The sequence below is a fragment of the Zalophus californianus genome, chromosome 6 (assembly GCF_009762305.2).
Source record: "Zalophus californianus isolate mZalCal1 chromosome 6, mZalCal1.pri.v2, whole genome shotgun sequence".
Classification (NCBI taxonomy): domain Eukaryota; kingdom Metazoa; phylum Chordata; class Mammalia; order Carnivora; family Otariidae; genus Zalophus; species Zalophus californianus.
This window is the reverse complement of record NC_045600.1, coordinates 72,898,709-73,033,160: the sequence shown is the minus strand read 5'-3', so window position 1 is coordinate 73,033,160 and position 134,452 is coordinate 72,898,709. Positions and strand designations below refer to the sequence as shown.

Here is a 134,452-nt window from a genome sequence, read left to right as displayed (position 1 = left end):
TTCTCAAGTGCATATATTAGGCCATAGATTAAGTCTCAGTGTATTTAAAAAGATAGACACTACACAAAATATGTTCTCTGACCATAATGAGATTGTTAGAAGTTAGTAAAAGGAAAACTGTAAACTGGAAAATTCACAAAATTGCTGAAATTAAACAACACACTTTTTTTTTCTTTAAGCAAGCTCTATGCCCAATGTGGGGCTTGAACTTATGACCCTGAGATCAAGAGTCACATGCTCTACCAACTGAGTCAGCCAGGTGCCCCCAAATAATACACTTAAAAAATATTTTATTTATTTACTTTAGAGAGAAAGAGAGAGAGAGCGAGCCTGTGTGCATGGGTGGGGGGAGGGGCAGAGGGAGAGGAAAAGAATCGCAAGCAGACGTCCTGCCGAGCATGGAGCCAGATGCTGGGAGATAATGATTTGAGCCAAAATCAAGGGTTGGATGCTTAACTGACTGAGACACCCAGGTGCCCCTAAACAATACACTTTTAAATAACTAATGGACCGAAGAAGATCACAAAGGAAATTAGAAAATTAAAGACGAATGAAAACTACATGACATACCCAAACTTATGGGACACTGTGAAAGTAGTGTTAAGAGGGAAACTTAGAGCTATCAATGCTTACATTAAAAACCAAGAAAGATCTTGGGGTGCCTCGCTGGTGCAGTTGATAGACCATGTGACTCTTGATCCCAGGGTTGTGAGTTGGAGCCCCACATTGGGTGTAGAGATTACTTATAAAAGAAACATACACACACACCCCCCAAACCAAACCAAACCAAACCCAAAACAAGAAAGATCTCAATCAACAATTTACCAGGGCACCTAGCTGGCTCAATTGGTAGAGCATGCAACTCTTGATCTTACGGTCGTGAGTTCAAGCCCCATGATGGGTGTAGAGAGTACTTAAAGAAAACTTTAAAAAAATTATTAAAAAAATTATAAAAACAGCTTACCTTTAAAACTAAAAGATCTAGAAAAAGAAGAACCAAATACAAAGTTAGCAGAAGGGAATAATAAAAAATAAGAACACAAATGAAAGAGAATAGAAAAACAATAGAGAATGTCAATGAAAAGAAAGAAAAGATCAAAGCAATTGACAAAGCTTTACATAGATGGACTAAGAAATAAAGAGGGAAGACTCAGATCACTAAAATCAGTGAAGAACGTGGGGCTATTACTACCACTTTTACAGAGATAAAAAGGATAAGAGAGTACTATGAGCAACTGTATACCAAAAAACTGGATAACCTAGATGAATGAACAAATACCTAGAAATACAAAACCTGCCAAGACTAAACTGTGAAGAAACAGATTCTGAAAAGACCTATAACTAGTACAAAAATTAAATAACCAATAAAAAATCTCCCAGCGAAGAAAAGCCCTGGTCCTGATGGCTTCACTGATAAATTGTACCAAACATTTAAAGAACTAATACCAATCCTTCTCAAACTTTCCCCAAAATTGAAGGGGTGGGAACACTAACTCCTTCTATGAGGCTGGCATTCCCCTGATATCAAAGTCAGAAAAAGGCTACCAGAAAATTATAAACCAATGACCTTTATGAACATTGATGCAAAAATCCTCAATAAAATATTAGCAGCAGAATTCAGCAGCATATTAAAAGGATTATATACCAAGACCAAATATAATTTATTCCTGGAATGTAAGAATGGTTCAACATATGAAAATCGATCAATGTATTATGTTACCTCAAGAAAATGAAGGGAAAAAAAACACATGATCATCTCAATAGATGCAGAAAAAGCATACAAAATTCAACACTTTTTCTTGATTAAAAACACTTAACAAACTGGGAATAGAAAAATAACCACCTCATCATAATAAAAGCCACATATGAAATACCCATAGCAAACATCATATTCAATGGTGAAAAGCTGAAAATATTTCCTCTAGGACCAGGAACAAGGCAAGAATGCCTGTTTTCATCACTTTTATTCAACAAAGTGCTGTAAGTTCTAACTAGGGCAATTAGTCAAGAAAAAGAAATAAATGGCATCTTACCTAACATCTAACACCATATACATAAATTAACTCATCAAAGACATAACTGTAAAGACCTAAACCAATACAAGTCTGAGGAGAAAACTTAGGACATCACAATATTGGATTTGGCAATGATTTCTTGGATATGACAACAAAGGCACAGGTAACAAAAGAAAACAGACAAGTTCGGCTTCATGGAAATGAAAAATGTTTGTACATTAAAAAACACTAATAACAGAATAAAAAGGCAATCCATAGAATGAGAGAAAATATTAGCAAATTATATATCTGATAAACAAACAATATCCAGAATTCCTAAATCTCAACAACATCAAAAATGAACAACCCTATTCAAAAATGGGCAATGGACTTGAATGGACATTTCTCTAAAGAAGACCTACCAATGGCCAACAAGCACATGAAAGGATGCTCAACATCACTTGTCATTCAGAGCAGGGAGCCGGAAGGAGGGCTTAATTCCAGGACCCTGAGATCAAGACCTGAACCAAAGGCAGACCCTTAACCAACTGAGCCACCCAGGCGCCCCAAGAACTTCTATGTTTTATTTTATTTTATTTATTATTTTTTAAAGATTTTATTTATTTATTTGACAAAGAGAGACACAAGAGAGGGAACACAAGCAGGGGGAGTGGGAGAGGGAGAAGCAGGCTTCCCGCCGAGCAGGGAGCCCGATGCGGGGCTCGATCCCAGGACCCTGGGATCATGACCTGAGCTGAAGGCAGACGCTTAACAACTGAGCCACCCAGGCACCCCAGAACTTCTATGTTTTAAAGTGGAAAGCATTTGCCATCAGTCATCTGGGTTTGCTCTGCAAGACAAGCCCTCAGAGGCTGGTTAGTTTCTAGGTGTCCTGAAATGCTCCTTCTTTTTTCTTTTTTAAAAAAGATTTTTTTATTTATGAGAGAGAGAGAGCACGCACGAGCTGGGGGGAGGGACAGAGGGAGAAGGAAAGGAGAGAAAGAATCTCAAGCTGACTCTCAGCTGAGCACGGAGCCTGACATAGGTCTCCATCCGACAACCATAAGATCATGACCTAAGCTGAAATCAAGAGTCAGACACTTAACCTACTGAACCATCCAGGTGCCCCCTGAAATTCTCCTTCTATGGGAGACACTTACAATTATTGGAAGCCAAGGCACAAGGTTGTGTCTGAATAATAATGTTAGTGCATATGATGGATCTGTACCATAAAGAAGTGGATTCTGGTGGCATGGAGCAGAGTGAAACAATTCTCCATAATTACCATTCCTATTGTTGGTCTCTGACTTCTCCTCAAAATATCTCCTGCCATGATCTACAAGAACCTTTGAGATCTGGCCCTCACATATTTTTTTGTAAAGATTTATTTATTTATTTGGGAGAGAGAGAGAGGAGGGAAGGAGAGAATCTCAAGTTGACTCCTGGCTGAATCCTGAGTCTGACACGGGGTTCTATCTCACAACCCTGAGATCATGATCTAAGCTGAAATCAAGTGGATGCTTAACTGACTGAGCCACCCAGGTGCCACTGGCCCTTACATATTTCTATAGTCTTCCTTCCTTTGGATCCCTTGGAGCAACAAGGACCTACTGGACCCACTCCTCCTGGAAAATACTGATTCATCTTAACATGGTTTCACTGCTCAGAACTGTTGGCTGTCACTTCCTTCAGGAAGAATTTTTCTCCCTTAGAAGACAACCTTCTGGGAGATAAGAGTTATATTATAAATGGGGATTGCAGTACAGTATGATAACTATTTGCCTGAATGCTCACTGGTTTCTTCTACTAGATTATGAACTCTTTCAGAGCAAAGACCGAGTCTGTTTTGTTCTTTTATTGTATCTGCAGCACCTGCCACAGTGTTTGGCAACAGTAAGATAATTAATAAACATTTGTTGGTTGATTGGCTCACTGAATAGCTTTTGCCAACTCTGGTTAGTCTTGCATTCCATTTCCCTGTGTGATCACATCTCTTGTACTTTATGTCTCATAGTCAGGACTGTGATGAGGGATTGGCCACATACCTCAACAATGTGAGTCTGTCCCCAGTAAAAACAAAGTCAAAGGCATCATCCATGTTTTCTGTTTGCTCTAGAATGTTATTTAACTTAATTGATTGACCTAACTAGTTTATTGGTTCTGGTGTTTTGGATTAAAATAGATTGATTATTGTAGGATTTGATCTTTAGTGTGTTATTATTTGAAGACCTTATTTGACCTCCAACAAATGAGATTCTCAAGAACCTTTTAAAGATATTAAACATCTGAGCCCTATGTTATTTAAAAACTCCCTTTGATGAATGGTTTGTTCAAAAAAGGGTTTTTCCTCCAAATAGTGTTTTAAGTATTTTTTATGCTTAAACTAAAACATCATGTAATTCTTAAGAAACAACAAAAAAATTAAACTAATAAGAGGTTAGTTATATAGAGGTGTGTGAACATTGATAGATCTAAACACTGAAATATCATTAAAAATACATGTTTATAAACACCAATCTCAAACATATGTGTGAGTGTGTGTATATATATATATATATATATATATATATATACATATACGTATACATATACATATGTATATATATTTAAGATTTTATTTTTAAGTAATCTCTGTACCCAATGTGGGGCTTGAACTTATAGCCCTGAGATCAAGAGTCACATGCTCTACCAACTGAGCCAGTCAGGCACCCCCAATCTCAAATATATTTTATCTTCATTATTATTTAAAAAGAATTAAGTGGCTATAATAATATCCAGTAATTATCAATAATACTGAATGTATCTTGCTCTGTAGGATCCATTGAAATTAATTATAGACTTTGTCCTCAAAGAGAAAAATAAGCTTTCTATTACCTGATTTTGAGAAGCAAGAATAATTTCTTTTGGGATGGATGAATGGTACTTTCTTTGGCTAGAACAGAAAGAGAAGAAATAATTTGAAAGCATATGTATGATGCCAATTATGAAAACTTATCTTCTATCAGCTAGAGGAAATATATACTATAAATACACTTCGACTTTAAGCAAATGATGTGTTTCTAAATTTTTTTCTGAAAATCAAATTTTCATAAATCAATTCATATTAGGATTATACTAAAAAGGCAGTTATCTGGAGAATATCCATAATGAATCTATGGGTAGTAAAAAAATCCCCCTTAGTTAATCTCTCTTCACCAGTCTGAGTTTTCTCCCAGCTGTGGTGCACACATCTGGATGTACTTTCCCAAAGGACCTGCTGGGGGAAGGCTGGGAGGCCCACCTCCTCCTATCTGGCCCTGGGCATTCTGGTCTGCACGGGGACAGGGTGGTTGCAGTGGGTGGGTCTGAGGGGGAGGCTCCTTTTCCAGGTAGAGGAAGCAGACGGTGGCGGTTTTGATTTGAGATGGTGTAAGGTGGAGTCTCTGTAGAGGCAGGGACTATCTGTAGAAGGGATAAGCCTCTCTAAGAGTTTTAGAAAAGAGAACTGTTTTTTCTCTTTTCTAGAGAAAAAGGAGCCAACCTAGAAAAAAACAAAAGAATAAAACTAATTGAATAATTTTCCTTCGTAATTTATCTGTGATTTTTTATAGGGCTGTTAATTTGTTGAAGTTGTGGCGTCTTAAGCTATTTAAATTGAGTAGTGAAGCAACCTTAGATTCATCATTTACAAGACCATCTTAGCCAACACATAGTACATCATTAGTTTTTGGTGTAGTGTTCAACAATTCATTAGTAGAAATAAGAAGCTAGTGATATTACTGATAAAAACCAATATTTAAAATAGCAAATAATTAGGTGCAGGGGCTTTGGCCTGGAAATTCAAGGGAGAGTTTCCTAGGGAAGGAATAGAAGAGGATGGCATGAAGAGAGCAAAGTCAGGGAGGGTGAGACCCTCTTTACAGGGTCAAATGGAAGCCATCCTCCTTACAGGGTCAGATAGGAAGTCAGAGGTTGCCGGCCCCCCTTCACTAGGGGGCAAACTCACTTTGAGCCCTTTACAGGCAGTGCCTCTTTCACTTGCAAAAAAACATCAGATTATTCCAGAGGTTTGATCTCTTTCTGGCATGTCTACACTGAACTGGGGTTTTGTATAGGGCACCTTAGGGTTGAGGGCTTCTCCATGCCAAGCAGATATGCATCGCTAAGGCTGAGGCATGAGGAATGACCCAGCATTGCACTATTCACCCTTGTTTGCCTTTAGGACCAGACTTAGACCATGAGGCAGCCTGGGCAGAGGCAGAGCATGGAGAATGAACAGAGTTTGGGTGCAGTGGGGAGACAGAACCCATATTTTAAATTATTTTATTTTATTTATTTGACAGAGAGATAGCGAGAGCAGGAACACAAGCAGGGTAGTAGGAGAAGGAGAAGCAGGTTTCCCACGGAGCAGGGAGCCCAGTGTGGGGCTCCATCCCAGGACCCTGGGATCATGACCTGAGCCAAAGGCAGACGCTTAACGACTGAGCCACTCAGGCACCCCCAGAACCCATATTTTATTCTAATTATCCCATCAGCGTCCAGGCACTGTAAATGAAAAAAAAAAAAAAAAAAGCTTGTTTAAGAAAAGGTATGAAATGAGGGCACCTGGTAGCTCAGTCAGTTGAGCATCCGACTCTTGATTTCTGCTCAGGTCATGTTCTGAGGGTCCTGGGAATGGAGACCTGCGTTAAGCTCCCTGCTCAGGGGGAGGTCTGCTTCAGGATTTTCTCTCTCTCTCTGCCCCTCCCCCCACTCTCTAAAATAAATAAATAAATCTTAAAAAAAAAAAAAGAAAGGAAGAGAAAAGAAAAAGTCTGAAATGGAAGACCTTCTAGCCTTCAAATAAATTGACTGAGTCTTCTTGCCACTTTAAAAGAAGGGTTAAAACCCCCTGTCCCTGACGATGTTGGCTCAGTAACACTGAATCTGTTACAGCATTTATATTGCCTTATTACCTCCCTCAAAATACAGAAAACAAAAGACAAGATAAATGTTTAAAACTCTTTTTCTCAATTCAGAGAAGAAAGTTCCTGAATCTGGAGAAAGGCTGATTTAATTCAAAATTCATATGCTTAATATATTAACTTTGTGACTGAGGAAGAAGGTAGGGAAAGACAGACTACATACAGTTTTTGACAAAGTTACTGAAACTTTTAATGTGTGGAAATTAAGTCTTTGCTCCTATTGTGAGTTGACCTCCTGTTAGGACTGCTTCCCTTATTGGACTCACATGGACATAGCAGCAAAACTTTGGAGGAAGCTTGCCTTTCTCAGGCTGGATGTCTGAGCGCGTGAGGAAAGTGTCCTTCGGGACATCCCCTGGGCTTGTGGTGATAGGTAACCAGGTCTCTGCTTTGGAGTGGAATTAAAATCTTCCAGGGGAATGAAACATTGACTATGCTAAGAGTCTATGAGATCCTCTGCCCTTGGAGGCTCTTTATAGATTGAGACTTCTTTACTTAACTGCCTTGAATTTTACATCAGTTACACTATTAGCTAGATCTTCTTCGATCGAGTTTTTTTTTTTTTTTTTTTAAACACTATCAAGAGATTTGTAGAGAACTACTTACCTCTTGGGAGTTCTACCCTGAGACATTTCCCCCATGAGAACTACATTCCCCTGATCCTCATTATTTTTTGTTTTGACAGCAAGCAGGAATCATTTTTACATTTAGAAAGTGAACTGTGAAGAACAACACGATCTGTTTGGGCGACCTCTAATTTCTGTGATTTCTTTCTTTGAAGTGCTGGGATCCTGGGATATAGCCCCGAATCAGGCTCCCTGCTCAGCGGGGTGTGTGCTTCTCCCGCTCCCTCTGTCTCTCTCCCCAGCTTGTACTCACTTTCTCTTTCTTTCTTTCAAATAAATAAATAAAATCTTTAAAAAAATTAAAAAAAAAAGAAGTCTTGTGTTCTTTGGCCACATGGTGTTGTTGGTGTGGAGAGGATTTTTTGCCATCTCTGCTCCAGTGCCACGGGCAGGTTCCCTCCACTTAGGCACCACCTCTTAGCATGCAGGTGTAGAAGTCTTTCTCCTCTCACCACTATGGCCGGGCTACCACAGCCTGGGCTGCCATTGTCACAGCTCCCCAGTGACCTGGTTCTTCTGGTCAACTCATGTAAGTATAACCCTCATCCAACACGACTGAGTTTGAAGGGTCTCCACTCTCAGCCCCACACTATTCCTAGAAACTTCCTTTCTCCCCATTCTGAATCCAGGCCCAGATGGTGGTGTTAGGGCTTTGCCTCTCTTTAATCCAAAGTTTATTCTCCTTTTCCATTCTAGCATGACTGACATCTCCTTTGGGAGAACAAACCTTCACCACATAAAACGTACAATTGTATATAATTTATAATGTATCTTATGAGTTTGATCCACAACCTTTCATGCCAAGATCCCTTAATGATTACCCAGCATTCATTATCTTTACTATACCTCTTAAATTAGGTGCATTAGGATTTCTGCTCCTCTTCCATTTCCATAAAATCTTGGTTTTCAAGATCAGTGACAATAAATACATAGATATTTATTTGGGGGAAAAAAGCTGGTTAGGCATACTTCATCCTCAAGAAGTTTATATTATGGTGGGAAGAATATATCAACTATAGGCTAGCGCGGGGCCACACAGAAGGTTGCATTTAAGTTTACTGGATGGTTCAAGTGGGGCCAGGAAAATTTCACCAGATGGGTAACACTTAATGCTGCTCCTTGAATAGAGGGACACTGCAGCAGAGGAAAAAATTTGAGCAAAAGAATGGAGACCTGAAGCAGACTGGCATGGAGCGGGGGGAAAGTCAAGCGATTCAGAATATCTGCAGCATAAACTGTAAATGGAGTTCAAGTGAGATATAGTTGGGATCTTATGTGATGAATAGTCTGGCCGTCCTTTGTAAGGGCTGGGGAGTCATTGAAGGCTTTAACTGGGAGTGTCATAGTCAGGTTGAAATTGTAGGATGACCACTCTGGCATCTATTTATTTATTTTTAAGGATTTTATTTATTTATTTGACAGAGACAGAGACAAAGCGAGAGAGGGAACACAAGCGGGGAGTGGGAGAGGGAGAAGCAGGCTTCCTGCCAAGCAAGGAGCCTGACGCGGGGCTCGATCCCAGGACCCTGAGACCATGACCTGAGCCAAAGGCAGACACTTAACGACTGAGCCACCCAGGCGCCCCTCTGGCATCTATTTGAAGAGTAGACTGGAAGAGGGATAGACCACGGGGGACAACACTGATATTCTGCCCAGACCCCTTCTTATCTCTTGCCACTGTTTCTGTGAGCCCCCTCCCTTAGGTGTGCTTCCAGTGCTCAGCACCTGTTTACTCTTCTTGGGGGTAGTGGTGGGAGGAACCTCTTTGCCTGTAAAGGCAGCAAGCCAAAAGTGCCTCAGTCTCATTGTGAGGCCCTGGTCAGTGCCAGCAGGGAGAGAAATGCTTTGCATATCTGTAGACAGAGAAAACACACAGGGATTTAAATACAAGCTCCAAATTGGGAGCTGCCAGGACAGATGCTCCAAATTGCAGGGGTGTATTTGTAATCAAGCTTCTCATCTGGACCACTCAATTCAGCATAGACCTAGATGGATAGTAGCAATGGTTAATCATATCTTGAGCAATGTTTGGAAAGAAACCCAGTTTCTGGTAGAGGGACAGAGACTCATAAGAAATTTTGCTGCCTAGCCAACTTTTACATGATGCCAATTGTAAAATGAGATAATTGAAAAGGGCTAGATGCTTTTAAAGCTTTCTTTTAGGGGTGCTTGTGTGGCTCAGTCAGTTAAACACCTGACTCTTGGTTTTGACTCAGGTCATGATCTCAGGGTCCTGGGATCTATTGGGCTCCCCGTTGAGCGAGGAGTCTGCTTCCCTTCTCCCTCTTCCCCTCCCCCTCCCCTGCTCGTGCCTTATCTCTCTCTTTCTCAAATAAATAAATAAATCTTAAAAAAAATAAAGCTTTCTTTTGATTCTAAGTTTCTATATTTTTGGTAGGGAAAAACAATATTAATCATTTGGGGGTATATGTGAGAATAAGTGTGTAAGTAAAATGGCAATGCTTTATGGTGCCACAAGATGACAGTATTATATCTACTATAGCTAGGTGCTACATTCCACTTACATGCAGTAAGTAGAAAATAATTCTTCCAGTGTTCACAAGAAATACAAATCAACTTTAACTTTTTCTTTTGCTTCCAGCTTATTTTCATCTTTATCCCAGTTGCATGAAGTTTATTTCAATTTTCTCATCTCTGACACTAACAATTTGTTTCCCATTTTCTACCAGTTTTTACCAAACATGGGAAAATGCACAAACATGTTGTTCAGATGAAGTCAAGTAAGGTGGGGAGGCAGGCAACAACCCCTACACTTCGGCTTTCCACCCATTGCTGCTGAAAAGTCTGCTGTTGTTCAAGAGACTGAATTCAGTGTACACAAGGAATTTTAATGCATACTTATGAAGTCAAGGAAAGCCTGGAATCAACATGGACTCAGCAGTAGCTTCAACAGTCTTGATTCCATAGGTCATCCATGAGGGAAGATGATCCTGACTCCGCATGACAAAATGAGCAACAAAGATACAAAATCCTAGTCACACAGGAGATTCCAAAAACAGAACTGTGTTCATAGCAGGGCTCAACGAATAGCTTTTTTTCCTCTAATATAGATCTCAAGTGTAGTGAAATTCTCCAACATCTATCAACATTGATTTAAATAAATTTTAAAAATAATAGCTTTATTGAGGTTGATTCAAACACATTTCACCCTGGGGCACCTGGCTGGCTCAGTCGGCGGAGCGTACAGCTCTTGATCTCTGGGATCAAGTTTGAACCCCATGTTGAGTGTAGGGATTACTTAAAAAATAAAATCTTACAAAAAATACACACCAAAAAAACCGAAATACAGGTCACCTTTTCAAAGTGTACAACTCAATAGTTCTTGGTGTACTTATGAAGTTGTGCACTGATCACCACTAATTCCCGAACATTTTCACCACTCTAACAAGAAATCCCATACTCATTAGCAGTCTCTCTTCATCTTCCTTGCTTACGCCTCCTGCCCCCCAACCCCTGGTAACCATAATCTACTTTCTGTCTCTATGGATTTGCCTATTATGAACACTTCATATAAATGGATCATATAACATGTGGCCTTTTGTGTCTGGCTTCTTTTACTTAGTATAATGTATTCAAGCTTCTCCATGTTGTAGTGTGGATCAACTTAACGAAGGAATTTCATTCCTTTTTATGGCTGAATGCTACTCCATTTTTTCTGGATATACTGTATTGTTTATCCATTTATCAGCTGATGGACATTTTGGTTTTTACACTATTTGGCTGTTTAAATAATGCTGCTGTGACTATTCATGTATACATTTTTGCGTGTACATATGGTTTTAGTTTTTTTGGAATATGTAGGAGTAAAATTCCTGGGTCATATGCTCTATGTTGAATATTTTGAGGAATTGCCAGACTTTTCTCAGCGGCTGCACCATTTCACATTCCTACCGGCAATGTACAAAGGTTCCAATTTCTCCCCATCTTCAACAACACTTCCTATTGTCCATCTATTTAAAAATTTTTAAACATTTAAAAATTTAAAAAAATATTTTATTTATTTATTTGAGAGAGAAAGAGAGAGAGAACATGAGAGGAGATAGGGGCAGAGGGAAAAGCAAACTCCCTGCTGAGCAGGGAGCCTGACCTGGGGCTCCATCCCACCACCCTGAGATCATGACCTGAGCCAAAATCAAGAGCCGGTTGTGCCACCCAGGAACCTTGCCTATCTTTTTTTATTGTAGCTGCCTTTGATAGTAAATGGTATTAATGAGAGGTCAATAGGTATGGAAAAATATTTATCAGATCACAGGAAATTTCTTTTTGGAACATCTTATAAATAGTTTAAGATATGGTTGAGGTTTTCTTTTTTTACTCTCTTTTTTCTTTAGTTCTCATTTTCTTCCTCCCTTCTTTCCCCCATCTCATCTTTCTCCTGTATCTCTTTTCTTTCCTTTCAGTTCTCTCTTTTACTTTTTACTGTTTTATTATTTTTTAAAGGTTTTTTTTGGTTTGTTTTTAGTAATCTCTACCCACAACGTGGGGATTGAGCTCATGACCCCAAGATCAAGAGTCACACACTCTTCTGACTGAGCCAGCCAGGTGTTCCTCAATTCTCTTTTAAATTAAATAATGAAACCTGTTCATTTTCACATTCAGCAATAGAGGTGTGCAGGAAAAACAATCCCCTCCACTCTGCCACTGCAGCCTAACATAACCGATGTTAGCAGTTCAATGTGTGCATCCCCACACTTCTAAAAGGATATATATGTACATATGTATTACAAACACATGTATATAATACATATATTGACAAAGATAAGACCATTAAAGGCCCATCACTCTGCAAGTTGTTTTTGAGTTGTTGTTTTTTTTTAAGAGAGAGAGCAAGCCAGCAGGGGTAGGGGCATAGGGAGAGGGAGAGAAATTTTTTTTTTAAGATGTATTTATTTATTTATTTTAGAGAAAGAGCACAAGTGGGAGGGGCAGAGGGAGAGGGAGAGAGAGGGAGAGAATCCCAAGCCGACTGTGCGCTGAGTGTGGAGTTCAATCTCACGCTGAGATCATGCCTGAGCGGAAGTCAACAGTTGCACCCGTAAGTGACTGAACCACCCAGGCACCCTGCTTTTGAATTTTTTTTTAAAGATTTTATTCATTTATTTGATAGAGAGAGCGGGCGCGCGTGAGCGCGCAAGCAGGAGGAGGGGGAGGGGCAGAGGGAGAAGCCGGCTTCTCGCTGAGCAGGGAGCCCAATGCGGGGGTGGATCCCAGGACCCTGGGATCATGACCTGAGCCGAAGGCAGACGCTTAACGACTGAGCCACCCAGGCGCCCCAAGTTGTCTCTGTTCTTTACACACAATTCTGTTCAGTGTTCACAGAATCTCTAGGACTAAAGTCTGTGGATTCCTCAGTAGAAAATGTCCCACCAAGACGCTGCTCTAAGGGAAGCCCCAGCTGCTCCCATTGGAGCTGAAAGTCACGGGTCAAGACGGGAGTCCCTCCCCTGGTGTTTCTTCTGGGTTTTGCAACCAGATTGGGCTCCCTCTCCAGGGAGGGCAAGGACCTTCTGCCGGCTCCAGTGGCTCAGGCACCTGGGATGCAGTGCCTGGCTGGGGGTGTCCTGCAGCAGATGTGGGGAGTGTTCCTTCTTTATGTTTCCCTGACAGTGGGAGGTAAGTGTCAAGTCGCTAGCAAACACGGCAGGCAGTTTTCACAATAGCTTTCTTCCAGCTAAATGATGGCAACCTCTGGTCTTTGTAACGAAAAGTGTCTCTTCTGGTACGTGTTTTCCGGACGGGGTGCTCATTGTCCCCGCGTTACCTCCACGACCCCTCCCACCGCTGCTGCCGCTCCTCTCACCCCTGCTGCTACTTCCCCGCCACTTCTGTGTCTCTGAGGAACTCCTCCAGCGGTGGCGGTGTTGTCCTTGAAAATAACCATGGGGCTCCGCGGAGGGCTGCCCTGGTCCGGGTCTGCGTCTTCTCGCGGGCTCTGCGCCGCAAGGCGTTGAGCCGCCCACCAGGTGACGGCTGCGGAAGCAGGTGGACTGCACGGGCCAGACGTCCGGGTCCAGCGCGCTGTGCTGGCGCCGGCCGCAGGCCCGCCGAGCCCCCGTGCTGCTGTCTTACCCTGTTCTGGATGGCTGGGACAGGAGAGGTGGTTTTTCTTCATGCCTTAGTCACTCTGACGAAGCCAGTTACCTCCTCCCGGTGGAGCTGCGGAGGACAGGCTCTGCCTCTGACCTTTGTGCTCTGACAAACAGGTGGCTATGGGGCGTCTTCGGCTGCAGCTAAACTCAGAGGCGGCCGCGGCCTGGGAAGGTGTTATTTCCGGAGGGTGTGTCTGCTGTGAGTTAAGACTGGGGACTTTGAGAGCAGACTGTCTGGATTTGAATTTGCTTCTTTCTAGCTGCGTGGTCTTGAGCAAGTCACTTTCTCTCTCTGATTTAGTTTCCTCATCTATAATAAAATGAGAATAATAACAGTACCTTGCCTCACAGGTTGTTGTGTGTTACAACTATGTATGTATATCTCTGCCTCTATCTATCTGCTTACCTACCTCTATAACAGGTAATCCAGAACAGTGCTGGCAATAATAAGCCGTATATGAAAGTGTTAGCTATTTCGTTTCTAATCTTGAACTTTCGCGCAGTGTTATGTGGCAGAGGTTCTGGGACTAGATCTCAATATTTCTCTGTCCTCTGGTTCGTGGAAGGTGAAATCCTGACAACAAACTGTATCTTGTGGATCTAAGGCTGCAAGATGGGGCTTGTATATGGGGTGGGTTCTTTGCGCAGGAGAGACCACTGTGGTGATACTCATTCTTTTTAGGGTGACCCTGAACTTTGGAAATCCAAATCCAAATGCTTCAAAATGAGATGTGAAAAGGGGCGCCTGGGTGGTTCAGTTGTTAAGCGCCTGCCTTCTGCTCAGGTCATGATCCTGGGGTCCTGGGATCGAGCCCCGCATCGCGCTCCCTGCTCAGCGGGAAGCCTGCTTCTCCCTCTCCCACTCCCCCTGCTTGTGTTCCCTCTCTCGCTGTGTCTCTCTCTGTCAAATAAATAAATAAAATCTTTTAAAAAATGAGGTGTATTCTGATTAATTTTGTAAGGATATCTTTATTATTTGCATTTCTGAGAAATTAATACAATCAACATATTTTAGGAGCTTATAAGGAAGGGTAGACATGAGGTGTAGGGCTTTGAACTTGGGAGCTGGGACATAATCACGCATAGGAGATAGGGGGGAAAGGTGAGCATAAATGACATGCTACAATTCAAGGTGAGGAAGGAGAGCCAGGAGGGGATTCTTATGACAAGGCATTGTCATCAGGCATTAAGAACTGTAAAAATCTGTGCGCGCGTGCGTGCGCGCGCGCGCACACACACACACACACACGAATTGTAAAATTGTGTAGTCAATTCTAACATTTTCCTTTCCTGCTTTGTAATTCCCTGTATATTGTCTTCAAATCCTCAGTGAAGTTTGTTAAGCATTATAGCCTACTGTCAGCTAGGTTTAGAAAATAGATGATTATTGCTGTGGCTTTGTCCTCACACAAGATAAAGCTGACCAGAGCTTTGAAACTCAAACTGTAGGTTACTTGGATATGAAAATTGAGGGCTGCCCCACGTTAATATGATAATCAGTCATATATTACACGGTTTGTTTGGAATCAAAGACTGAACAAAATTCTCTTTGGGTGAAGTATGGGTGAGTTTTCATTCTGATTTATAAAATGAAATTTGAGATGCAATTTGGAAGTACACAATCCTGTTGGAAAGCAATCTAACATTACAAATCAAGGTCATTAAAATGTTCATATTTCTTTTACCTGATAATTCCATTTTTGAGTTCTCACTTAAAGAAAGGCAGGTCTAGGACATCAGTTAGACATTCAACTCTTGGTTTTGGCTTGGGTTGTGATCTGGGGGTTGGAGACCCATGTCAGTCTCTGTACTCAGCATGGAGTCGGCTTGGGACTTTCTCTCCCTCTCCTTCTGCCCCTCTCTCCTGCTGTCATATGCTCTCTCTCTCTCAAATAAATAAATGCACCTTAAAGAAAAAAAAAAAGGAAGGCAGGCCAGAAAGGAGTGTTTATATAGCAGCATTATTCATGAGGGCAAAATATGGGCAACAATCTTAAGTAAGTTAGGATGGAGGGAATATGTTTTTAAAATTTTTTATTGTTATGTTAATCATCATACATTACATCATTAGTTTTTGATGTAGTGTTCTGTGATTCATTGTTTGTGCATAACACCCAGTGCTCCACGCAGAACGTGCCCTCTTTAATACCCACCACCAGGCTAACCCATCCCCCCACCCTCTCCCCTCTAGAACCCTCAGTTTGTTTCTCAGAGTCCATCATCTCTCATGGTTCGTCTCCCCCTCCGATTTACCCCCCTTCATTCTTCCCCTCCTGCTATCTTCTTCTTCTTCTTCTTCTTTTTTTTTTTTTTAAAGATTTATTTATTTATTTGAGAGAACGAGAATGAGAGAGAGAGAGCACATGAGAGGGTGGAGGGGCAGAGGGAGAAGCAGGCTCCTCGCTGAGCAGGGAGCCCGATGCGGGACTCGATCCCGGGACTCCAGGATCATGACCTGAGCTGAAGGCAGTCGCTTAACCGACTGAGCCACCCAGGCGCCCTCTTCTTTTTTTTCTTAACATATATTGCATTATTTGTTTCAGAGGTACAGATCCGTGATTCAACAGTCTTGCACAATTCACAGCGCTCACCGTAGCACATACCCTCCCCAATGTCTATCACCCAGCCACCCCATCCCTCCCACCCCCCACCACTCCAGCAACCCTCAGTTTGTTTCCTGAGATTAAGAATTCCTCATATCAGTGAGGTCATATGATACATGTCTTTCTCTGATTGACTTATTTCACTCAGCATAACACCCTCCAGTTCCATCCACGTCGTTGCAAATGGCAAGATCTCATTCCTTTTGATGGCTGCATAATATTCCATTGTGTATATATACCACATCTTCTTTATCCATTCATCTGTCGATGGATATCTTGGCTCTTTCCACAGTTTGGCTATTGTGGACATTGCTGCTATAAACATCGGGGTGCACGTACCCCTTCGGATCCCTACATTTGTATCTTTGGGGTAAATACCCAGTAGTGCAATTGCTGGATCGTATGGTAGCTCTATTTTCAACTGTTTGAGGAACCTCCATACTGTGTTCCAGAGTAGTTGCACCAGCTTGCATTCCCACCAACAGTGTGGGAGGGTTCCCCTTTCTCCACATCCCCGCCAACATCTGTCGTTCCCTGACTTGTTAATTTTAGCCATTCTGACGGGTGTGAGGTGGTATCTCATTGAGGTTTTGATTTGGATTTCCCTGATGCCGAGCGATGTTGAGCACTTTTTCATGTGTCTGTTGGCCATTTGAATGTCTTCTTTGGAAATGTCTGTTCATGTCTTCTGCCCATTTCTTGATTGGATTATTTGTTCTTTGGGTGTTGAGTTTGATGAGTTTTTTATAGATTTTGGATACTAGCCCTTTATCTGATATGTCATTTGCAAATATTTTCTCCCATTCTGTCGGTTGTCTTTTGGTTTTGTGGACTGTTTCTTTGGCTGTGCAAAAGCTTTTTATCTTGATGAAATCCCAATAGTTCATTTTTGCCCTTGCTTCCCTTGCCTTTGGTGATGTTTCTAGGAAGAAGTTGTTGCGGCTGAGGTCGAAGAGGTTGTTGCCTGTGTTTTCCTTTAGGATTTTGATGGACTCCTGTCTCATGTTTAGGTCTTTCAACCATTTGGAGCCTGTTTTTGTGTGTGTTGTAAGGAAATGGTCCAGTTTCATTCTTCTGCATGTGGCTGTCCAATTTTCCCAACACCATTTGTTGAAGAGACTGTCTTTTTTCCATTGGACATTCTTTTCTGCTTTGTCAAAGATTAGTTGACCATAGAGTTGAGGGTCCATTTCTGGGCTCTCTATTCTGTTCCATTGATCTATGTGTCTGTTTTTGTGCCAGTACCATACTGTCTTGATGATGACAGCTTTGTAATAGAGCTGGAAGTCCGGAATTGTGATGCCACCAGCTTTGCTTTTCTTTTTCAAGATTCCTCTGGCTATTCGGGGTCTCTTCTGGTTCCATACAAATTTTAGGATTATTTGTTCCATTTCTTTGAAAAAAGTGGATGGTATTTTGATGGGGATTGCATTGAATGTGTAGATTGCTCTAGGTAGCATTGACATCTTCACACTGTTTGTTCTTCCAATCCATGAGCATGGAACGTTTTTCCATTTCTTTGTGTCTTCTTCAACTTCTTTCATGAGTATTTTATAGTTTTCTGAGTACAGATCCTTTGCCTCTTTGGTTAGATTTATTCCTAGATATCTTATGGTTTGGGGTGCAATTGTAAATGGGATCGACTACTTAATTTCTCTCTCTTCTGTCTTGTTGTTGGTGTATAGGAATGCCACTGATTTCTGTGCATTGATTTTATATCCCGCCACTTTATTGAATTCCTGTATGAGTTCTAGCAGTTTTGGGGTGGAGTCTTTTGGGTTTTCCATATAAAGTATCATATCATCTGCAAAGAGTGAGAGTTTGACTTCCTCTTTGCCGATTTGGATGCCTTTGATTTCTTTTTGTTGTCTGATTGCTGTGGCTAGGACTTCTAGTACTATGTTGAATAGCAGTGGTGATAGTGGACATCCCTGCCACGTTCCTCACCTTAAGGGGAAAGCTCTCAGTTTTTCCCCATTGAGAATGATATTCGCTGTAGGTTTTTCATAGATGGCTTTTATGATATTGAGGTATGTACCCTCTATCCCTATACTCTGAAGAGTTTTGATCAAGAAAGGATGCTGTACTTTGTCAAAGGCTTTTTCTGCATCTATTGAGAGGATCATATGATTCTTGTTCTTTCTTTTGTTAATGTATTGTATCACATTGATTGATTTGCGGATGTTGAACCAACCTTGCAGCCCAGGGATAAACCCCACTTGGTCATGGTGAATAATCCTTTTAATGTACTGTTGGATCCTATTGGCTAGTATTTTGGTGAGAATTTTTGCATCCATGTTCATCAAGGATATCGGTCTGTAATTCTCCTTTTTGATGGGGTCTTTGTCTGGTTTTGGGATCAAGGTAATGGTGGCCTCATAAAATGAGTTTAAAGCTGTATTAGTTTGTATTGCTGTATGACAAATTCCCACAGCACCCATATATTTCTTTATAGTTCTGTAAATCAGACGTGTAGGCAGGTTCAGCTGGTTCTGTGCTTAGGTTATCACAAGGCCAAAGTCAAGGTATTGGCTGGTTGAGTTCTCATCTGGAGCTCAGGGTCTTCTTCCATTTATTTGTTATTGCAGCGTTCTGTTCTTTGCACCTGTGGGACTGAGATCCCTGTTTCTGTGCTGTTTGTTCACTGGGGGCATCTTCAGCTCCTTAAGGTCCCCTGTATTCCTTCTCACATGATGCCCTCCACCTTCAAACCAGTGAGAGCACTTCAAGTTCTTCTGAGGCTTGGAATCTTCTGGCTTTATCTTCTGCCTGCCACCAAAGTTCATGCGCTGTTCAGATCTCATGTGATTAGGTTAGACCTACCTAGATATCTCTCCTTTTTAAGATCAGCTAAGCCTCATAACACAGCACAATCATCAGAGTGACATTTCATCGTATTCAAGTTTCTGGGGATTAGAGCATGGAATCTTGGAGCCATTCCTTGAAATTCTACCTGCCACACAGCCAATAAAAGACTTTCATAAGACTATATAAAAACTCTGCGGTGCCTTGGTGGCTTGGTCGGTTAGGCTTCTGCCTTCGGCTCAGGTCGGGATGGAGCCCCGCATTGGGCTCCCTGCTCAGCGGGGAGTCTGCTTCTCCCTCTCCCTTTGCCACTCTCTTGCTCTCTCTCTCTCAAATAAATAAGTAAATAAGTAAATAAAATCTTTAAAAGATTGTATAAAAAACTCTGAGTTGCTAATGATATAGTAATCAATCAAGAAGAGTAAGGTACATAATTGAACATATAGAATAATTATAACTGTGTAAAAATCTTTAGGAAGAGAAAAACAAGATGGGAGGAATTACAATACTCCTTCTCGACTGTGTTTCCCTTACTCAATCTTAGTATATATAGATTTTCTTCTCTCTGTCCCTGTGATTGATATCTATCTATCTATCTATCTATCTATCTATCTATCTATCTATCACATATATATCCTGAAAGCAGACCCTGAGGCATGTGTTTGAGTACAAGTAGTTACTTGAGAGGTAATCCCAGGAAACACCAGTAAGAGAGTGGGAAAGTGAGACAGGAAGAGGAAGGAAACCATTCAAGTGTACATTATTGTACTAGATACTGCTAGAAGAATGAGGAAATGGTGTATTTACCACTATATTAGTTATCTATTGTTGCATAATAAATTATTCCAAACATGGCAGCTAAACCTTTATTTAGCTAACAAACATTTTATTGTCTCATAGTTTCTGTGTACGAGAATTTGAGAGCAGCTTAGCTGGGTGGTGTTGGCTCTGGGTCTTTCATGAAGTTTTAGATGAGATGTAATCATCTAAAGGTTTGGCCAGGCAGGAGGATGCACCTCCAGGATGGCTCAGTTACACAGCCGTTGTGAAGAGGCCTCAGTTTCTCATCACATGGGTCTCTCCATAGTGTCTTTAAGACATGGTAGCAGGCTTTCCCTAGAGAGAGTAATCTGGGGAAAGTAAGGGGTAGAGGGAGAGAGAGAGAGAGGGAGAGCTTTTTGAAAATTTAATTATTTAGGGGGTGCCTGGGTGGCTCAGTCTGTTGAGTGTCCACCTCTTGGTTTTGGCTCAGATGGTGATCTCATGGGTCGAGGGACCGAGCCCCCCATCAGGCTCCATGCTCAGCAGGAAGTCTGCTTGAAGATTCTCTCCCTCTGCCCCTCCCTGCACCGCCCTCCCCTTGCACTCTCTGTCTCTCTCTCTGTCTCTCTCTCAAGTAAATAAATAAAATCTTTAAAAAATTAATTACTTAAGACCTTTTTTAAACAAGTGCTTGCAGTTTGTTGATAATGATTCTGCTATTAATTCTGATTGTGTGTGGGTTTTTCACACATGACCAAGCCATTCTCAGACACCAGCTGGATGTCCTACAATTCAGTGCTATTCTGACACTACACTAACTGCTTGGAGACAGTCTTAGATTCCACGGGTTGAGGGCTCAGTCCAACAACACTGCACTCCACTTCAGATGCCAATTCTAAGTTCATGTTGCTACCTGTACTTCTGACTGGCTGTCAATCAGAGGTTCCCACGACCCCCTCCTGAGGTTTGATTAATTTGCAAAAGTGGCTCGCAGGACTCAGCAAATCAGTTTACTCACTAGACTGTGGGTTTATTCCAAAAGGATATAACTCAGAAACAGCCAGATGTAAGAGATTCATAGGGCAAAGTATGGGCATCCATGCTTTCTCAGAGTGTACCATTCTCCCCAAATCTTTATGGTTTCAACAAATGTCTCTGAACCTTGTCTTTTTGGACTTTTATGCAGGCTTCACTACATAGACATGGTTGATTAAATCTTTGGCCTTTGTCAAATGATTCAACCTCCAGGCTCTCTCCACTCCCTGGGGGGTCAGGGAGTGGGACTGAAAGTTCCAAATCTTTATTTTTATTTTTTTAAAAGATTGTATTTATTTATTTGACACACAGAGGGAGAGAACAAGCACAAGCAGGAGGAGGGGCAGGCAGGGGAAAAGCAAGCTCCCTGCTGAGCAAGGAGCTTGATGTGGGACTCCGTTCTAGGACCCTGGGATCATGACCTGAGCCGAAGGCAGACGCTTAACCGACTGAGCCACCCAGGTGCCCAGCAACCTTTTAATTACAAGGTTGATCCTGAGATGTTTTCAAAGTCACCTCATTACATAAAAAAAAGACACCTTTATCACTCTCATCACTTTGGAAATCCCTGGGGTTTTTGAAGTTCTGTGCCAGAAAAGGGGATGAAAACCAAATATGTATTTCTTATTATAAATCACAATATTATAGTTGACTTAAAAAATCAAGTTATGAACTTTTGTTACAGATTATAAATGAAATTCCTAAAATTGTCAACTTGGCCAGGTAAGAAACAATTTAAAAATCTATAAAGTGTAATGAGAAAAACCAGGCATAAAAAAACCAAACAAACGCATGTTTGTCATTACCCAAAAGATAGGTTTTCAAGTAAAAATATTAAAAACCCCAAGCTGCATAGATAATGCAGATAGTTCTAGTTATCTAGTCAATGGCAAAAAGCAAGCACTTAAGATCATCGGCTCCCATATTTCATTAATTTCTTATTACTGGAATTTCATAGTTATTTCTACTGGTTGGATGACTAAACGGGATGATGGCAGAGGTGGTAAGGTGACCTTTACTCAGCCCCACCTTGCTCAGCTTCAAGAGCAGATGAATGTTCAGCTGGTGGACCAACAGCTTTTGTCTCTTTGCCATGTTGTGGTTTAGGTTTTTACATCTGTGGAGGTAATTGATTGAGGTGGCTGCTGACCTTGGGTCTCATCTCTTCATTGCTGTCCTCACAGTGCTGTCTTTGGTGAAGAGAGCCCCTGAAGAGTTATGGTCTATAACTCCGATTCATATTCTGTCCCACTGGTCAACCGGTCCTGTACCCAGGTTGTCAGCATCCTCCATCAGTTCCTGCACCAGAGGGTTGTAATAGTCTGGTCAAGGCTGGTGGGGTCTATGCATGTAGTGAGACCCACGGTCTGAGGTAGGGTTGTTGCTTTTGCGCCTGGCCTTCAGGAGCAGTCTCCCATCCCTTGTTCTTTTTCTGACTCTCACTGTTCTCGTGATTCTAGTAATTGTGTGGAACCCCTACCACGTGTGTAGCATCTATCAAGGCTATATTCTGCTGTTTGTTTACTGTCCTGCAAAGATGGAACTTGGCCAGGGCCTGGGAGATTTGCTGCCTCCATATTCTTTGCTCTTCAATATCATCAAACCGCAATCTCTTCATCTTCACTGAAAAGGTGGATACATGTTGTATCATGTATCGGTACCTCATTCTTTTTTATTACTGAACAATATTCCACTTTATGGACATACCACTTTTGTTTAACCATTTGTCAACGGATAGACATTTTGGATGTTTCCACTTTTTGGATTGTATGAATTATGTACAAATTTTTGTGTGGACGTATGCTTTCTTTTTTCTTTGAGAGAGAGAGAGTATGAGTGGAGGGAGGGCAGAGGGAGAGGGAAAGAGAGAATCTTTTTTTAATTTATTTTTATTTTTAAAATTTTATTTTATTTAAATTCAATTAATTAACCTACAGTGTAGCATTAGTTTCAGAGGTAGAGTTTAGTGATTCGTCAGTTGCATGTAACACCCAGTGTTCATTCCATCACGTGCCCTCCTTAATGCCCATCACCCTGTTATCCTATCCCTCCACCCAACTCCCCTCCAGCAACCCTCAGTTTGTTTCTTGTAGTTAAGAGTCTCTTATGGTTTATCTCCCTCTCTGATATCATCTTATTTTATTTTTTCCTTCCCTTCCTCTATGATCTTCTGTTTTGTTTTTTAAATTCCACATATGAATGAAATCACATGGTAATTGTCTTTCTCTGATTGACTTATCTCACTTAGCATAATATACTCTAGTCCCACCCACCTTGTTGCAAATGGTAAGATTTCATTTTTTTTCGTGGCTGAATCACATTCCATTGTGTGTGTGTGTGTATATCACATCTTCTTTTCTTAAATTTTACTTTAAAAATATTTTATTTATTTATTTGAGAGAGAGAGAGAACGAGCGGAGGGAGGGGCAGAGGGAGAGGGAGAAGCAGACTCCCTGCTGAGAAGGGAGTCCAATGTGGGCTTGATCCCAGGACCCTGGGATCATAACCTGAGCCCCAGGTAGATGCTTAACTGACTGAGCCACTCAGGCACCCTACACCACATCTTCTTTATTCATTCATCTGTTGATGGACATCTGGGCTCTTTCCATAGTTTAGCCATTATGGACATTGCTGCTATAAAACACTGGGGTGCAGGTGCCCTTTTGGATCACTATGCCTGTATCCTTTGGGTAAATACCTAGCAGGGCAATTGCTGGGTCATAGGGTGGCTCTATTTTTACCTTTATGAATAACCTCCATACTGTTTTCCAGAGTGGCTGTATGGGAAAGGGAGAATCTTAAGTAGGCTCCACACTCAGTGCAGAGCCTGATGTGGGGCTGGATCTCATGACCTTGAGATCATGACCTGAGCCAAAACCAAGAGTCCGATGCTTAAATGACTAAGCTACCCAGGCGCTCCGAACATATGTTTTCAATACTCTTGAGTATAGGAGTGGTTCTGCTGGATAACGATAAATGTGTCTTTAACATTTTGACGAATTGCCTAATTATTTGATAAAATGCCTGTATCATTTTATATTCCTGTCAATAATTATTGAGGATATTAATTTCTCTACATCCTTTCTGATACTTGTCATTTTCTGTCTTTTTGATCATAGTTATTCTAGAGCATGTGAAGTGGTATCTTGTTGTGGCTTTGCTTTCCATTTCCCTGAAGGCTAATAATGTTGAAAATTTTTTCATGAGCTTACTGACCATTTGTCTATCTTCTTTGGAACAATGTCAATTTGAATCCTTTGCCTATTCTTAAAGTGGGTTATTTGTTGTCTTATTGTTGAGTTGTAAGAGTTCTTGATATATTTTGGAAACAAGGGAGACCATATACATTTAATGTGATTATTGATGGGGTTTGGTTTAAATCTACCATTTTGCTATTTGTTTTCTATTCTCATTCTCTTCTATTTTTTTTATCATTTGGACTCACTGCGCTTTTAAAAAATATTTTATTTCACCTCCACTATTACCTTATTAGCCATATCACTTTATTTTAGCTGTTTGTCGAGCATTTAGAGAATACATCTTTAATGCAGTATATATCAAAAAATATCATACCACTGCCTGTATAAGAATCTTTCCAACTTCCATTTTCTTCCTCCCAGTCATTTTGTTATTATTTTCATACATTTTATTCCTGCATATTTTCAGTTCCACAATGCATTAGTATTGTTTTTGCCTTAGGTAGTCAAAACTCTTTTTGGGAGATTGAAAAACCCACTGGTACTGGATTGTAATTTTTTGCTTTGAACTTTTCCTCAAGCATTAGAAAAGACAAATGAGGAGGTGTCGAGTCAGATATTTCTAGAAGCTTAGTGAGTTCCAGGCTGCCTGTTGGGCATTTTGGGAGCCCATGGATTGATAGCAATTTACTTAGGATTCATGGGTGAGGTTCCCTTTGTCAGTGGACTTCAACTTTCTGGTCTATGTTGCAGTGGTTAGTACAGTGGCTGAACAAACTGATGCCATGCTAATTGCCAAAGGTTTGGAACTCATCCATATTTGGAGGCTGCTTGTTTTATTGTCCACTTTTTAAATTAGTAAATGAAGGAGACTAGTAACAGGAAATCATTGAAATGGAAAACTCATAATAATACCCTTGAGTAGTCACTGACGGCAAGTTCAATTCTGGTCATCCAATGATCACTTCAAAATCCTGTGTCAGGCAGATAAAAATCCCAAAGCTTTCAAGCCTGAAATTCACCTCATGTAAAATTTTGTCCTCTAGGATTTTCCATCCTGGGCTTCTGTAACAGGGTATAAGAGGACATTGAATCAGGAGGAGGTACAGGAGTACATGGTAAGTGTTTGATGTCAGTGGAAAGTCTCTTTGAAAAAAGCAAGATAAGTGTATGAATGAATGTTACTGGTTATACATTGAAGAATATTGCTTTGGCCTTTAGAAGAGAGCCAGAGTTTAATAGAGTTAGTGGGTTGATCAATTTGGGTTGATGACACTGAGTTTTCCTATCCTCTTTCCGCCTCACCTTTATAAAATAATAATGACTATTGTTGCTTATTTAAGGCAGATGTTGATGGAGAGAGAGACAATATAATAAGATCTTCAGGAGAAGTGTATCTCCTGAGAGTGATGAATGACAATGGTCTTCCTATATACCTAAACTTTCCTAAACCTAAACCACATTCCCATCTTTATGACAGTTGCAAGGGAGGTAATTGTATTAGTCAGGGTTTTCCAGAGAAACATAACCAATAGGATATTTATCTTTCTGCCTATCTATCTATCTATCTATTTATCTATCTATCATCTATCTATCTATCTCTATCTCTCTATCATCAAAATAAATTGTATATATAGAAAGAGAAAAAGAGAAAGAATGAGAGAGAGACTGAGAGAAAGAGAGAAAGATTTACTTTAAGGAATTGGCTCATGAGATTTGGGGCCTGGCCAACCTGAAGTCTGCAGAGCATGCCAGCAGGCTGGACATTGGCAGGAGTCAGTCTTTCAGTCTTGAGTCTGGAAGCAGAATTCCTTGTGCTGGGGACCTCAGTCTTTTCTTTGAAGGTTTTGCACTGATTGCCTGAGGCCCACCCACATTATGGAAGCTAATCTACTTAAAGTCTACTGATTTAAATGTTAATCACATCTGAAAAACATCTTGCCAGCAACATCTAGACCTGTATTTGACCATACAAGTGGGTACCATGGCTTAGCCAAGTTGACAAATAAAACTAACCATCACAATATTAAAGAGATCAAATTATTATCTACTTTCCAGATAATGAAAATAAAGTCAAGTGACCTGCACAAGTATACCCAGAGTTATGATAGATCAGTTGGTTAAAGGGGTAAAAAACAGCAGGATCCAAAGGTTTTTAAGATTAGTGCTAGATTGATTGATTGATTGATTGATTGATTTGCCTCTAAGCTCTAGATGTGGCTTGAACTCATGACCCTGAGATCAAGAGTGGCATGCTCTACTGATTGAGTCAGCCAGGTACCCCAGAATCCAAATTTTTAGATATATTGTCTGACAAAATAGGTCTTTACTCAGTAATGTTCATTAGTTCAGCAGGGCAACAATAGAACCTAAGACTGGCTTTACTTGGCACAACTTCTCAAAAAATTTTATATTTTCTTTTTTCCTCCATCTTTATTGAGGTATAATTGACAGACAAATAAAGATTGAATGTACTTAAGGTGGCAACGTGATGATTTGATATATGTATACATTGTGACATGATTACTGTGCTCAAGACACTTCTATATTTTCTTGATACAAAATTTTAAGCTTCAAGTTAGTATTTGCATATATCTCATAAAGTATGCTATTTATTTATACTAACTAAAAATGAGTATTCACCTTCTATACAAAAATGTTTGTTGAATGAATGAATGGCTTTTGAGGAACAGATTTTGAAACCTGTTCAAATATAGTTCTAATGGTGCCATAGTAGTTACTGATTAAAGTGGAAAGGGCAAGTAGGCTTAGTTCTACCTTATTTGGCTAGAAGAAGACAGAAGTATTGAAAAGGGCAAAATGCAAAATTTACACAGAAGGAAAGAGATTAAAAAAATCCAGAGACCCAGTTAAAAGGGTGAAATTATTTTAACAGAAAACCAGTTACTAATGTCCAAATCATAATGTTTTAAAATATTTTGCTCTCTGTTTCATTTCAGAAGAGATTATGGAACAAGTGGAAGAAAGAACATTTTAACAGTGAGCTACATCACCCCTGTGTCATTGGAGAACATTGGTGAGTTTTACCACCTCTTTACTTGCATTGCCTGCCATGCCTTCTCTGGGGTATGCACCCGTATGCATATGTGTTCATTGTACTGAGCAAGACCCATTCTCAAACACTTGTCTGATATGTTGCATAAGTGTGTAGAATTTATGCATTTAGTAGAAGGCCTTTTAACTTATGAGAATTATTTTAACCTCTCTTCTGTCTCAGACTCAATATACTTTTTCAATGTGTTCTTTCTGCAAAGGTATCCCTGTGCCCCCAACATACAACAAATAGATACACCCTCTAAGATGCCTCAAAATGTCTAGGATTATTGTCACCTTTTAGATTTTGCCACAACACTTGTTCCTTCTTTCTAGTCATCAAAGAAGTCATAGAATTATGGAGTTTTGGGGTTGGAAGGGATCAATACCATCACTAGCACAATGCCTGCTAGACATTCACAGATATTTGTGGAATGAATGTTGAATAAGATACACTCTTTCAAAGAAAAGAGTCTCTTCTACTGGCAGATGGTCATTCAGCCTTTGCTTGTTTGTGGAAGCAAGGGAATATTTATTACCACCAGAGAAAGCCTGTCTTTCCTGTGCCTTGAAAGTCAGCATACAGATTAGATTTGGGCTGTTTGAGCCCCAAGGTCAGGTTCTACGCTGGGCGTGGAGTCTGCTTAAGATTCTCTCTCTCCCTCTGCCTTGCCTCCTGCTCTTTAAAAAAAAAAAAAGTTAAGAACCTCAGGCAAGCTTTATTTCTCCCCTGTTTTGATTGGCAATCAGGTAGATAATATCATAATATACTATGAAGAATGAAATATTGTTTTTTTAAAGAGTTTATTTATTCATTTGAGAGAGAGAGAGAAACAGAGAGACGTGGGGCTTGATCTCACAACCCTGAGATCACGACCTGAGCCGAAACCAAGAGTTGGATGTGCCACCCAGGCGCCGCTGAAGAACAAAATCTTAAAAAAAAAAATAAACAGGGCGCCTGGGTGGCTCAGTTGGTTAAGCGACTGCCTTCGGCTCAGGTCATGATTCTGGAGTCCCGGGATCGAGTCCCACATCGGACTCCCTGCTCAGCAGGGAGTCTGCTTCTCCCTCTGACCCTCTTCCCTCTCGTGCTCTCTCTCACTCTCTCTCAAATAAATAAATAAAGTCTTTAAAAAAAATAAACAAAACAACTTACTGTGAAGAACAAAATCTTGAAAAAAGAAACTAAGTATAATATACTGAAAGAAATTTAAGAGTTAATCTACCTCGGCTCTCTAGAGGCCACTGCTGAGTAGTGGAAAAATCTAAGGGCAGGAGACCTGGGACAGAATTCCAGTTATGCGGGGCAAAGGCATGCAAAGTTCATGTGCTCCCATGAGCTTCTCCCTTGTCTCCTCTTTTGGGTTGAAGCCCCTGGCATTCACTTGACACAATCAGGCAGTTCTCTCAGACAAGATCTTGGCAGCTCAAGATCAAATTGACTTGAGGCTGAAATGATGATGTAAGGAACATATAATAAGAATGTAGGATGAAAACTCCGATTCCTCTTGGCAGAAGGAGACTTTGCTGTGTGTCTTTGCCAAGGTTCTGAGCCTGTAGTGCTGAAACAGCAGTCAGATGCAGACAGAGAGGAGAGACAGAGAAGGATGGGATTTGGGATATCTCGGAGGAAATGGCAGAGACGACGAGGTTGAAATTGGGGAGTCAGTTAGTAAAGGATTAAACTCTGCTGCTCATCACATCTGATCCCCGGAAAATTGTTATACTCTTCAGAGCAGTGATTTCCAAAAGGGGAAAGTTGTTATTATCTCCTTTTTTGTAGCTGCTGTGGGGATTGCAGAGCCCTTGGGTGAAAGGTGAAAGGAAAGGGCGAGGGGCAGAAAGGGACAGATTTTCAAGGTCCTTCAGTGCTTTATGAAGGATTTCAGTATACACAATACACATTACTATATACAATATTGATGTCTAGTGGGGATTCTGGTCTTTTTAATTCAATTACCCCTCCTGATTTCCTTAAAAACCTGGGCAATTATTTTAATGCACAGATCAACGTCCCCCCAAAGTTTGAGACTTTTCATGTTCATTACATGCAATGTTACTTTTCAAGTATTTTTTTGGGGGCGCCTGGGTGGCTCAGTTGGTTAAGCAACTGCCTTCGGCTCAGGTCATGATCCCGGAGTCCCGGGGTCGAGTCCCGCGTCGGGCTCCCTGCTTGGCGGAGAGCCTGCTTCTCCCTCTGGCCCTCCCCCCTTTCATGTACTCTCTCGCTCTCTCAAATAAATAAGTAAATCTTTAAAAAAAATATATTTTTTTTTTTGCTGGGGACCTGGGTGGTGTAGTCGATTGAGTGTCTGACTCTTGGTTTTGGCTCAGGTCATGATCTCAGGATCTAAGTTCAAGCCCCATGTGGGGCATGGAGCCCACTTAAAAAAATAAGTAAAAGATGAAAGCTCTGAATGAGAAAAGTTTAATTCATGGCTTAAATCTTGATATATTTGATTGTGAGTTTAAAAAGGAAGCTGTTTCTCTAAGACATTTTCTTTTTTTAAAAAGCCCACTGTTAAGTCAATAAAAGAGGTATTTAACAACTAATTTTTGTTTGACCTAAATAATTTGAATTCAGTATTTTCTATTTGACATCCTTAGTTTGCAAGCCCTGAGTCTTTTTTTCTACACTTGAAAGTCCCCATCTGCCAAATTATTCATGGATCAATCCATCTGTGAATTTACTGGATGACTGAAGGAATGAGTGAAATGTAATGGGTTTGCAGCGAGTGAGCACTGCACATGTGTCACACACACTCTGTGTACCTTTCTTTCCTCCAGGTTTATCGGGCCACTCCAGTGTGCCTCACTTTGTCCACATGGTTTATTAAGCTTGCTAAGCCCTTCAGATTTTTTCCTCTTATTTTCAGGGGATGGGAAAGAGAGAAGAAAAAAGATTTGACAAACTACATCAGCATGGTGGTGAGCAAGCAATGGGAAAGGCTCAAGAGGAATAGAGAAAGATATGATGGGATGGTTGAAGGAGGTGCTCTGCATCTTTTCAGAAGGAGAATAGAATGAAATCTTAAGAAACTCAGAAGAGTGCTAAGCCTCCTACTTCCAACAGGCACTGTATATTTGTTAGTTTCTTTCTTTCTTTTTTTTTTAGGGAAAGTTAATCATTATTATTTATTATTATTTTTAATATACTTATTAATTTTAGACACACATGTTTTTGTTTTTATGGATTCTTTAGAACAGAAACTGCCTCACATTTCTTGATGGGCTTGGTAGTTTTGGAGTGTGGAAGTCTTAGTCACAGTGCTCATCATAGCGTGGGCTGGGTTTTGGGATCTCATTCACTGCTGAACGCAAGTTTTGGGTACGCAGCGGCAAACAGGCAGATCTAGTCCTTGCCCTCAAGGGGTTTATATTTGGAAAGGTAGCCAATAAACATAGATGTAAATCATTCAGGAGATTGCAGGTGTTTCTAAGTGCCTCAAAGAAGATGCACTAGGATATCGTGTCATTGGGGAGTGTTCTTGGTATAATCACTAGGAGGGCCTCCATGCTGAGGTGATATTTGAGATAAGACCCAATCTTGGAGTCAAAATTTCAACCCACTTCTTTTTATTCATTTTATTTTACTTATTTGTTTAAAATATTTTTGTTTATTTATGAGAGAGAGAGAGAGAAGGAGCCGGGAGGGGGGGCGGCAGCAGAGGGAGAGGGAGAAGCCGACTCCCCACTAAGCAGGAATCTGGGATCATGACCTGAGCCAAAGGCAGAAGCTTAACTGATTGAGCCACCCAGGTGACCCTATTTTATTTTTTTTAGAAGATTTTGCTTTTAAGTAATCTTCATACCTAACAGGGGGCTCAAACTCACAACCCTGAGATCAAGAGTCACATGCTCTACCAACTGAGCCAGCCAGGCACCCCATTAACCCACCTATTTTTAAAACCAGAGCAAAAACTCTTTTCCCTAACACAGTGTAGATTCTTTTGGTGATGAAAATGTAGCAACTACCATCTGTTGCCCTGTAGCAAAAACCCTTTTCCCTAACACAGTATAGATTCCTTTGGTGCTGGAAATGTAGCAGGTACCATCTGTTGACCTCAAGGGAGTTATCCTGGCTTTGTGAATTTCAGCCAGTCCCAAGAGTCAGTCCTTTTCATTAGATTTTTCTCAAGTAAAATGCGTATATGAACTTCAAATTTAACCACGATCTTCTGTGCCCCAGAACCCCTAACAAAGCCAGACATTCTTCCCATTCCCTTGCTTCTTTCTTAATCTTTTCAACAGGGAGACCTGAATATTTGCTACATCGAATCATGTATAAGAGATGCATCTAGTTCCTCTTTTATAGCTCGGAAAACTGAGGCTTAGGGAGGTGAAGGCCAAAGGTCATAGTTATTTGAATTCACTGAATGTGCTCTTATGAAGAGCCTCTGCCCTCTTCTTCCTAGCTGAAAGTGAAAGAGCTCTCGATTCTCTGTTACTAATGCATTGCTGACCAGCAGTTTATGGGAAAGATCTTCCCCATTTTAACAATACTGCCTTATAAAGCATATAACCGGATTATACACTGTTAGACGTGGAGAAGGAAAAATGTACTTATAATCCCATGAAGTCAGCGTTTTCATTTCCTTTCCTTTTTTCCCCATATGCATGCCTTTTTTTTTTTTTTTAACATTTTATTTATTTATTTCACAGAGAGAGAGACACGGCGAGAGAGGGAACACAAGCAGGGGGAGTGGGAGAGGGAGAAGCAGGCTTCCCGCCGAGCAGGGAGCCCGACATGGGGCTCGATCCCAGGACCCTGGGATCATGACCTGAGCCAAAGGCAGACTCTTATCGACTGAGCCACCCAGGCGCCCCTATGCATGTTTTTAATACTTTCTTTTTTTAAACAAAGTAACCCATGCTTATTAAACAAACTTAAACAATTACAGAGTATAACGTAAAAATTAATACAATCTTACTATTCTTTTTAATTTTATAGTTCCACAGGTAACTAATATTGAAATAAGGTGTATTCTTCCACACCTGTTTTCTATCCTTTTAGGAATAAATGCATATACACATAATTCATGAATATGTATATATGTATGTTTGAACAGAGGTACACACACACACACACACACACACACATCTCTTTTGATTCCTTCCTTCCTCTGTTGTTTTGTTTGTTTCTTCTTTCCTTCTTCCCTTCCTTCCTCTCTCCTTCCCTCCCTCCCTTCCTTCCTGGTTCATAATATATTCATAATGCACTCTTTTCACTTAACAATATACGGTTGACGTTCTTTGAAGTTAATAGTTTGCCATGTTGGCTACATGTTGGAAGTGCCAAAGAGCTTTAAAAGTACTGATGGGTCCAACCCCAAAAGATTCTGAGTTAATTGTCTTAGGTGAAGCCTGGGCAGCAGAATTCATACGTCCCCTCCCCAGATGGTTCTAAGGTGCAGCCACGTTGACAACCACTGCTTTAAGTCTGTATGCACAGATGCAACTCATTCTTATTCATGGCTACATAATATTCCAAATCATGGCTGTATTAAAATGTATTTACTTATTTCTCTATTTATAAACATCCAATTTATTTCCAGTTTCTTGTTTTGCTAAAAATGCTTCAGTAAACATTTACCCTTAATTATGGATTCCTTTATTTCTATGAAATACAGCCCTAGAAGTGGGCTTCTTGGTTAGAGGTAGGGGCATTAGAATTTTGATAGGTACTGCCAGATCATTTTCCAAAAAGGTCTTAATAATATCTACCTCCAAAAAAAAAATAATAATATCTACCTCCAGTAGCAGTCTTTAGAATGCTCAGTTTCTTATGCCTTTGCCAATCTGAAGAGAGACAAAAGCATTTTTTAACCTACTACTGAAGTTGAGTATCTTTTTTTTCATACTTATTTGTCATTTTTATTTCTTTTTCTGTGACTTGCCCTTTCATACTTTTTTGCCCATATTTAATGGTCATTTGTCCTTTCTTGTCATATTTTAAGAGCCCTTTAAGTAATAGGAATATTATCCTTTTTTGGTCATATATGTTGCAATATTTTCTTCTAGTCTACTATTTGCATTTTGATAATTTATATGGCACTATATATATTTTAAATTGTTGAGAATGCATAAACAAATTTTATCTCCTGTTTTATGCTTCATCATATTTCAGTATTTTTTCATATTGGCAATCCTTTGTTACTACCATTTCCAATGACTGCATGTAATTCTATTCAACTTCCACTATATTTCTTCAAGCTTCAAAAAAATCCCACGACTGTTGTTTTATTTTTTATTTATTTATTTTTAAAGATTTTATTTATTTATTTGACAGAGACACAGCGAGAGAGGGAACACAAGCAGGGGGAGAGGGAGAGGGAGAAGCAGGCCTCCCGTGGAGCAGGGAGCCCGATGCGGGGCTCGATCCCAGGACCCTGGGATCATGACCTGAGCCGAAGGCAGATGCTTAACGACTGAGCCACCCAGGCGCCCCACGACTGTTGTTTTAAATAATGCTGTAATTAGTATTTTTTTGCATTTAGCTTTTTGATAGTTTGGGTGCTTAGGAGACTCAGGTCATGATCTCAGGGTTCTAGGATCAAGCCCCGCATTGGGCTCTGCCGTCATGGGGAATTGGCTTGAAGATTCTCTCTCCTTCTCCCTCTGCCCCTCACCCCACTCATGTTTTCTCTCTCTCTCAAATAAATAAATAAATCTTAAAAAATTAGGGGCAAAATAGCTTTAGTATTTATACAATAATACCTCATAGAGGACAAATCATATTATACAATTTTAAAAGTTAAATTTCTTTTTTTAAAAGATTTATTTATTTTTTTTGGAGAGGGAGTATGTGCACATGCTCTAGTTGGGGGAGAGGCAGAGGGAGACAATCTTCAGGAAGACTCCCCGCTGAGCATGGAGCCCCACTCCAGGCTTGATCTCATGACCCTGAGATCATGAACTAAGCCAAAACCAAGAGCCACACACTTAACCGACTGAGCCACCCAGGCGCCCTTGTAGTTACTGCTTTTTAAGAAAATTTCAATTTAATGGAAAACAGAAAGAAATGTCTTATTTTTTTTATAGTTCAGTACCATAAAATAGGTATGAAAGAAAAGAGATAGGATTTGATTGTATCAGCAAAGTTTTCTTTCTTTCTTTCTTTTTTTTTTTTTTTAAGATTTTATTTATTTATTTGACAGAGAGAGAGGGAACACAAGCAGGGGGAGTGGGAGAGGGAGAAGCAGGCTTCCTGCTGAGCAGGGAGCCTGATGAGGGGCTCAATGCCAGGACCCTGGGATCATGACTCGAGCCAAAGGCAGACGTTTAACAACTGAGCCACCCAGGTGCCCCTCAGCAAAGTTTTCTTAAATGTGGGGGTAATGTGGCAGAAACATAGTAACCTGCTTGCCTGGAAAGAAGAATACGTATGAAAAAGGAGGAGTCCAGACTGGAAAAATAAACAGGTATTAGTCTGTTGCAGGCTTTGGATGTACATTTAATTTGTTAGGAAGAGTGATATAGTGAATGATTTTAATTGGGAGTTGTATTTTGGAAGATTAATTTGGTGTTATCTGTGGGTTAGACTGAAATGAGAAAAGCCAGCCAACTAGTGGCTAAGAGTTTTGGCAACGTATTTATTCTTGTGAGATTCATGTATCTCATCTGCAAGCCAGGAACAATAATGCCTATGCCATGGTGCAGTTGTGGTTGATAGAATGGTGTATAAAAAGTGCTGGGAACGGCTCCTGATACATAATGGGTATATTGTAACAATAGCTATTAGGTTGGTCTTCTATTTTATATGCCCTGATAATAAGTAAGCAATTCAAAATGGAATGTAGAGTCACTTCAATGAGTTTTAGTCCTGTAATATTAAAGCTAAATTAGCTTTCATGGTCCCCCTCACCCCCCCAAAAAGGTCCTTTGGAAACTCATTAGATGGATGCTCTAAATCAAACAAGAGTGACTGAATTCGTCTTCTTGGGACTCACTGAGAACTGGGTGCTGGAAATACTATTGTCTGTGGCATTCTTCGTCACATATGTGCTAACCCTTTTGGGGAACAGTCTCATCATTGTTACTATAGTTTTTACTCTGCGTCTCCATACCCCCATGTACTTCTTCCTGAGCAATCTGTCCTTTATTGACATCTGCCACTCATCTGTCACTGTGCCCAAGATGCTAGAGGGCTTGCTTTTGGAGAGAAAGACGATTTCCTTTGATAATTGCATCGCACAGCTCTTCTTTCTACATCTGTTTGCTTGTGCTGAGATCTTTCTGCTGACCGTCATGGCTTATGATCGGTATGTGGCCATTTGTGCTCCGCTGCATTATCCCAATGTGATGAACATCAGGGTCTGTGTGCAGCTCGTCTTTGCTCTCTGGTTGGGGGGTACTGTTCACTCTCTGGTGCAGACCTTCCTGACCATTCATCTACCTTACTGCGGCCCCAACATTATTGACAGCTACTTCTGCGATGTGCCCCCTGTCATCAAGCTGGCCTGCACAGATACATACCTCACGGGAATGCTCATTGTGTCTAATAGTGGAACCATCTCCCTTACCTGTTTCCTGGTTTTGGTCACCTCTTACACAGTCATCCTGGTTTCTCTTAGAAGACAGTCAGCCGAAGGGCGCCGGAAAGCCCTGTCTACCTGCTCAGCCCACTTCATGGTGGTTGCCTTCTTCTTTGGACCATGTATCTTCCTCTACACTCGGCCAGACACCAGCTTCTCCATGGACAAGGTGGTATCTGTCTTCTACACGGTGGTCACCCCTTTGCTAAATCCCCTCATTTACACCTTGAGGAATGAGGAGGTAAAAAGTGCCACCAAGCATCTCAGACAGAAACAGATTTTTTCATGAAGTCAGGTACATGATGGATTTGGAATCACAAATATAATTATGGCCATATCTTTAATGAGACAGCAGAAGTAAAAAACAAAATCAGTAGATAAAATGGCCCAGAGCAGGGCAGACTTCTTTATAAAGGAAAGGACTTATTAACTATTACTTATATAAAGGAAACGATCATGGTGGAACATAAAAGAAAAAGAATCTGGAAAAGTTTAAAGAAATCTTCTGGTTTCCCTAGTAAAGAACATAATTTGGGGCATGGACTCAGTTTCAGGAACAGGTACAATTGTGAGAGATCATATTTTCTTGATTTATGGATTCTGTGGGTTATTGCCTCTGGGAAGCTATGTTAGAACACTTATGTTCTATTAAATTATAGTGGTTTTAATCTTGCTTTCAAATATAGTTTCAAGGTGTTTATTTAAGCCACCATTGATTTATAGCGAATTAAATTGTTACCTTGAACATGATCCTTTCCTTATTCCTGGATCTATTTTGTATTTGTCATAATACTTTGATAAAATCAAGGTGGAAATGTATAAAGAAATTATTTTATTTTATTTTTTAAAAATATATTATGTATTTATTTGACAGAGAGAGGGGAGAGAGAGAGAGAGCACCAACTGGGGGAGCGGCAGGCAGAGGGAGAGGGAGAAGCAGGCTCCCACTGAGCAGAGAGCCTGATGCGCGGCTCAAACCCAACACTCTGGGTTCATGACCTGAGTGGAAGGCAGACGCTTAACTGACTGAGCCACCCAGATGCCCTAAGAACTTACTTTAAAATAAACTTTACTGAGATAAAATTTAATTACATAAAATGCACGCATTTTAATTGGGCAGTTTGAGAAATTTTGACAAAGGTATATATACACCCACATAACCATGTCTCTAGTCAATGACATTTCCATCACCCCAGAAAGTTTCTTCAGTCCCTTCCCAGCCAATCCCTCTATCTCCACCCAAGCATCCAAGGATCTGATTTTTGTCACTATGAATTAGTTTTGTCTTTCCTAGAGCTTCATATAAATCGAATCATATGGTATGAACTTTTCGGTACCTGACTTTTTAGCTCTGCAAGCTGTTTCTGAGATTAACCTATGTTTTTTTGTGGGTAGTGGCAGTTTGTTTCTTCCTATTGTTGAATAATATCTTATGGTATGGGTATACCACAATAGTTGATTCAGTTATTTATTGATGGGCATTTGGGTATTTTCAGTTTTTGACAGTTGTGAATAAAGTAGATATAAATGTTTATGTATAGGTTATTTTGGCCACATGTCTTCATTTCTCCTGGGTAAATACCCAGGAGTAGAATTATTGGATCACATGGTAAGTGTATGTTTAACTTGTGAGAAACTACAAAGCTGTTTTCCAAAGTGGTTGTATGATTTTTTGGGAAGTTATTAATTAATTAATTAATTAATTAATTAATTAGTTTATTTTTAAGTAAGCTCTACCCCTGCTGGGGGGCTCAAACTCATGACCCTGGGTTGAAGAGTCTTATGCTCCCCTGACTGACCAGCCCGGCACTCCCAAGTGGTTGTGCGTTTTTATATTCTCATCAGAAGTATAAGAGTTTAACATCCAGTAATTGGTATTGTCAATATTTAATTTTAGGCCTTGCAGTGAGTGTGTGGTTTACTCTTCATTTTCTTAATTATTGATGATACTGAGAATCTTTTAATTTGCTTATTATCCTTTCATTTATCTTGTGTTATGATGTGTCTGTTCAAATATTTTGCTCATTTTAGATTATTATTTTTTGTCTTCTTATCACTGTGTTGTAAGAGTATACAACAGTATTCTTGTGTATTCTGGATACTAAACCTTTGTTGGATATATGTCTTGGCAATATTTTTTCTCATGCTGTGGCTTGCAGTTTTATTTTCTGGATGATATATTTTGAAGAGCAGAAGTTTATATTTTGGTTAAGTCTTCTTTATCAATCTTTTACTTTTAAGATTGATGCCTTTGGTGTCCTAAGAAATCTTCACCTACCCGGAAGTCTCAAAGATTTTCTCCTGTTTTCTTTTAGAAATTTTACAGTTCAGCTTTAAATTTTAGGTTTGTGATCCATTTTAAGTTTACTTTGATACAAAGTGTGAGATGAGGGTTGAAATTAAGTTTTCCCATCTACCTAGATGATCCAGTACTATTTAAAAAGATTTCTTCCCCCTTGCATTATCTTGGCACCTTTTTGAAAATTGGTTGACCCTTGAGAGGACATGAAAGTGTTCTTTTTACCTCTTCACTGTCACCTCTCACCATTCTCTGCCTTAGGGTCTAAGCTCTAACCACTCTACCCTTTCACTGCTTGGACCAAGCCGGGGTCTTTTCCTAACACCTGCTATTTCCTCTGCTAGAACGTGCATCACCTGTCTTTTCTCATGAGTGCCTCCTTTTCATCTTTCAGATCTTATCTTCGATGTCATTTGTCAGAGACCCTCCTTGCCTACCCACTCTGAAGACAGTCTTTCCTAAAACTCTCTATCAGCATTCAGTGGGTTTTTCCACAGGGTTTTTTATGATCTGTAATTAAAATGTATTCGGTTCTATTTTTGTTTCCTATTTTCACTAGACTCTAAACTGCATGAAGGAGGGACTGATTTTTTTTTAAGTTAATTTTATTTAATTTAATTTATTTATATTTTAAAGATTTTACTTATTTATTTGACAGAGAGAGAGACACAGCGAGAGAGGGAACACAAGCAGGGGGAATGGGAGAGGGAGAAGCAGGCCTCCCACGGAGCAGGGAGCCCGACGCGGGGCTCGATCCCAGGACCCTGGGATCATGACCTGAGCCGAAGGCAGACACTTAACGACTGAGTCACCCAGGTGCCCCTGAATTTTTTTTTTTTTTTTTTTTTGGTGATTGTAAGCCTTGTCCTTAGCACATAATAGGTACTTGGTAAAAATTTGTCAAATGAATGAATAATAAGATATTCCCATTTCATTGCTCTGATGGCAGATTTTTCCTGGACACTTGAGGATATCAGTACCTTCAATGACTCAAAGTCTTCTTTCTACATCACTGAAGTCATAAGCAAACTCACTTGGTCTGAGTCACCAGTGTTTGCTGAGCCATTTAGGCAAGCATCTGAGTGAATGAGGTAGTCAAGTGCCCAACAATCTGAAGGTTTGTTTAAATGTTAGTTATCACCCTAAGACAACAACAGCAGGGAGAGGTGGCATAGTGTCATGAAAATAGCATGAGTTTGTGTTGATATACTTGGCTTAATAGCCTGCTTCCAGCATTTCCTAGCTGGGCATGCCATTGGCTCTCTTTGAGCTCCCTTTGAGCTCCCTTTGAGCTTTAGTTCCATCATTGTAAACAAGCATAATACCTACCTCACAAGTGGCTGTGAGGATGGAGTAAATGCAGTGTGCCTAGAACAATTTCCAGCATATGGAAGATCCTAAAAAGATCCTACTGCTATGATTGTCAGATATTGGACCAGAAGACAATTTTATAAGTCACAGAGCCTGCTAAATGTTAGGTGACTTATTCTTTGCATGGTGTTTCTTCAATGTGGAGCACCAGGCCTCTTGAGAGCTTAGACATTGTCATTTTTTCCCTCTCCCCTCCAACCTCCTCATGAACTTGTTCAAGGCATTCTTCATGTCTTCATTCCTAAGAGTATAGATGATGGGGTTCAGGAGGGGGGTAACAGTGGTGAAAAACACAGACACCACCTTGTCCTCCAGGAGGCTGGTGGATGGACGGGAATAGATGAAGATGCAGTGTCCCAGGAAGAGTGAGACGACAGTGAGGTGGGCTGCACAGGTGGATAAGGGCTTCTGCCTGCCTTCGGAGATCTGCTGCCTCAGGCTCACCAGGATGACTGCATAGGACACCACGAGGACCACGAAAAGGACCACAGAGTCAGCCCGCTGTTGGAGACGATGAGGATTTCAATGATGTGTGTATCTGTGCAGGCCAGTTTGATCACCTGAGGCACATCACAGAAGAAGCTGGTCAATCTCATCAGGACCACAGTAGGGCAGCTTGATGGTGAGGGAGGTCAGTGATATGGAGTGGACGGTGCCCCCCATCCAGAGGGCCACAGCCAGCAGCACATATACTTTCCAGTTCATCACTGTCATGTACTGCAGGGGTTTGCAAATGGCCATGTGCTGATCATAGGCCATGATGGTGAGGAGAAAGATCTCGGTGCAGGCAAAGAGGTGCAGGAAAAACATCTGGGTGACACAGGCCTCAAAGGAGATGAGCTTCTCTTCTGACCACGTATCTATCAGCATCTTGGGGACAGTGACCGTGGAGTGACAGACATCAATAAAAGACAGGTTACTGAGGAAGAAATACATTGGGGTATGGAGCCGGTGGTCACAGATAATTGTTATGACAATGAGAATGTTCCCAATCAGTGTCAGGACATAGAAAGTGAGGAACATGGCAAACACAGCCTTCTGTGTTATCTGTAAAACCTTCTGATTTACAGATAAGCCTCCAAGCCGAATGTATGTTACAGAAGCGCTTTGATTGAGTAGGTTTGCCTCTCCCATTTTCTCTGTTGGACACTCTGTCAAGAATTAGGAAAAAATAGTGTCGAGAGTCGGCATCCTTGTCTTGTTCCTGATCTTAAGGGAAAGGCTTTCAGCTTTTCCCCATTGAGAATGATATTCGCTGTGGGCTTTTCATAGAAATTGAGGAATGTTGAGTCCTAGCAACAGCAATCAGACAACAAAAAGAAATAAAAGGTATTCAATTGGCAATGAGGAAGTCAAACTCTCTCTCCACAGATGACATGATACTTAATGTGGAAAACCCAAAAGACTCCACCCCCAAATTACTAGAACTCATACAGCAATTCAGTAATGTGGCAGGATACAAAATCAATGCACAGAAATCAGTTGCTTTCCTATACACTAATGATGTAACTGTAGAAAGCAAAATTAGGGAATCGATTCCATTTACAACAGCACCAAAAACCATAAGATACCTTGGAATAAACCTAACCAAAGAGGTAAAGGATCTATACTCTAGAAACTACAGGACACTTATGAAAGAAATTGAAGAAGACACAAAAAGATGGAAAAACTTTCCATGCTCATAGATTGGAAGAATAAACATTGTTAAAATGTCTGTGCTGCCCAGAGCAATCTATACTTTCAACACCATCCCGATCAAAATACCAATGGCATTTTTCAAAGTGCTGGAACAAACAATCCTAAAATTTGTATGGAACCAGAAAAGACCCTGAATCGCCAAGGAAATGTTGAAAAAGAAACACAAAGCGGGGGGCATCATGTTGCCTGATTTTAAGCTCTATTACAAAGCTGTGATCACCCAAGACAACATGGTACTGGCATAAAAACAGACACATAGATCAGTGGGACAGAGTAGAGAGCTGAGATATGGACCCTCAACTCTATGGTAACTAATCTTCGACAAAGCAGGAAAAAATATCCAATGGAAAAAAGACAGTCTTGGGTGCCTGGGTGGCTCAGTTGGTTAAGCAACTGCCTTTGGCTCAGGTCATGATCCTGGAATCCCGGGATCGAGTCCCGCATCAGGCTCCCTGCTCAGCAGGGAGTCTGCTTCTCCCTCTGACTCTCCCCCCTCTCATGTGCTCTCTCTCTCTCTCAAATAAATAAATAAAATCTTTAAAAAAAAAAGGGAAAAAGACAGTCTCTTCAATAAACGGTGCTGGGAAAATTGGACAGCTATATATAGAAGAATGAAACTCAACCATTCTTTTACACCATGCACAAAGATAAACTCTAAATAAATGAAAGACCTCAATGTGAGACAGGAATCCATCAAAATCCTAGAGGAGAACATAGGCAATAACCTCTTCAACATCGGCCACAGCAACTTCTTACAAGACACGTCTCCAAAGGCAAGCAAAACAAAAGTGAAAATGAACTTTTGGGACTTTATAAAGATAAAACGCTTTTGCACAGCAAAGGAAACAGTCAACAAAACAACGAGGCAACCCACGGAATGAGATAAGACAAATGACACTACAGATAAAGGGCTGGTATTCAAGATCTATAAAGAACTTCTCAAACTCAACACCCAAAAAACAAATAATCCAGTGAAAAAATGGGCAGAAGACATGAACAGACACTTCTCGAAAGAAGACATACAAATGGCTAACAGACACATGAAAAGTTGTTCAACATCATTAGCCATCAGGGAAATGCAAATCAAAACTAAATTGAGATGTACCACCTTACACCAGTTAGAATGGCAAAAATTGACAAGGCAATAAACAACAAATGTTGGAGAGGTTGTGAAGGGGAACCCTTTTACACTTTTTTTTAAAGATCTTATTTATTTATTTGACAGAGAGAAACACAGCGAGAGAGTGAACACAAGCAGAGGGAGTGTGAGAGGGAGAAGCAGGCTTCCCGTTGAGTAGGGAGCCCGATGTGGGGCTTGATCCCGGGACCCTGGGACCATGACCTGAGCCGAAGGCAGGCGCTTAATGACTGAGCCACCCACGCACCGCCCCCCCCCCCTTTTATACTGTTGGTGGGAATGCAAGTTGATACAGCCACTTTGGAAAACAGTGTGGAGGTTCCTTAAAACGTTAAAAATAGAACTACCCTATGATCCAGCAATTGCACTACTGGGTATTTACCCCAAAGACACAGATGTAGTGAAAAGAAGGGCCATATGCACCCCAATGTTCATAGCAGCAATGTGCACAATAGCCAAACTGGAAGGAGCCGAGATGCCCTTCAACAGATGAATGGATAAAGAAGATGTGGTCCATATATACAATGGAATATTACTCAGGCATCAGAAAGGATAAATACCCAACTTTTACATCAACATGGATGGGACTGGTGGAGATTACGCTAAGTGAAATAAGTCAAGCAGAGAAAGTCAATTAATCATATGGTTTCACTTATTTGTGGACCATAAGGAAGAGCATGGAGGACATTAGGAGAAGGAAGGGGAAAATCAAGGTGGTAGAATCAGAAGGGGAGATGAACCATGAGAGACGATGGACTCTGGGAAACAAACTGAGGGTTCTAGAGGGGAGGGGGGTGGGGGGATGGGTTAGCCTGGTGATGGGTATTAAAGAGGGCACATTCTGCGTGGAGCACTGGGTGTTAGGCACAAACAATGAATCATGGAACACTACATCAAAAACTAATGATGTCATGTATGGTGATTAACATAACATAATAAAAAAAAAACCCATTCAGCAACTTAAATCATGCTGGACATGCAGTAGGTGCCACACACATGTTTTTGGAATAATAGTGCAGAGAACCATGATTAACCAAGAGATCTAAGGCAGCCTTGGAGAGGGGAGTGCTTATATTTAGTCATAAATCTTTAGTGGAGAAGAAATGAAGATTTTTCTACCCCAAGCCAGTAACATATTCAAAGTCGTACAAGTCCTGGCCTTGAGCACAGTTCTCTCTATTGCCTGTTGACTGCATTTTTCATTTGGCCAAACCACTTCCACCCCTGTGGGCTCTGTGGTGATGCCCTGGGACTGTCATGGCAATGACCTGGTTTGTGGCTGGCAGAGGCCTTTTCCCAAGCTGCTGGGCCATGTGCAGTGTGGCTGGGGTGTATTTGGAACATTTCTTCGGAGGAGGCTGGAGAAAACCCTGGAAGCCTTGGAAACTCTGGCGAGGAGGCGAGGGAGACTGGCTTCTGCCTCAGCCCCCGGACTTGCTCAGCCTGCAGCTGCAGATCAAGGTCCAGGCCAAAGAGCTTCCTGTCCTGACTAGGTTATCCTCAGCTCTTTGTAAAGTCCAATTCTGTTGTCTGGCCCACAAGTCAAACTGGAGTGGTTCTTTTCTTTTCTTTTAAATTAACTTCCTTTTGACCCAGGGCTCACTATTTAAAAAAATTTTTTTTTTTTTAAATTTTAATCACCCAGTGCTCATCACGACAGGTGCACTCCTTAATCCCCATCACCCCCCCCCCCCCCGCCCACCTCTCCTCTGGTGACCATCAGTGTGTTCTCTATAGTTAAGTCTGTTTCTTGGTTTGTCCCTTCCATCCTTTCTCTCCTTTTCCCCTTTGTTCGTTTCTTTTGTTTCTTAAATTCCACATATGAGTGAAACTTATGGTGTTTGTTTTTCTCTGACTGACTTACTTTGCTTAGCATTATACTCTCTAGCTCCATCCATGTTGTTGCAAATGGCAGAATAACATTCCATTGTGTGTGTGTGTGTATATATATATACATATGCCATATCTTCTTTATCCATTCATCAGTCAGTGGACACATGGGCTGCTTCCATATCTTGGCTGTTGTAAATAATACTACAATAAACATAGGGGTGCATATATCCCTTTGAATTACTGTTTTTGTCTCCTTTGGGTAAATGCCCAGTAGGGTAATTACTGGCTCGTAGGGTCGTCCTCTTTTTAATTTTCTGAGGAATCTCCATACTGTTTTCCACAGTGGCTGTACCAGTTTGCATTCCCACCAACAGCGCAAGAGGGTTCTCACTATTTTTTATAAGAAATGTATTTATTATTATGATCATTATTATTTTTTAAGATTTTATTTATTTGAGAGAGACAGAGAGATTTTGCGAGAGCTAGTGGGAGGAGGGGCAGAGGGAGGACGGGCAGAGGGAGAAGCAGACTCTCTGCTCCGCAGGGAGCCTGACATGGGACTCGATCCCAGGACCCTGGGATCCTGACCTGAGCTGAAGGCAGACGCTTAACTGACTGAGCCACCGAGGTACCCCACAAGATCTTAGCTCTTACAAAGATCTGAGCATTTTCCTCATCTCCTTTTTTCTTTTTTCTCTTTTTTCATTTTATAGGTAGATAAAATGAGACACAGAGAGGTAAAACAATGGGCCCAAATTCACAGAGATTTGCAGTAATAGCTGTGTCTGGAGCTCAGGCCTCCTGACTCCTGGCCTGGACTCTCTCTGCCACCACTCAGACCTGAATCATTTAGGTGATGGTTGGCATAATTAGGGCGCTAAGTGGAATGTGTCTTGGTGACCTGCCTCTTCCTGTGCTAGGTGCCCTCTGCCAGCCTGTCTGGGTCTCTCTTTTCTCACTTGTCTTCATGACACTGCCTGAATGCACAGTCTTCCAGGGGTGCCCACCCATGTAAGCTGCCCCCTTGGTTCCTTGGGTCCTGTCATCCTGTGCTGCCTTCTTCCCATCACTGACTACTACTGGAGCTTTCCCTCATTCCTCAAGGTCGGTCTCTCTTGCAGACAAATGAATCAACTCCACATTGCTTATGAAAAAAACCTAGAGAACTTTTTCTCTTCTGCTTGTAGTTACCTCTTTCTTCTCTAATATTTCCTATTACTCATCATGCTGGTCTTCTGCAGACAGTGGCCCTTTTGATAGTCTGTATCAATAGAGGGAAGACTAAGGTAGTGTCAAATTAGGAAACTAGCAAAGTAGGGTCATGGGAAAAGAAGGTATTTCTGGGGCAGGAGAAGTCTTTAAGTTAACATATGAATTAAACTCATGGTGTCTTTAACTTTACTATTTAAAAATTTTTCTTGGATTGTTCATTTAAAGTTTCTGCTCTAGAAAGCTACTTTATTTTATTGTTTTCAAGATTTATTTATTTATTTTTAGAGAAAGAGAGAGTGTGGGGGGAGGGGCAGAGGGAGAAGGAGAGAGAATCTCAAGCAGGCTCCACTCTTAGCACAGAGCCCGAAGTGGGGCTCCATCCCACGACCCTGATGAATCATGACCTGAGCTGAAACCAAGAGTCAGATGCTCAATCAACTGAGCCACTCAAGTGCCCCCAGAAAGCTATTTTAAATGGTGAATGATTTACATCTTACCTTTTTAATTTACTAAGTTCCTAAAGGATGATTGCAAAATTGAAAACTAAAGAACTGAGCAAGAATGGAGCCAGGGGTTTATTTTAAATCAATCTGGAGAATTTCACCGTCACACACAAGAAAGGCTGTGCGGACGGAGAACTAGGTCTGATATGAAGACTTGTGTTCCATCATCATCACTTTTTTTTTTCTATTTCTTTGTAGCTGCAGGAAAAAAAATGCTTTGAGAAATGAAGATGTGCCCAACTGCAAGAGAAATTTGGTGTCGGTTTATGTTGAGAATATGGTGCACAAAAAGGAAATCTAATGTCTGTGGCATACATTTCAGAAAAAATGGAGGAAAATAATTAAAAGCAAAAACAGAATAAAACAAAATGTCTATAAAACGCACCCTGGGTTGTTTCCGATGCTCCCAGCCCCTCCAAAGAGAACTGAATTGTCACGGTCTTGTAGTTTCAATGTCAAGTTTTGATAGCGAATTATCTTCCAGTAGAAATAACTAATTGGGCAAATTTAAAGTTGGACAAATCAACTAACCCTGCTTACCTTGATTTTTCCATAAGAATGGCCAGAACGCTCAAAGTTTCCTTGGGTCTTATTCAGTTTTTGGTGCTAAGTCACAGTAAATACCTTTGGTGATATTTTATCAGAAGTGTTTCAGGATTTCTGCAAAATATTACACCTTAGCACCTATATTATTATCATCGTTTTCAATATGTAGGGCATGTAACTCTGCCCTAAGATTTTCTAGAATTGGTTTCCAGTCAACTGGAGATGTGGTATAAGAATCATATATTTTTTGCACTTTTTTCAGGTGATATTGGCAGCAGAATGATTGAAAGTTGCTACCAACCACTTTTGCAGGCCATGCTAGTTTACCAGGAGACTTCTAACACAAACTTGACCTAATTATTCAGAACCAGTGTGATGGAGGCATTCTGTTTCCCTGGCAGCACACTCTCTAGGTGTAAGTTTTATATTGCTAGCTTCAGATGGATTATTCTACCGAGTACTGAAAGGAAATCTGTACAGAAAGAAAACAGCTGGGGCTGGCAGCTGCGGTGTTGGTGTTTGTTTGTTTGTTTGTTTTTTACCTGAATTATATAGGTTTTATGTCCTTGGGACTTTTTAAGCAATGACATCAGCTTGCCCTAGTCACTAGTTAGAAAAAGTTAATTCTGTGCAGACTAAAGTTACAGACTTTGAAATAGTCACTAGGGAAATTTAAAGGGAAAGCAGGGCTTCCACCTCTAAATCTTTAGGATGTGTTTAGACATGATTAAATGAACTATTATGTGCTAAATATTAGGTGAGGCGCTTTTGTGTTTTCTTATGTAATCCATATAAAAACACAGAGATGAAGGATGGGCCATGAGTTAAGATTTTAATCAGCTCTCTGCCAGAGGGGTCAAGTGTTTGGACTTCAGAGTCAGATTGTCTTGAGTGCAAATTCCAATGTCCTAGTTGTGTAAATTTGGGCAAGGCATTTAGCCTTTCTCGGCCTCAGCTTCTCATCCATAAAACATAAATAACAACAGTAATGTTTTTCTTAGAACTCTTGAAATCTTTGCAAAGCATTTGGCACTTGGTGAATATGTTGCTTAAGTTAATACAGTTACGCAATATGCAATTCAGTCAATCAAACAAAAAAGCCACCACCCTGTAACAGCCAACTCTTTTGGCATCAATATTCATTGTTTTGTATGCAGTGAAAATCTAGAACCTCTTGCTCTAATTACCCTTTGGCTTTCTCTGTTTAGGTATAGAAGTTTGGTAGTTTGAGTTGGTGAAAGAAGAATCCAAAGGAGAAGAATACAGATCATACTTTGCGTTTTTCTTTTAAGTTTTATTTATTTAAGTAATCTCTGCACCCGACATGGGACTTGAACTCACCTCCCTGAGATCAAGAGCCACACACTCCTCCGACTGGGCCAGTGTGGCGCCCCTATACTTTGAGTTTAAATTTCAAGATTGAAGAGTTTTGAGGGATGGTTAGGATATATGAAATCAAGGGTGTGGAGTTAGAAGGAAGCCTTATAGCTGACTCTTCATGAAACAGTGTGTAGAAGAGAAGATGGTATTAGAGGGAAAGTGTCAGAAATTACCAAAAATTCTTACTCCTAAGGACTTGCGGCTTGGGCTCCTTTTCTCCAGTTTTCTTGTTGCATTTGTTACCGTTGATCAGAGGCCAGACTTGACTGAAAAACTCAGAGCTTCCAGAACTTACAGATATTGCTCCTTGGTCAATGTGGGGCTTGTATTATATTGTCATGTTGGCAATTAGGGTATGCATCAGGAAGAGGGATATACTGCCCGCCCTCATTCTCAAGCATTTTTGGAATGAGATCCTTTATCATAGGCATAATATACTAAGGATAATATAGAAAATGATGTTCAATTGATTATGGGGCAATTATTATTGCCACCGTCACTGATAATATACAAGGTTGAGAAATTGAGTTTTGGCCTAACATACAGTGTCTGTATTTTCCCCCTTCTGCCTGGTAGCCCTCTTTCCCTGCCCAGTACTTCCCTCTCTGACTGTATAGAGGCTCCCACTTAAATGTCCCACTCAGGATTTTCCTCCCCGGAAGTCCCTCATGCTCCAAAATTGTGTGTTCCCATTTCTTCTGCAGAATAAATGAGAACAATTGTTTACACTGGCATAGCACTTGAGATTTTGCAAAGCTCTATCACACTCATTAATTTATTTGATCTTCACAATATCCCTGTGAGGTGGGGAGCATCGTAGGAAAATTGGACTTGGCATTAAGTGATTTTTCACAGAGTTTATATTTCAGGTAAGCAGCTGAACCAGGTCTGCTGCTGCTGATACTGATATTGACTCTATTACTTTACTTGGATGCTGTGCTTCATAGAGGAGCAACACTTAAAAGAGTTGCTTGTTGAATCACATAGAAATTTTTTATCGGTGTCAGGATAGGTAACTTTTGGTATTTTTAAAAAAAGATAATTTTTTGAGAAAGAGAGAGAGCATGAGTGGGGGGAGGGGTGATGGGAGATGGAGAGGGACAAGCGGACTCCTCACTGAGCAGGGAGCCCCCGCTCAGGGCTCATCAGGGGGCTGGGTCCCAGGACTCTGAGATCATGACCTGAGCCAAAGTCAGATGCTTAATTCACTGAACCACCCAGGTGCCCCACTTTTTGGTTATCTTTTGATCCTCCTGACTGTTTCCTCCTTCCCATTCCATTCTCTCCATTCCAAAAGATCAAAGTGCCATGCTCCTCCCTTATGAAAGGTCACCGACTCTCTGCTAAAAGCAATCAATAAGCGGTCTATAATTTAGGGTGTGTGCAATATCATACTTTTTGTAGTATGAGATAAAAAGATCCATGAGAATCATGATTTGCTCCTGTAAGGAATTTACAGTACACTGAATTAAGGTGACTTCTATTTTAGGAATTTAAGGAAACCCATTGAAAAAACTTTGAAGTGATGCCACAAAGGAAACAGTCAACAAAACTAATAGGCAACCACAGAATGGGAGAAGATATTTGCAAATGACATTACAGATAAAGGGTTGGTATCCAAGATCTATAAAGAACTTCTCGGGGTGCCTGGGTGGCTCAGTGGTTAAGTGATTGCCTTCGACTCAGGTCATGATCCTGGAGTCCCAGGATAGAGTCCTGCATCGGGCTCCCTGCTTAGCAGGGAGTCTGCTTCTCCCTCTGACCCTCCTCCCCTCGTGTGCTCTCTCTCTCATTCTCGCTCTCTCAAATAAATAAATAAATAAAATCTTAAAAAAAAAAAAGAACTTCTCACATCCAAATGGCCAACAGGCACATGAAAAAGTGCTCAACATCGCTCGGCATCAGGGAAATCCAAATCAAAACCTCCATGAGATACCACCTCACACCCGTCAGAATGGCTAAAATTAACAAGTCAGGGAACGACAGATGTTGGCGGGGATGTGGAGAAAGGGGAACCCTCCCACACTGTTGGTGGGAATGCAAGCTGGTGCAACCCCTCTGGAAAACGGTATGGAGGTTCCTCAAACAGTTGAAATTAGAGCTACCATTCGATCCAGCAATTGCACTACTGGGTATTTACCCCAAAGATACAAATGTAGGGACCCGAAGGGGTACGTGCACCCCAATGTTTAGAGCAACAATGTCCACAATAGCCAAACTGTGGAAAGAGCCAAGATGTCCATCGACAGATGAATGGATAAAGAAGAGGTGGTATATATACACAATGGAATATTATGCAGCCATCAAAAGGAATGAGATCTTGCCATTTGCAACGACGTCGATGGAACTGGAGGGTGTTATGCTGAGTGAAATAAGTCAATCAGAGAAAGACATGTATCATATGACCTCCCTGATATGAGGAATTCTTAATCTCAGGAAACAAACTGAGTGTTACTGGAGTGGTTGGGGGTGGGAGGGAGGGGGTGGCTGGGTGATAGACATTGGGGAGGGTATGTGCTACGGTGAGTGCTGTGAATTGTGCAAGACTGTCGAATCACAGATCTGTACTTCTGAAACAAATAACGCAACATATTTTAAGAAAAAAGAAAAAGAAGAAGATAGCAGGAGAGGAAGAATGAAGGGGAGTAAGTCAGAGGGGGAGACGAACCATGAGAGATGATGGACTCTGAAAAACAAACTGAGGGTTCTAGAGGGGAGGAGGGTAGGGGGATGGATTAGCCTGGTGATGGGTATTGAGGAGGGCATGTTCTGCATGGAGCACTGGGTGTTATGAACAAACAATGAATCATGGAACACTGCATCAAAAACTAATGATGTAATATATGGTGATTAACATAACAATAAAAAATTTAAAAAAAGATATACTATCCAAACCAGTTTCCATGGAAATGAAGTAAAATACTTATTGAAAATTAAAAAAAAAAAGAACTTCTCAAACTCAACACCCAAAAAACAAATAGTCAATTCAAAAAATGGGCAGAAGACATGAACAGACACTTTTCTAAAGAAGACATACGAATAGCTAACAGATACATGAAAAAATGTTCATCTTCATTAGCCATCAGGGAAATTCAAATCAAAACCACATTGAGATATCACCTTACACCAGTTAGAATGGCAAAAATTGACAAGGCAGGAAACAACAAATTTGGCGAGGATGTGGAAAAAGGGGAACCTTCTTACACTGTTGGCGGGAATGCAAGCTGGTGCAGCCACTTTGGAAAACAGAATGGCTGGGGTGGTAAATTAGTAAAAAGGAACAAGGTTGTTTATGCAGCTTTCTTGGCTCTTAATTTCCTATTTCTTGTGATAAGGATATTTCTTTACCTCCTGGAACAGGGTAGGTGTCTTTCACATGGGAGGTTTAGTTCCTGCTTTCAGGGGAACAGAGGAGGGTCTGAGTGTCTTTCTTGCATAGACTGTCTCTTAAATAACTTACTTTATTTTATTTTAAAGATTTAATATATTTGAGAGAGAGAGAGTGGGGGGGGGATGGGAGGGGGAGAATGAGAATATCAAGCAGACTCTGTGCTGAGTGTGGTGCCCAATGCAGGGCTTGTTCCCAAGACCCTGAGATTATGACCTGAGTCTGAGTCAAAATCACAAGTCGGAGGCTTAACCAACTGGGCCACCCAGGTGCCCTGCAATAACACTTTCTATATATATCCAGGCAATGCAGGAAAGTGACTTCTGCAAGAGGGAAAACAAACATGGGGAGGACTCTGGATTTCCCTGACTTACTGCCTAAAGATTTAGTTTTTAGTCTACAGGTCAGGGATGAGGAATACAGGCAAAGCCCAAAAATTTCCTTGAATTTGAGACAGCAAGATGTAATTTCAGAGACGTCAGTATGACCATCGTTTACAGTACAGAATACTGAGGAGAGCTGCAGAGAGAAAGAGAACTTCTGAAACCCATACAGGATCACTTTTGAGTTTCATAGAATTCTTAAATGGCACGTGAGTGAGGAATGTACCTGGTCTGGAGAAAATAATAGCCCAGGAGAAGCAGAAGGGAAAAAGTCACTAGATTTCACACACAATCAGGTAATGTCTGTGGTACCAGCAGCTAGAGTGGAAAACCTCATAATTCATGACACATTGTAAAGAGTACTCAGAATACCATCAGAACAATGCAGAATACATTGAAGACTACTCTGATACCACCTAAGAAAGCTTTTTGAAAGCTAGTCTGGAAGGATAAAATAGTTTTTAAGGAACCTAACCATCAGAACAATCCTCAAGAATATGTGTAGGAATATAAGCAATAGTTAATATGTAAAAATTAAAATTCACAATACCTGCCTTCAAATAAAAGATTACCAGAAGGCAAAGAAGGAGAAAAGTTCAACCTGTAATGAGGAGAAAGATGAAACAGTAGATACATACCCAGAAATGAAAAAGATGATGGAAGTACTGCACATGTACATTCAAACAACTGTTAGAGATTTCATATAAATAAGAATGTACACAAAGGATTTAGTTAAATAGAGACATAGAAGATATAAAAACAAGGAGAACCAAACTTCTGGAGCTGAAAAACACCATGTCTAAGATGAAAACTATAGTAGATGGGCTTACTATCAGATTAGACACCAAAGAAGAAAAAAAAATGAACTTGAATATATGACCATAGCAATTGTTCAAAATAAAGCATAGAAAAAGAAGGGTGTAAACCAGCCCCTGCACACAAACACTAGACTATGTGTGAGCTGTGGAGCAATTTCAAGTGGCCCGGTAGATAAGAAATTAGCTGAGGTACAGAAAAAAATATTTAAGAAGTAATGTCTGATTATTATCCAAATTTTACGAACACTCTACACCTATAGATTCAAGAATATAGAAATAAAGCAAACCAAAACCCCAAGCATAAGGATCATGAAAAAAACCTTATCAACATACATCCTAATAAAATTGCTTAAGACCAGTGATAAAGAGAAAATCTCAAAAGCAGATGGAGATTAGTGCCATTGTACTTCCTGTCATGTCCCTATTTCTATAGATTGTCTCTGTTTCTTTCTGGTCTATGTTACTGTTAGTGTCTCTCTTCACTTACAGGATCCCCCTTAATATTTCTTGCAGGGTGGTTTAATGGTCACATATTCTTTGAGTTTCTTTCTGTCCTGGAAGCTCTTTATCTCTCCTTCCATTCTGAATGACAGCCTTGCTAGATAAAGTGTTCTTGGCTGCATGTTTTTCTCATTTAGTACCGTGAATAGATCATGCCAGCCCTTTCTGGCCTGCCAGGTCTCTGTGGATAGGTCTGTTGCCAGTCTAATGTTCTTACCCCTGTAGGTTAAGAACCTCTTGTCTCAAGCTGTTTTCAGGATTTTCTCTTTATCTCTGAAATCTGTAAGCTTCACTATTTTATGTCGGGGTATCGATCTATTCTTATTGATTTGGGGAGGGGCCCTCTCTACCTCTTGGACTTGAATCCCTGCCCCAGATTAGGGAAGTTCTCAGCTATTATTTGCACAAATACGCCTTCTGTCCCTCTGTCTCTTTCTTCTCCCTTGGGGACCACAGTAATTCGAATATTGTTTCCTTTTATGGCATCGCTGATTTCTCAAAACTTCCCCGCATGGCCCATTAGTTGGCTTTCTCTCTTTTCCTCAGCTTCCTTCCTTTCCATCAACTTGTCTTCTGTGTCCCTGCTCTATCTTCTGCCTCATTTACCCTAGCTGTTGAGCATCCAATTTAGACAGCATCTCAGTTGGAGCCTTTTAAATTTCTGCCTAATTTGATTTCATTTCTGCACTAAGAGATTCTCTAGTGTCTTTTATGCTTTTCTCAAGCCCAGCTAGTAACTTTATAATTGTTATCCTGAATTCCAGCTCTGGGATTTTACTTATAATCATATTGATTAGATCTGCAGCAGAGAGTATTACCTGTAGTTCTTTCTTTTGTTGTAAATTCCTCCTTCTAGTCATTTTGCCCAGAGAAGAATGGATGGGGCAAGGAGAGAATATGATCTCACAGGGTGGACAAAACAGGGTGATCCACTTGGTCCTGAGTGTCTTTTGGTCTGTGTGTTAGAAGACACTAAATCCCAAAATTGTAAAGAAAGCAAAACTTATGCGTATATACAAAAATAAAATTGAATACAGTGAAAGGAATCCAAAAATGAAGAATATATCTATAAAATGTAAATGTAAAAAATGAAAGAAAAAGAGTTAAAAATAAGAGTTGATAAAAAAAACTAGTTGAAAGGGAAAAAAGAAAGAAATGGAAAATTTTAAAGGGAAAGATAAATGAATCATGAGAAAAAACCCTCGAGTTTTATATACTATTTTCCCCTGGTGCTGGAGTTTTGCAGTCCTGTTTGGTCTGTAAACTTGCTGTTCACCTGTTTTTCCACCTGGTTTTCTGGGGGGCAGGGGCCTACTGCGCTGATCCTCAAGTGTCTTTGCCTGGGCAGAGATGTACTGCCCCTTGCCAGGGGGCTGGGTGGGGCTCAGGGTAAGCTGGTTGCTCTTTGTGGCTTCTCTTCCCAGAAGGCTTTCTCTGCCTCTTTAGAGGATGAAAATTAAAATGGCCACCCAGATCTCCAGCCCCGGAGCCGAGATCATGTTGTGACCCAAATTCAGTAGACTCCTGCAGTGCCCAACCACACTGAACCTCCCTGGGGAAGGCGGAGGGTCACAGGGTTTCTGTCCTTTGCAGGCCCCCCAGATGGAGAGCTTCAGATCAAGTGGACTCCCCCTCAGCTGACTTTGTGGGAGGAGAGGGATCTCTCCCTTCTCCTCACTTGTGTCTTGGGCAGGAAGCATAGCCCCCTCTCTCACAAAAACTGAACTGGAGGGATATCAAGGTTGGGGCTGGCAGGGGCAAGGGGTCACTGCTGGAGGAGCCTGAGGGGTGTGGAGGGGCTATGCCCAGTGCCAAAGCCTCTGGTTGAGGCTCTGTCCATCTTGCAGCTTCCATGAGCACCTAGTGTGCTTTGTAACGGTCTCTCTTGCTCACAGAGGTTCAAGTGGTTCTTGCTGTTGCCACTAAACGTACATTTGGATGAACACATTCGGGTCATGTCTGTAACTCATGGACCTGTGCTTCCATTAGCAGTTCCTTCGTGAGAGGAAGGGGCCCAGCGAGGATGGACAGGGAGCAAGCAGACAGGTGTGGCCTGGCCGACACCCTTCTGTTGGCCTGGAAGCAGGGCCTGGTTCTCTAGTTTAGAAGCTGAGTAATGGAGCAGGAGGTGCTGGAGAGGCTGGGGTGTGTCCTGGGACGGGGCCTGGATGAGGTGTGTTCTGGGACCCGGTCAGGGGTGCTTGTCGGGAGAGGACCCATGCAGGGGGTATGGGCAGGCTCTTTCCTGCTCCACGGGTCACTCCCAGGTAGCCTGATGGCCTCACTGCTGGCTTGTCCTCCTCATGATTTCAGGGCTCATCTCTAGTCTCCAGGGTCTCTCCTTTCCCGAACAAGTCTCCACTTTAATAAAGAGAGCATAGATAGAGGACCCTGCAGCCAGTACTCCAAGAATGTGCCTAAAGTGTGTTCCAGAAATTGTGCTTATAGGAATCAGTCCTAAAGAAAGAGAGATTTATGGCACAGACGTACTCTTCAGTTTAACGATGAGTCTCAAATAATTGGAAATGGCTCAGTTGTTCAACAGATGGTCCTGCTGAGTGAATGATGTGTGGTCACTGAAAATGCACAAGGGGACAGGAGCACAGTGCCTGTCCGCTGTGGGGACTTCAGGCAGAACAAGAGCCCAGCTGTGGAACCCTCCCAGCCGTCACACACACATATCCACACGCGTGCGCGTACTGCACGCAGAGGGAAGGGACTGGAAGAGGGACACCATGTTTATGGGAGATCATTTCTTGGTAGAAGGAATGTGTCTTCTTTTCTTCATATTAAATCACTATTTTACTAACAAAACATAATCTGGCTAAAACCTTAGGGAACTTTTTAATTACTTGATATGTTTGTAATAAAAGAGAAGATTTAATATGCAATCTTATTTTTTAATAGGCACATTAGAATAATTGAAACATGGCTTATCCAGGAAAATGAAAGATTTTAAAGGTGTCTCACGGACCCAGATATTTCTGGCTCTCGAGTCATACTTACGAAAGTATGTATGTACCTATCCCAGATAATGAAAATATTTCGTTTTGGGGCTTCACATAATCTTTATTCTATCAGGAATATTCCTTTGTAGTAAAATGTTATTTTTTTAAACCTGAAAAAATAATGAATCACTCGTATGTTATGTAGCCAGACACAAAAGGCCAACTGTATGATTCCACACACATGAAAACCCAGAAGAAGTAACCACCAGAGCCCGAGAGAAGAGCAGTGGCTGCAGGGACTGGGCTGAGGGAATGAGCAATGACTGATGAGTAGCACAGGGGTCTCTGGGAGGGAAATGTTGTAGAAGGACAAGGTTGTGCAACACTCTGAGTGGACCTGATGGCACCCGGATGTACAATTTAAAAGGATCAGAGTAAAATTTTATGTGAACTCAATTTATAGTTTATTTATAGAACAAAATATATTAAGCCATTAAATAGGTGCATGAACAACACAAAATTACAAACACTGGAATGACAGGGGAGGGGAAGCCGTCCTTCAGGGCTGCAGCCGATAGGAGCTGTTGCTCAGGGACCGAGGCTGGTTGCTGCACTGAGGCAGGGGGTTGCTCAAGCCCTTCTGGGACCCCCATAGCTGCTGCTGGAGCCTGTCAGTCTCCGGGGCTGCCAAAGGTACAGGGGGCTCTTCCAGCTCCTGTCCCTGGATCAGAGCTGTGACTGTCACCTGCGCTGGTCCCGACATGGCAGGTGGCATCACTGCTCTTTCTAATTGCTGAGCTCCAGCCGCAGTGATGGCTTTCACCGGCTCAGGCTGTGAAGCTGCAGCAGGCCCCGCAGAGGGCGCTGGGGCTAGCTCTAGGGGTGGTTCAGGATCTTGCTCTGGGGTTGCTGCTGTAGCTCCAAGAAGAGAAAGTATCATCACCGTGATTGTCTAAATTAGGGAAACTTTGCCCACCACTCAATATTGTCTGAGTCCAAGATCCGGTCCCTGGGTGGTCTCCCCGGACTGCAGCCCATGGGGCAGGGATTTGAGACTACTCATTGCCCCCAACCAAACTGCAGTCTATGGAGGCTTGCTCTGTGTGGCCCACCGTCTCCCCTCCACAGGCCCCCATCAGTCACCCACAGTCCTCCTCAGCCTCAGCCTCTGGCTCAATGGGCTCAAGGTGGCCCAGCTGTGAGAAGAGGAGCTGGGCACGTCGCTCCAAGTCTGAGCCTGGCATGTTGAGCCCTAAGTATGCCAGCAGCATCTTCAGGCAGGGAAATTCTGGGGGCTGGAAGAAGTCTTCAGGGTAGTGGTCCAGCCAGGTGCCCAGGATGGAGGAGATGGCCCTGGGAACAGACAGGTGGGCAGAGGAGTCAGAGGACGGGGTGCCCTCTACACTGATGCCTCAGGGAACCCCTGTGGGAACCTGGGCCCCTTGGTCTCCAGCTCCTGGCTGTCAGAGACCATTCCTACTCCATGTCTACCTGTGATCTGGCAGTCCTGCCTGAGACAGGCCTGGTCACTGAGGAGGGGTTGGCAAAAACCTCTGTGATTGGGAGCTCTTGACCCATGGTGTGACCATTTCTGTCCTCCTTGCGGAAGCTGGACACACTCCTCAGTCTGTCTCCCTGCCCGCTTGCCACTTGACTTCAGCTGCATGTGGGCAGGGAGGGGTGGTGTCTGGCCTGTTCACTGGGTGGGGGATGTCCAGTCCCTGAACCCACACTGGGTCTCCTGAGCCCAGTGTCCAGGTTCCACCAGATGGTTAAGTGTGATGCTCCCCACACCCTTTGTTCTGGGTCCCAGGATTGGGGTAGAGACAGGTCTGGGAGGGGGCTGGGGTTGGGAATGACTCTCTTAGGTGCTGAAGCTGTCCTCCAGCCCCCTCTGCTCTTCCCCAGTGCCCACACCCCACCCACGGCTCCCCAGGACCCCTTTCCTCTTTTGCAGAAGAAGCCCTCAGACCTTGACCCTCTCACAGGAATCTCAGATGTTTGGGGTGAGGGTAAAGCAGCCCCTCCAAATCACAGTCCCTTTGCTCCCTTCTTGGAGAGGGAAGGCCTTCCTGCATTAGATAAGCTCGCTCACATGTTCCACTATTCTTGGGCTCAGCTGATCTCATCACAGTAAGAGAGGAGGCATCCATAGCTAGAGGAGGCCAGGGGGCCATCACATGAAATGCCCTGTGGACCACCCTACCTCTCAACATGTCTAGTGTCACTATCTGACTCCCAACTAGTATGGTGCCCTGGGGTGCTCCAGGGTGCTGTCTGCTCTGGGCATGGGATCACAGTCAGCTCCCAGAGAAACGTCTGCATATCTGCGCCTAGGAGGGCATCCTTTATGCTTGATGAATGAAAGCGTCCCAATCAGCTACATCACAGATATATGAGTGGGCCTGGGGTCCCCTGCTTATCCCCAGGCATCCCTGTTCTGGTTTCAGCCAGGACACAGACCCCAGACGGAGTCTCAAATCTCCTTTTCCAGTGGGAAAAGAGCTCAGCTCAATACTACGGTGACAGTGAGGGATGAGGCAGAGGCTTCATCGTGGGGAGCAGGACAACGATAAATGAGCATGACCACAGCCCCTCTAGCGGACCTTTCCACAGGGCCAGGCACCCAGGTGTACTTTCCCTACAGGACCCCACTGAGTCCCTATAATAGCTCTGTCCCAATCAAAGGAGCAAACTGAGGCTCAGGGAAGTTTGGTGACATTCTCAAGACTCCCAACCCATAAGTGGCCAAATCCCACTGGGCTGTGGAGGGGCAGGCTTCTCACCTTGTGGGTGGTGGCAAAAGCTCTGTACATGCCCAGGAACATGGAGACGTAGCTGAGGTCTCTGTCTAGGAAGGCGGGCACCAGGTGTTCTACTCGCTTCCTCAGCAGCTCTGCCCGGTGGGGCCACACCACGCAGGTCTCCTTGTTCTTCACTGTTGAGGCCTTTTTACCCTGAGGTGGGACAGGGAAGACATGCAGTCAGCACTGTAGCCACCAGGAGGGTTGGGGGTTGGAGCCCAGAGCAAACCCCTGGGCTCTCGGTGACATGTGCAAAGAGGTAGGACAGGAGGGCCCACAGTAGACAAAAGGAGCAAGGTGCCTGAGTGGTTCAGTCAGTTAAGGGTCCAACTCTTGGTTTCAGTTCAGGTCATGATTTGAGCATCCTGAGATCCAGCCCCTCATCAGGCTCCGCACTTAGGGCAGAGTCTGCTTGAGGATTCTGTCTCTCCCTCTGTCTCTCCCCCGACCCCCTCTGTCTCTGTCTCTGTCTCAAATAAATAAATAATTAAATCTTTTTAAGGAAAAAGGATCTTGGCAACAAAACAAGGATGTGAAGTGGAGGATGTCTGACCATGTTGGTATCTCAGGTCAGGTTGTTAGCTGAGTATTGACAGCACCTCCCTGCATTAACGGCATCGTCCCTGTGAGTTCTGACAGCATATCCCAGTCTTGAGAGGAGAACACAGAGACTGTTCCTTGGGGGGGACTGCCTAGGTTATTAGGGCGTGTGGTATGTTCAGTGCAGCACTGTGAGTTGGCAACAGAAGGGAATCACATCAAAGTCCTGCATCAGTGGGCGCCTGGGTGGCTCAGTTGGTTAATCGACTGCCTTCGGCTCAGGTCATGATCCTGGAGTCCCGGGATTGAGTCCCACATCGGGCTCCCTGCTGAGCAGGGAGTCTGCTTCTCCCTCTGAACCTCTTGCCTCTCATGCTCTCTATCTCTCATTCTCTCTCTCTCTCAAATAAATAAATAAAATCTTTAAAAAAAAAAAAAAGTCCTGCATCAGTGAGGGGCTCAATGGCTGGGGTGACGATCGGCCTTCTGGAATGTTGTGCAGCACAATGAGGCCCCTGTTCCTGACCCTGAGGGGTCCCCAGGGATGTGTTGTTTCGCAACCCAATGGCAGAACAGCAGACATAGTACCATGAGCCCCATGTCCCTTTGGGGAAAAGTCCCCCGACTCACCATGATCTTGTGCAAGACTTGGGGAAGGTGGGGAAGGACTGTCAGGCCAGCGGGGACACCAGGGAGCACTAGTTAGGAAAATGCATAACACAGTGCAAAAGGACTCTAGACTGAATGTCATGAGACATGGTTTAAAGTCTCTTTTCTGCTATTCTTACAAATATGTTGAACAGTGACTCTGCATCTGGCCAAGGCCGGGTCAGGCCCCTGAGGGCAAGTTTGGGGAGGAGATGCGGAACCAGATTCATGTGGGAGCAGGAGTTTAGGAGGGAGCCCAGGGGAGGAGCAGGCTGGCTGCTGGGACCCGGGGCCCTTTTTGCTGCATCGGGGCCCTGGGTGTTGGGTCTCCCCAGCACCTGCACTCACCCTGAGCCAGTGCTGGGTTCTGTTGGCAGTGGGGACTCCTTCCTGTCCTTCAAGGAGGTGGGGCAGGGGATCCCATCGTTGAGCTCCTGCCCCTCCTCCTGCGGGGAGCTCTGTAAAGACAGTGCCCGGCAGCCAGGCAGGAGGCCTCAGAGTCCTGTCTGGCTGCCTTTGCTGGTCCTCAGATCCAGGGGACTCCCTTCCAGACACGCCACACCCCAGGATGCACACAGCTCCACCATGGAGAGAAAAGTGACACAGCTTGAGGGCCTTGGATTCACTCTGGTACAGGTGAGAGGCGCCTCAGGAATCCTCTTTCCACCGTGCCCACCATGCCATCGGTGTGAACATGAAGGCATCACCAGGGTATCCACTGCCCTGCAACCCCCTCCAGCCCAGGGCAGGACCTCCCCACAATCCCTCTTTCCCTGAAACTGAAGAGGAAGGGATGGGGCTGTTCAGGGATGGCTTGGAGAGGTGGCCTGGCCAGGGCTAGTTCGCTTGGTGTTACCTTCCTGCACCTCCTGGCAAACGCCCTGAGGCATCGGGGGCGTGAGTTGAGCCAGTGTCTGTAGCAGGTGAAAAATCCCTCCACTGGGGTTTCTGAAGCCAGAGCCCCAGGAAGTGGGCAAGCAGTACGAGAACATCTCTCACAGTCGGATGTCTCCAGCCAAGTGAGCCTAATATGGGACTGCACTAGAATGCGGGTGCTTGGTGACAGGGATTCCATGTTCTGTTGGGGTCTGTTGTCAAGTTTGTGATTTCACTGCCTGGGATCCGCTACCTGGGTCCACTCCTGGATTAGAACCTACACCAACAGTGCTCTGGGCTGCTGGCTGCTCATCCCCTTTCTGCATACCATGCCACATCTGTACCCAGTGACACCAACACACCCCGCTCCACAAGCCCCAGGGAAAGTCTGGGTGCAGCCAGGGCCGCAGCTTGGAAACACACCTGGGTTCTGACACAGCTCTCTATTCTTACCTGTTTTGACCCTGGATAAGCAATTGTGTCTGTCAGGGATGCTCTGTGTCTTGCCCATGCTATAGGCATTATTCTAGCATGTACTTCCTCCAGAAGTCCACAGGCAGAGGTGGGATAGTATCTATGAAATTGAAGGAGTGGTATCCCATGTAGACAATACCTCCAACTACATTTTCTTCCTTTCTCACCTTCTCTGAGCCTGCCCCTCCTCAGATCCCACCCCAGAGTCCTAATGGGGTGTGTGTGTGTGTGTGTGTGTGTGTGTGTGTGTGTGTGAGAGAGAGAGAGAGAGAGAGAGAGAGAGAGTTGGTGTGTGTGTGTATGTGCCCACAGGGACATGCATGGTCCTGTGGGCACATGTGTGTGCACCAGTGCTCACATTCTGCAGGTCCAGATGACAGTCCCACCTAGGGATGGATGAGAAATAGCTTCCCAAGGTCCTGGGCTGTTAATTTCCAAGGCAATCCCTGAGAAGGTATTGGAGCCTTGGCCTAGAAGGACTGAGCCCACCCTTACCCTAGACTCTGCCAGTCATGTGTCACGAGCCATTCCCTCCTTTCCTCTGGGTGACATGTGGACACGGGGGCACTCAGTGGTTTGCCTTGCCCTGGGCTCCTCCTCAGACAGGAACGTGCTGGAATGCCTCCTGTCTAGGATGTCGATGCTTATCCTCACCCCTGTACCATTTCCATGTCTACAGCCAGTTACAAAACACAACCTTTTCCGGAGCTCCCAGTGAATAGTGAGGTGCAGCCATGGCCCCAACTTTGAGGACATTCACAGAGCTGGGTTCATGCCTGGTTCTGCCTTTACCAGTCTGTGATTCCGGGCAAGGCACTGACCCTGCTGGGGTGTTCCCCTTCTCCCCTCAGTGGCTCCCTGTGATCCCCAGCTCACGTAGATACATCCTTGTGTAACCCCCTCCCCTGGAATGTGGTCTGGACTTAGTGAACACTTCCATGCCACAAAAGATGGCAGCATGACCAAAGCCCTTTCTGAGATTTGGTTTGAATAGCTCAGTGCCCAGCCACGTGCTCACTCTGACCTGTGTCCTCTCTCAGATCCCCACACTGGGGAACAAGCCCCTATGGGGAACCATGACACAGACACAAGCACATAGCCTAGTCCTGAGCGTCAACAACAGACAGAGAAGAACTGAGGCCTTCGATAGGGACTGAATCCTGCCAACACCCCCTGAGGGAACTGAGGTTCTAAGTGAAGCAGGTCCTGCTTAGGGATTGACAACAACCCCAACCTCCTGAGAGGCTCTGCCAGGAGCCCCCAGCTGAGCACTGCTGGATTCCTGGTCCCCTGAGACGGTGAGACAGTAAATGTTTTCTGATCAAGCCACTGAGTGTGGGGGAAATGGGGTCCCACAGCAGGAGGAGCAGGGCACTGAGACTGTCGAGCTGGCCCGGCCCTGCCCCTCCTACCCCCGCCTCTGCTCTCCTCAGCTTCCTCCAGCCACCCAGACCTCCTGTCTAACCTCCACTCTGGCAACATCAAGTTCTGCCTCCAGCAATCTTCTGCACCATGGTGCCCTCTGCCGGGCGACATAGACTCGGATTGGTGCAGGACTGGCTCCTCCTCCTCCTGCTGTAGGAAATCTCACTGTGGCCTCAGGTCAGCCTTTTCAGACCCCTCACCTGGTGGGAGTTCAGGACCCAGTTGTAGCACCTTGCTCTTTTTCTGTAGAGCAATTGCTCTTTTCATTCACGGTTTTGTTTCATGTTTTGTCCATCTTCCCCTCTAGACCCTGAGCTCCTAGCGGGAGGACCTGGTTGGCTTAGCAGCATTGGCACTGAGTGCGCAGGGCCCAGTGGCTGAAAGAACAGGTGAGAGGATCCATCCCACCACTGACCAGCTCAGTTGTTAGAGCCTAATTGGCCTTGGTCATTTGTAAATACTTTTGTTTTCTTTTGTTTTGTTTTCTAAGTAAACTCTGTGCCCATCGTGGGACTCGAACTCAGACCCTGAGATCAACAGCCACATGCCCTACTGACTGAGGCAGCCAGGACTACCTATCCATTGAAAATTGCCGTATGTCATTAGGCCTGGATAAAATAGATCCTAGAGGACTGGACTTGTTTGCAGAGAAACACGTTTCTTTTATTTCTGCTTTTTTTTGTTTTGTTTTGTTTTGTTTTTGCTGGCTGCTTAGATTTTATGTTCCACTTGATGCAAGGTGCACAGTTAAGGAGGTGTCAAGAAAACTCATCTGTGGCTTGGATAGTAAAGAGTGGGGTTATTTTTGGACATTTTTAAATGTCCATGTACTAGGTGGATAACTATTTAAGTTAACTCAGTGATTTCCACATTTGGTAGCTATATTACATTATGCTGAATTACCAAATAACTCCCCTAATTTCAGTAGCGAGTCAACATAGATATCCCCACAGGACAGTGCTGAGTGGCTGTTCAGATCGGAGACTGAACTCCTTCGTGTGGTCATTCAGGACCCCAGAGTCCCTTCACCATGGGCCTTCTCCCTCCCTTGGAGGTCCCCTTGTGCTGACAAGGGGAAAGAGGACAAAGAAACATGCACGGCAGGGTGTTTCCAGCCTGGTCTAGAAGGCCTAAAATGCCTACCGTGATGCTCATTCTTTGTTTTAAAGGCAAGGATTTGTAAATAGCGGTGTATAAGAAACCATTTCCCACAAAACATAGAAAATGCATCTCTAGAGCTTCACCACAAAAATACAAAAGGTAATTCTTCCTGCTGAAGGAAAATTTTCTACTTAAAGTACAGTCTGTATGAAGGAAAGCAGAGTAAAAATGTGTGTGTGCGTGCGTGTGTGTGTGTGTGTGTGTGGTGAAGGAAGTCACAGGTAACCAAGAATTATCTATAGGGTTGTTTCCTGAAGCTGTGAAAATAGAGTAAATAGGTTTTAAACATAGAATAAACCAAAGTAAAACTTGTAACAGAGAATAAGAGAGAAACTTTGGCATAATTTGTTAATCTTGGCTGAGCATACACATTCCATGTCAGAAGTGTTCCCTACCACATGAGGTACCTGGATGTATTGTGAGGGTTCAGAAATACTGACCATTTTGCTGTAGGGACAGCCAGGGGGATCCGGGCTGGCTAAACTCCCTGTACCCGTCATCTCTGGGTATATCTGTTTGTTCCTGTGCATGGCACTAATATTAAAATTTTCTCCATTTCTTTGTGCCCATCGTGGGACTCGAACTCAGACCCTGAGATCAACAGCCACATGCCCTACTGACTGAGCCAGCCAGGACTACCTATCCATTGAAAATTGCCATATGTCATTAGGCCTGGATAAAATAGATCCTAGAGGACTGGACTTGTTTGCAGAGAAACACGTTTCTTTTGTTTCTGCTTTTTTTTGTTTTGTTTTGTTTTGTTTTTGCTGGCTGCTTAGATTTTATGTTCCACTTGATGCAAGGTGCACTCCAATCTTCCTAAACAAAAGTTTAGGAAATGCTTTTCCAAATCAGGGATAATCCTTCTAAAACTGAAAATGGTAAACTGAACATGGTTAATAAATCTGTGAAGTCCAAGAAAGGTAAAGAGATACTCTTAAGACTACCTACCCATTGAAAATTGCCGTATGTCATTAGGCCTGGATAAAATAGATCCTAGAGGACTGGACTTGTTTGCAGAGAAACACGTTTCTTTTATTTCTGCTTTTTTTTTGTTTTGTTTTGTTTTTGCTGGCTGCTTAGAGTTTATGTTCCACTTGATGCAAGGCGCACAGTTAAGGAAGTGTCAAGAAAACTCATCTGTGGCTTGGATAGTAAAGAGTGGGATTCTCTCAACTTCCTTTTTGGTGGTTTGCTATTTTGACATAAAAGCACCCAAGTGTTTCTGCTTCTTGCAGCCTGCCCAGTTCAAGGGGTGGGACAGGGTAGGGTGGGGAGCGAGGGACCTCTAAAGAGCCGAGCACCTTCGGAAGTGTGGTGGCTGGTGGTGGCCACTCAGGATGGGGTCTGGCATTGACTTTGCTGGTTCTCTGGTCTGGCGGGTGGCTGTCAGGTTCCTTGCATCTTCCTGAGCCAGGTCACAGGTGATCCTGCTGATGAACGATGAACACTGGGGGAGATACTGATTTGTTTCTTTTAATCTTTGAAAAGTCCTGGAGAATAAGAGAGATGTGAATTGGGAAAATATCGCAAAATTGAAAAAGGTTAGGAGTTTTAACCAGAAAGTTTGACATCAATCCCTTCTGCATTTCTATAATGGTTACACTAGATGAGGGCTTGTGGTATTTAGTAAAGTAAGCAGTGAGTGCAGGCAAGGAGTAGTGGAGAGGAGAATGCATGCTTGTTGTCAGGGTTCATGCTGCCACAGAGGTCCAATTTATTTATTTAAGAAATCCCTACACCCAACATGGAGCTCGAACTCACAACCCTGAGTTCAAGAGCCGCATGCTCTGCTGACCCAGCCAACCAGGTGCCCCCACCTGTCAGATTTCTAAAGATCTAAAAATTGGTTAATACTTGAGGATGCAAAAAAACAGGCATGCCTCTCTGATACTGGTGAGAATATAAATTTTTCCTTTGCCTTTGGAGGGCAATTTGGCAATATCTATCAGAAGTACAAATGTCTATATCCTTTGAACCAACTTCCCCATTTCTAAGAATTTCTTCTTCTTTTTTTAAAGATTTTATTTATTTATTTGACAGAGAGAGACACAGCGAGAGAGGGAACAGAAGCAGGGGGAGTGGGAGAGGGAGAAGCAGGCTTCCCGCTGAGCAGGGAGCCTGATGCAGGGCTCGATCCCAGGACCCTGGGATCATGACCCGAGCCGAAGGCAGATGTCCAGCCAACTGAGCCACCCAGGTGCCCCATCGAAGAATTTATTCTTTAGCTATGTGCACACATCTAAAAAGTACAAGGTGATTTATTGTGGAATTTTTGTGGTGGCAAAGAATAGGCAATAACCTAAATATCCCTCAGTAAGACATTACTGATTAAAAAACTTAGTGAACATCCATGCAAAAGAACACACTGTAGCCATAAAAACGAAGACCTATGATAATGTGATTTTTAATAAGAAATATATATTGGTCTTCGTTCTCAGTTCTGGCGTAGAGTATGTTCAATTAGCCAACATATAGTACATCATTAGTTTTTGATGTTGTGTTCAACAATTCATTCATTGTGTATAACACCCAGTGCTCATCGCAACACATGCCCTCCTTAAAAACCCATCCCCCAGTTACCCCATCCCCCCAACCGCTTCCCTTCTGTAACCCTCAGTTTGGTTCCTGGAATCCAGAGTCTCTCATAGTTTGTCTCCCTCTCTGATTTCTTCCCATTCAGTTTTCCCTTCCTTCCCCTAATGTCCTCCACGCTATTGCTTATGTTCCACATATGAGTGAAACCATATGAAATTGTCTTTCTCTGCTTGACTTATTTCACTCAGCATAATCTCCTCCAGTTCCATCCATGCTCATTCTATCTTTTTTTCTCTTTCTCTCTAAAGACGACAAAAAAAGGAATGTATTAGAGTTTTTCAACTTTTAACAACATCCTATGATTTTAATTTGACTAGTTCTAGAGATTACATTCTGATCTGCTTTCAAAAAAAAATGGACTCAATAACAATGCAAACATGCTTAAATGTAACTCTGTTTTCTTCCTTTTCCTTTCATAGCAGTGGGAATAGCCTCTATAACACAAAATCATGACCAATTTCAAAACCACAGACTTACTACTTAGAGACACGTTTGTCCTAGCTCTGAAGGAACTTCTCTCACCCACCGATGGATAGCATGAACCAGTGAGCCCTGGGGAGAGATAATTTTCTCTCCTTTTTTTAGCATAAATAAAAAAGCCTCATGTCTCTGTGGAATCACTGTAGCTGGTTTCCGTGATGAAGGGGACTGCTTCACTCCAGAAAGAGACAGATGAGAGCCAGATTTGGGAGAAGACAGTGTGATGTGGCTGTTATCTGGGGGTGGAGGGTGTTGGTGCCAAATAACTTGAGTTGTTAGATGTTCCCTTTTTTGTCAATGTGGCAATGACTCTACTGAGAACGATATAATTGCACACAGAAATGGAAATAAAGTGGGGGGTGTTAACAGATAAGCCATGACCATTGTGCTCAGTGTTTTTGATCCTAGTTCAGGAAGTATCTAAACTGGCTAATACCCCATTATTAGAGACCACAAATGCTTCCGGAGGAGACATTATTCTGAAGATTATATCCATTACTGAATATATATGCATTATATATATGTGTGTGTGTGTGTGTGTGTATCTATATATCTATATATCTGTAAGATTTCTTTATTTGAGAGAGAGAGAGAGAGAGAGGGAGTGGAGCTAGGGCTGGAGGCAGAGAATCCCAAGCAGACTCTGTGCTGAGTGTGGAACCTGACCTGGGGCTTGATCTCATGACCCTGAGTTCACGACCTGAGCCAAAACCAAGAGTCCCACACTTAAACAACTGCGCCGCCCAGGCATCCCTATATTATATAATTTTATCAACATCTACATTCTTGAAAATATCTGTGAAGTGCTTATTTGTGGCAACTATGGAAACAGAAGCAAATTAAGATATGATTCTAGTCTATCCCTACTCCCATCCTGAGATAAGTTGTCCAACTAATTTGAAAACAAAATCATTAGCAATTTTTAAAAAAAATTGCTTTCATTGGCTTCACCACCTGGATTCTGACAAACATATACAGAATTGTGGGCACAAATATTCATTCCAATATAAATAATGTGTTTATAGGCAAGAATTATAATGATGATTCCATGGGAGAGAATGGCAGTGTGGAAGAGGGAAGAATCTAGAAATCGATGCCACAAAGAGCTAGCTTCAAATCCTAACTCTGCCTCTTACTAATTGAGTGATCTTGGGAGATTTGCTTCACTTTTCCAAGCTTCATTTTTCTTACTGAAAATTGAAAATGGTAATATTTCTCTTTTATGGGATTGATATAAAGATGAATACATTCATGAAACTCTATGTGTAGCTTGTATATATAATTAAAATACATGTATTAAAATGGAAATAATTTATTTATTTATTTATTTATTTATTTTTTTAACAAGAGAACAAATCTACACCTTTATTTACTTTTCATTAAATTTAAATCCTTGAGGGGTACAGCATCACACGGATTCTGTGGCCAATGGCTTTAGCAGGAAGGTTGCTTCGGAATTTGGCACGAACCATGCCACTGTTTCCATGAGCACGAGTTACTTTTCCCCAGATTACTCTGGTTTTGTTTGGTTTGCCACCAGGAGTCACTGTGTTGTTCTTTGCTTTGTACACATAAGCACATCTCTTGCCTAGATAGAATTCCGTTTCATCTCGAGCATAAACACCTTCGATTTTAAGAAGAGCTGTGTGCTCCCTCTGGTTCCGGAGACCCCGCTTATAGCCAGCAAAAATGGCCTTGGACCACAGCCTTCCAGACATTATTTGGCGTTACAGGAGTCCTGTTCCCAGCAGGCCTCCACAGGCTCCAAGATGGCCATAATTTAGTTATTTAAATAATTAAATCCATATAGTTAAATATGAATCTTGCTCTTTGATGAGTAGTCAATAAAGACAGTGTTTAGGAGAGTTTACTGTGTGAAATGTTGATGAACACATGGAAGATTGCAGTGAGGAAGTTCTACTAATGTCTTCACCTCAGTACTTCCTGAATTTAGCCAGGGCTCTTGGAAACTAGGCTAACAATGACAAAGAAGGTTGTGGTGTGAACAAATCTGACTGTGGGCTCTGCTGTGGAGTCTGGTTATGGTTGGGGGATCTGAGTTCTAGCCTGCCACCCACTAGCTGTGTGATTTTGAACAGTTGCCTTCACCTTTTTTGCTTTCAGTCCTTCATTTATAAAATCAAGGAGTTACATTAGAGTCCTCTAGGATACCTTCCAGCTCTAACATTATGTTTTTATGAAGGTGAGATGCTGAGTGCAGAATTAAATATGCTAAAGTTTTCACATTTGGTTTGGCCATCTTTCAACTCATGAGCATTCTTTGCATGAAATTCTTGTGCCCATCTTTCCATTATTCCATACAATTTTACTCTTCTCTTTCTTCAGTGGAATGCAGACCTGCTATCTTTCAAGTTCTAGAGTCCTCTGATGATCTTTCAAGAAAGGGGAAAAATCTAGATCTCCTGCAGCCACGGTTCCATCATCCCTGATACCATGTCTTGATCCCGGAAATCCAAGGGAAGTTGGAGGACAGGGCTCCATTTTCTTGGGAATCCTACTTATGGACTTGTAGTAGCGGGAATTTTTCTCATCAAAACAAGAATGTCCCCTCTGTCTTCTAATCTCTCTTTGGGAGGGGGCAGAATAGAGTCAGAGTGGCACAGATTTCTGTGCTGTCACAAATACTATGAGAAGAGCTCAGAGACTGAAACCCTTTGCTTCAGAGTACACAGCAAGGTGAAGTTAACAAAACAGGACTTAGAGCAGAGAGAAATTTGCCAAGGCTTTAAATCGAATTTGTGATCCATATACAGTCTGTGTTCAAAGACTGTAGTAAGATGGTGCTTTAAAGTAAACTTTGTGAGAAGTTAGTGAAGATGCTTTTGGAAAACATCCCAGGGGTAGAATTGGTGTTGAAGACAACTGGGTAAATGCATGTAGATTTTGATGTTGTAAGGAGACTTTCAGAGATATATCTCTATCTTGTATATCTGGGGTCATCTCCCCAATCCTTTGTTTGAAGGAGGTTCTGAATTTTTGTGGTAAATATCTTCCTTTCTCCTCTGGGATGCAACTCCATCAATTACTGCCTCACTCATTGACATCTTTTATTTTATACACACTGAATCAATTCCCTCAGCCTGTAAACATGCTTAGAACTTCCCTACAAAAAATTTCTAATCTCAGTCTTGTTGCCTGATCGGGCTACTTTCTTATTTCTTCTTTATTTCATCGACAAATTATGTGCTTCCAATACCTGAATATCCACTCACACTTTTCTTCTTGCAATTGGGTTTCTATATCTGCTTTAGCCTTGTTTGGGCTGGCATAACAAGCATTCCATCGACAGGGTGACTTAAACATGAAGCATTTATTTTTCACAGCTCTAAAAGCTGAGAAGTCCCAGACCAAGGTGCTGGCAGACTTGTTTCTCGTGAGAGCCCAATTTCTGGTTTGCAGATGGCACATGGCAGAGAGCAGATAGTGTCTCCTCCACTTTTTATAAGGGCATTAATCTCATCATGAGGTCCCCACTCTCATGACCCTAATATAACTCTAATTACCTCCCTAAGGCCCCACATCTAAATGCCATCATATCTGGGTTTAAGATTTCATCGTATGCATTTTGTGGGGACATACTCAGTCCATAACACCTACTACGTGTGGATCCCATTTTTTTGATGTGACCTCATAATGGTTAGTTCAAAATGCTTTTTGTCTTTTTCATAATAGCCTTCCTGAGGAATAACTGCCATAGAAGAAGCTGAACATATTTTGAGTGTACAGTTTGATGAATACTGACATGTATATACACCCATGAAACTATCACCACAATTAAATTAATGATCATAACCATAACTCCCCAAAGTTTTCTTGTGCCCCTTGGCAATCTCCTTCTGCCCTTTCCTGCCTCTTATCTCCCTTTCCCAGGCAACGACAAATGGGCTTTCTGTCACTTTTGATCTGTTGTCCTTTCCAGAATTGCTAGAATTTATATAGATGGACAGTATGTATGGTCTTTTTGTCTCGTTTCTCTCACTCAGCATAATTATTTTCAGATCCACTGATGTCATTTCTTGTATTAGAGGTTTACTCCTTTTTATTACTGAGTAGTATTCTGTTGTGTAGATATACCACAGTTTGTTTTCCAGTTTAGACCGATGTGGTTGTCAGAACAAGGGGAACAGAACAATTAACTGAAAGATGCATGGAACATCACCAGCAAAGGGCCATAGTAGATGATGCCATATCTAAGAATTTCACATGTGATTAAAATGGAAAGCATAAGTCAATGAATTAGATCAATTTATTCTTAAAAAATGTTTAAAAGATTTTATTTATTTGTTTGACAGAGAGTGAAAGAAAATATACACAGGGGGTTGGGAGAGGGAGAAGCAGGCTCCCCACTGAGCAGGATGCGGGGCTCAAACCTGGGACCCTGGGACTATGACCTGAGCCTAATGCAGACTGAGCCAGCCACGCACCCCTGAATTAGATGAATTTAAACAAATTATTTTGGAGTCATTGAACAGGAGTTTGGAGCAAAAGTATAATTAGATTCTCCCCTCAGTTGAATACAGCATGGTAACAAAGCAGAGCAATGACTTTAAGATTATACAGTTTATTTTCTTAAATGATTGGGACATGATCTTTTAGGAAGATTATTTGGCAGTGGTATGCAGCATAGATTAGAAATAGGAATGATTGGCATATAGAAGCCAAAGCAAGGAGGCTGTGGTAGCATTTAGGAGCATGAGTTAATAAGAACAATGGCAATGAGAGTGGAGAAGAAGGGGAAACTATGAAATAGAGTTCACAATTTCAAAGGAAGAAATAATATGCATCTTATTTTTCTAACCAAAACTCAATGAAAGCAATCTCTTAATTCTTTTCCAGACTTGTCTTCAGGGACCAGATGCTCTTCCAATTTTTCTTTTTGGAAGAACACTGTTCTGGGAGACCAGAGTTCTAGACCTGGTTCAATCACATACTTTCTGTGAGTATAAGGAAGTTGTATAGCCTTCTGCAGCATCTGTTTTCTCTCCTGTAAAATGAATGGACAAAACAGGTACTACAGCTTCTTCCAGCTCCAAATTTCTTATATGATAAGAATTTATTATCTTGAATTTCCTCCCTAATTAGACCTAAGATGATAGACCATTTCAGACGGAAATGAAAAGATTAAGTGAATTGTATGGACTAAGTACCCACCCAGGGTCCTGGTGATGTAGTTAACTATAATCTAGATTAAAAATTCTCTGTGCACACTGTGTTTTCTCTTCATAATGAAGGAAGCTGTGCACAAAGAATAGGGTAGGGTACTAATTTGCTTCTGCCCTGCTGGGTCAAATGGCACTCAAGGGGTTAGGTGTTTTTAATCCAAACATGCACAAAGTTCAGGAAAGGAAGAAGCCTAGAGTTTGGTTACTTTGGACAAATTACAGGTCAATAGGGACTATTTCTTAAGATGACCCAGAGGAAAATTCAACTTTTTAATTAATCTCCTGTGGTCCTCTGGCTCTTGCCAATATCATAGATAAGTCCAGAGGATGCCTCTAGCGATTCATTATAACTCGTGTCTCACTGATTACTCTGTTTCTAAATGTTTCTTTGTGGTAAGAATAAGCACTTAACAAAGGTATGTTGGATTCCCAGTGGACCTTATTAAAACTGTTGTAGTTAAGAGGTGATTAACTTATGTAAATGAATCAATGTAGCCAATGAACCAAGCTATGCACACAGAACATATCCAGGAGGCAGAGAATCCCAAAGCCTAGTCACACTCAGGAGAACACTGTGTAGTATTTAAAGGTGAATTCCAGAAGAAAAATGAAACAAAAAACAAAAAACAAAAAACCCCTGAGAATGATGTCTTTGATTCAAAAACACTCAACATGAAATGACAGACAATTAAAAGAGGGTTCTACCATGAGAGACGATGGACTCTGAAAAACAAACTGGGGGTTCTGGAGGGGAGGAGGGTGGGGGGATGGGTTAGCCTGGTGATGGGTATTAAAGAGGGCACGTTCTACATGGATCACTGGGTGTTATGCACAAACAATGAATCATGGAACACTACATCAAAAACTAATGATGTAATGTATGGGGATTAACATAACAATAAAAAAAAGGTTCTAGAATTTGTACATGTTGTGTTAGCATAGATTCCTGGAGCAAAATAAAAATCCTTGTGGTTAGGGGAGGCTGGTCAGCTCAAGAGGCTGTCCTCAAGCTACCACTGTGTACCTGGTACCATCCTATTTGCAGTCAGCAAATATCACCAACCCCTTTGTTGTGCCACTTGTTATGTCTCAGGGACAGATTAATTTTCCTCTGCTATGTAGAATAACAGATCGGAGGGGTGAGTGAGCTAGCTAGCTAGTGAGATTTCAAATCTACATGAATGTTGGAAACAATTTCAGAAATGGGAAGTCAGAAAGAGAGATTTCGTTTGAAAAGGATAAGTTAGATTTTGGCTTGTTTAATAATAATCATATGTCTTGAGTATAGAGCATCAAATTTTTCTTCTTTTTTTTAAAGATTTTATATATTTATTTGTCAGAGAGAGAGAGAGAGAGAGCGCGCACAACCTGGAGGAGTGGCAGGCAGAGGGAGAAGCTGGCTCCCTGCTGAGCAAGGAGCCCGATCCTGGACTCGATCCCACAACCCTGGGAATCATGACCTGAGCCGAAGGCAGCTGCTTAACCAACTGAGCCACCCAGGCGTCCCGAGCATCAAATTTTTCTGTTAAGAGATCATTAGTTTCCTTTTTGGTCCTAGCTCACTAAGAATATCAAAATCAGGGTCATTGTGGCACTTTTATGTGAATTACAGTTAGTTATAATGTGGTTGCGATTACTGATTTTTGGGAAATAAAGTTGCTTAACTACCATTAGGTGAAAAATTGGAATGGAGATCCACATCTATAGGTGTGTGATATGAATAGTTCTCCTGGGGTTGGGCAGTGCACACTTGCACGATCATGTACAGCCCTGTCAGATTAGTTATTTAAAAAGAAATGGTTTACCTACATCCCCAAAGTTTTATCCTTGAAATGACTATCAGAGATAGAGATACTGCTAGGAGTTAAAGGCAGGAGGGAGAGGTCTGGAAATGGGAACTTATGAGATGCCCATGAAAAGACAGAAAGTCGGGAAAGGAGAATAAAAAGGAATAGTCTGTGAAGTTTTAGGAGAATTAGTTTTGGGCAGTATCATGAGAGTTCTCAGCATTGTTCCTTCATAATCATAAGATGGAAGATATTCCCTTCTGTTTTGTTTTTTAGAAGAGTTTTTGCAGGATTAGAATCAATTATTTAAGTATTTAGTGTAATTCACCATGAAAGCCATCTGGATCTGGGTTTATCTTTCTGGGACACGCTTTTTTTTTTTATTGCTAACTTGATCTTTTCACTTGTTATAGGTCTACCCAGATTTTCTACTTCTACTTGAGTTGGTTTTGGTAGCTTGTGTCTTCCTAGAAATTTGTCCATTTCACATAGGTTACCTATTTTGCTGGCATATAATTGTTCATAGCATTTCCTTATAATCCTTTTTAATTTTGTAAGGTTGGTAGTAATGGTTCCATTCCAAAATTTAATCATTCTAATGTTCTCTCTCTTTCTTCTTGATTAATCTAGCTAAAGGTTTGTCACTTTTGTTGATTTTTACAAAGAACCAACTTTTGGTTTCATTTGTTAATCTCTTTTTATACTCTTTCATTTATTTCTACTCTATTATTTCCGTCCTTATGCTTGTTTTTCCCCCCTTATGCTTGTTTTAAGGTTAGTTTGCTTTTCTTTTTCTAGTTTCTTATGGTGGAAAGTTAGGTTATTGATTAGAGGTTTTTGTTTTGTTTTGTTTTTTGGGGTATTTTTAGTAAAAGTGTTTACAAGTTTTTCTCTAAACACTGCTTTAGTTGTATCCCATAAGTTTTGTTGTGAGTTTTTTTTTAAGATTTTTTATTTTTTATTCATTTGACAGAGAGAGACACAGCGAGAGAGGGAACACAAGCAGGGGGAGAGGGAGAGGGAGAAGCAGGCTTCCCGCGGAGCAAGGAGGAGCCAGATGCAGGGCTGGATCCCAGGACCTTGGGATCATGACCTGAGCCGAAGGCAGTCGCTCAATGACTGAGCCACCCAGGCGCCCCTTTGTTGTGGGATTTTATTATGTTTTTGTTTTCATTCATCTCAAATTATTTTCTAATTTACCTTGTGATTTCTTTTCTGACTCACTGCTTAATTTTGGAGTGTCTTGTTTAATTTCCATATATTTGTGAATGTTCCAGATTTCCTTCTTTTATTGATTTCTAATTTCATTCCATTATGGTAAAAGAAAATTGTATGATTTCAATCCTTTTAAAATTATTAGTTTTTTTCTTTCTTTTGTTAAAATTTCTATCTCTTCATTGATATTCTGTATTTGGTGTGGCATAATTCTTGTACTTTTCTTTAGTTCTTTATACATGGTTTTCCTAATTCTTTGAACATATTTAAAATAGCTGATTTAAAGTCTTTGTCTGGTAAGTCTAATATGTAACCTCCTCTAGCTCTTCTTTTTTTTTTTTGACTCTCCTTTTTCTCTGCATGAACTGTATCTCCTTGTTTCTATGCGTGTATTATCATTTTTTTTAAAATTAAAAAACAGGACATTTGAAATAATGTAATATGGCAAGACTGGAAATCAGATTTTGTTGCTGTTCTTTGTGTTATGAGTTTGTCCACTTTCCTGAAATAATTTGTAAAGTCAAGTCTGTATTTTTTGTCATTTGTGGTGACCAGCGTTTCTGTTTGATTAGCTTTTTTTTTTTAATTTTATTTATTTATTTGACAGAGAGAGAGATAGCGAGAGCAGGAACACAAGCAGGGGGAGTGGGAGAGGGAGAAGCAGGCTCCCCACAGAGCAGGGAGCCTGATGCGGGACTCGATCCCAGGACCCTGGGATCATGACCTGAGCTGAAGGCAGACGCTTAATGACTGAGCCACCCAGGTGCCCTGTTTGATTAGCTTAATAGCTCGTGACTGGACAGAGATTTCTTAAGTGCCTGGAGACAGTAGGCTTCCTACCCTTTGCCAAAGGGCTCTGTGTGCACGTTTGGGCACTCTTTCAATATTTAGGCTTTACAACTCTTTCTTAGCCTTTACTTCTTGCTTTCACAGAGCTTTCATGTTAGTCCTAGTTGAAAGAATAGGGCCTTTTTACATCTTTCATGGGACTTCAAATGGCCCTTGGCTTTCTCAATGCTTGTGTGTGGCCCTGTAGATTCCCAGGAATAGGTTGGAGTTCTCAGGGCCCCATAGGGACATTTTATTTCTTAGTTTTTCCCTTTAAGTATTTTGGTCAGCTTCTCGTGTGTCCTGTTGTTATCCTCTTCTCAGGCAGTGGGAATATTAAACAGTCGGTGCCGATTATTTTCAACTAATTCCCCTGAGGAAAAGGTTGTTTGCGATGAGTGATCGCTGAGTCAGGTCAAATAAATGCAAGTGCTAGCAATGGAGATTTGAGGGATGTGCCAGACACATCAGATAATGACAGTTCTCTGAGAATATGTTTTTAGAGTTCCAAACCAGTTTCCATTTCTCCAGGGCTTCTAGGCAGCTGTTTTTATTTTATTTATTTATTTATTTATTTATTTATTTATTTATTTATTACCAGGTTGGGAGGTTGTTGGCTTTCTAGGCTATTGCAGAGCTGGGGAGAAGTGGCTGAACACAGGGCAAATTAAAATGCCACAAAGGTGTTCCTCGTTCTTACCAAAAGTCAGCCAGTTTTCTTGAATAAATGCTCCATCAGTTGTTGCAAGCCTTAGGTTCATTTCCAAGGTTCAAAAAAAATTCAATTTGACAATCTCTTTTTTTGTCAGTGTTCTCATTGCTTTTAAGGCATGACTTTTTGGAGGTCTTTACTCTGCCATTTCTACCAACCTCCCTCATGATGTTTTGTTGTGTCTCGATCAGCCAGGGTCCTAGAGCAGAGTCTCTTCAGCACTTTCCACAAAAAAATTCCAATTACAATGAGTAATTTTCAGTAGGCTTTATAAAAGTCTATTAGAAGACTCTGAAGAATTCACAGATAAGGTCACTTTGCATGTATGCTGCTTTTGCAAGCTGAGGACTTCATCATTATTTCCCTTTCTTTTTTCCTTCAGTTATCTCTCACTTTGTCATTGTGTGCTCCTCCCTGTAATAATAAGCATATTCTTTTCCCTCTGAAACCTACTTGGTGGTATTTTTTTCCCCTCTAATCACTACTCTAAAGAATTGAAGGGGCGCCTGGGTGGCTCAGTCGGTTAAGCGGCTGCCTTCGGCTCAGGTCATGATCCTGGAGTCCTGGGATCGAGCCCCATGTCCAGCTCCCTGCTCAGCGGAGAGCCTGCTTCTCCCTCTCCCTCTGCCTGCCACTCTGCCTACTTGTGCTCTCTATCTCTCTGTCAAATAAATAAATAAAATCTTTAAAAAAATAAAGAATTGAAGTTCTCTTAGGAAGAATTCAAATGGACTATCCTTTAATCTTGTTATACATATTATATTTAAGTTCATCCTTGGATGAGATGTATATAGACCATTTCATAGTGTCTATTCAGTCTATTCCAAGGCATTCTGGCTGGCTACTATCCATGAAATCAACAACATCTCCCTTTTCCTCCTTTCTTTTTCTTCCACATCTGAATTCCTTTTTCTCCATTCATGAATATGAGACTTTTTTTTTTTTTTTTTTGGCACTTGGAGAGAGAAGAGAAAATTTTGCTGAGCAAAGGGGCTAAGGTAAAGAGAAGAGTGGAGTGGGAAGGCATAGCGTCTGTTCTCCACTAGTCTTCTTGTACTGATTTTGAGTTCTCTGCAGAGACAGGAGTATAGAGATGGAAGCTGACTGAGATATATTCAAAGGGAATTTTGTGAGATATACAGAAATTGTACTCTTTTCCAACACACATGGAATAGTCTCAAAAATTGAGCATATCCTAATATATGAAAGAAGTCTCTACAATGGAGGTATTTAAACGCAATATCTTTATGTCATAAGCAAGACAGGGATGGGCCACTATTACTATTACTGTTCATTATCATTCTCCAGTAGTAGGTGTACAGATGTATCCTTTAGTGTGTATAGCAGGGACTGTGTTTAGCAGGGTAGCAATCTAAGAGCTTTGGATATTCTGTACTGTCTTCATTGCTGGTTGAGTGAATCTGTAGTGCTGGTGTTGAGCAGTGATGATATTTGATTGCTTGATTAGAGTGTTCCCTCTGGTGTGTTTGAGCATTGTTTCTGCCTGGATAGCATTGAGTCCTCATTACACATAGTGCCTCTTCTGGAGAGTCTGTGATCTACTTAATACCTCTTAATATATTCTTTGTCTGCTTAAAATGGCTAGTGTGGATCTCATTGAATTGCATCTAAAATTCTGACTGATTAAAGGGGAATCTTGATAAAGCACATTGCTTGATAAAGCTAAGATAATAAAAACAATGTGGTAGTGTTGCCAAAAGAAACAACTAGATCAATGAAACAAAACACAAAACTCAGGAAGAAACCAAGTTCATAGGTAACTTTATATGTAATAAAAATTGTACCACAAATCTGAGGGGGAAAGGTGGATTATTTATTGGATAGTGCTGGGAAAACTGTCTTGCTCTATGGAGAAAAATAAAGTTGCATCTCCTCTTACACTGTATTCACATGCAAATTTTAGATGAATTAAAACCAAAATATAAAAGAAAAACTGATGAAGATAGTAAAATAAAATGGGGGAAATACATTTGTGGCCTTAGAGTGGAGAATGATTCCTAAGTCAAGATCCCTAAAGCTCAAATCATAAGTGAAAAAAGTGATAACTTTGACTTCATCAAGATTAAGGATTTCCATTAAAGAAAGAAAGGACACCACAGATAAAGTTAATAGACTAAGGGTATACCAGAAGAAGGTATTTGTGATGTCAAACATGTCAAGGAATTTATCTATAAGGAACTCCTGCAATTTACTAGAGAAAAACGACAGGCCTAATTTAAAAATGGGCAAATCATTTGAATAGGTAATATTGGAAAGGAAAAGACAAATGGCTTAATTTCACTAATAAAGAATGTTAATTAAAATGAGACTCCACACTCACCATATTGGTAAAATTTAGACAACTTTATAATTTTTTTTCATAATTTTTAAAATACCAAATTTTGAGGATTTGGAGAGACTCAAATGCTCATGCACTGCTGGTGGAAGTGTAAATGGCTATCACTTCTTTGAATGATTTCTTAGTGAAATGGAGTATGTGTATATACTATGTTTGGACAGTCCTTGCTGGACACATACCCCCAAAAAATTCCTACATAGTTCATAAGGGAAAATATAAAAATGTGTTCATTTCTGTGTTGGTGGGTTAGAGGCAGCCTATGAATCCACCACTAGGGGACTGTATAAGTAAATGTGGAGGAAGCACATACTAAAATATGGTCCAGCAGTGGGAAACTTTGAATCAGGAGTACATAACCAGTGACCTAAAAAGAGTTTTAAGTTATCAATACCTATATGTCACTTGGCTTCAGGAAGAAGCTGCTTGGACACTTAACTATTTGAATAATTGTATTCCCTTTCTGTTTCCTTTTATGTTTCAGTTGTCAGGAATTTCAGAGCTCAATTTAATCACAGTAGTGGGGTGTCTCGATAGCTCAGTAGGTTAAGCATCTGACTCTTGATCTCAGCTCAGGTCTTTTTTTTTTTTTTTTTTAGAGAGAGAGAGAGCAGATGTGTGCCCGTGTGGTGGGGGAGGGGTAGAAAAGAGGCAGGGGGAGAATCTTAAGTAGGCTCCACACCCAGTGCAGGAGTCCAAGGAGAGGCTTAATCTCATGACCCTAATATCATGACCTGAGCTGAAATAAAGAGTTGGACACTTAACCGACTGAGCCACCCAAGTTCCCCTCAGCTTAGGTCTTGATCTCAGAGTTGTGAGTTCAAGCCCCATGTTGGACTCCACGCTGGACATGGAGCCTACTTAAAAAAAAAAATTGGTCACAGTAGCTATATTAGTCCTTCCATTTAATGACTCTGTGCCCACTTATGTTTGATTTTTCTATCCTAATTTTATAGCCATATTGGTATTCTCTATTTTATTTGGAAATTTTGAGGGGTTGAAAATATAAGTAAAAGTTCTCTGTTGGACCTAAATAATTGTCTTATCATTATTAAGGAGTCTCCCAGTAAAAAGAAGAGAAAAAGGAGAGTAAAAAAAGAGAAATGAATTTCCCCCCAAAACAAAGGATCATAGGGGAAGAGAGGAAAAAATAAAACAAGACGAAACCAGAGAGGGAGACAAACCATAAGAGACTCTTAATCATAGGAAACAAACAGAGGGTTGCTGGAGGGGAGGGGGGTAGGGGGAATGCGGTAACTGGGTGATGGACATTAAGGAGGGCATGTGATGTAATGAGCACTGGGTATTATTTAAGACTGATGAATCACAGGCCAGTACCTCTGAAACCAATAATACATTATATGTTAAAAAAAAAAGAAAGAAAGAAACGAATTTCCCCTGACCTGAAAGGGAGACTATCAAAAAAAAGAGAAAGGATATGAATAAAGCAACCATCTTAAGAGAAATATTTCACTGCATGGAAGTATGTGTTAAATAACCACTCACCTGAACAAAGAACATCTTTTAATAATCAGAAAGCTTTCCAAGAAGGCAGCTATTTTCTCTGGTTAACCATCATATCTCTATGGAAATTGAATAAAGATGAAGAATTTGAACAAAAGCAAAGGTCATGAAATGACTTCAAGACGTGAGAAGCTACTGGCTGTGTCAGAGGCCATGTAGGGGAAATGATGTTCCATCAGTTCCCACATCGTCCACTAGGTGGTGGTGTACATAAAACTCTTCACTGAAAAAACTTCGTATTGCCACAAATGTTTACTTTTCTTTTCAAAATAAAGTCCCAAGAAAAGCTGTATAAAACAATAAAAACCAGGGGGAGAACTATTAAGTCTTGCATTAATAACAGAGGGGACAGTGTCAGGCTACAAAATGAAAAGAGGTACCATCCAAAAGAGATCATCTCCAAAGGCAGCTTTTGGGTCTTTCTCGACCCAATTTCTTTTGGTTACGAAAATGTATAACTGAGAGTTTCTTTCCATACTTGTTCCAGAGACCATCTTGGATGCAGGAGTACATAACAAGTTTTGATGACTATGTTTGCATAGGAATTTTTGTGCCTTAAAACAACTCATCTCTCATCCATCACAGTTACTAAGATTTCATGATCATTATTTTCATTTTTATTTTTTTATAATTTATTTATTTTTTATTAACATATAATGTGTTATTTGTTTCAGAGGTACAGGTCTGTGATTCGTCAGTCTTACACAATTCACAGTGCTCACCATAGCACATACTGTCCCCAATGTCTATCACCCAGCCACCCCATCCCTCCCACCTCCTACCACTCCAGCAACCCTCAGTTTGTTTCCTGAGATTAAGAGTCTTTTACGGTTAGCATGTCATTTTATCCCATGTGATAAGTTCAGCATACTTGTTGTGTGAATACATCACTTTAATTTGAATGATGAAGCCATCTTTCATCAATAATGGGACTCCTTCTGACACTCTGAGAGAAGGAAAGCAAGCTTCTAAAATGAACTTGTCCAATTGTTATAACCTCTGAAAGGTTACACTCCCTTTAAGACCATCTTCTCAGAACAGGGGCGCCTGGGTGGCTCAGTGGTTGGGCGTCTGCCTTTGGCTCAGGTCATGATCCCAGGGTTCCAGGATCGAGTCCTGCATTGCGCTCCCTGGTCCGCGGGAAGCCTGCTTCTCCCTCTCCCTCTCCCCCTGCTTGTGTTCCCTCTCTTGCTGTGTCTCTCTCTGTCAAATAAGTAAATAAAATCTAAAACAAACCAACAAACAAAAACCACCTTTTCAGAGCAGAGCACCGTTGAAGCAACTAGTAAGCAGCCTCAGCCCGAGTCACCCTTCTCCAGTTGGCAAATTCTGGCTGATGATGTCACTGACACAAAGAAGAAAATGCAAAACCGGCAGCCTTAAACCAGCTTCCCTGGGAGTACCACACTGACAGCTGAGACCTGAGAGCAGCTGCACTCTGACCATGGCTTTGCAGAGCACTCTGGAAGCAGTGTGGCTGGGGGTCCTCCTCAGCTCTCCCTGGAAGGGTGAGTAGGCTCCTTTGCCATCTGGTCTTGGAAAACATATGCCACTGGTTTAAAATTTGGGCTCACTTAAAAAAAAAACAAACAGAAAAGCCAGATTTATTGATACTCCCCTCATCTAAGGGGCAATCAGCAAGCCCAAGAACGGCATAAAAGTCACAGCCTTCTTTATTTGTTTCCTGCAGTTGCAGAGGGCAAGGACCAAGTGCTTCAGCCTTCCGCCGTCTCTGCTTCGGAGGGCTCTGTGGTGGAAATCTCCTGCAATCACTCTATATCCACTGCTTACAACTTCTTCTGGTACCTTCACTTCCCAGGAAGGGCTCCAAGACTCCTGATTAAGGGCTCAGGGCCTTCTCAGCAGGGACGCTACAACATGACATATGAGCGATTCTCGTCTTCGCTGCTCATCCTCCAAGTGCAGGTGGCAGATGCTGCCATTTACTACTGTGCTCTGGAGGGCACAGAGGCACTGAGCCTATGAAGAGCTGAACAGAAACAGGGAGGGTCACAGCCTTTGCAGGAGGTGGAAAAGAGATGAGCAATAACTGCTCTCCTCCCCAAGCATCTCCATTCGGCACTATCAGAAAACATTTTGAGCGCAGACACACTGTACATGAGCAAATGTACATAAGAAAATATGCTTCTAAGGAGTGAATCAATAAGCGTGCTGTAAATCTGCATTTCAAATAGTTTTCTTGATGATTGAAACATTCTTGATGAATTTCTTTTGAGATCTGACTACTAGATTATTTTTGCTTTTAAATGGCATCTGCTAGCTTCAGTCTCTTTGCAGGAGTATTATCAAGACACATGTCCATCCTGTAAAGAATAGTTTTGTTGACACTGGATAATATCATAAGAAGCTGAAAGGAATCAATGAGTGAGAAACTCTACCAACAGCCATGAGTGTGGAACCTCAATCTTTCCATCAGGATATCTTGTGAAGAAAGTACAATTTTCTTAGTTGGATTGTATTCCTTGTCAGAATTTCATATAAAAAATGCTGACTAATTATTGAACACTACATCTGAAACTAATGATGTACTACATGTTGGTTAATTAAATTTAAATAAAAAGAATTTGCATTGGAAAAAAAGAAGACCAAAAAAAATGCCTTTTTGCTTCAACAACTTTACTTTGTGCTGATTTTTCTCTGATACTTCTATAACGTATATAACCTACATTTCAGAGTCTGATGTTTGCAAAGGGCTTTCTCGTTATTTTACATGAGCCATCTTTTGTTGTCTCCTGGGAAATCAGTGACAATTACAGAGTTCTGATGTTTCTAAATAGTTTATTGGGAGAGGCGGTAGGCAGTCTTAAAGAAGTACCTGGAATCTCAGATTGAAGCTCCTGGACATTGCTGTATCTTCTTTCCTATACTGAAGCCCACAGGATGGTATTCATCCTCAGTCACAGGCCTCCCCTGGTGACCATCATTTCTTCCTCCTCCTTCCTGTCAGGCCTAGAAGCAGTAAAGTCTTCTGGCTGTTGCTAGCCCCAGGGTCCTTCACCTTCTCTTGCACGTTTCCCTTTAATCTGCCCACAAAAAATTTAAAATAACCCTTTCATTAAGCTTTGTTCCAGTCATCCTCTTGAGGTGATTGCCAGGACCCTCGAAGACACAAGTTTAACACTCATCTTAGGCTCTAGGCAGAAAGAGAAATTTATTAGATGTTTCCTATTCATCACAGGCCTTCTGGGGCTTGAAGATGAGTACTCTGAAGATAATTTACATATTCCAAAGAAAGACATTATCATAAGGTCAAGGTTTAAACTATTAAAATATGAGATACTTAGCAAAACTTTCAGAAACAACTATGATCCGCTTCTCTTCCTGATTCAAAGCAAAGATTTTCTATCCTCTTTCTGAAATATATGGTTTATTTGGACATTATTTAAAGGGAAACTAAGGCAAATCAGAGGAACATTTTCTTTATATTGATACTTCCTTGTTTCATTTCTTTTTCTTTTCTTTTTTTTTAAGATTTTATTTATTTATTTGACAGAGAGAGACACAGTGAGAGAGGGAACACAAGCGGGGGAATGGGAGAGGGAGAAGCAGGCCTCCTGCGGAGCAGGGAGCCCAATGCGGGACTCGATCCCAGGACCCTGGGACCATGACCTGAGCAGAACGCAGATGCTTAATGACTGAGCCACCCAGGTACCCCTCCTTGTTTCATTTCAATAGGATTTATTGAACCATTGCTCTACTGTTATTGTGGCATTTTTAGTAAAAAACTTTATTCTCTTCTCCCATTAAAATGAGCATTTTATCATCATAATACCGCAAGCCCAGTCAACCATCAATCTTTACTCAATATGCACTTTTTTTGAACTCTGTTCTAAACAGCCTCTCCATGTGGAAAATCTTGATTTTTCAACTCCTTCATTGAGGGCTTTTCTTATTGCCTTTATAATCTACTGTTTAATAGGACAACTCTGCCAGGAGGTGTGTATAACACCATCCCTTCCTTATCTCTCGCTAAAAATATTTAAAGACAAAGTTCAAGTTCATTTTGTGTGAATCTTTAATTAAAGGTCCTTATGGGGAGGGCTCCCAATAGTCCCAACCTAGAAAACAAAACTGAGTTAGTTTTCAGTCAAAGAGGTTTACATAGGGGCACCTCACACTCGGTAGGTTAAGCATCTGCCTTCGGCTCAGGTCAAGAGCTCAAGGTCCTGGAATTGAGCCCCACATCAGGCTTCCTACTCAGCAAGGAGCCTGCTTCTCCCCCTCCCTCTGCCTGCTGCTCCCCCTGCTTGTGCTCTCCCCCCTCTCTGTCAAATAAATAAATAAAATATTTTAAAAAGAGGTTTATATAGAAGCTGTCTCTACTTTTTTTTTTTTTAAAGATTTTATTTATTTGACAGAGAGAAAGAGAGACAGCGAGAGGGAACACAAGCAGGGGGAGTGGGAGAGGGAGAAGCAGGCTTCCCTCCGAGCAGGGAGCCCGATGTGGGGCTCGATGTGGGCCTCGATCCCGGGACCGTGGGATCATGTCCTGAGCCGAAGGCAGATGCTTAACAACTGAGCCACCCAGGCGCCCCTGAATTACTTCTGAAGAGAACAAGTTTCTCTTTGTTATTTCTCTTCTCTTGCTTTGCTTTCTTCTCCTATTTTGCCTTTTCTTCTCTCTCATTTTTCTTTTTCTTTCCGTCTTCACCCAAAGCTATGCTTTTCCTTCTCTTTTCTATTTATTTTCCCCATTCTTATTAAAAAATTCTATTTCCCATCTGTCTCTTATGCTATCTTAATAGAGCATAAACCATTTAAAGCTTGGTCCATTCAACATGTATTTTTTTCCTACTTTGATTCACACACTTCTGTTTCTTCTCCTTGAACGCCAAATTCTCCCTCTGTGGCTCACGGAAAATGTGAACATCCAGATAGGTCTGGTTGTGTGGTAAGATCTGGAAGCTCTGGCTACCTGACACTGAGGTTACCCGGCTCTGTGTGTGGGAGCTAGGGGGTGCTGCAGTGTGAGGCTTGTCCCAGGCGCAAGAAGAGTAGCAGTCTGGCTCCCCACAGAGCTTTGAGGAGTCTGGGCCAAGAGCTTGCTCAACAGAAGGAAGACACAGGTGCCAGGAAGCCAAGGGTTCCCCAGAGAAGAAACCCTGTGCTGACGCAGGGGCGCTGGCCCCTCTTCGAGAGCCTGTTCTCTGGAGTGGGAATTTATCTCCGGCGGAGGTGGGCAGCTCAGCATAAACCATGGCCTCTGCGCGCATCTCCACACTTGGGATTCTCTTCACACTGAGTGAGTACTATTCTTTCCCCATTTACCGCTTGTATTACCCGCGGTACATGCTTTTCAGCAGCTTCACTGATGGAGTGTGGATTCATTTCCAGGTGGACTGAGAGCTCAGTCGGTGTCGCAGCCAGATCATGTCACTGTTGCTGAAGGGGATCCACTGACTGTGAATTGTACCTATTCAGTTTCTGGAAACCCTTATCTCTTTTGGTACGTCCGGTATCCCAGCCAAGGTCTCCAGTTCCTTCTGAAATACATCACCGGAACAACCTGGTTAAAGGGAGCTACGGTTTTGAGGCTGAATTTAATAACAGCCAAACCTCTTTCCACCTGAAGAAACCATCTGTCCTCCGGAGCGATTCTGCTGTGTACTTCTGTGTGGTGGCAGACACAGTGGTGGGGGCGGTGGGGGCAGCTGAGCACAAACCCCTGAGTACCACCCTGGAACTTTTTCCCGAAGCCTTTATGTCCCTCCACTAGAGGGTGGTGTGGTTTTAGGATATGTCACTCATTATAACTAAACTACAATTTCAAGGGATGGCTCAGTTGATTAAGTATCTGCCTTCGGCTCAGGTCATGATCCTAGGGTCCTGGGATCGAGCCCCGTGTTGGGCTCCCTGCTTCTCCCTCTGCCTCTGCCGATCCCCCTGCTTGTGCTCTTTCATATTCTCGCTCTCAAATAAATAAATAAAATCTTAAAAAAACCCTACAAATTTCAAGCCACGTTCATTAGACAAATGTTTATGAATCCTTATGTGCTCAGTACTGTGCTGAGCCCTGATGACAAGTCGGTGAAAGAAATTATCATTGATTTCAACGTGCCAGGTGTGATCCCAGACATTTACGAACCTATGTAATCTTGCAACTCTTATCATGAGCTTTGCTTTGCAGATGAGGGAACTAAGGCACAGAGAATTTAAGTTCTCACTTGAGTCACAAAACTGTTAAATGGCAAACTGACACCCAGGCAGTCTGCCTCTCGGGTGCGGGGTCGGATGGCTCCACTTCTCTGCCAGCCTGGAGGCTCCCTGAGGGCATGAGACTGATTTCAGCGATAGGGTAGCTCTAACTCCTGGATGGTTCCTGCCAAGAAGAGTGCTGGTTGTAGGACGAGCAAACCAACAACTCAGAAGAGTTTGGCAAGCGCCAAGATAGAGGACTGCACAACATGTTATGTGAGATGAGGAAGAGGGGGTAGCCTAGCTGTGAAAGTAGGAGAGAGTGAGGTCATACTACAAGGAGAATTTGAATCAAAGGAGAATTTAAACATGTAGGCTGCGGGGCGCCTGGGTGGGTCAGTCATTAAGCGTCTGCCTTAGGCTCAGGTCATGATCCCAGGGTCCTGGGATCAAGCCCCGCATTGGGCTCCCTGCTCTGCGGGAAGCCTGTTCTCCCTTTCCCACTCCCCCTGCTTGTGTTCTCTCTCTCACTGTCTCTTACTGTCAAATAAATAAATAAAATATTAAAAAAATAAACATGTAGGCTGCTTCTGCCTCCTCTGTTCACATCTTATATATGCCCTTGAGGGACTGAACTTGAAGCCCCCCCCCCCCCAATTTAGAATATCTTGGGAAGGGCTCTGGTTGACTCTGTGAGTCAGGTGTTCTTCCCTGGACTAACCAGCAGTGGCTATGGGTGTGCGCTGCTAGGATTAGCCCAGCTTGACTTGCACACTTGGCCAGTTAATGAGTGGCTGGACAGATGTCTCTGTGAGACGTTAGCATCTCTGCTTTGAATCACATGATTAAAAGGAGTATGTCCCAAAAGAAATTAACTTTTACATAGGGGCTTACATTTATGTCTCACAAATGCATAGTCAATAGTAGGAACACCACTTATTGAAAAATTCCCTCTTGCCCCATAGATTTGATATACTACGTTTATAGTACACTAAATTCCCATATATACCTGGATCTGTTTTTGAACCCTTTATTCTTATAGTTTTGTGCTGGAGTGTACTGCTTCAAGGAGGGTTGCCCTTAAGCCTCTGGCTTACACAGTGTGATCTACTCCCTTCCTTCCTTCCTTCCTTCCTTCCTTCCTTCCTTCCTTCCTTCCTTCCTTCCTTTCTTTTTCTTTCTTTCTTTCTTTCTTTCTTTCTTTCTTTCTTTCTTTCTTTCTTTCTTTCTTTCTTTCTTTCTTTCTTTCTCTCTCTCTTTTAGGTCTTATTGTTTTATTTGAGAGAGAGAGACAGTATGAGATGAGGGAAGAGCACAGGGAGAAGAAGAGGCAGACTCCCCGCTGAGCAGGGAGCCCGATGTGGGACTCTGATCCCAAGACCCAGGGATCATGACCTGAGCCGAAGGCAGACGTTTAACTGACTGAGCCACCCAGGCGCCCCGACTCCCCTTCTTTTTCTATCCCTAACTCCACCCCATATCTTGAAGGGCTTTCTTTATACACAAGGATGTGGACAGCTTAGTCCACATGTCTACATTCTCTGCAAACAGCCATCCCTTGGCCACCCCTTGGGCCTAGGGCTGTGTACCTAGGTGGGATATCTGTTTCTGGGAAGATGGTCCTTGGAAGAGGTCCATGCAGATCTTAGAAGTGGATCTGGGGACATGTGTGCAGGGAATTCTGGGATCCCAGGTACCCAGGGCATGGTCTGGAAGAGGTTCTTAGACTCCAGAGGGCCATGGCCCTTGGCCCTGTGGTTTTCTCACAGGGAGTAGAGTGGGAGCCCGTGGAGGATGGCCAGGGTGGAGCCTTTTAGAGTGCAGGACTCAGAGCAGGGACATTGCTTGCTCGTGTTTCAGGGTGGTTGTGTTGTATATCATTATTGCCCAACATACATTGTGTTCATTAAACCATGTCCATATTTTAGGCTTAAATATATAGTTGCCATACCTCCAGGTAAACCCTCAACCCCCACCACTGTTTTGCTCCAAAGGGAGCCCAGAAGGCTATTCTCAGCATACTACACTGGGCAACCTGGTTCCGTGATCTGTTTTTGCCTTTGAGACTTTGAAGTGGCTTTATGCAAGTCCTACAAGGGAAAGAAGGATGTTCACACAATCATAACTCCTTCATTCATTGACCTGTTCATTCAACGATTATTTGTTGCATGTCCACTGTATTCCAGGCATTGTTCTAGTGATTGGGGATACAATGGTGAACAAAAGCTTCCTATCTAGCCATTGCCCAGACTTGAAAAATGTTAATACCATTTCCTTACCCAAACAGAACTATTTCTTGGTCAAAGACACACAAGTCTCCAGAATATTTCCTTTTCAGGAAGAGTCTCCAGGGTCAGACTAGCTCGCAGATGTTTGTTTTTGTCGTGTGGTGTGATGGGAGGAAGGTCATGGAGGGAAGGGGAATGTATATTTTTCCCCATTTTCTGAGGTGGCTGGGAGGGAGCAACTATGTTTCCTTAGACATTCTGTTTCTTTGTTCGGCCCTGGTCATTGGTCTGTTTTACTCTTAGGAGGGAAGTTAGCCTAGTGTTCTTTTTTCCCTATGCCTGTTGGAAAATAATCCTTATAACCAGGTACCTTTAGGCAAAACTAGTAATTCAGTAGAGTTTCTCCTCATAATATTCATTTTTTACCCCCTCTTTTATGTAAATATATGACATTGGATAAGCCATTTATACTCTATGTGCTTTGTCTCCTAATTCATAAAATTGAGATAATTGAAAGGATTGTTGTATATATAAAAATATATCTAAGACCCAAAATAAAAGTGGATGTTGAGAGTGGCATAGCCATCAGATACTTAGGTCACTACTACAGACTCTCTGCCACAAATTCATGTGTTGAGACCTAATCCTTAGTGTAATGGCGTTAACAGGTGGGGCATTTGGGGGGGTGATTAAGTCATGAGGGTGGGGCCCTTATGAATGAGATTGGTGCCCTTATTAAAAAGACCTTAGAGGGGTGCCTGGGTGGCTCAGTTTGTTGAATGTCCGACTCTTGATTTCATCTCAGGTTGTGATCACGGGGTCTTGAGATAGAGCCCTGCATCGGGATCTGAGCTCAGCGGGGAGTCGGCTTAAGATTCTCTTTCTCCCTCTCCCTCTGCCGGCCACTCCCCCTGCTTGTGCTCTCGCTCTCAAATAAATACATAAAATCTTTAAAAAATATATTTATGCATCGACTAAAGACTGAAAAGAAGTATACCCAAACATTATCGGTGATGTTGCTGGGGCATGGCATTATACATGATTGTTATTTTTTTATACTTTTCCATATTCTCCAAATTCTATGTTTAGGATTCATTACTTTAATAACCTGAAAAAACTCACTTTAAAAAATTTTTAAATATCCTCTGGTTGGTGGCTCTTCCTATGGGACACAGTTTTTTTTTTCTTTGGGACACAGTTTTCTATCTTAACTTCAGAACTTTCTAAAATTTGCTTTAACAATGGTTTTAATTTCTACTATAATATATATAACAAACAACGTTAATGCATATGATACACTCCTGTGTTTACTCAGATCTTTTGAAAACAAAAAATGTTTCCCAAAGGAGTATATATATAATATCAAACATAAGTATTAGTACCATGTATTAGTTTGCTAGGGCTGCCATAACAGAGTATTACAAACTGTGGGGCTTAAGCAACAGAGGGGTATTATCTCATAGCTCTGGAAGCTTAAAGTCCGAGATCAAGGTGTTGTCAAGGCTGGTTCCTCCTGAGAGCTGTAAGGAAGGATATGTTCCAGGCTCCTCGCCTTGGCTTGTAGGCAGCCGTCTCCTCTCCGTGTCTCTTCACATTGTTTTCCTTTTATTCGTGTCTGTTTTTGTGTCCAAATTTCCCCTTTTAATAAGAATGCCAGTCGTACTGGATTAAAGTCCACACAAATACCTCATTTAACTTGATTCCTTCTGGGGGCACCTGATTGGCTCAGCATTCTACTCTTGATCGTGGGGTTGTAAGTTTGAGCCTCATGTTGGGTGTAGAGATTAGTTAAAAATAAAATCTTAAAAAAAAACATGATTACTTCTCCTGACCTATCTCTAAAAAGGTCACATTCTGAGGTGCTAGGGATTAAGACTCCAACATATCTTTTTTTGGGGTGAGGAGGACACAATTCAACCCATAACACCACAACTGTTAATGATTACTTTCATTCCAAAGACTGATACATGGGAAAATGTCTAGTCTTTCTTCCTCTAATTGCTTGAAACCCAGTAACATTCTCCCAAGTGAGATAACAGCAACACAGAAATATCAAGATAACGTTTGTTGACCTGTAATATCCTTTTGGTCTTGTGATTTCCTATGTTAAACGTAGTTTGCATTTGTATAGAACACTATGGTTTAGAAAGAACCTTCTATGCTCATTTAATTGATCTTTGTAATCTCTCTCAGAGAAATGAAGAGAATAAGTGTTTTGCACAAAATGTGATGTGCAACTAGCGAATTCGGAGAATCGCTTACAATCCAGTTTGTCTAACTCCTCATTCAAGGTTTTTTCCACTGCATAAAATAAACTTCAAGCCAAACTGCCTGCTACTGTGTTTAACGAAGAAGTATAACGTTCCACAAGTTGCAGGGTCTGAGACCTATTGACTTTTGGGAAACATTTCTTTTGTCCAAATATAGTTACCACATGGGATCAGTGTTGTAATTAGTTGCTTTTTTTTTTAAGATTTTATTTATTTATTTGACAGAGAGAGAGAGAGAGAGAGAGAGAGAGAGCACGAGAGCAGGAACACAAGCAGGGAGAGTGGGAGAGGGAGAAGTAGGTTTCCTGATGAGCAGGGAGCCCGATGTGGGACTCGATCCCAGGACCCTGGGATCATGACCTGAGCTGAAGGCAGACGCTTAACGACTGAGCCACCCAGGAGCCCGTAATTAAAAGTGTAAACCTTTTATGCTTTATTTCTGTACAAGGTGTTCTAGCATTTTTAGTTCCCTCATAAATACTTCCTTTCTCCTCTACTTGCTACCGAGGGCAAGCTGGTTCTTTATTTATTTTTTACTATTTTTTTTTACGTATTTTTTAAATTTAAATTCAATTAATTAGCATATAATATATTATTGGTTTCAGAGGTAGAGGGCAGTGATTCATCAGTCTTATATAACACCTAGTGCTCATTACAGCACGTGCTCTCCTTAATGTCCATCACCCAGTTACCCCATTCCCCCACCCTCCCTCCCTTCCAGCAACCCTCAGTTTTCCTATGATTAAGAGTCTTTATGGTTTCTCTCTCTGATTTCATCTTGTTTTATTTTTTCCTCTCTTCCCCTATGATCCTCTGTTTTGTTTCTTAAATTCCACATATGAGTGAGATCATATGATAATTGTATTTCTCTGATTGACTTAGTTTGCTTAGCATAATACCTCTAGTTCCATCCATGTCCTTGCAAATGGCAAAATTTCATTTTTTGATGGCTGAGTAGTATTCCATTGTGTGTGTGTGTGTGTGTGTGTGTGTGTGTGTGTGTGTGTGTACACCAAGTCTTTTTAAGATTTTATTTATTTATTTATTTGAGAGAGAGAGAACATGAGTGAGAGAGAGCACGGCGGTGGGGGGGTGGAGCAGAGGGAGAGGGAGAAGCAGACTCCCCACTGAGCAGGGAGCCTGAAATGGGGCTCAATCCCAGGACCCTGGGATCATGACCTGAGCTGAAGGCAGACGCTTAACTGACTGAGCCACCGAGGCGCCCCCCACATCTTCTTTATCCATTCATCTGTCAATGGACATCTGGGCTCTTTCTATAGTTTGGCTATTGTGGACATTTCTGCTATAAACATTGGGGTGCAGGTGCCCCTTTGGATCACTACATTTGTATCTTTGGGATAAATACTCAGTAGTGCAGTTGCTGGGTCAAAGGTTAGCTCTATTTTCAACTTTTTGAGGAACCTCCAAACTGTTTTCCAGGGTGGCTGCACCAAGCTGGTTATTTATTCCATAACTTGTGATATCTAATCTGTCAAAATGTTATTAGAAGTCATCAGCACTCACTGATCTTTTACTTGGGAAAATGGAGAAACTGTTCACTCAGAATACATCGGGCAATTCTAGACCTAAAAGAGGCACCTCCTAAATATTTTCTAGTGATTTTCCATTCCCATGTTACATGAGCAAAGGACTCACAACACATTCATTTGAGTATCTAACATGTTTTGATTATTGCAGTTGGCTGGTGCAATTAACAGTATGTGTCTTTTGGATTTGTCTCTTTTCCCAAATAGTGTTTTTTGTTTGTTTGTTTTGTGGGTATATGTGTGTGTGTGTGTTACTATTATTGAATTTATATTGGATATGTCTTGAAGGAAGAGTGAATGACATTTAAAAAAATCATGTATATAATCCTGTACAATTACTTTCCACTGGACATGGTACTTTGCATGTGATTCAGATGAAAAGGAAGGGGATGAAGAAATCAGAAGAGTGAGTTGTCCAAGGTCAAAAGGTGGCAGAGCTAGGATTTAGATTTAAGTCTGTCTGATTCTGAACTTGTGTGCCTCTTCTTCCTCACCTCATTCCTCCCTGGTAAGGTGGATGATTCTACCTCAAATGTCCTACTCTCACTGGTCAGTAGGGATTAGTGAGGGAGCTGGTCCCCTGTTTTACATTTGTTAAGTGAAGACTGAGAAGCAGGTGTTAAATGTGGACTTAGATTATAAAAGGACACTAGGGTGTCAGGAGATGAAATGTCCAGTTCAGATGGGCTCATGTGCTCTTTTGTGGAATAAGATTAGCGTTCTCTGTTCATCTGGCTGGATAAGACCAATGGGGAAGATTTCCAGGCATATAGTACCAGGTCAGGGGGGTTAATCTCAGCTTTATGAATATCAGACTGACTACAGTCAATGACCACCTTCTGAGACTGTAGAAAAGTGATGGGGAATAAGGAGCCCAGTGGATTCTACCCTCTGATGTATTTGCTTCATTCAGACCAAATCTATAAGGAGTTATACCTTAGCAAAGACCTAAAAAGAAATCCAAGTTGTGGGTTTCACAAATGCTGTTGTGCTGGAAGTTTTTACTTTTTTTCTTTTTTAAGATTTTATTTATTTATTTATTTGAGAGAGAGAGAGAATGAGCAGTAGGGAGGGGCAGAGAGAAGAAGAAGCAAGCACCCCAACCCTGGGCTCGATCTCAGGACCCTGAGATCATGACCTGAGCCAAAGGTGGACGATTAACCGACTGAGTCACCCAGGCGCCCCTGCAAACTTTTATCTTTTATTCTTCCTGAGTGCTCAGTTGAACCTTGAGGGGGGAGGCTCATTCTGAGGAGGCGCTGCCCCTGCTTTTGGCTTGCTGCTGGGGACAGCCCCGGGTGAAACCTGACAGGGTGGGCTCTGGTTATTGCTACTGTGCCTCTTTCCCAGTTTGTATCCCAGTCCAGGCTCAGACTCCACAACAGAGCCTAGACCCTAGGTCCTTGTTTATACCTGGAATATGAAGCAGGTGACAAGAGTGACTGTGCTGATCTTGGGTGAGTTACTTTGGGATTAAAAGGAACTGGGATGTGGCCTGGACTGGGGTCTGGAATCTTGCCTGCTAGCATCACTCTTTACCCAACATGTCGAGGGCTGGCTGTGGGGTCCTATATTTCTCTAGGTAGAAGATTACCATTTATGTGCCAGGTGTCTCAGGGCACGTCATCCCTGAGCTGCTCAAGCATACAGAATGAGGCAATCTATGGTATTCATACTACTGTTGCTTAGCTTACTGGTGCCCTTCCGTTTCTTACACACACACACTCGCATGCGCGCATGCACTATGCACACACCACCACTACATACCCTTACACGAACACTGCACACAACATGGATGACATGCCTCTTGGCTTTTGAGAAACTTAGCCTCCGTCAAATTATTATATATAGTCATACAAATTGTGCACACTTCCTTGGCCATTTTGAAGCATCTGTGAGAAGGTTTCCAAGTCTCCTCTGTGTTTAGATCTCTCCCTCTCTTTGTTGCTCCTCTCTCTCTTCTTTTGTCTCACTCTCCTGGTGTGGGTTGCATGGCAAGGAGAATGGAGATGGAGAGGAGGGGATGGGGAGAGTTTTAAAATTCTGATTGGTATGATGGACTATTTTTACAATATATGAGGCAGAAATGGAGATTGTGAGTCATGATCACTTCCCAGAGTTGGGTCCTTTGGGGACCAAAAGGAGACAGGAATACTTACAAAGTTCCTGGGAATCTTGTTAGTGTTCCTGTGGCTTCATCAGGACTGTAAGGATATTATTATTATTGTTGTTGTTATTATTATTATTTTGGTGGGGGTTGTCTCTGATTTTGACAATGGGGAAAGCAACATTTGATAGCATTTTCTATTGAGAGTGAGAGTCCATCGGATTGGAGAGTGTTTCCGTCTAGCTCATCTTCGGGTTTGGTGGAGAAGTAGTATTATGGGAAAACAAAAGTTACAGAGCATTAGAGCCCATAAACTCATCTCTGTTGGCTGACATCTTTCTAAACAGGGGTGAGGAGCCTGCTGAAGGTGAAGCAGCATCCCCTGGGTCACTGAATGCTCAGGATATAGCCAGCCTTTCTCTCAAGTGCACTTTAGAAGACCATGCTTCCCTGTACTACATGTGGTACAGATAATATCCTGGAAAAAGCCCTGAGTTTCTGGTTCCCATAATCTCACATGGAGTAAACGAGGAAAGGAGATTCACAGCATTTGAACAAAGACAAGAAACATACCTTCCTGCACATCACAGATTTGAAGCCTGGAGACTAAGACACCTATGTCTGTGTAGCAGATTTACAGTGACTCCTAAGTCCCTGGAGCCTCTACCCAAACCAGCAGCAGAGAGTCCAGCCACACCCCTGACTTGAGACTTGAGAGGGTGGGGTAGAGGGGAATCTCTGTAATGTTTCTTATGAAAGTAGATATCCATATCATAGCTGAGAGGCTGTGTGTGATTATCTAAGGAAGACATTAGACTATTCTGGATCACTGATCCATGAAAGGAAATTATAGGTGGAATCTGGCCCAGAAAAATCTTCAAAAATTTTCTATCCGCATTGGTGTTTCATCTTACTCTTGTTCATGGGATCTCAGCTGGGTGATGCCTTGGTTGTAGTTAGGAGGAAAAGAGCCCTGTCTTTGAGATAGAGGGGCCAGGAGTATGGTCCATGTTCTTTCAAGGAGTCACTGACTATGAGCAATCACCACGGTTAGGTTGAATTTTAAGTTCTAGTTTTATAAATGAGAGTCTGCATGTTGAACACTTTGAAATAATAGCCACTGAGGGGTGGTAGAAAGAGCCGTGGGATTAGAAACAGTGAACTCGATTTCCAGTTGTATTTCATCTTTGCTACTTGCCCTCGGGTAACAAAACAGAGTAGAAAACAAATAAGCTGTGGAGGTAGGCATTCCTGGGGTTCAATCTCAGATGTTACTCTTTGGTCAAACACTTAATGGTATCTGAGCTTCGATATCTCCTCTATAAAATGGAGATCATAATACTATCTTCCAGGGTTATTATGAGGTTAAAATAATACCACACTAGGGGTGCCTGGGTGGCTCAGTCAGTTAAGCATCCAATTCTTGATTTTGCTTTAAGTCATGATCTCAGTGTCCTGGGATTGAGCCCCATGTTGGGCTCCATGCTCAGCATGGAGTCTGCTTGAGGTTCTCTCCCTCCCCCTCTCTCTTCCTCTCCCCCCCTCACGTGTGCACTCTCAAATAAGTAAGTAAATAAATAAATAAAATCTTTAAAATAAAAATAATATCACATTAAAGGTCCTGCACTTAATCAATACCTGCCAGACTAATGCTATCAATATCCTGTGTTGTCATTTCTGTCTAATGAGGTTGTGAAACCTGATCTGCCAACCCTATAAAACTGGAGGATGACATAAAATCTTGTGGGTTCAGACTCTTCATAAATTGAAGAAGACCTAAAGAAATATAAGAACTTTTGGGGGGAGATAAAACTCTTGGTCTTGTTATCTCTGACTAAAAAAAAAAAAAAATCAATAAATCGAATAGCTGTTTCTCTGTAGAAAGATCACATGACTTTTTTTGTGCATGGCTTTCAAAGTTCAAGTAGATAAATGATGGCTCATGGAATGATTGGTGACTGGACTCCCAGGATGGATGGGTAACTCTCTGCCTCCAGGCTGAAGACAGTCTGTGTAAATAAATGATTATGTTCAGACCTTTGTATAATTACAGAGACCAGGATGAGTTTTTGTCTGGGTTTCCGGCAGTCAGTAGTTTATCAAAGTACGCAACCCTGTTCTGATTTAGTATTACGACTTCCATCAGAGTGAGCAGAGCAGAAGTATTCATTAAGGACTCATGAGAGCAGGGCTCCAGCTTAGGTCTCATCACTGCACTAAGCACATTACAGACACGCAGCATGCCTTACTCAGATGCGTTTCCAGACTCACATGTGCACACACAATTTCTCCCCAGCCTTCTCAGGGGTTCTGGTGCTATTCCACTTAGCTCGGAGGAGACAATATTCCCTTTCTTAGGAGGAAGACAGAGGAAATGCCCCAGAGCCCTATCTATGAATACTTTTCAAAGAATTCTCTCTTCCTTTCTACATCTCTCAACTTCTCTTATAGGCTGGAGGCAGGTGAAGGGCCTAGGGTTTCAGGGCAAATTAATCACTCTTACCAAGTCTCATTGGTTGTGCCTAACTTCTTAACTTAGATTTTATAGAAATTTATCCATATTTGACCTAAGCTTTAGATGAAATGATGAAAAACAGGAAAACTCACTGCTTAATTAAATTTAGTTACTATCCATTTGTTTCCCACAATGAATGCCGACATTGCAGCTCATTTATATTATATTTGATGGCTATATTACTCTTTACTTCTGTCTTTTAAATAAGATCCATAGCCTCTACCTACTGGTCCAGCATGTTAGTCGGTGTGTTCATTCCTCTCTACGTAAGGTAATGTACAGAGAACATTTCCTACTCTAGACAGCCAATGTTGGGGCGCCTGGCTGGCTCAGTCGGTAGAGTATGGGACTCTTGATCTCTGGGTTGTAAGTTTGAGCTCCATGTTGGGTGTAGAGATTACTTAAAAAAAAAAAAGCCAATGTCATAGCCAGAAAAAAAAAATATTCCTAGCATCATTAATTGGTTTTTCTTTTTCTAAATTCTCTAAGTTACTTAAAATAATTTCACATTTATATCACCCTTTTCTTGTACATTTTCCTCTCTGCAGTTTTTAATCACCTTTATTTTTACTTTTGTGGAAAAGAACAACATACTTTCATTTTCTCATTTTTAAATGTTCTTTTAATTACTTATCTACTGAGAAGAACCTACCTTCTTCTTTTTTACTTTTCAACTTTTGTTGGCTTAAAGTTCCCAGTTCTTGATTATGCATTCTGCCTGTTCCTTTCTGAATCCCTCTCTAATGATGCGTGAAATAGCAAGGGACAGGACAAGGCTTACTAGAAGAACTACCTCTGCTTGGCCTCCAGAGGGCGATGTTGCACAAACTAGAATTAGAGTTGAAGACCAGCATCATTTCTTTCGCTCCTCCTTCCCAGAGTCGACTGAAGAGTCCAGATGCAGCCCGCCCTTTGCAGACAGTGACCTTTGAAGAACTTAGAAGTCAGATTTGTCAAGGAAGAGACTCTTCCAAACTCTCTGGAACGTGCTTATGCAAGATTCTGGAGCACTGACCATACACATTCTTCCTTGTTCCAAGGGTGCTGTTTACTCAGCCACATTCCTTCCTGCTCAGGGAAGATCTTCAAAAAGGATCCTACAGCTTCTTCATTGCTCAGCCATGACCTTGGCTCCTGTCTCAGTGCTTATGATACTTTTTTCCCTGAGTGAGTAAAATTCAATTTCAGCCAAGAACTGTATTACAACTGCTCTGAATAGAGACAACTCCTCTTAATAGGTAAGTCTGTCCTGGTCTCACTGACTCAGCATTGATGTTTCAGGGGGAACCGGAGCCCAGTCGGTGACCCAGCCCGATGCCCACGTCACTGTCTCTGAAGAAGCTGCTTTGGAGCTGAGGTGCAACTACTCATCTCTTGTTCAACCGTATCTCTACTGGTACGTGCAGTACCCCAACCAAGGCCTCCAGCTTCTCCTCCAGTACTTTTCAGGGGACACTCTGGTTAAAGGCATCAAAGGTTTCGAGGCTGAATTTAGGAAGACTGAAACCTCCTTCCACCTGAGGAAACCCTCAGCCCATGGGAGCGATGCGGCCAAGTACTTCTGTGCTGTGAGTGACACAGTGCCTGGGACGGCAGGGGGAGCTGAACACAAACTTCTAGAGAATGTGAGGCTTTCAGTGATTCAAGGGACCAAGCTGGGGCATTTTCAGTAAGATCTCATGTTCTATAAAGACAAGAGGAACAGAAGGGACTAAACTGCTTAGCTCTTGTGCAGACATGGTAGTAATCTTCAAAGATTCAGGATTGATGATGAGAGGACAATTCATGAGAGAAACACAATGGCTCCAACAGACTGGAGACTGGAACTTCCTCGGAGAATCACTTCAGGTGGGACAGTGTCAGGGACGGGTTTTGTGGGGGGATTGCCATCTGACCTGTGACCAGACAAGAGAGTACCATGACAGTCTACATCTGACGGTTTTAATCCATTAGGGGGCACTCTAGGCCTCCCCCTTAACTGAGCAACTTTCCTTAAGATCCTAGATAATTCCAGCTGTTTCCATTTGGAAAACTGAATGGAAAGATGAAGGTTAACCTTAGAGGAAGGGACTGAGGAAAATGTGATAAAACGAAATCACTAAGCATACAGGGAAAATATTTACTGAAAGTTTCTGTCATTTACTCAGCTCTTCCGTTTTAATATAATCTCAAAGAGATGGAGCTCTGATCTCCATAAATCTGTCAATGGATCAGGTTGAGGGGGGCCTGGACTGTGCTAATAGGACAGAGATGATTCCTGGAGCACAGTCGAGAGTAGGAATCTGTTAGAGCCAAGTGGGCTTGAGGTTCCAGTAGAAAACATTTATATTTTACTTTTTTTCTTAATTTTTATAACTAAACATTTTTGAAACACACTTCTACTCCACTGACTTAGAAATGACTCCAATACCACTGATAAAATTTCTTCTCCCGTATCTCCTCTGAGATAAAGAAATGAGGGAACTGAGGAATAGAAGTAGAGAGAGGAGAAAAGGGAGAGATGTAAGGAAAGATGGGGAGGGAAAGGAGAAACACTCTGTTTGAACCGCACAGTGTGGGCCTCGCCTCATGTTCACACAGTGGATTCAGTCGTGTGGGTCTCACGCCGTGAAGGGAAAGGGTTGGGTGGGAAGGCAGGGGGCTGGGAACTTTTTGAGACCAAGGTAGCCATCTTATACTTGTCCTATTTCTTTTACTACCAGTTGAAGTCTTATTGTAGGACATATACTATGTTCAGGTATAAACACAAATCTGTGTTTTCTAGATTTACAAAATGATTTTAATTTCTTTCATTTGTATTTACTTATCTAACAAAGGAGGTTAACAAAATGATACGTACCGTGAAACAGTTTTCCTTTGTTAGATATTCCATATAAATAAATTCTCGCATTCTCTGTTAAACTACGTGTGTTTATTCTTGTTTAGAAAGCAGCCTCCTGGGGCGCCTGGGTGGCTCAGTTGGTTAAGCGACTGCCTTCGGCTCAGGTCATGATCCTGGAGTCCCGGGATCAAGTCCCGCATCGGGCTCCCTGCTCGGCAGGGAGTCTGCTTCTCCCTCTGACCCTCTTCCCTCTCGTGCTCTCTATCTCTCATTCTCTCTCTCTCAAATAAATAAATAAACTCTTTAAAAAAAAAACCCACACACAAAAACTTAAAAAAAAAAAAAAAGAAAGCAGCCTCCCTGCAATTATGATCTTCTAGGATGTACTGACTAGACGAAGCCCCTGTTTCTGTCTGAGTTGCCATCTCACTTTTCCTACCCTCTGTTCAGACTTCCTACACCTAAAACAGTTCTGAAAAACAAAACAGAAAGACTGGGAAAGTTGGATATCTTCCTTTAGTGCCTCCTCTGCCCAGTCCAGCCTGAATCCTCCACCCCCAACACACCCACACCCCCGAGAAACCTTACACACTCAGCCAGGGCTGGGCCATCATGGGTGGAGTTTCCTGTTAAGAAGCAAAATGACAAAGCTCGAGTGTGAGTGTCATTGGGGCTCAGTGGTTCTGGTGGAATGGATTGGCTGTAACAACACAATTTCTTTGGACCCAAGCCTCTAAACTCTGCACAGTAGGGGTGTTGGTAACTAAACAACTACACAAGGAATCATGAAGAGACGCTGGGGAGGTCTGCTGGGGCTCCTGTGGGTCCATGTTTGCTGTGAGTGGGGGCTGGGAGTGGTCCACAGCCCTCAGTGGTGGGGGAGCTGACGCTGAGCTCCTAGACGTTCTTACATCCTCAGGCGTGTGTCTCTGGATACTTTACAGTTTTGAAAACTGCATCACTGACTCCCCAGTGATATCATTGTTTTTCTCTTTCCTAACAGGGGTGAGAGGGATGGAGGTGGAGCAGAGACCTTCAACCCTGAGCGTCCAGGAGGGAGCCAGCTCTACTCTGAAGTGCAATTTTTCTAGCACAGTGAACTACGTGCAGTGGTTCCGACAGAATCCCGGGGGCGGCGGCCTCACCTCACTGTTTTACGTAACCTCTGGGATGAAGCAGAGTGGAAGGTTAAACTGCACAATGAATGCTAAGGAACGGTCCAGCACCCTCCACATCACGGCCTCCCAACTGGAAGACTCAGCCACCTACCTGTGTGCGGTGGAGGCACAGTGCTCCCTGGTGATCTGCAGCCTGCACCCAAACTGCAGCTGGGCCTGCACCTCAGCCCTTCCACCAGGAGGCCTTGCAGAGCAGAGCACATTATTCATTTTGTCAGTCTTTTCATTCTCTCTATAATTATAAACCTTGACTCCTAACATGGAGCTCTCACAGATTCTAAAAACAATGGCAAGATTCAAATCCATGTTTAAGGAAACAGTGGAAACGCCCAACTCAGGGTCAAAGTTAGAGCTTCGATGAGCAGACACTAAATAGGTTACTGTGGTGTGAACCCCACCCATGTTGTGTGCTGCTGGTACAACTCAGCTGTTAGTATGAACACATAGCTCAGCTTTTAAGAAGGGTAAAGACGAGCCTGGTCTTACTTGGCCGTGCTTATGCTCATGACTTTTAGTGCCTGGAGGTCCTGAGTAACAAATATAATAGCCAAGTAGATAATGTTTAGATAACACCATGTGCAGTGAGCATCGTACAAACATCTTTAGTGTCATGTCATCTCCTTGACTCCTTATAATGCAGGTGCTGTGTTGTCCCCACCCTCATTTTTTACAACAAGGGTAAGAAGCTTAAGAAATAAAAAGGTAAATGACTTCAAATAGCCAAGTTCCTAATCCACAGACCCACTCTTGGAAGAGAAGCAATCTGACTTCAGATCCCACGTTCTTAATCCCTACACTCTGACTACCTTCTCAGAAACCTACAAATCAAATTATTTACAGTGATAAATAGGGTGTTTTCATAAAAGTCAATGAATAAAGAAGCATATTTTGACAATTTCTCACTAGTGACATCTAAGGAAAAGCTAGTTTGAGGTCCCCTATGAAGGGAGGACTCACCTATTGTCCTCAGTTCTACAGAAGCACCCACTGCTACCCCCAGAAGGTCTCAGCGACCCAGGCAGCAGAGGCCAGAAGACAAATGAGACCAGGGTCATCCCATGAGTCAACCCTGGGCTTACCAGCCCCTACCAGGCCACCAGGGATCTGTTTTCTTCTAAGAGAGAAGTTGTCGAAATTATTTCATTTGAAGATCATCCAAATGTGCATTCACTCAACAAGTATGTATTCTGTAGTGTGACATGACAGGCACTGTATGAAGGTTGAAGATATCTAATTCCACAGTACAGACAAGTTTCCCGTATGTATGGAATTTTTATTCTACTGTGGGGAGATAGGACAAGGAAACAATTGAATAAATGACTTCAAAATATAAGTGACATTAAGAAAATAAAACAGGGCGCCTGGGTGGCTCAGTCGATTAAGCGGCTTCCTTTGGGTCAGGTCATGATTCCAGAGTCCCAGGATCGAGTCCCGCATCAGGCTCCCCGCTTAGTGGGGAATCTGCTTCTCCCTCTGACCCTCCCCTCTCTCATGCTTTCTCTCTCTCTCTCAAATAAATAAATAAGATCTTTAAAAAGACATTAAAAAATGAAAATAAAGCAAAGTAATGTGAAAAAGAATCGTAGTGATCATGGAGCTCTCTGGAGTGATGACATTTGAACTGTCTTCAATGACAAAAATGGCAAAAACAAGGTGCTAAAACCTGGGAAAAGGAAGAGTTTTCAAATGCAACAATGGCCATTAAGCAGAAGAAATTTGATATATTTGTGAAAGAAGACTGATGTTCCCAGAAGGTAGTGAGGGGGAGAGAGGTTGGTGATATGTTAAAGAGGTAGTTAGGAGCCTGATCATATGTAACCTTATACCATTATGGTTAGGTTCATATATTATTCTATATGGAGTGGGAAGCATTTGAAGGGTTTTATTTATTTATTTAGATTTATTTTTAAGATTTTATTTATTTGACAGAGAGAGACACAGCGAGAGAGGGAACACAAGCAGGGGGAGTGGGAGAGGGAGAAGCAGGCTTCCCACGGAGCAGGGAGCCCGATGTAGGGCTCGATCCCAGGACCCTGGGACCATGACCTGAGCCGAAGGCAGATGCTTAACGACCGAGCCACCCAGGTGCCCCCATTTGAAGGGTTTTAAATAGGCATTCTAATCCAATTCATATTTCAGAAGGATCGCAGTCCATACTCGGAGGAATGGCTCATGGGGGAAGTGTGGGGCAAGACTATGGCACAAAGACAAGAAGAACTTCCAAGACCCAATGAAACCTGATGGAGGCCAAGTTCTGGGAGGGGTTCTCTAATACAGTCACATTTTCTTTATGTGAAAATTTCAGAAGTAAACTATTTTAACAGCAATTGGTTAGAACCAGTTTTTTCCCATACTAACTTATCAGGCTTTCCCTTGTTTTAGGTGGTATTGGAGTGGCTTCAGACATTTTTGGGAATCTGGCTGAGGTGAGATTGAGTTGAGGACACATTAAGTGAGATATATTTACGGGATTTATAGTGATTTCTATGTATAGTTAAGTTTCTGTTAGCTATTCCTAGTGTAGGAATTGCTTCCAGGACTGTTCCTTCCACCTACTAGGTCCACTCACCCAGCATTAAAATGTGAAACTGCACAAAACTAGCTTGGACATGTTCTATGGCCCTCAGTACTTAAGTATGTGGGTAGAAGAAGAGAATCAAGATTTGAGATCTTCAGAGTTGTGTCATATAATTAAGTAATTTGCCTGTTCTAGGTACCTCCTATCAGTGGAATGAATCATATGATGTTTGTCCTTTTGTGTCGGGCTTACTTCACTGTAGCCTATTTTCCAGGTTCATCCATGTTGTAGCTTGTCTCAGTATTTCATTCCTTTTTAAGGCTGAATGATGTTCTGTTATAGAGATATACCACATTGTGTTTATCCATTTACCAGTTGATGGACATTTGGGCTATTTCTGCCATTTAGCTATGATGAATAATGCTGCTATGAACATTCATGTACAAGTTTTTATAAAAATATGGTTTTGAATCTGAGACTTGAAGAATAAGAAAGAAATAGGCAAAGTTAGCTAATTTGTGGGAGTCAGGATCAGAAGTATAAGATAGTATAAGATAGGAGAAGTAGTCTGGGGCCAGATATTGCAGATCTTTGAAAGGAGTATAGATTTTATTCTAAGTATAATGTCAGAGCCACTGACTGAATAAGAGCTCCATGTCGACATGATCTAGTTTGTGTTTCAGTACTGTCTTTCTTGCTGCTGTGTAGTGAGTGGGTTGTAGAGGGCAGAACTAGTAAGGAAACCAGTTAGAAGACTATGGCAACAGTTCAGGTGAGGGTTGATAATAGCCTGGATTAAGGTTATGGTGGTGAATATTGAAATTTGTGACTGCATTCAAGATGTATTTACCGGTGATTGCCAGATGGCAGAGGGTGGGGGAGGGGCAACATGGGGGAAGGGGAGTGGGAAATACAGTCTTCCAGCTATGGAATGAATAAGTCACGGGAATAAAAGGCACAGCACAAGGAATATAGTCACTGGTACTGCAATAGCGTGTGCTGACAGATGGTAGATATGCCCGCGGCAAGCATAGCATAATGTTTAAACTAGTCAAATCACTACGTTGTACACCTGAAACTAATGTAACACTGTGTGTCAACTATGCTCAAAAAAATGAGTAAAAATGATGTATTTATCTCTTCCATCTGGTTTTTAAAAGATTGAGATATAATTGACATATAACATTGTGTAAGTTTAAGGTGTACAGTGTTTTGATTTGATATATTTTACATACTGCAATATGTTTACCACCATAGCCTTAACTAACACCTCTGTCATGTCACATAATTATCATTTCTTTTTTTTGTGGTGAGTACGATGAAGACCTAGCCTCTTAGCAGTTTTGAAGTTAATAATGCAGTATTATTGACTATAATCACTATGCTGTTTATTAGCTCTCCAGGACTTATTTATCTACTAGTTGCAGGTTTGTACCCTTAAACAAAATCTCCCCAATTCCCTAACTGCCAGCTCCTGGTAAGCACCATTCAACTCTTTTTTTATGAGTTTGGCTTTTTCAGATTACACATATGAGTAATAGCATACAGAATTTGTCTTTCTCTGTCTGACATATTACACTTAGCATAATGCCCTCAAGGTGCCACCCAGGTAACAAATGGCAGGATGTCCTTCCATCTCATGGGTGAATGATATTCTATTGTATAGTATATATACCACATCTTCTTTTTTATTTGAAAGATTTTATTTTTTTTAAGAGAGAGAGAGAGAGTCGGGGCAGGAGCTGAGGGAGAGGGACAAGCAAACTCCGTGGTGAGCACAGAGCTCCACGCAGGGCTCAGTCCCACAACCCTGAGATCATGACCTGAGCCAAAATCAAGAGTCAGATGATTAGCCGATTGAGCCACCCAGATGCCCCTATATACCGCATCTTCTTTATGCATTTATCCATTGGCATTTTCCTGATTTCAAGTAGAATTAGCTTGTTGTAAAAATGTGGGAAACATGTAACTTCTTCAAAGTTATTTAAAAGTGACTCAATACTGTGCTGAGAAGTTGCAATGGAATTCTGAACCCTCCCTTTTCACTATGCTTCCACTATGCTTTCTGCTAATCCACATAACTTCTGATTGAAAACACACTCAGAACTTAATTTATTTAACCTATTGCTGTTTTGTGTGTTCATCTCCCACAGATACAGGCGAAAAGAGGATTGGACCAGCTAGTTTACCAGCTGGGGACTTGACCACAAGATGGCGAAGCATCTCTGCTGATGCAGATTATGCGAAAGGGTCCTTTTGGTTGACTGTAAGAGTAAGCTAAAGACAGAAGCAGATGCCTGGGTAGACAGTTTAAGAAACCACTGTGCTTTGGAGGAAAGGAAGAGATAACCTGGTGATAGACGTAGCTTTCCTGGCTGGAGATTGCAGGTCCCAGTTGGAAGAAAAATGAAGACTCTTACTGGACCTTTGCTCCTGTTCTTGTGGCTGCAGCTGGACTGTGAGTGGAAAGCTTTTGGGAACAGGGTGTCTTAGTACTAGAAGTCTGACAGGGGGACTGGCTTCTTCCAGACTTCTGAAGTTGCTGCAGCAAAAAAGAAATGCACACTCTGGAGAATGATGACCTGATGACTTTGTCTGACTTTTCTTTTTGCACAGGGATGAGTAAAGGAGAAGAGATACAGCAGCACCCTTCTTTCCTGACTATCTGGGAGGGAGCCAGCTTTGTTATCAACTGCACGTACACAGACAGTACCTCCGACTACTTCTTTTGGTACAAGCAAGAACCTGGAAAAGGCCTCCAGTTGCTTATATCCACTCTTTCAAATGTGGTCAAGAAACAAGAAAAAAGACTCACTGTCCTATTTAATAAAAAGGATAAACACCTTTCCCTGCAAGACACAGCCACCCATCCTGGGGACTCAGCCACCTACTTCTGTGCAACAAGAGCACAGTGGTCCCCAGGCACCTGCAGCCTGTCCCCAAACCTAAGACTGGGGTGGAAGCCCCACTCTTTTTCCTTTGTCACAAGCCTTCAAGTCAGAGATTTTGCCATATTCCATCTCAAATATATAAGCATTCTTTTTTTTTAAAAATATATATATAAACATTCTAAATGATCTTAAAGAAGGTCAGTTTCAGAATGACCCAGTGAGTGTCAGAACATTTGGAATGAACACTTAAGGGGAGTTAGTGATTTCTTAGTTAAATATCTGGGCTCTAAGGTTGACTTTATGGGTACTGTTCAAAGTTCTCCTTTACCAAGGACATCCTGGTGTCAATGTCAGGGAGTATACTTTTTGATGGAAAGATTTTTACCTTTTAATAATAGCATTTATTAACTTTTTCTGATTATAAAATATTAACTCCACATTATAGGAGGAAAACCAAAAGTATATATAAAATAGAAAGTCCGAACATAACGCTATCAACCAGATAAATCATGGCTAACATCTGGTATACCTTCTTCATTAAACTCTTGTTAAAGATTAGAAGCACACAAACTGGTATTTGGACTTACTTCCACTTAACATTATATCATAACCTGAGCATTCACATTGGTCAAATCTTATGAAATTGAACTTTTAATGGTTTTATGAGTGACTTTAGGTCACCATTTTATTTCTTCTTTAATCATTCCCTTATATTTGTGGGAATGATTAAATATTTTTCTTAACTCAGATGTTACCCTTTAAATAGATAGCTTTTTATATGTGGTAGCCAATAATAATAATACCAGTACCAATAATAGTAATAACTAGTACAAAGACAGTGGAAAAGCAAGGAATGGACTTGAATAAGAAAGACTTTGAATAAAACAAAAGAGGAATTCTAAGTTAATAGGGAAGAACAGGATTATCCTCAAATTTTGTTGTATCAGAGCTTCTCATACTTTCTCCTGAAGGATCCCTACAGAGGAGGAAGACCAAACATGACCTTTCCCTCTTTTTTTTTTTTTTAAAGATTTTATTTATTTATTTGACAGACAGAGAGAGAGAGAGAGAGAGAGAACAAGCTGGGGGAGCAGCAGGCAGAGGGAGAGGCAGGCTTCCCGCTGAGCAGGGAGACCAAAGTGGGGCTTGATCCCAGGACCTGGGATCATGAACTGAGTGGAAGGCAGACACTTAACTGACTGAGCCACCCAGGCGCCCCAGAACTTTTCCTTCTTGAAATCTGGATGTGAGGGCACAGTCGCCAAAGTAGTCTGGTGAAAGTACAAAAAGTCCCATGTTGACTTTAAAATTTTTGAGTGATCATTTTTATTTTACTGCATTATACATCCATATCAATTTTAGTGCAACATAATCTTGTAAATAATTCACATATTCTCCGATTTTTCAGTAATAAAAATGCTCCCTGATAATGCATGATATTTATTACGTTTTGTCCTGAGGGCAAGAGTACTCTAACTTGAGAAGCACGAAGCTGACTATTTGAAAACAAAAAGTGTTGTAAAATCAGTAGGCATTCAGTAAATATTGGTTGAAGAAATAAATGAAGTACCTCACATGATGAAATAAATTCCAGAGAGATTAAAGTAATTAAATCACAAAGTTATTAGTAAAAAAAAGTAAATGCAGGTTAGTCAATAAACCGAAGGGAGAAGAATTTTCTAAACTTAAGAACAATGGAAGAAATCAAGGGAAAAAAATAGAAGATTTGATTACATAAATATTAAAAAACTAATTTATTATATGTAAAAATAACCAAAATTATATTCAAACTACAGTTTACTGTTAATTTGCTGCTAATCTCACAACAGATTAATAATTCTTCTGCATTATTTTTAAATGCTTAAAGAGGAAATCATTAATATCGAAATAGGTAAATATAAAGAAGATGTGATGAGGGAGTTTGCACAGAAAAAAAAAACAGCAATTTAAAGACAGAATTTGAGCAGGATGCTGTGAAATAAATATACACTAGTGGGAGAGTAACTTTGTAAGCTATTTTGGAAAGTAATTAAAAAACATGACTTGAAATCTAAAAACAGATTAATTTCCTTGTAAAATCTGTCTTCAGGAAAACCCTCCATGCATATGAAAATAATTATGCACAAAGATATTTGGGAAGTTATTTATATTACCCCCAAATTGAAAACCAAAATGTCTAATCTTAAAGGGAAGGGCTTGGGGTGCCTGTGTGGCTCAGTCTGTTAAGCGTCTGACTCTTGCTTTCTGCTCAGGTCATGATCTCAGGGTCTTGGGATCGAGCCTTGTGTTGGGCTTCCTGCTCAGCGAGGAGTCTGCTTGTGGATTCTCTCTTTCCCTCTCCCTCTGCTCCTCCCCCTGCTCTCTCTCTCTCTCAAATAAATAAATAAAAAACCTTAAAAAAAAGGGGGGAAGGAATGAAACGAGAAGGAAGGAGAGAAAATGGCGTCCACGGATTACAGTACCTACAGCCAAGCGGCAGCCCGGCAGGGCTACAGTGCATACACTGCCCAACCCACTCAAGGATATGCACAGACCACTCAGGCATATGGGCAGCAAAGTTATGGAACCTATGGACAGCCCACTGATGTCAGCTATACCCAGGCTCAGACCACTGCGACCTATGGGCAGACCGCCTATGCAACTTCTTATGGACAGCCTCCCGCTGGTTATACTACTCCAGCTGCCCCCCCAGGCATACAGTCAGCCTGTCCAGGGGTACGGCACTGGCGCTTACGATACCACCACTGCTACGGTCACTACCACCCAGGCCTCCTATGCAGCTCAGTCTGCTTATGGCACTCAGCCTGCTTACCCAGCCTATGGGCAGCAGCCGGCAGCCACCACACCTGCAAGACCGCAGGATGGTAACAAACCCGCTGAGACTAGTCAACCTCAATCTAGCACAGGGGGTTACAACCAGCCCAGCCTAGGATATGGACAGAGTAACTACAGTTATCCCCAGGTACCTGGGAGCTACCCCATGCAGCCAGTCACAGCACCACCATCTTATCCTCCTACCAGCTACTCCTCTACACAGCCGACTAGTTATGATCAGAGCAGTTACTCTCAGCAGAACACCTATGGGCAGCCGAGCAGCTATGGACAGCAGAGTAGCTATGGTCAACAAAGCAGCTATGGGCAGCAGCCACCCACTAGTTATCCACCCCCAAACTGGATCCTACAGCCAGGCTCCAAGTCAATATAGCCAACAGAGCAGCAGCTACGGGCAGCGGAGTTCATTCCGACAGGACCACCCCAGTAGCATGGCTGTTTATGGGCAGGAGTCTGGAGGAGTTTCCGGACCAGGAGAGAACCGGAGCATGAGTGGCCCTGATAACCGGGGCAGGGGAAGAGGGGGATTTGATCGTGGAGGCATGAGCAGAGGTGGGCGGGGAGGAGGACGCGGTGGAATGGGCGCTGGAGAGCGAGGTGGCTTCAATAAGCCTGGTGGACCCATGGACGAAGGACCAGATCTTGATCTAGGCCCACCTGTAGATCCAGATGAAGACTCTGACAACAGTGCAATTTATGTGCAAGGCTTAAATGACAATGTGACTCTAGATGATCTGGCAGACTTCTTTAAGCAGTGTGGAGTTGTTAAGATGAACAAGAGAACCGGACAACCCATGATCCATATCTACTTGGACAAGGAAACAGGAAAGCCCAAAGGTGATGCTACAGTGTCCTATGAAGACCCACCAACTGCCAAGGCTGCCGTGGAGTGGTTTGATGGGAAAGATTTTCAAGGGAGCAAACTTAAGGTTTCTCTTGCTCGGAAGAAGCCTCCAATGAACAGCATGCGGGGTGGTATGCCTCCCCGTGAGGGCAGAGGGATGCCGCCGCCACTTCGTGGAGGTCCAGGCGGCCCAGGAGGTCCTGGGGGCCCCATGGGTCGCATGGGAGGCCGTGGAGGAGACAGAGGTGGCTTTCCCCCAAGAGGGCCCCGGGGTTCCCGAGGGAACCCATCCGGAGGAGGAAATGTCCAGCACCGAGCTGGAGACTGGCAGTGCCCCAATCCGGGGTGTGGAAACCAGAACTTCGCCTGGAGAACAGAATTCAACCAGTGTAAGGCCCTGAAGCCTGAAGGCTTCCTTCCACCACCCTTTCCACCCCCGGGTGGTGACCGTGGCAGAGGCGGCCCTGGTGGCATGCGCGGCAGAAGAGGCGGCCTCATGGACCGCGGTGGTCCCGGGGGGATGTTCAGAGGTGGCCGTGGTGGAGACAGAGGGGGCTTCCGTGGTGGCCGCGGCATGGACCGAGGTGGCTTTGGTGGAGGAAGACGGGGCGGCCCTGGTGGGCCCCCTGGACCTTTGATGGAACAGATGGGAGGAAGAAGAGGCGGGCGCGGAGGACCTGGAAAAATGGATAAAGGCGAGCACCGTCAGGAACACAGAGACCGGCCCTACTAGACGCAGAGACCCTGCAGAGCTGCATTGACTACCAGATTTATTTTTTAAACCAGAAAATGTTTTAAATTTATAATTCCATATTTATAATGTTGGCCACAACATTATGATTATTCCTTGTCTGTACTTTAGTATTTTTCACCATTTGTGAAGAAACATTAAAACAATTTAAATGGTAAAAAAAAAAGAGGGGGGGGAGGGCTTAGTCACCCAAATGGAATATTATATAGCAAATAAATGGTATTTATAAAGAGACTCTATAATGGTTATCAAGATATGAACTGGTGTGATTGCTACTTAATATTGCTATGTAGGGAAAATAGGAACAGCACAAAGGTTGGAAAGTAATACACCAAGATATTGATAATGTATATCCTTGCTTAACAAGCTAAGTAGTGATTTTTCTCTTTTCATTCTCTTTTCTAAAATATAGGTCTTAGTTGATTTAAGGTATCTCTAATCCATCATTTTCTGCAAATTCTCTAAAATCCCTCCTAGCTTTGAAGCTCAGTGAGCCCTGGTTCAGTCACTATGGGTCACAATGAGAGGGTATTGTATCCCTTTTCTTAGAGTGATAGTTCCCATTTACTGCGTTCTTACTGTGCATGACGTGCGTACAAAGTGTTTTATGTATATTAGTCAATCCATGTCTCCTCATAACATCCTGATGATATTTCTGTTTTACACACAAAGAAATTGGTACTTGAAGACATTAAGTAGCTTGCCCAAGCTCAGGCAGAGATTAAATGCAAGAGTGAGTTTCAGAGCCCGGACAGCTTGAGACTGGAACACACTCCACACTGTCTATCAACCTCTCTCTCCAAATTACTCTTGTGGACAAGCAGCCAGGTTAAATGTATAGAATTTTTATAATATTACTTACCTGCTGAAAAGCCTCTGTAGGTTTTTTTTTTTTTGCTAATAAATAACCTATAAACAAATTCAAGCATTCAAAATCTTCTGCTTTCTAGACCCAAACTCTCCTTCCAGCTTTATTTCTCAGCATACCCTAGCCCATTCTCTTCTTTCTTCCTTCCATGCATTCATTTTCCTGCCTGTCTGTCCATCTATCCATCCCTCTTTCATTTAGGCCACAGGATGGCCTAAATGTATTTGAGGAAGTGACAATACACCCACCTTGGCATTAACGAAGTAGGAAAGATATTCTGATATATGCAATCAGAGGACTGTTGTATTTTAAAAAATAATTGACCTTTCAGGGAGCATGGTTTTGCATGAACTGGGAAACTTCCCTGATTTGAGTTTCTGTTGGATTTAAAGTGAGTATTTATTACACTATCTCAACAAGATCAAGAAGAAAGACCTTTTGAAGTCAAAGTGATAATTTTCTTGCCTGTGGGAAGGCCAGGAGGAGTAAAGAGAGGAGGTTCACTTCCTGGATCTGAGCAAGTTCCCTAGAATTCAGCCATGCACTCTCCTGTGCTTTACATTAATCTATGGCTGGTGACATCCTCCGGCAACCGTTAGAAACAACAGTATAGTTTGGGTGGTGGAATGGAGACCTTGGGAAACGTGATCATTTGTCCTGTATCAAACTTTAATACTGCAAATTCCCTTTTCTGGACTGAGGCAAGCATTCATCTAGTCCTGCTACTTAAAGTAGAGGCATCAACATGGCCAGGAAGCTTGTTAGAAATATAGACTATCCAGTCCCACTGGAGACCTAACTGTTGGGGCCACGGGCTGGCTGCCCCAAGGTGGGCTACTTTGGCATGAAGATTATTTTGAGTTAAAAAGCAATCAAAAACCAGCAGATTCAGGAAAAGCTCTTTACCTCTCCCCAACCCCGCCCCCCAACAACTGCCTAAAAAGAATTTAGATAGAGGACCTGCTCCAGGAAGACCGCTATCACCGTCACTAACTACATTATACTATGAACTATGTATGGTAGACAGGGAGGAACTTAACAAAGCCTGTCTGATCAAAGTGCTCTATGGCCCATTGTCTCTGAGACGTCCAGCAAACATTTGCTTGTCAAATATTTACTTTTCATCTTCCTGTCAATTACTTTCCTTCCCTTTGAAGTCCCAGACCCCTGCCCCCTTCTCCTTAGTTCGGAATGACATATATACCTCATTTTGCCTGTCTTTGGAATGTTCATGTCTGCGAGGATTCCCCATCATAAGTACGACATCAGATTTGCTTTACTCTTATTAATCTGTCTCATGACCATTTGATTCTTAGTCTGTCTAGAAGGACCTTGTAGGGAACAGGATATTCTTGCTCCCTGACATAATGAAAAAGAATCTGTGTTTTAGCAAAATCCCTAGGTAATTTGTACACAGGGTGAGAAGCACTGCTCTAGAGCACATTTTGTTAGTGTAAAAACCTTCTGAACACAAGATGGCGCTGTTTCCTATCTATTTGGATCCTTCCTCAGCTTTGAAACCGTTCACTTTCAAGTTGGATTAGGTCGGTGAGTGTCTGTAGAGGGCCAACCAAGCTTGTCACTGATTGGGTAGAAAGCAGAGACTTCCTCCCACAGAAGAGCCCCAGTGACACCCACCAAACTAGAGGGAATGACTTTTTGATTGAAGAGACTGGGTCCACATACCAGGCCACAGTTGGGGAGAAGAATGAAGCTGTTCCTGGGAGTTATTTTGGTGATTTTGTGGCTTCCAGTGGACTGTGAGTTGGAGGCTTCCTGGTGATGAGGACAAAGAGATCCAGGGACCCAGCCCACAGGATGGAGGGAGAGGGCCAAGATCCATTCTGCTTCATCTTTCGTTATATCTGGGGTTGTGGAAAGAAAATATGACACTTTTTTAAAGATTTATTTATTTTAGAGAGAGAGCGAGAGCACGCACACACGTGTGAGTGAGCCAGGGGAAGGGCAGAGGGAGAGAGAATCTTAAAGCAAACTCCTGACTGAGCGCTGAGCTGAGCACAGGGCCTGATCCCAGGACCCTGAGATTATGACCGAAGCTGAAATCAAGAGTTGGCTGCTCAACCGACTGGGCGGGCCACCCAGGCACCCTGAAAATATGACTCTTAAGGAGTGTCAGTGTAGTGACTAAACCTTCTGTTTCTGGTATTGTGTTTCTGCCTAGGGGTAAGCAGCCAAAAGTTGGAACAGAATCCACAGTCCCTGAGCATCCAGGAGGGTGAGAAGGCTGTGCTGACCTGTGACTGTACGAATTACTCTCCAGAGGTCTTCCAGTGGTACCGACAAAATCTGGGAAGAAGGCTTGTCTTCTTGCAACTAATACGTGAAAATGAGGGTGAAAAACAGACAGGAAGACTGAGGGCCACCTTTGACAAGACCATCAAACAGAGTTCCTTATATATCACGAAATCCCAGCCTGCAGACTCAGCCACCTACGTCTGTGCTGCTGACACACAGCAGGACCCTGCTACATGCTTCCTGCACCCAAACTCTGCCAGCAACCTGGTCAACAGAGCTGTGGGCTGTGCTGACCTCGAGGGCTTGCCCCGGCTCCAGGCATGATAAGTGGGGGCCCCTTGAAAGGATTAAAGGGTGTGAGCCAGAGCCCTGGATTGACCACGAGCAGGGGGGATCTATCTCGCAGCCTCTTGATTCTCTCACTGCTGATACAACTCTGTGACTTTGAGCAACTCATGAGATTCACAGGTCTCAGTTGCCTCATCGGAACATGAAGGGCTTAACACATGATTCTCAAGTTTGTCTCAGCTCTGAACAGAGTCTAATCTTTCATGAAAAAAAAATATGCCCTGAAGAATGCCAGAGAGTAAGAAAAGAGGATTTACGCACATGCACGTGTGTGTGTGTGTGTGTGTGTGTGTGTGTGTGTGTTTAAGGATAATTAATTCTGCCCAGTTTTTGTGACTAGGCCAGAACAGCCTGAGACATATACAGGTTTAAACATATTCCTTTTAAACATTGAATGTATATTCCTCTGCATAAAGAACAAGAACAAACAAAAACAAAACCAGTCTAAACATTCCTGGGACCCTTCTAAACTGAACCCCAAATAATGATGATGATGGTAAGAATAAAAAATTGACCTCTGTTAAAAAACAAAATTCAACCAAGTAAAATTGAAGATCTAATTGGCTTTGTTAAATGATTCTTGCATTGAGCAGTATTCTATTCAGGAAGCAGAGGGGAGCTCCGCAGAGCTGCAGGAAAGGAAATGTTTTTAAAGGTAGAGAGAAGGCATTAAAAAAAAAAGAAGAAGAATTAATTAGCAAGGAATGCAGCATTTAGGCAAGTTTGCCCTCCTAAGGAGGGAGGGGTCTTTCAGGAGACTGCCTCTAGGAAATTCCACGTTGGCTGGTTAAAGGTCCATTCCTGAGGGGTTTGAAACTGTAGTTAGGTTAGTTATTAAATCTTGGTTTACTGATTTGGGGTCTTAATTGTCTCCTTTATGGCCATGCGGTTTTCTTTTTAACGCCTATATTCTTTGTTATTACTCATCTTGTGAAGGAAGAACCAGACTATACTGGGCAACATGCCATAAGTCATGAGCACCACAGAGATGGATTTAGTGATGTAAGAAAGACATTAGGGTTTGAAGCCAATGGCCAAGAAAGAATTCTTGAGATGTTTTTGGTGCAAAAAGGTGGTTTTATTAAAGAACAGGGATAGGGCCCTGTGGGCAGAAAGAGCTGCACTGGGGTCAGGAGGAGCGACCCATGATACATTTTGAAGTTGGGAGGGGGTTAGGGCTAGCATAAGTCTCCAAGGAGTTTGGACGCAAGGTTTCCAGGACATTGAGGGGGGCTAGCTATTGTTAGGAAAAGGTCATTTATTATCGTCTAGTAAAACCTTAGTCATGACACCCTTCTGATGTATATCGGTGGGCCATATGCTTGGGCGATGACTGCTGACATGTATCTTGGGGAGTAGAGATAAAGGAAGTTTCCAAAAGAATTTTTATATGTTAAAATAGACTTACAGAATCCTGGGGGTCAGGCTAAGATTGCCTTTAACCCTTAGCAAAGTATCAAGAGAGAGGCAGCTGAGTTCCTAGAGGAATGTCACTCTGACTGTTTCAAGGACTTGTCAATGGGCTGTAAGTCATAAGGACATATAATAGTTTTTCTTCTGCCTTTGTTTCCCACATCATTTAGAACCTTTGTTTACTCTGTGTGTGGTGTCAGTGAGTGTGTCTATGTATAACTTTTTAACAGAGGGAACTTGCACCTTCTCATACTTGACATGGGTTCTGAGTTGAGGACTTCTCTATTTTTTTTAACCCAGCACTGCCATTTCTATTGAAAGGAGCAGAATAAAGCTCTAGAAACTCTTTATCAATAGAGAAAGTAGCAACTTTAATCTTCACACTCACCGTGTCACCCCTGTTTACCGTGCTTTGCCTGAAAACCTCCCATAACTAGCATATCCCTCACCCCCACCCCTATTTTTTTTTTTTTTTGTCTTTAGCTGAAGATGGTGTTTAAGGTGATGGCTTGGGCCATTTCTGGAAGTTCTTCAGTTTTCCTGAGTGAGTCCCATTGATGAGGGAGCAGAAGGAAAGCCGAGGTCAAAGCAGGAGCTGACACCCTGCAACCTCCCGGCGCCCCCCACACCTGGGTGGGATATGTGTGACATCCATCCAGGAAATTTCCAAATATCTCCGTGTGAATGCTTTGCTAGAGGGAAAAACAACCTTAGCTTGATAATAGCAAGGCCTCCAGTATCCTGTAAATCTTCTTTAGCATATGAAAATCCTTTTGGACACCTCCCTTTTCCCTTAAGCTCCCCCAACCCATAGTATAAAATCAGCCACTCCTCACAACCTCAGGGCAACAGCTCTTTCTGCCCCCAGGTCCTGTCCCTGCGCTTTAATAAAATCACCTTTTTGCACCAAAGACGTCTCAAGAATTCTTTTTGGTCGCCAGCAACAGACCTCACCAACATTCCAAAAGGACATCACCATGAATACAGGAAGGGTACATGCCGTCAAACTTCTGTTTGTTTTTCTTCTGTTACTCTGTCTTTTGTTATGGGGGAGGGGAATGTGTCAGTCAAGAACCTAGAAGAGTAGAAGAAAAATTATTCCTCCCCACATTACCAGTCTGTCATTCATATATTACCTCCTTTTTGGATTCATTTTCAGTTTATTTATTAGCAAAAGGGACAGACAGACGTCATGGCATATACAGTTACTAATATTAAATAAAGAAAATTCAACCAAGTAAATTTGAAGATCTAATTGGCTTTATTAAGTAAGTCATGAATCCAGCAGCATTCCACCTAACAAGTAAATGAAAGTTCCCAGGAACTGTACAAAATGGAATGTTTTAATATGAAGGAGGGTGGGGCAGAAAGTTATTAACATAAGAAAAGAAAGGATCGTTTTAGGCAAGGTCACCTTAGGGGGAAGGGCATATTTGGAGGAGAATAAAGGAAGAAAATGAGAACACGAGAAAAAGAATTTGAGGGCTAGAATATACATTAGCAGTCAACCAGTCCGAATCCTTAATCTTAATCACAACCAATATAATAGAGAATGCTAGGAACATTCGGAAGCTAGGAAATAATTGGCTCTGAGGGCTGGCATCTGGGATTTGTTACAAGAGACCCAATGCATTTAACCTGGTTAGACTTCTTGAAAATTCATAAGCCTCCTGAAATTGAACATAGGGGTTGCATTATTAAGGCATATGTGTTATTTGGGAGGAGTTTTCGCTGCATTTTTAAAAGGTGTCAATGAGCCACAAAAGATTCAGATAATTTGGGTGAGAGTAAAAGTCATGTCAGGAAATGGGGCTGAGAGAAGGATGGGGAATCAGTCAGCAGCTCGGGACAGGGACGGGGAGGGAGCTCAGAAATTATTGAATGTAAAAGAATTACATTAGAATTAAGTAAATAGGGGTGCCTGGATGGCTCAGTTGGTTAAGCGTCTGACTCTTGGTCTCAGCTCTGGTCTTGATCTCAGAGTCTTGATCTCAGGGTCGTGAGTTCAGGTCCTGCATTGGGCTGCATGCTGGGCATGGAGCCTACTTTAGGAAAAAAAAAAAAAGGAATTAAGTAAATAGTTTTCTCTCATGAGGAACTGGCATATTTCCCCCTTTATAATACATAGGAGTGTAAGTTACAATAGCAGTACAGCATTTAAAAGGATGGGCATGGGAGTCTAACACATCACTGTTCAAATCCTAATGGACCAGCTCTGTAGTCTTGGACAAATATCTCAAGCTCTCTGAGTATCAATTTCCTCTTCTGTAAAAGGCTAGTTATTAGAAGGACCTCATAAGATTATTGTTAGTAAACTTAGCAATTTAGTAATTCTAAGAATAAATGTACAAACATACATCAGGGCCCTGATTTATTGTTCGATTTATGTTCCAATCAACTCCAATAGTAGCAAGTACACTAGCATATTAGGTATTCAATAGATACTTGTTTTTATGGTCGGTTTTCTCATTTCCTCCAGGAAGTCCAATCTTAAATTTTCTGCAATGGGCATTAAATTTACCCTTTCATGTTTCTATCTCATTAATCTTATTGCAAATCACCTCAAAATCTACTTAAAATAAGTCAGTATGTAAGTCTGTATTTCATGACCCAGAATCATTAACAAATATCACTGGGCACCTGCTATGTGCCAGGTACCGTTATATACAATAGGGATACATCGGTGAATAAATCAGACAAAAATTTCTGCCCTTGTGGACCTTATATTCTGTTGAGGAGGACAGATAATTTTTTAAAAAGTGGTAAATAATAAATCACATAATATATTAGAAACACTAAGTGCTATGGAAAAAATAATGCAGGGAATTGGAGATTAGAAATGTTGAGGTGGGGTCAACTCCAGTTGTAACTTTAAATATGAAGAAGGGATTATAATTGTCTTCACTGAATAAATACATGAAGGAAGTGGGGAAGGAAGGCACAAAATTATCCAGGAGAGCAGTTCAGGCAGATGGAACAACCAGTACAAAGGCCTTGAGGTAGGAGCCCAGTGTGGCTGGAGGGCCATCCTCCAGTGGGAGAGGGGTGAGAGATTGGACCACTAAAGTAACAAAGGCCAGACCAGGTAGGGCGATAGGCTATACGGTGCTGAGAATAAACTCTTGGGAGTTCAGAGCAAAAGTTAAGCTATTGCCATAATCTAGGCCAGATGATGGTCATTTGGGCCAAGGTGGTAGCTGTGGAGTTGCTGAGAAGTAAACAAATTTCTGACTATGTTTTGAAAGTAGACCCAACAACATTAGCGGACATATTGGATGAGTATGTGGGGGAAAAAAAATCAAGGATGCCTCCAAAGTTTTTGACCTAAACCAATAGAAAGATGGGCTTGCCATTAAGAGACATGAGGAAGGTCGAGTAGACTTCAGATTGAGTAGGCTTGTGGGGACAAGGCCAGAGGTGGGGGAAGTCACAGGTTAGCTGTGACGTGTAGAGTTGGAGATGTGCTGGCTTTTGCAAATACAAGTCTGGAGTCCAGGGGAGAGGGCCAGGCTAACATACAAAACTGAAAGTCATCCGTTTATGGATGGTAACAGACATGAGAGAGTGCAGGTGTGTGAGGTCTATAAACACTTGAACATTTTTGTTTTGATTGGGATAACACTTGAAAAATATCATTTTAAGGGGTGCCTGGGTGGCTCTGTCAGTTAAGTGTCCAACTCTTTGATTGCAGCTCAGGTCAAGATCTTGGGGTTGTGAGATTGCCTTCGGCCTCTGCTTCGATGCTCAGCAGGGAGTCTGCTTGAGATTTTCTCCTTTCCTTCTCCCTCTGCACACCCCCGTCAAATAAATAAATATTAAAAAAAGAAAAATATCATTTTAAAAGAGGATACTTTGGATCATTTGAATGACTGCAGTGTACTAGGGTCGTGTCATGCAATTCTAATACCCTGAGGTGGGTATAATTGTGTGACGTCAACTGAGGGCCAAATATCTTACTGCATTATACAGATGGTTTTGCAGTAGTAAGAACAGAGAAAAATGGTAGGAAAGTTGAGGTGTTATATGTTATATGATAGTATAAGCAGGCTAAATTTAGAAAAAATCAAGTGGTTGTAACTCCAATGGTCACAGTATAAGCAGTTTTGGCATATATGTAAATTGTTATGATATAGTCTAATAACCACCTGCAATGGTTTATTATTAGAAAGAGAACATAAATATGTAATGAAGGCCTTAGCATTTAGTTAAACTTAAAAAAATTTTCAGTATTGTGTTTTCGGGCTGCTTCATTACAGAGAATGAGCCATCTTCTTAAGGGCTCCAAATTTAAAAATGAGTTTAAGATGGAAAAATATGACAAAGTTAATGACAATGAAGCAAACAATTATCTGTTATGCTAAAAATTAAAATTAGTAAGTTAAAGATAAAACGTGAATATAAATTTTACACTATAAATACCCAACGTTAATGACATCACTTTAATGTGCAGGGAAAGCCACAAGAGGGCACTCCATCCCTCAGATGTGGTTAATTCCCTCAGTCCCGTGACTGTTTCACGCTCATTGGCCTTATTTCTCTGTGCATGTTGTGTTCTCTTTTCAGTTGCAAGCTGCTGTAGGGCAGGAAGGTGCTCTTTCCAAAAGAATGAAGATTGTCTAGAAGATCCTATCTGGAATCCAGAATCAGACTAGAGGAGCACCCTATCAGCTTTGTTATATTTGGGGGTACAAGGTCATTTTTCTCTTCCCAGAGTTCAAACAGCCATGCTTTCTGCTTTTTGCTCAATGCTTGTGGTGGTCCTGCTAGTAATTCTCAGTGAGTAATGTTTCATTTTTTTAAATCTATTTTTTATTACGTTTTTAATTTTAATTCCAATATAGTTAACATACAGTGTTATATTAGTTTCAGGTGTACAACATAATGATGCAACAATTTTATACGTTACTCAGTGCTTATCATGATAAGGGGACTCTTAATGCCCATCACCTGTTTGTCCCATTCCCTGCCCCCCTCCCCTCTCCTCTGGTAACCCTGTGTTCTCTATAGTTAAGAGTCTGTTTTATGGTTTGTCTTTCTCTCTCTTTTTTTCCCTTTGTTCATTTATTTTGCTTCTTAATTCTACAAATGAGTGTAATCGTATGGTATTTGTCTTTTTCTGACTGGCTTATTTCACTTAGCATTATGCTGTTGCAAATGACAAGATTTCATTCTTCTTTATGGCTGAGTAACATACCATTGTGTATATATGCACCACATTTTATCTTCATCTATTGATGGACACTTGGGTTGCTTCTATAATTTGGCTATTGTAGATAGTACTGCAATAAACATAGGGGTGCATATATCCTTTTGAATTAGTGCTTTCATATTCTTTGAGTAAATACCCAGTACTGTGATTACTGGGTCATAGGCTAGTTCTATTTTTAATTTTTGGAGGAATCTCTGTAGTAATGTTTCATTTTTTTAAATGATTTTCTTTTCCTAGGTCTGGGTGATGATACCTAGCTTAATTTCCTCACTGGGGACTGTCCTTTTATTCATAAATTCCTAAATAACAAAATTTTCATTATTTTTGGAGGGACCAGTGGAGACACAGTGACCCAGACAGAAGGCCCTGTTACCCTCTGTGAGGGGACACCGCTGACCCTGAACTGCACCTACGAGAGCAGCTACTCAGTTGTTGTTTTCTGGTATGTCCAGTACCAAAACAAAGAGCCTGAGCTCCTCCTGAAGAGCTCATCAGAAAACCAGAGGGTAGAGCATCGCGGTTTTCAGGCCGATCTTAAGAGTGACAAGTCCTTCCACCTGGAGAAACGCTCAGTGCAAATGTCAGACTCGGCCGTGTACTACTGCGTGCTGGGAGGCACAGTGAGAACAACAGGAGGGGGAGCTGAGCGCAAACCCAGAGCGGCACAGGAGGCACCTGGAAGTGGGCAGCCTGGAGGGCAGAATGATGACTTATTTCTCTCCGGTCAGTGTCCCGGGCTGGGCACGAAGGAAGAACTAATAATTTTAGAATTAAAATGAGAGGTTATCACTTCAGCTTATTCATAACACTGACAGAGAGGGTCAGTGAGAAAGGAAATGTTAGAGAAGACTGAGGGAGGGGTTGAGGGGAAAAGGAAACATCAAAGGAGAAGGGCCCTTCCCTCCTAATGGTGTTTTCAGTATCTTTCCCAGTTGCCTTCCCTGGCAGTTCTGGAGATACGGAGACACCCTGAAAGTCTCTGTCATCCCCTCTCCCTGAGAATCAAATGTCTTTTGATGGGCCAAAAAAATCAGTATTCACTGAATGACTGTAATGTATGAGGGAAGTGACTCCCATATTTGAGGAGACCCCAGAAATATCTGCAATGCCATCCAGCGATTCTTCTTTCTTCTCCACCTTCTTCCTCTACCCACCCTGTCATCTTCCACTTCTCCACTGGTCTCCTTGAAAAGAAAAAAACCTTGAAAGGAGTTGAGGAAGTTACATGATGTCCCCCTTAACCACCATCCCTGAACTATGCTCTGATGAAGAATTTGAGCCTGAGGGTTCTCCCTCCTCAGACTCTATGGGCACTGCCATCTGTCCCAAGGGCTGGGTTTAAGAAACCACTTAATCAAGGGGTGCCTGGGTGGCCCAGTTAGTTAAGGGTCTGACTTCGGCTCAGGTCATAATCTCAAGCCCTTCTTCTGGCTCCCTGCTCAGCAAGGATTCAGCTTGTCTCTCCCCCTTCCCTCCTCCCAGCTCATGCTCACTCTCTCTCTCTCAAACTCTCAAATAAATAAATAAAATCTTAAAAAAAAAAGAAAAAAGAAGCCAGCTAATCAAGGTATAGTAGGGAGGGGAGGAAAGAGAGGAAGGAATGTGTATAGGATTTGGACATGAGCCACCTCTTCAAGTATGTGTTTGTGTCCAGTTCTGAGAGCACCGGTCCATGAAGGCTATTTCATATGCACCAAAAGAAGTTACGATAACTATAATTTTCCTTTGTTCTTTGCCTACACGTGGAATTCTGTTTCTCCCTCCTCCCTTTTATTCTTTCCCTAAGAATAGTTGCTTTGATTCCTTCCTGTGTTCCTTAGGAAATAACCCTCTCTCTGTCAGGGAGACATTTTGCAGATGCAACCTCATCTATCTCATGTTGTGTCTCTAAAGAAAAAATCATATACATCGCTCTTTCTTTGGGTGATCTTGGCCAAAGTCATGGGGTTGCAGTTTGTCTGGAAGGAGGAGAGAGAGATCACTGATTTTTTCTCTTTTTCAAGTTATTATTTAAATTCTTGCTAGTTAACATCCAGTGTAGCATTAGTTTCAGGCATAGAATTTAGTGATTCATCACTTACTTTTTAAAAAATATTTTCTTAATTTGAGAGAGAGCACACATGCGCATGAGCTGGGGGAGTGGCAGAGGGAGAAGCAGACTCCCTGCTTAGCAGGGAGCCCGATGTGGGACTCGATCCCAGGACCCCAGGATCATGACCCGAGTGGAAGGCAGACGCTTAACCAACTGAGCCACCCAGGTGCCCCGTGATTCATCCCTTACATACAACACGGGATGCTTATCACAAGGGCCCTCCTTAATCCCCATCACCCATTTAGCCCATCCCCCTGCCGGCCTTCCCTCCAGTAATCCTGTTTGTTCTCTATAGTTAAGAGTCTGTTTTATGGTTTGCCTCTCTTTTTATCCCTACTATGTTCATCTGTTTTGTTTCTTAAATTCCACATATGGGTGAAATCATATGATAATTGTCTTTCTTTGACAGACTTATTCTGCTGAGCATAATACCCTCTAGTTCCATCCACCACTTCTTTGATTAAAGAAGCCAGACCCTATTTCTCATTTCTAAAATGGGGCATTAAATTCAGGGCATACTCACCTCCTAATCTTCCACTGTGTCTTTGGAGTTGATCTGGTGATCTTTGCACCTGCCAGAGTACCCGAGGGTCAAACCATAGTAGACTCTCCCGAAACCAGAATGAGTCATGAGGAACAGTCCTCAGCAGATGGGTCCTGCCTGGCCCTCTGAGGGCTTGTCCTGGGCTCCCCTGCAGCTTCTCCCTCTGTCATCACTCAGCACAGCTGCACACAGCCGTTTCTGGCATAGGGACTGAAAGTTTCTCCCAGGGAACGGTGGTTTTTTTCTTCATTTGTGGCTTCAAAATCTTCCTTGCTTCAATCCCATTTTCCTTTGTGGTTCTCAAGACAGCTGCATAATTTCACCAAGATACAGAACGCACCAGAAAAGGGAGGAGCACTCTTGTGGCAGCATAGGAGTGGTTTACAATAAGGAAAGCCCTTTCTGAGAGGGTCACTTGGCTTTCCATCTGGGTCACTGAGTCTCCACTGCTTCCTCCTGGGGAATAAAAAGCTGTATATTTCCTTTGTCATGAACTAGACACAATTGTGGTTAATTATTACACTGGTATATGAGATTAATGAATCCAAAAATTTTAATATAATCTATGTATTAGATTGAGCCAAATAAAATCACCTCTATTAAGCCACTTTTGATCTACAAAAGTGACAATTTTTACATTTACTGAGATATAACTGAAAGTAATAATATAACTGAAAAAAGAACATAATGATTCAATATTTATACACATTAGGAAGTGATCACCACTGTAAGTGTAGTTACCATCTGCCACCTTACAAAGTTAATACAATGTTACTATGTTCTCCATGCTGTACATTACATCCCCATGACTTACTTATTTTATTTTTTTTAAAAGATTTTATTTATTTATTTGACAGAGACACAGCAAGAGAGGGAACACAAGCAGGAGTGGAAGAGGGAGAAGCAGGCTTCCCGTGGAGCAGGGAGCCAGATGCAGGGCTCAATCCCAGGACCCTGGGATCCTGACCTGAGCTGAAGGTAGACGCTTAACAACTGAGCCACCCAGGTGCCCCGGTGACTTACTTGTTTTATAACTGGAAGTTTGTACTTCTTGATCCTCTTTGCTCATTTTGCTGCACCCAACCCCCCTCCCCTCTGGCACTTACCAGTCTGTTCTCTGTACCTATTAGCCTGGGTTTGTTTTTTTGGTAAAAGAATCCAAATTTTAAGGGGTATTTTATTTACCAAACTTTGAAACCTATCAAACATTAAAAATACCATAATCACTGGCTCTGATGATAATTTTACCTCATTTAACCTTAATGACCTCCTTAAAGGCATATACAGTCACATTAGGGGTTAGGGTTTCAACATGTGGACTGAGGAGTAGGGGTGGTGGGGACACAGTTCAGTCCAACATCAAGTCTTTGGATCATTAGCTTTCAAGTCTTTGAAATCATGTTAAAAGCCACATATAATATAATTGACACCCACAAGCATTGTAGGGAATGTTTCCTAGGTTTTCCCACCTCTACATAAATCATCACGGCCCAGCTGAAGTCATAAGGTCACCTCTGCAGCTCCCAGGGTCTTCTCTGAGTATCCTTAAGCCAATTAGGGGCTCAGTGCTGGAATCCAAAATGTGTGCCCAGTTTATGGTGAGGGACTCATTTCTCTGTTTCTTGGTCCTGAGAAACACAGAACGATTATGTTAGTTTGACTTGCCAACCACCAAGAAAGACAGTTCACCCTGTCTATGTTTTTATACACTCTGACACTATAGGATCTTTCCTGGGAGGAGGACCCATAGTTGAGATAGAACAGTACTCCAACGAGATCAGGCTTCCTTACCATATACTCAGACAGAGGAAGACAAATACTGTATCACTTATATATGAGATCGAAAAAAGTGAAACTCATAGAAACACAGTAGAATGGTGGTTACCGGGGGCTGAGGGGTGGAGGAAATGGGGAGATGTTGGCTACAAACCTCCAGTTTAAAAAATGGAGAAGTTCTGGGGGTCTAATGTACAGTATCGTGGTTACAGTTAACATTAACATATCATATACTTGAGAGTTGTTAGGAGAGTAGATCTTGAAAGTTCTTACCACAAGAAAAGTAATGGTAATTATGTGATGGGAAGGGTTAGCTAATCCTATGGTGGTGAACATTTTGCAATGTGTACATGTATCAAACCAACACACTGCACACCTAGCACTCGCACAATGTTTTAAGTCAATTATCTTAGTAAAGCTGGGACCCAGAGAAAAGAAACCAAATCAGTGGGACGAGATTCCTGATATCTCATTTAGTCTACAAGCTATTTTCCCTAAAATTGGTGAGATCCTTGCAGTGTTCCAGTATCAGAGATGGAACTACCTGAGGAAATCCACGTTTGCTTGGAAGCAGAGCCACACAGAACTTCAGTAAACGGTGACCAGGGGATATTTTTTAACCTGGCACAAAGAAATGGCATCCTGACTGAAAACAGGAAATTCTCTGGAAATCAGAAAGCAAGTTTTCACTTAGATCGCCTCTCCATTCCTAGCTCAAAGTAGCACCGGGGTTCCTGAGTGCGGAGCCATCCGAGCTGGAATTTTTTCCTTTCTTCTAGCTGTGCCCAGCCCAGGACACTGACTGGAGAGAAATAAGTCATCATTCTGCCCTCCAGGCTGCCCACTTCCAGGTGCCTCCTGTGCCGCTCTGGGTTTGCGCTCAGCTCCCCCTCCTGTTGTTCTCACTGTGCCTCCCAGCACGCAGTAGTACACGGCCGAGTCTGACATTTGCACTGAGCGTTTCTCCAGGTGGAAGGACTTGTCACTCTTAAGATCGGCCTGAAAACCGTGATGCTCTACCCTCTGGTTTTCTGATGAGCTCTTCAAGAGGAGCTCAAGATAGTGGAGAGTTTTAATGAATTTAAAACAAAAAAGTCTAGGATACATTTTCCTTAGGGTTTGGGACACGGGGGTAGGAAGGAGGAAAACAGAGTTATTTTTTAGTTCCTCTGGGATTCATGTTGGGAACTGGAGAAGGGATATGAATTGCTAAGCGTAAAGACTGGATGACCAGTGCTAAACATCACTCGGCATCAGGGAAATACAAATAAAAATCTCAGTGAGATACCACCTCACACCAGACAGAATGGTTAAAATTAACAACTCAGGAAATGACAGATGTTGGAGGGGTTGCGGAGAAAAGGGGAACCCTCCTATACTGCTGGTGGGAATGCAAGCTGGTGCAGCCACTCTGGAAAACAGTATGGAAGTTCCTCAAAAAGTTGAAAATAGAGCTACCCTACAACCCAGCAATTGCGCTACTGGGTATTTACCCCAAAGATACAAATGTAGGGACCCGAAGGGGCACGTGCACCCCAATGTTTATAGCAGCAACGTCCACAATAGCCAAACTATGGAAAGAGCCAAGATGTCCATCGACAGATGAATGGATAAAGAAGAGGTGGTATATATACACAATGGAATATTATGCAGCCATCAAAAAATGAAATCTTGCCATTTGCAACGACGTGGATGGAACTAGAGAGTATTATGTTAAGTGAAATAAGTCAGTCAGAGAAAGACAATTTTCATATGATCTCACCGATATGTGGAATTGAGAAACAAGACAGAGGACCATAGGGGAAGAGAGGGAAAAAATGAAACCAGATGAAACCAGAGAGGGAGACAAACCTTATGTCTCTTATGAGACTCTTAATCTCAGGAAACAAACTGAGGGTTGCTGGGCAGGGGTGAGAGGGATGGGGTGGCTGGGTGATGGACACTGGGGAGGGTATGTGCTATGGTGAGCGCTGTGAATTGTGTAAGACCGATGAATCAGAGACTTGTACCCCTGAAACAAATAATACATTATATGTTAATAAAAAAAAATTTACTCAATTAAAAAAAAAGACTGGATGACCAATCTCTTAGGTATGGCATTTACCTTTTGCTAATCTATAATTGAAGTATAATAAACTGCACATACTTGAAATGTACAGTTTGATCAGTTTCAACATATGTATATGCCACAAACAAGGTAATGAACCTTTCCACCACCCAAAAGGTTTCTTTTGCCCTTTACAATCCCTCCCTCCCTCCACCTGTAACCTCAGAAAATCATCTTCTATCTGTTGCCATGGATTGCTGTGCATGGATTTAGGTACTGCACATATACTATTTTATTATTGTTTTTCTGTTTTGAAAGCAGCACCCAGGGGACAGCAGTTTCCCCCAGCATCCCCATTTTTAGGTGGTTTTGTAGAAGAGTGCCTCCAGCGACACACTTCCCTGTGAATATCCTTTCCCAGCATCCTAAAGGATGTTTTTCTGGCAAGTTCTAAAGGGTGGATTCCCATCAAGTGCCACTGTTACAGCACCGTAGTGACTCCTCTGCCATCCAGTGAGCCACAAGCTTGTCTTCTCCAAGATCTAAATCTCAGCCCTGGAGTGGAGTGGGGACACCTTCCTTGCATATATTCTATCCCAGCCGTGGGAGTAGTAGCTACACTTTACATATGCTCTTCCTAGAGAGGTCTCTTTTCTTCCTACTAGCCATTCCCTTTTTACTCCAATACTCTGTTATAGTTAATAGTTCTTTATATTAAGCTTTCCCTATTCAGTTTACTGTTCAGTTTCTTTCTCCTGATTGGACCAAATTTATTTCACCGGGGAACTCAAGCAGCTGGAGAGCATCCCCCATCTTTCCTTCGCCAACTTTGCCTGAGAAATCAAAGCGGATTATGTTTATTTATTGTTTTATATGATTATTATATAATTATGAGAAACTTCCTATGATAAAGAATTAAATTAAGAGGAATTTCAAAATATTATGAGTTATGTGAGTTATCAGTGAACTTAATTTCAATTTTTCACATTTTGTACATATTTGACACAAAATTTCACCATACCACAGAGGTAAATTATAATCATCTTTTAACAACGTTTCTGTATATTTATTTATTTATTTGTTTGTTTTTAAAGATTTTATTTATTTATTTGACAGAGAGATAGAGAGCACAAGCAGGCAGAGTGGCAGGCAAAGGGAGAGGGAGAAGCAGGCTCCCTGCTGAGCAGGGAGCCCAACTAGGGGCTTGATCCCAGGACCCTGGGACCATGACCTGAGCCAAAGGCAGACTCTTAACCAACTGAGCCACCCAGGCGCCCCTAGTTTATTATTTTTAAAAAAGATTTTATTTATTTGAGAGAGTGAGAGCAGGGGGAGGGACAAATGGAGAGGGAGAGAATCTCAAGCAGACTCCAACACGAGTGTGGAGCCCAGCGTGGGGCTGGATCCCACCACCCCGAGATCATGACCATAGCCGAAACCAAGAGTCAGACACTCAACTGACTGAGCTGCCCAGGTGCCCCAGCAATATTTTATTTTAACTTAAAACACAAATGAGCATTCATTCAGTAATGAGAATGTATCTGAAGATTGTAATTCCAAGTCATCTTGTTGCATGTAACTCCCTTAATACATCCTTATTTCTAATTTTTTCTGTCTCTAAAATGGGATAGAGGGTTGCCTGGTGGCTCAGTCGGTTAAGCACCTGTCTTCTGTTCAGGTCGTGATCCCAGGGTCCCACATCAGGTTCCCTGCTCAGCGAGGAGCCTGTTTCTCCCTCTGCCTGCCGCTCCCCCTGCTTATGCTCGCTCTGTCTGACAAATAAATAAAATCTTTAAAAAAAGCACAAAAAAAATGGGATGGAAAGGCAAAGATAATTGTTTTAAAAGGTAATCTCTACACCCAGCCCAAACCCATTACTCTAGAGTTACTGTTTCCACCGACTGAGCCAGCCAGACACCCTAAGACAAAGATAATTTTAAAACAATCTGAAGGCAGAATACTTCTATCACCTGAGCAAGGTTTCATGTGTTCCTTTTCAGTCACCCCCTTCCTGAAGACAATGACGGTTCTTATTGCTATCACCATAGATTCATTTTAACTGCTCTAGAACTTTAAATCAATGGAATCATATGGTAGGTACCCCTTTGTCCTTGGTTTCTTTCATTAAACATGATTCACCTATGTTCTTGTGTGTATCATTCATTCATTACTTTCTACTACTGGGTATCCTATTAAATGAATATATCACAATTTGTTTATCCACTCAGCTGTATCCACCACTGGCTGGACACAAGATCTGTTAAGGGTGAAATCTTTAATTCCATTCATAAGGGTTCAATGTACAGACTATCCTAGAGTTTTATATTCTTTGGATGCAAGAGTAGGGTGTATCTCTAAAATGCTTTAGCCAAAACATATATCTTAGATACCTTTATTTATTTTGACTGGCTCAGTCAGTGTAGCATGTGACTCTTGATCTTGAGGTTGTAAGTTCAAGCCCCACAATAGGTGTAGAGATTTCTTAAAACACCACACACACACACAGACACACACACGTCTAACATTCATTTTGCTACTTAACATGCCACTATTTTTGCCAATGAAAGCCTAACATATGGTATGCTCTGTTATTTAGTAAAGTTTCAGGTATTGATCAAGATGTGGATAGCTGAATTGTAGTTTCCTGTGCCATCGCATTCTATTATGGTGCAAACTGATCACCCCTGAAATTTGCTTCTAGACTAGGGCAAATGCCTCTCCTTAGAGTTGAAGCTTAGTTTAAATGGCACACATACATGATACCTTATTGCCCGTGTTGAAAAGTTTTAATGTAAATTACACATCTTAACACTTTGATATACAGTTGACCCTTGAACAAGGTGGGAAAGGTGGCAGTGTATGGCCGCTGACCCCCTGCACAGTGTCCCTGACCTTCCCTCTGCCTGGAGTAATTTTCACATACTAGCCTCATGACTCATTCCTTTACTTTTTCCTAGTCTCAGCTCCTAGAGAAACATGTGCACAGGTGAATAAAGAAGAATGCTCAGAAGGTTTTATTTTTGTGTTGTGTTTCATAGGTAAAAAAAATCAACACCTTAACACTTCATTAATAGAGGAAAGGTTGTATGAACGGTGGTATATTCATAATATGGAATACAATGCAACAGAAGGATATATGTGAGTTAACATAATAAGACCTACAAGATTTATTATTTAGTTTATAAAGCAAGTTACAGAAAGGTATGCACAATATGTATAGTTTTGTATTAAAACACTGTAAATAAAACTATACTATATATTTTCTGTGGATTCATATATTTGGTACATGTGTGTAATTTATAGTAAAACACCTGGAGGCATCAATTCCAATTGAATAATGAAAAGATAAAAATTGAGAGTGGTAGTCAAAGGGGATTTTAGTCTTTATGTAATGTTTTATTCCTTTAATAATTCATATATTCAAGAATTCCTGTTAATGTTATTATTAATAACAAGTAATAAGCTATCATAAAGGTTTATATTTTCCTCTATTTGTCTCATCAAAAAGGAGGAAAAGAGAGGATGATCACCTTCTTCATAAAATTTTGTCCAACTACCCCACACGTAAGTATTTCTCCCTCCTCTGGGATCATAAATTTTTTAGTTCATACTCCTCTTAGGGTCCTACTCTTTGACTCTACTACAGTTAAGTATATTTTTGTCTTTCCCAGTAGACTGTAAACTACTGTCTCACCCCTTTTACATATTCTTAACACCTGGTAAATAACCTCATTTAAGGTAAAACCAGCAAATGTTTATGGGTTTATTTTGAACTATGTAAAATAAATCAAATAGCACAAGATGAGAATTGCCAGGTTATTTTATGATATTGATTTCCATGAAATTCCATTATAAAAGTAGGATTTGGTTCACTTTTAATCCCCATTCAATCTAAGCAGTTACTTTGTTTTCTGATCATCAACCTCATCAAGAAGTATGGAATGGATAAGTCTGGCCAGAGGTTTATCGATCTTACGAATTCTTTCAAAGAACCAGCTTCTAGTTTCATTGATCTGCTCTACTGTTTTTCTGGTTATCCAAAAGAAAAGAGAAAGGACCCATATTAGTGAAATTATTAATGAAAGGGGAGACATCACAACTAATACCAAGGAAATAAATCAATTATTAGAAATTATTATCAGCAACTATATGCCAACAAATTAAGCAATGGAAGAAATGGATGCCTTCCTGGAAACCTATACCCTACCAAGACTGAAGCAGGAAGAAATTGACAATCTGAATAGATCAATAACCAGTAATGAAATTGAAGCAGTGATCAAAAACCTCTCAAAAAACAAGAGCACAGGGCCTGATGGATTCCCAGGAGAATTCTACCAAACATTTAAAGAAGAAATAATACCTATTGTCCTGAAGATGTTTCAAAAAATAGAAAGAGAAGGAAAACTTCCAACCTTGTTCTATGAGGCCAGCATTACCTTGATCCCAAAACCAGGCTAAGACCCATCAAAAAGGAGAATTACAGACCAATATCCCTGATGAAGATGGATGCCAAAATTCTCAACAAGATCCTAGCCAATAGGCTCCAACAGTACATTAAAGGGAGTATCCATCATGACCAGGTGGGATTGATTCCTGGGATGCAAGGGTGGTTCAACATCCGCAAATCAATCAATGTGATACAGCACATTAATAAAAGAAAAGACAAGAACCATATGATCCTCTCAATTGATGCAGGAAAAGCATTTGACAAAATACAGCATCCTTTCCTGATTAAAACTCATCAGACTGTACAGATTTTGGGAAAATTCCTCAATTCCATAAAAACCGTCTATGAAAAGCCTACAGAGAATATCATCATCAATGGGGAAAAGCTGAGAGCTTTTCCCTTAAGTCAGGAACACGACAAGGATGCCCACTCTCACCACTACGGTTCAACATAGTACTAGAAGTCCTAGCATCAGCAATCAGACAACAAAAAGAAATAAAAGGTATTCAAATTGGCAAAGAAGTCAAATTCTCTCTCTTCACAGATGACATGATACTTTATGTGGAAAACCCAAAGACTCTGCCCCCAAATTCCTAGAACTCATATAGCAATTCAGTAATGTGGCAGGATACAAAATCAATTCACAGAAATCAGTTGCTTTTCTATACACTAACAATGTAGAAAGAGAAATTAGGGAATCGATCCCATTTACAATAGCACAAAAAACCATTAGATACCTAGGAATAAACCTAACCAAAGAGAATCTATACCCTAGAAACTACAGAACACTTATGAAAGAAACTGAAGAAGACACAAAAATATGGAAAAACATTCCATGCTCATGGATTGGAAGAACAAACATTGTTAAAATGTCTATGCTGCCTAGAGCAATCTATACTTTCAACGCCATCCCGATCAAAATATCAACAGCATTTTCCAAAGTGCTGGAGCAAACAATCCTAAAATTTATATGTAATCAGTTAAGACCCCGAATTGCCAAGGAAATGTTGAAAAAGAAACACAAACCTGGGGGCATCACGTTGCCTGATTTCAAGCTATATTACAAAGCTCTGATCACTAAGACAGCATGGTATTGGCACAAAAACAGACACATAGATCAATGGAACAGAATAGAGGGCCCAGATATGGACCCTTAACTCTATGGTCAACTAATCTTCGACAAAGCAGGAAAAAATATGCAATGGAGAAAAGAGTCTCTTCAATAAATGGTGTTGGGAAAATTGGACGGCTATATACAGAAGAATGAAACTCGACCATTCACTTACACCATGCACAAAGATAAACTTTAAATGGATGAGACCTCAATGTGAGACATGAATCCATAAAAATCCTAGAGGAGAACATAGGTAGTAACCTCTTCGACATTGGCCTCAGCAAATTCTTTCAAGACACGTCTCCAAAGGCAAGGGAAACAAAAGTAAAAATGAACTTTTGGGACTTCGTCAAGATAAAAAGCTTCTGCACAGCAAAGGAAACAGTCAACAAAACAAAGAGGCAACCCACGGAATGGGAGAAGGTATTTGCAAATGACATTTCAGATAAAGGGCTAGTATCCAAGATCTATAAAGACCTTCTCAAACTCAACACCCCAAAAACAAATAATCCAGTGAAAAAATGGGCAGAAGACATGAACAGACATTTCTCCAAAGAAGACATACAAATGGCTAATAGACATGTGAAAAAATGTTCAAAGTCATTAGCCATCAGGGAAATTCAAATCAAAACCACACAGAGATACCACCTTACACCAGTCAGAATGGCAGAAATTAACAAGACAGGAAATAAGAAATGTTGGAGAGGTTGTGGAGAAAGGGGAACCCTCTTACACCGTTGGTGGGAATGCAAGTTGGTACAGCCACTTTGGAAAACAGTATGGAGTTTCCTCAAAAAGATAAAAATAGAGCTACCCTATGACCCAGCAATTGCACTATTGGGTTTTTACCCCAAAGACACAGATGTAGTGAAAAGAAGGGCCACATGCACCCCAATGTTCATAGCACCAATGTCCACAATAGCCAAACTATGGAAGGAGCCGAGGTGCCCTTCAACAGACGAATGGATAAAGAAGATGTGGTTCATTTACACAATGGACTATTAGCCATCAGAAATGATGAAAACCCACCATATGCATCAACATGGATGGGACTGGAGGAGATTATGCTACGTGAAATAAGTCAAGCAGAGAAAGACAATTTCATATGGTTTCACTCATCTGTGGAACATAAGGAAGAGCATGGAGGACATCAGGAGAAGGAAGGGAAAACTAAAGGGAGGGAAATCGGAGGGAGAGATGAACCATGAGAGACTATGGACTCCAGGAAACAAACTGAGGGTTTCAGAGGGAAGGGGAGTGAGGGATGGGTTAGCCTGGTGATGGGTATTAAGGAGGACACACATTGTAATGAACACTGGGTATTATGCGCAAATAATGAATCAGGAAACACTACATCAAAAACCAATGATGTACTGTATGGTGACTAA

At 41.9% G+C, this 134,452-nt stretch overlaps 4 protein-coding genes, 1 long non-coding RNA gene, 2 pseudogenes and 3 gene segments (V, D, J or C); 7 read left to right on the top strand and 3 right to left on the bottom strand.

Annotated features, from left to right (window-relative positions):
• Positions 1 to 12,764: 12,764 nt before the first annotated feature.
• On the top strand, positions 12,765 to 46,094 carry LOC113910564. Its single transcript, XR_003516091.1, has 4 exons — positions 12,765 to 13,197; positions 25,122 to 25,193; positions 27,036 to 27,112; positions 45,916 to 46,094. It is a non-coding gene; the product is annotated as an uncharacterized LOC113910564 (long non-coding RNA).
• LOC113910562 (olfactory receptor 1509) lies at positions 35,026 to 35,952 on the top strand. Its single transcript, XM_027572865.1, has one exon. It carries the CDS (start codon positions 35,026 to 35,028, stop codon positions 35,950 to 35,952), a length of 927 nt encoding a protein of 308 aa, XP_027428666.1.
• Positions 39,508 to 40,467, bottom strand: LOC113910560 (olfactory receptor 4E1). Its single transcript, XM_027572862.1, is given in 3 exon segments — positions 39,508 to 39,827; positions 39,830 to 39,917; positions 39,919 to 40,467. Coding segments are annotated over 3 exon segments (957 nt in total).
• Positions 46,095 to 56,179: 10,085 nt separating the features above from the next.
• LOC113909244 (ral guanine nucleotide dissociation stimulator-like) lies at positions 56,180 to 64,109 on the bottom strand. The gene is made up of 4 exons (XM_027570344.1): positions 64,017 to 64,109; positions 58,496 to 58,638; positions 56,829 to 57,034; positions 56,180 to 56,593 (listed from the first exon to the last, which is right to left on the bottom strand). The coding sequence occupies exons 1-4, from the start codon at positions 64,107 to 64,109 to the stop codon at positions 56,241 to 56,243; spliced, it is 795 nt and encodes a 264-aa protein (XP_027426145.1). The 3' UTR covers positions 56,180 to 56,240.
• Positions 64,110 to 68,038: 3,929 nt separating this feature from the next.
• Positions 68,039 to 68,455, bottom strand: LOC118357036 (60S ribosomal protein L35a). Its single transcript, XM_035727856.1, has one exon. It carries the CDS (start codon positions 68,403 to 68,405, stop codon positions 68,073 to 68,075), a length of 333 nt encoding a protein of 110 aa, XP_035583749.1. The 5' UTR covers positions 68,406 to 68,455; the 3' UTR covers positions 68,039 to 68,072.
• A 13,281-nt stretch (positions 68,456 to 81,736) lies between these two features.
• Positions 81,737 to 82,877, top strand: LOC113910563. The segment is given in 2 exon segments: positions 81,737 to 81,800; positions 81,983 to 82,877. Coding segments are annotated over 2 exon segments (360 nt in total).
• Positions 82,878 to 85,509: 2,632 nt separating this feature from the next.
• LOC113909245 lies at positions 85,510 to 86,029 on the top strand. The segment is given in 2 exon segments: positions 85,510 to 85,555; positions 85,648 to 86,029. Coding segments are annotated over 2 exon segments (428 nt in total).
• Positions 86,030 to 100,631: 14,602 nt separating this feature from the next.
• Positions 100,632 to 101,365, top strand: LOC113909246 (annotated as a pseudogene).
• A 7,583-nt stretch (positions 101,366 to 108,948) lies between these two features.
• On the top strand, positions 108,949 to 111,113 carry LOC118357035 (annotated as a pseudogene). Its single transcript, XR_004820112.1, has one exon. The product of XR_004820112.1 is annotated as an RNA-binding protein EWS-like (transcript).
• A 9,307-nt stretch (positions 111,114 to 120,420) lies between these two features.
• Positions 120,421 to 121,823, top strand: LOC113909247. The segment is given in 2 exon segments: positions 120,421 to 120,611; positions 121,375 to 121,823. Coding segments are annotated over 2 exon segments (501 nt in total).
• Positions 121,824 to 134,452: the final 12,629 nt, after the last annotated feature.

Bases quoted from the DNA above. Each gene is read 5' to 3' on its own strand.
- LOC113909244 (XM_027570344.1), bottom strand. From the start codon at position 64,109: ATGACGGGTACAGGGAGTTTAGCCAGCCCGGATCCCCCTGGCTGTCCC. The intron at 58,639-64,016 runs GTACCTCATGTG...GTCCCACCTCAG, and splicing joins AACCCTCACAATACATCCAG to GGTAAAAAGGCCTCAACAGT. The intron at 56,594-56,828 runs GTGGGTGACTGA...TTGGAGCTACAG, and splicing joins GGCTGAGGCTGAGGAGGACT to CAGCAACCCCAGAGCAAGAT.
- LOC113910562 (XM_027572865.1), top strand. From the start codon at position 35,026: ATGGATGCTCTAAATCAAACAAGAGTGACTGAATTCGTCTTCTTGGGA.
- LOC118357036 (XM_035727856.1), bottom strand. From the start codon at position 68,405: ATGTCTGGAAGGCTGTGGTCCAAGGCCATTTTTGCTGGCTATAAGCGG.